Source organism: Anolis sagrei, chromosome X, assembly GCF_037176765.1.
Source record: "Anolis sagrei isolate rAnoSag1 chromosome X, rAnoSag1.mat, whole genome shotgun sequence".
Lineage (NCBI taxonomy): Eukaryota > Metazoa > Chordata > Lepidosauria > Squamata > Dactyloidae > Anolis > Anolis sagrei.
This window is the reverse complement of record NC_090034.1, coordinates 106,410,140-106,554,318: the sequence shown is the minus strand read 5'-3', so window position 1 is coordinate 106,554,318 and position 144,179 is coordinate 106,410,140. Positions and strand designations below refer to the sequence as shown.

At 41.6% G+C, this 144,179-nt stretch overlaps 3 protein-coding genes across 6 annotated transcripts in view; all 3 read right to left on the bottom strand.

Moving 5' to 3' along the window:
- LOC137095000 (general transcription and DNA repair factor IIH helicase subunit XPD) overlaps positions 1-18,003 on the bottom strand; it is a 45,572-nt gene extending 27,569 nt beyond the window's left edge. The window contains exons 1-10 of one of the 4 annotated variants that reach the window (XM_067461125.1): positions 17,944-18,003; positions 16,877-16,976; positions 14,967-15,044; positions 12,087-12,149; positions 10,021-10,134; positions 9,682-9,798; positions 6,042-6,158; positions 3,377-3,500; positions 3,183-3,279; positions 281-414 (exon numbers count right to left, since the gene is read on the bottom strand). In XM_067461125.1, coding sequence (XP_067317226.1) covers positions 281-414; positions 3,183-3,279; positions 3,377-3,500; positions 6,042-6,158; positions 9,682-9,798; positions 10,021-10,134; positions 12,087-12,149; positions 14,967-15,044; positions 16,877-16,976; positions 17,944-17,948 — 949 coding nt within the window. In that variant the 5' untranslated portion in view covers positions 17,949-18,003. Of the gene's footprint in view, positions 1-280; positions 415-3,182; positions 3,280-3,376; positions 3,501-6,041; positions 6,159-9,681; positions 9,799-10,020; positions 10,135-12,086; positions 12,150-14,966; positions 15,045-16,876; positions 16,977-17,220; positions 17,324-17,488; positions 17,570-17,814; positions 17,863-17,943 lie in introns of those variants that run through there. The other 3 variants (XM_067461126.1, XM_067461128.1, XM_067461127.1) reach the window with 3 other exon arrangements.
- A 5,993-nt stretch (positions 18,004-23,996) lies between these two features.
- On the bottom strand, positions 23,997-97,088 carry LOC137094995 (relA-associated inhibitor-like). The gene is made up of 13 exons (XM_067461116.1): positions 97,013-97,088; positions 66,150-66,262; positions 60,707-60,837; positions 56,444-57,008; positions 51,773-51,871; positions 47,886-47,974; positions 44,652-45,057; positions 42,064-42,611; positions 40,972-41,109; positions 39,041-39,174; positions 32,678-32,844; positions 29,669-29,868; positions 23,997-27,369 (listed from the first exon to the last, which is right to left on the bottom strand). Exons 2-13 carry the CDS (start codon positions 66,202-66,204, stop codon positions 27,331-27,333), a joined length of 2,571 nt encoding a protein of 856 aa, XP_067317217.1. The 5' UTR covers positions 66,205-66,262; positions 97,013-97,088; the 3' UTR covers positions 23,997-27,330.
- A 10,196-nt stretch (positions 97,089-107,284) lies between these two features.
- Positions 107,285-135,344, bottom strand: LOC132780528 (snake venom vascular endothelial growth factor toxin vammin-like). Its single transcript, XM_067460798.1, has 8 exons — positions 135,150-135,344; positions 128,021-128,077; positions 120,773-120,803; positions 119,493-119,689; positions 109,446-109,525; positions 109,309-109,338; positions 107,924-107,986; positions 107,285-107,658 (listed from the first exon to the last, which is right to left on the bottom strand). Exons 1-8 carry the CDS (start codon positions 135,342-135,344, stop codon positions 107,565-107,567), a joined length of 747 nt encoding a protein of 248 aa, XP_067316899.1. The 3' UTR covers positions 107,285-107,564.
- Between the last annotated feature and the right edge of the window lie 8,835 nt (positions 135,345-144,179).

The following is a 144,179-nucleotide window of genomic DNA, read 5'->3' as shown; positions in this document are numbered from 1 at the left end:
TTTGGGAGGGATTGGATAGTTTCTTCCTGCTGGACTGAATCGCCTGGAGGGGGAGGGTCCCTTTATGGTTCCATGATAAGAGAGACTGGATGGCCATCTGTTGGGAGTGATTGAATGGTGTCTTCCTGCCACAAAGAAAGGGGGTTGGACTACATGGCCATTGGGGGTCCCTTTCCAAGTATATGGTCCTACAATAAGGGTGCCAAAGGGGCCACGCTAGTCCCAAGAGGTGCAAACCGCATTAAATCAACAGCGCGGACGCACCCATATAAACACACACCTTGCAGGACCTCGTCCGGGAGCACAGGGTTGGCCAGGTAGACGTCGGTCTCTCGGGCCACGTGGGCCTCGCGCAGCCCCTCCACCAGGCGCCGGTACTCCTCCTTCAGCCTCTGCGCGTCCGTCTCCTTGATGCTAGGAAAAGGGGAGCAAAGGGCAGAGACTCCTAGCGAGGGGCTCCCTCCAGAAATCCCTCTGACCGAAAGAAGTGACCGTCCACTCTTGGACGTTATACACTGCCCAGCATTAGTCTATGATGAGGCTGACCACAGAATTGTGCTGGAGGTCCTAGAGTTTCCTAGAGGGAGCACAGAGTTGCCTTGGAGGACCCATTAGCAATGAATAATATTAATTATTGTTATTGTTATTATTGCTTTCATTGTTGTTATTATTGCAATTATTGCTATTTTTATCATTGCTCTTATTATTGTGGTTGTTGTCATTCTTATCATTGCTCTTATTATTATTATTACTGTTATTATTATTGGTGTTATTGTTATTATTGCTTTTATTGTCATTCTTATCATTGTTTTTATTATTATTGTTACTGTTATTATTATTGGTGTTATTGTTATTATTACAGTTATTGTTATTTTTATCATCGCTCTTATTATTGTGGTTATTGTAATCCTTATCATTGCTCTTATTATTATTATTATTACTGTTATTTTTGGTGTTATTGTTATTATTGCAATTATTGTTATTTTAATCATTGCTCTTATTATTGCGGTTATTGTAATTCTTATCATTGCTCTTATTATTATTGTTACTGTTATTATTATTGGTGTTATTGTTATTATTGCTTTTATTGTTGTTATTATTGCAGTTATTGTTATTTTTATCATTGCTCTTATTATTGCAGTTATTGTCATTCTTATAATCACTCTTGTTATTATTGTTACTGTTATTATTATTGGTGTTATTGTTATTATTGCTATTATTGTTGTTATTGCAATTATTGTTATTTTTATCATTGCTCTTATTATTGCGGTTATTGTCATTCTTATCATTGCTATTATTATTATTACTGTTATTATTATTGATGTTATTGTTATTATTGCTTTTATTGTTATTATTGCAATTATTGTTATTTTAATCATTGCTCTTATTATTGCGGTTATTGTAATTCTAATCATTGCTCTTATTGTTATTATTACTGTTATTATTGTTGGTGTTATTGTTATTATTGCTTTTATTGTTGTTATTATTGCAATTATTGTCATTTTATCATTGCTCTTATTATTGCAGTTATTGTCATTCTTATCATTGCTCTTATTATTATTATTACTGTTATTATTATTGGTGTTATTGTTATTATTGCTTTTATTGTTATTATTGCAATTATTGTCATTTTCATCATTGCTCTTGTTATTGCAGTTATTGTCATTCTTATCATTGCTCTTATTATTATTACTGTTATTATTATTATTATTATTATTACTGGTGATATTACTATTTCTGTTATTATTGTTATTACTGCTGTTATCATTATTACTATTGTTGCTACTATTATTATTGCTTCTTATTATTATTGCTATTATTGTTGATGTTTTTCTTAGACATCATTATTATTACTTTTATTATTATTGCTGCTGCCACTGATATTACTGATATTATTATTATTATACATTGTCAGTAATAATATTATTGTAGATTGTTACTATTATATAACAATAACTGCAACAACTGCAACGTTATTATTGCTGTTATTGTTATTCTTAGCATTGTTATTCTTATTGCTGTCATTATTGCTGTTGTTATTGTTCCTATAATTGTTTTTGTTTTTGTTATTATTGCTGTTATTGTTATTCTTAGCATTGCTGTTATTATTGCTGTTATTCTTATTGCTGTTGTCATTGTTCCTATAATTGTTGCTGTAATTGTTATCAATGCTGTTATTGTTATTCTTAGCATTGCTGTTATTCTTATTGCTGTCATTATTGCTGCTATTGTTATTGTTGTTGTTATTGTTATTCTTAGCATTGCTGTTATTCTTATTACTGTCATTATTGCTGTTATTCTTATTGCTGTTATTGTTCCTATAATTTTTGTTGTTATTGTTATTATTGCTGTTGTTATTGTTATTATTGCTGTTATTGTTATTCTTAGCATTGCTGTTATTATTGCTGTTGTTATTGTTCCTATAATTGTTTTTGTTTTTGTTATTATTGCTGTTATTGTTATTCTTAGCATTGCTGTTATTATTGCTGTTATTCTTATTGCTGTTGTTATTGTTCCTATAACTGTTGTTGTAATTGTTATCATTGCTGTTATTGTTATTCTTAGCATTGCTGTTATTCTTATTGCTGTTATTGTTATTGCTATTGTTATTACCACTATTATTATAATTGCTGCTATTGTTATTGTTATTATTGCTGTCATTACTACTGTTATTTCCATGATTATTGCTGCTATTGTTATTATTATTGATGTTACTGTGATTTATACAATTGTGGCTATTATTATTATTATTATTATTATTATTATAACTGCTGTTCGTTATTACCATTGTTGCTATTGTTATTATGACTTATTGTCATTATTATTATTGCTGATTATTATTATTGCTGTTATTATTTCTGCTATTATTGCTGATATTGTTGTTATTATTGTTGCTATTACTATTATTATTATTGTGGCTGTTGCTATTGTTATCATTATTATTATTGCTGTTGTTATTATTACTGCTATTATTATAATTGTATTTATTTATTTATTACTGCCTTTTTTTTCTTTAAATCATTAAAATTTACTTCCTGGATTTGGCATTTGATTACTATGGAGATGCTCTTTGCTAACTGAATTCAATATTGCTGCTTAGATGTGTTGAACTGATGTCCTACTTCCCTATTGTGTTTGTTTATTTACTTGTATGCAAATGGTGTAAATAAGCAACCGCTCACTTCTGGATGGCGGATTGGAGGGTGGCCACGTTCCCTTGGCACCGGTCCAGCATCTTGCGCGTGATGTTGACGCCCATGGAGTCGATGCAGACGTTATCTGCAAATCAAGAACAATATCGATATATATGGGAAATGCATAGGATGACCTTCCTCCGTCCCCAGTTCGGACCGATGACCACTCGGCCACCCCTTACCGATATTGTGAGCCTCGTCGAAGACCACCACCGACTTCCTGGCCAGCTCTTTGGAGACCAAATCTGCAATTTTGGGGTCCAAAAGGTAGTGGTAACTGTACACCACCACATTGGCGTGGAGGATCTGCTCCAAAATGGAGAGAGAAAATAATAATAATAATAATAATAATAATAATAATAATAGTGACGTACTGTGCTTTTGTGTCAATAATAATAATAATAATAATAGATTGCTAGTTCAACTGGTATCCATGTTGACTGGATGATGCTACATCAATGTAGTTTCTGGTTGCTTGAGAGTTGCTATTCAAAATAAGCCTAACTAATACTATACCCCGTTCTAGACCATATCTTCTTCTTCTATTGATATTATTATTATTATACATTGTCTATAATAATCATATTATTATTGTAGATTGCCATTATTATTATTATTATTATTATTATTATACACTGTCAGTAATAATATTATTATTGTAGATTGCCATTATTATTATTATTATTATACACTGTCAGTAATCATACTATTATTGTAGATTGCCATTATTATTATTATAAATTGTCAGTAATAATATTATTATTGTAGGTTGTCATTATTATTATTATTATTATACACTGTCAGTAATCATACTATTATTGTAGATTGCCATTATTATTATTATAAATTGTCAGTAATAATATTATTATTGTAGATTGCCATTATTATTATTATTATTATACACTGTCAGTAATCATACTATTATTGTAGATTGCCATTATTATTATTATAAATTGTCAGTAATAATATTATTATTGTAGGTTGTCATTATTATTATTATTATTATTATTATACATTGTCAGTAATAATAATATTATTGTAGATTGTCATTATTATTATTATTATTATTATACACTGTCAGTAATAATATTATTATTGTAGATTGTCATTATTATTATTATTATACATTGTCAGTAATCATATTATTATTGTAGATTGCCATTATTATTATTATTATTATTATTATTATTATTATACATTGTCAGTAATAATAATATTATTGTAGGTTGTCATTATGCTTATTATTATACATTGTCAGTAATATTGTTATTATTGTAGATTGCCATTATTATTATTATTATTATTATACATTATCAGTAATAATAATATGCTAGATTGTCATTATTATCATTATACATTGTCAGTAATAAAAGTAATATTATTATTGTAGATTGTCATTAGTATTATTATACATTGCCAGCAATAATATTACTATTAGAGTAGATTGTGATTGTTATTATTATTACTATTATTATACATTGTCAGTAATAATAAATATATGGTAGATTGCCATTATTATTATACATTGTCAGTAATAATATTGTTATTATTGTAGATTGTCATTATTATTATACATTGTCAGTAATATTATTATTATTATTATTATTATTATTATTGTGGATTGTCATTATTATTACTATTATGCATTGTCAGTAATAATAATATTATTATTGTAGATTGTCATTATTATTATACATTGTCATTATTATTATACATTGTCAGTAATAATATTATTATTGTAGATTGTCATTATTATTATTATACATTGTCAATATTATTATTATTATTATTGTGGATTGTCATTATTATTATTATACATTGTCATAATTATTATTATTATTGTAGATTTGTATTATTATACATTGTCAATAATAATATTATTATTGTAGATTGTCATTATTATTATAATTATACATTGTCAGCAATAATATGATTGTATATTGTTATTATTATTATACATTGCCAGTAATAATATTATTATTATTGGAGATTGCCATTATAAATATTATTATACATTGCCAGTAATAAAATTATTATTATTATAGATTTTCATTATTATTATTATTATTATACATTGTCAGTAATAAAAGTAATATTATTATTGTAGATTGTCATTATTATTATTATACATTGTCAGTAGTCATATTATTATTGTAGATTATCATTATCATTATTATTATTATACATTGTCAGTAATAATATTATTATTATTGTAGATTTTCATTATTATTATTATTATTATTATTATTATTATACATTGTCAGTAATAATATTATTATTATTGTAGATTTTCATTATTATTATTATTATTATTATTATTATTATTATACATTGTCAGTAATAATAATATTATTATTGTAGATTTTCATTATTATTATTATTATTATTATACATTGTCAGTAATAATATTATTATTATTGTAGATTTTCATTATTATTATTATTATTATTATTTTTATTATTATTATACATTGTCAGTAATAATATTATTATTATTGGAGATTGTCATTATTATTATTATTATTATTATTATTATTATTATTGTGGATTGTCATTATTATTATTATACATAATAATAATCCACCCCCTTCTGCCATAAAGGAAGATACCACCTGATCCCTCCCGACAGATGGCCATCCTGCCCCTTTTTCGAAAAATCTGAAATACTCCTAACATACGAAATCATTTGTGGCTGAGACAGTGGCACCCGTGATTTCTGAGGTTCTAATGCATAAACACTTTCCTTCTTGCACAAAAATAATGCCCATAAAGCAACCTTTACGCTATAAGACACTATTTGCAAAGGAAAGGAAAGCAAGAAAGGCAACAAGGTGCAACTTTGCATTACCGCATATCTGGCGAGGAAGTATGGGCACCACCCTTTCTTCCGCCCATACGCTTTCAAGTCGTCGAGGTTGTAGACTCCATAGGGAATGGGCACCTCCCGCCCGTGAGCATCAAATTCCTGCCAAAATAGGAGAAAGAGAATAATTATATATCACTAGCTGTGCCCTGCCACGCGTTGCTGTGGCCTATAGTAAAACTTATTAAAGTTGAGGTAGATATCTGGACTATTATGAAAGAGAGGTCCCTACCTATTCCTTCCCCCTTTCTCTCCTTTCTTCCTTCTCTACCTCTTTCTTTCTTTCCTTCTTTCACTACTTGGTTTCATCCTTCTCTCTTTCCTTCATTCCCCCCCTTTCTTCCTTTGCCTTTCTTCCCTCCCTGTTTGCTTCCTTCTTTCACTTTTTATTTCCTTTTATTTTACCACCATCATAACAATAATACAATGCATTGCCTCTGGGACCTGACTCCTCTCCCAATCCCCCAGGGTCTCATAGGAATAATAGCATAATAATAATAATAGAAATAACAACCTTTACCCGCCACGTGTTGCTGTGGCCAACCTTCCCTCTTTCTCTCCTTCTTTCCCTCCCTCCTTCCTTCCTTCCTTCCCTCCCATCTTTCCTTCTCCTCTTCTTTCTCTATCTCTTTCCTTCCTTCCCCCTTCTTCTTTCTTTTCTGCTGTCTCTCTTTCCTTTCCTTCCATCTTTCCTTTTCTTTCCTTTTCTTCTTCCTTCTTTCTCTAACTTTCCTTCCTTCCCCCTTTTTCTTTACCTCCTTTTCTCTTTCTTCCTTCTTTCCTTCCTTCCTGTCTTTCCTAGATTTTGACAGGGCGGGAAGGGGTGCGGGGTGGGGTTTGGAGGGGGCGTGAAGTAAAAGGAGGTAAGATTGGGGCGGGGGAGTGATGGAGCGTGGGGTTGTGTGTGTGTGTGCAGCGGCGGGGGGAGTGATGGAGCATGGGGTTGCGTGTGTGTGTGTGCGGCGGCGGGGGGGGAGTGATGGAGCATGGGGTTGTGTGTGTGTGCGGTGGCGGGGGGAGTGGGGTTGCGTGTGTGCGTGCGGCGGCGGGGGGAGCAATGGAGCGTGGGGTTGCGTGTGTGTGTGCGGCGGCGGGGGGAGTGGGGTTGCGTGTGTGCGTGCGGCAGCGGGGGAAGTGATGGAGTGTGGGGTTGCGTGTGTGTGTGTGTGTGCGGCGGCGGGGGGAGTGGGGTTGCGTGTGTGTGTGCGGCGGCGGGGGGAGTGATGGAGTGTGGGGTTGTGTGTGTGTGCGCGGCAGGGGTGTGTGTGTGTGCAGGAAGCGGCGCGGCGGGGCTTGGAGTGGGCATGGTTTCCGCAGAGGGAACATTGACCGGAAGGGCATGTGCGCGCGCCAGGGAACTTGCGGCTGGGCGCCAATGCACATGCTCAGTTGTTTTGCCGTTTTGTGAGTGTGTGTTGTTTTTCATTTTGAGTAGATACGTATGTACCTTGTGGGTTGTGTTATGGGCATGGGAATTTTGGTTAAGTTTCATTGGGGTTTTTTTGAGTTTTGTTTTTTTGCCGTTTTGAGTGTGTTGTTGTGTTGTTTTTCATTTTGAGTAATATGTTTGTACCTTGTGGGTTGTGTTATGGGCATGGGAATTTTGGTTAAGTTTCGTTGGTTTTTTTTAGAGTTTTATCCTTTTGCCGTTTTGTGAGTGTGTTGTTGTGTTGTTTTTCATTTTGAGTAGATATGTTTGTACCTTGTGGGTTGTGTTATGAGCATGGGAATTTTGGTTAAGTTTCGTTGGGGGGGGGGGTTTGAGTTTTGTTTCCTTGTTGGATGCCCCTAACAAATTTATATATATAGATAAACATATCCTATAGAATCCCATGCAGTGCCTCCCTACTTGTGCAAAGCATGCAAGACGGAAATAGGGGCAAAGAATGAGGTTTTAAACAGGGGCTGGATGGCCATCTGTCGGGAAGGATCGGATGGTATCTTCCTTTATGGCAGAAGGGGTTGGATTGGATGACTTTTGGGGGTCCCTTCCAACTCTAGGATTCTATATCTATCTCATGTGTGTGTGTGTGTGTGTATACATTTCACAATGCTATCTATCATCTATAAATCTATTAATCATCTATATCTATCTATCTATCTATCTATCTATCTATCTATCTAAATAGAATATGTATGTACCATCTATCTTTTAATCAATCATCTATCTATCTATCTATCTATCTATCTATCTATCACCTTTCTCTCTATCATATCTATGACCATCTATCTATTGTTGGATGGCCATCTGTTGGGAGGGATTGAATGGTGCCTTCCCATCTGGCAGAGCAGGGATTGGATTAGATGACCTTTGGGGGTCCCTTCCAACACTAGGATTCTATATCTATCATATACATACATACAAACATACATACATACATACATATACATATATGTATAGATAGATAGATATGTCACAATGCTATCTATCATCTATAAATCTATCAATCAATCAATCATCAATCAATCAATCAATTTATCTATATAATGAGTGAGACTACATAGAATATATAGGTAGTCTAACACCTCTCTATATATCCATGTATCACCTATCTATCTATCTATCTATCTATCAATCAATCATCTATCTATCTATCTATCTATCTATCTATTTCCTATATTTATACCCTGCCTTTCTCCTCCCAAAGGGCGGGGTCATCTATCAATCAATCAATCAATAATCTATTTATTTATTTATTTCCTATATTTATACCCCACCCTTCTTCCCCCGAAGGGCGGGGTCATCTATCTATCTCTCTATCTATCAATTATCTATCTATTTATTTATTTATTTCCTATATTTATACCCCGTCCTTCTTCCCTCGACTCTCTCTCTCTCTCTCTCTCTCTCTCTCTCTCTCTAGCATATCTATGGCCACCTATCTATTGCTGGATGGCCATCTGTTGGGAGGGATCGAATGGTGCCTTCCCATCTGGCAGAGGAACAGCTGGACTGGATGGCCTTTAGGAATCCCTCCCAACTCTAGGATCCTTTGGATGCATTCAAACAGGCTGGATGGCCCTCTTTCGGGAGGGATCGAATGGCGCCTTCCCGTCTGGCAGAGGAACGGCTGGACTGGATGGCTTTTAGGGGTCCCTCCCAACTCTAGGATCCCATGGATGTATTCAAACAGGCTGGATGGCCATCTGTTGGGAGGGATCGAATGGTGCCTTCCTGTCTGGCAGAGGAGGGGTTGGACCGCATGGCCTTTAGGAGTCCCTCCCAACTCTAGGATTCTATAGATGTATTCAAAGAGGCTGGATGGCCATCTGTTGGGAGGGATCGAATGGTGCCTTCCCATCTGGAAGAGGAATGGTTGGACTGGATGGCTTTTAGGGGTCCCTCCCAACTCTAGGATCCTATGGATGTATTCAAACAGGCTGGATGGCCATATGTTGGAAGGGATCGAATGGTGCCTTCCCATCTGGCAGAGGAGGGGTTGGACTGGATGGCCTTTAGGGGTCCCTCCCAACTCTAGGATCCTATGGATGCATTCAAACAGGCTGGATGGCCCTCTGTCGGGAGGGATCAAATGGTGTCTTCCTTTACAGCAGAAGGGGATGGACCAGATGCCCTTTGGGGGTCCCTTCCAACCCCAAACGATGCCTGTTTTGCCCCCGATACCTCGAAGAATTGGCATGAAGGGACGCTGCTGTCCTGCTGACGTTGGGCCCGAATGTATGAAGCCGTCAAACTGAAGCACTTCCCATCCACTTCCTTCCCAAACCGCAACGAGCTCACCTGTAATTAAAAAATAACGAGACCTCACTTTGGGTGCATCTACACTTCGGATTTGATGCAGTTTAGCGCCACTTTGCAATGGTTTGATGCAATGGGGTCCAGAGTTGCATAGAGACAAGCCAACCATGGAATCCTGGATCCCATAACATTAAACCATTGCAAAGTGGCGTTAAACTGCGTTAACTCCACAGTGTGGACGTGCCCTGTGCCAATGAGGAATACCTCGGGGTGGATGCAAAGGTTCTTCCTGGAGCTGAGCGCCAGGCCCAAGAAGGGCTGCTTCTCCCCCGTTTGCTTCTCGTAGAAATCCAGAAGTTTGCGCATCTCCTCAATCACCTATTTTTTGGGGTGAAAACACAGCCATTTATTTTCCATTCCTTGCATTGATGTGCCATTCCAAATCATGTTGACTTATGGCCATCCCATGAATGCCACAGAAAATTCAAAAGTATGCTCAAAGGTCATTTCGCCAGTTTATTAATATTTGCCAGTATTATTAGTCCCATAATCCTGATATATTCTATGTAGTCTAACATTGTTGTTGTTGTTGTCGTCGTCATCCCTATATATTCTATGTATAACATTATTATTATTGTTGTTATTGTTGTTATTATTATTATTATTTCTATAATCCCTATACATTCTATTTAGTCTAACATTATTGTTATTGTTGTTGTTGTTGTTGTTATTCCCATAATCCCTAAATATTCTATGTAGTCTAACATTGTTGTTGTTGTTGTCGTCATCATCCCTATATATTCTACATAGTCTAACATTGTTATTGTTATTATTATTGTTATTATTATTATTATTCCCATATTCTATGCAGTCTAACATTGTTGTTGTTGTTATTGTCGTCATATTCATCCCTATATACTCTATGTAGTCTAACATTGTTGTTAGTCCCATAATCCCTATATATTCTATGTAGCCTAACATTATTGTTGTTGTTATGCTCATCACCACCCCTATATATTCTATGTAGTCTAACATTATTATTATTGCTGTTGTTATTATTATTATTATTCCCATAATCCCTATATATTCTATTTAGTCTAACATTGTTGTTGTTGTTGTTGTTATTCCCATAATCCCTATATATTCTATGTAGTCTAACATTGTTGTTGTTGTGGTTGTTATTCCCATAATCCCTATATATTCTATGTTGTCTAACATTGTTGTTGTTGTTATTGTCGTCATATTCATCCCTATATATTCTATGTAGTCTAACATTATTGTTGTTGTTGTTGTTGTTATTCCCATAATCCCTATATATTCTATGTAGTCTAATGTTGTTGTTGTCGTCATCATCATGCCTATATATTCTATGTAGTCTAACATTATTGTTGTTGTCCCTATATATTCTATGTAGTCTAACGTTGTTATCATCATCAGCATCCCTATATATTCTATATAATCTAACATTGTTGTTGTTGTTGTTGTTAGTCCCACAATCCCTATATATTCTATGTAGTCTAACATTGTTGTTGTTCCCATAATCCCTATATATTCTATATAGTCTTATGTTGTTGTCATCATCAGCATCCCTATATATTCTATGTAGTCTAACATTGTTGTTGTTGTTGTTGTTGTTATTAGTCCCATAATCCCTATATATTCTATGCAGTCTAACGTTGTTGTTGTTGTTGTTGTTACGATCATCACCATCCCTATGATTGTGATGATCATAGGGATGATTCTAGGTAGTCTAACATTATTATTCTTATTGTTATTATTACTATTATTCCAAAAATCCCTATATATTCTATGTAGCCTAATATTATTGTTGTTGTTATCATCATCATCCCTATATATTCTATGTAGTCTAACATTATTATTGTTGTTGTTGTTGTTATTATAATTATTATTATTCCCATAATCCCTATATATTCTATGCAGTCTAACATTATTGTTGTTGTTGATGATGTTATTGTCATCATCATCCCTATATATTCTATGTAGTCTAACATTTTTGTTGTTGTTGTTGTTACTATTCCCATAATCCCTATATATTTTATGTAGATGATGATGATGATGATTATTATTCCCTTTGCAAATAGACTGTCGCTCCAATAATCTCCCTGCCAGCATGTGGGAATGGCAATCCAGAGGAGAAGACCCTTTCCAAACCCCAACCACCGAGGCTCAATGCAATCGATTCCTGAGAGTTGTAGTTTTGCAAGGTCTCCTGTCTCCTCTGCCAACTACAACTCCCAGGACTCCATAGCACTGATTCCAGGCTGTGAAAAGTGCTGCCAAACTACATTAAGTCCCATCGTCCGCATCACCTTTTCTATTTCCGGAACGGTTCTGGAGCAGTAAATGAGCTTGGTCACCTCCAGCGGATAAGCCTGGAAAAGAAGGAAAATAAATATATTGTGTCTTATTCATGAGTAACTTCCCTCATATTTTCCCCTTCCTTCCAAGGGGTAGATTTGTAATAATAATAATAATAATAATAATAATATATTTTATTTATAACTTGTGGGCTGCCAGTTTTATATATTCATGTATTATTATTATTGATACAAAAACACAGTAAATAATAATAATAATAATAATAAATGAATATATAAACATTATTATTATATTATCATATTTACACCCACCATACTTATCTTCCAAGGGGCATATTTGTAATAATAATAATAATAATAATATACTTTATTTATAACTTGGGGACTGCCTGTTTTATATATTCGTGTATTATTATTATTGACACAAAAACACAGTAAATAATAATAATAATAATAATAATAAAAGGGAATACATAAACATTATTATTATATTATTATATTTACACCCACCGTACTTATCTTCCAAGGGATAGATTTGTAATAATAATACTATATATTCGTGTATTATTATTATTATTGTTATTGTTATTGTTATATTGACACAAAAACACAGTAAATAATAATAATAATAATAATAATAAAAGTGAATACATAAACATTATTATTATATTATTATATTTACAACCACCATACTTATCTTCCAAGGGGTAGATTTGTAATAATAATAATAATAATAATAATAATAATAATAATATACTTTATTTATAACTTGGGGACTGCCTGTTTTATATATTCGTGTATTATTATTATTATTATTATTATTATTATTGACACAAAGACACAGTAAATAATAATAATAATAATAATAATAAAAGGGAATACATAAACATTATTATATATTCGTGTATTATTATTATTATTATTATTATTATATTGACACAAAAACACAGTAAATAATAATAATAATAATAATAATAATAATAAAAGTGAATACATAAACATTATTATTATATTATTATATTTACAACCACCATACTTATCTTCCAAGGGGTAGATTTGTAATAATAATAATAACAATAATAATAATAATAATAATAATAATAATATACTTTATTTATAACTTGGGGACTGCCAGTTTTATATATTCATGTATTATTATTATTATTATTATTAATGACACAAAAACACGGGAAATAATAATAATAAAAATATATAAACATTATTATTATATTATTATATTTACACCCACCATACTGATCTTCCAAGGGGTAGATTTGTAATAATAATAATAATAATAATAATAATAATATACTTTATTTATAACTTGGGGACTGCCTGTTTTATATATTCGTGTATTATTATTATTTATTTATTTATTTATTTATTTATTTACTTTGCTTATATGCCGCTGTATCTCAAGCCCGAAGGCGACTCACAGCGGTTCACAAACAGTAAAAACAGTAGAAACAGCAGTGGTTCCATACAACATATAACAATTGACTTAACACATTATCCATAAATTACCAATAAGCCATTACAATGCACAATTATTACAAAAAACAACCGTACCCAATCTTCTCCTCATCCAAGCGTAGTCCAGGTTCGTCGTCCATTGTTCCATTCCTATGTTCCATTACCAGATTGCACTAAATTACTCAAACGCCTGCACAAACATCCAGGTCTTCACCTTTTTGCGGAATACCATTAGAGATGGTGCTAGTCTAATGTCCGTAGGAAGGGCGTTCCACAGCCGAGGAGCCACCACCGAGAAGGCCCTATCTCTCGTCCCCGCCAGCCGAGCTTGAGAAGCAGGCGGGATCGAGAGCAGGGTCTCCCCGGAAGATCTCAAAGTCCTGGTGGGTTCATAGGCAGAGATGCGGTCGGATAGGTAGCTTGGGCCGGAACCGTTTAGGGCTTTAAAGGCCATCGCCAGCACTTTGAATTCAGCCCGGTAGCAGATCGGTAGCCAGTGGAGTTGGTGCAACAGGGGGGTTGTATGCTCCCTGCGCTCCGCTCCTGTTAAAATCATGGCTGCCGAGCGTTGGACTAGTTGGAGCTTCCGAGCTGTCTTCAAAGGCAACCCCACGTAGAGAGCGTTGCAGTAGTCTAAACGGGATGTAACCAGAGCGTGGACTACCGTGGCCAAGTCAGACTTCCCAAGGTACGGGCGCAGCTGGCGCACAAGCTTTAGCTGTGCAAATGCTCCCCTGGTCACCGCCGAAACCTGGGGTTCCAGGCTCAGCGATGAGTCCAGGGTCACACCCAAGCTGCGAACCTGCATCTTCAGGGGGAGTGCGGCCCCATCCAACACAGGCTGTAACCCTATGCCCTGTTCGGCCTTGTGACCTCTGTCTTGTCTGGATTCAATTTCAATTTGTTCGCCCTCATCCAGACCGTCACAGCGGCCAGCCTCCTTAGTAGCAGGTGGAAAGGAGTGACAGAGTTGGACATCATCCGCGTACAGATGACACCGTACCCCGAAACTCCGAATGATCTCCCCCAGCGGCACAAAAACACAGTAAATAATAATAATAATAATAATAATAATAATAATAATAATAATAATAATAATAATAATTGAATATATGAACATTATTATACAGTCTGCTGGCTGTTGTATTGGATCACACATCTAGGACTGTGTGCTCTATCAACAAATAATACGTGCAGATCCCAGTAAGGTGGCCTTCTGCAGCTAGCAGATGGTAATCTTGTCAGTGCCAATTGTGTTTAAGTGCAGGCCAAGGTCTTGAGGCACTGCACCCAGTGTGCCGACCACCACTGGGACCACCTTGACTGGCTTGTGCCGGAGTCTTTGCAGTTGTTGTTGTTGTTACAATTTTATTATTATTATTATTAAGGTATCCTCACCTTCTGGTAAGCCACAATGAGGGACAGGAGAGAGATAGTTTTCCCAGTTCCGGAAGGCATTTCCAAGACTCCATGGCCCTGAATGGGAAACAGAGAAGAGGTCATATGACTCCAAAAAGCAAAACAAAACTCCCGTAAACTACGACAAAGTAGTTCCACATGAAGAATAATATAGTTCTAGGATCCTCGAAAGCAGCAATTTTTAATAATAGTAATAATAATAGTAATAAAATAATATATAATAATAATATATAACATATATAATAATATATAATAATATTAATAATAATAATAATAATAATAATAATACAGCTTCCATATCCTTTGTGTTTATCTACACGTAATAAAATATATCCTTGCTAGGCATTTCCTAGAGCCTCCAGTGCAACTCTATGCTCGTGTATATGTTTTCCTAACACTTTTGGTACTGTTTTGAACTGTTCGAAACTGCATTTTTGGTGTGTTTTCACTCATTTTGTCCTTATGAGAATAGAGGTCTATCAATAAAAACAAAACATGCGCGTGTGTGTGTGTGTGTATAATGTTTATTTATGTCCTGCTTTATCTCTCCTGAAGAAGACTCAATTAAAAGTATGACCACGTAATTCAAAAATATACATTAAACACAAGTTCCGCCACGAGACGATGGAGGAGCTCTAACATGCACGTGCGCACCCCCCACAGCTGCACGCATGCGCTGTGATGGCTTCTCCTTTAATTAAGGATTGCTAAGTTGTTCTCAGTGTTTTCCTAATTTTTATTATTGTTGGTCACACCTTGTATGGTGAGGAGTTTTGTTGCCAAATTTGGTGGCTATTGGCCCAGTGGTTCTTTTGTTTTTAAACCACTCACGACGACGACAACCTTTTTATATATATAGATTAAAACAGAGTTAAATGTAACAGGATTGAAAATTCAGTTAAAATCCATTAAAACATATTCAAAGCTAAAAAAAAATGTACATATGTAATTATATAATATACAAATATTCCAACATTATATAAATATGCAATATGCAAATATGCAATACACATATTTATTTATTTATTTATTAATGCACTTGTATACATATGCAATATTTACATAAATACGTTATATATATTGTATACGTTTATATACACATAGGGAATATATACGTTATACATAATATATATATATATATATTAAATAATACATAATCATATATACATAACATTATGTATATATTATATAAATGTTATGTAGATATGATTATGTATTATTTTAAAATATTATATATATCATAATTATTTATAACGTATATATTGCCTATGTGTGTATAAACATATACAATACAGCTTTTGCCAACCTAAAGGTTCGAAAGCATGCAAATGTGAGTAGATCAATAGGTACCGCTCCGGCAGGAAGGTAACGGCGCTCCATGCAGTCATGCCGGCCACATGACCTTGGAGGTGTCTATGGACAACGCTGGCTCTTCGGCTTAGAAATGGAGATGAGCACCGCCCGCCAGAGTCAGACATGACTGGACTTAATGTCAGGGGACTACCTTTACCTTTACCTATAATGTATTTACAATACATATAATGTATACATATATATATATTGTATATGTATATGTATGTACACACACATACATATACAATATTTACATAAATACAGTATATATATTTTATATGTTTATATACACATAGGCAATATATACATTATAAATAATATATATATTAAAATAATACATAATCATATATACATAACATTATATATATATTATATAAATGCTATGTTTATATATTGCCTATGCGTATATAAACATATACAAGATATATAATGTATTTATGATAATATTGCATATGTATGTGTGTGTCCATACATATACATATACATATACATATACAATATATACTATACATTGCACATACGCACACACCCCTAACCTTAGCATCCAGTGTCCTCTTGAGCTCCAACATATAAGAATACTGCTCCGGATAAATGAAGTCATAGGGGAAATAGACCAATAAGCCATCTATGTTCAACCTGGAGAAGAGCAAAAAAAACCCCGTAAGCATCAGAGAACATGGGACTGCAACTCCCATCATCCCCTATTATATCCTAAGTTTGCTCCCTTTTCTCCCAAATGCAGGCTATGCAACTTCCAGAGCATGGGGAAAGTGCCCTTTTGGACTGCAACTCCCATCATCCCCTATGCATTCTGACTGCAACTCCCATCATCCTGTATGCATTCTGACTCCAACTCCCATCACCTCCTATATATCCTGACCTGGGTCCCTTTTCTTCCAAAAGATGCAGGCTGGGCCTTCCAGAGCAATGGGGAAAGTGCCCTTTTGGACTGCAACTCCCATCATCCCCTATGCATTCTGACTGCAACTCCCATCATCCTCTATATATTCAGACCTGGGTCCCTTTTCTTCCAAATGATGCAGGCTGGGCCTTCCAGAGCAATGGGGAAAGTGCCCTTTTGGACTGCAACTCCCATCACCCCCTATGCATTCTGACTGCAAATCCCATCACCCTCTATATATTCTGACCTGGGTCCCTTTTTTTCCAAAAGATGCAGGCTAGAGCTTCCAGAGCAATGGGGAAAGTGGCCTTTTGGACTGCAAATCCCATCACCCCCTATGCATTCTGACTGCAAATCCCATCACCCCCTATGCATCCTGACCTAGGTCCCTTTTCTTCCAAAAGATGCAGGCTGGGGCTTCCATGGCAATGGGGAAAGTGCCCCTTTGGACTCCAACTCCCATTATCCCCTATGTATTTTAACCTATGCTTGCCAAAAGACAAGCCAGCCCCAAATGCAAGGAATCCCAGTTGCCGTAGGCTCCATTGCAGAAAAAGAATATGGAAAAAACACCTTTAGGGGTTCCTCGCCCTTTAAAAACCTATAAATTTCGCACATTTCTCTAAAAGAACCCCCCCCCCCTTTTTTTCCGCTGCCCTAATGGTATCGCCCTGCTTCTGCTTCTCCCCCCGCGGCACTCACTTCATGGTCTCTTCCGCGCTCCAATCCCTTCCAAAGCGAGGACACGCCTATCGCTCGGGATTGGTCGGGAGCAAAGAAAGACAGGCTCTAGCTCCGCTCACTAGACAGCTAGTTCGTATGAGCCTAACTCCCAGCAAGTTCGGTTGGAGTAATCTAACCTAGAGTTGAGGAGTTGAGCTAGACTGAATGAATCGAGCGCAGAGAGGAAGAGTTGAACTAGGCTGGATCAATCCAAAGCAGAGCGATTGAGTTAAATTGGCTGCCTATATAGTTCTTTAAGATGGGGAAAAAAAATTCTATAGGATGATTTATTTATTTATTTGAGTTGGGAAAAATGCTGTGCAAATTGAGATGGGCTTTAAAGGTATACAGAGGAAGAAGCCAAATTTGCTAGCCTTAATTAATTAATTAAATAATTAATGCAGTTTGGGAATTAATTAATTTATCAATTATTATTTATTGTTATCTATAATGTGTGTATATATATATATATATATATATAAAATTTATAATAATAATAAGTTATTATTAATGCAGTTTTAAAATCATATAATAACATATGAATTAATGCAGTTTGGAAATTAATTAATTTATCAATTATTATTTATTATTATCTATAATGTAATAACATATGAATTAATGCAGTTTGGAAATTAATTAATTTATCAATTATTATTTATTATTATCTATAATGTAATAACATATGAATTAATGCAGTTTGGAAATTAATTAATTTACCAATTATTATTATTATCTATAATGTGTGTGTGTGTGTGTGTGTGTGTATATATATATATATATATATAATTTATAATAATAATTATTATTATTAATGCAGTTTTAAAATCATATAATAACATATTAATTAATGCAGTTTGGAAATTAATTAATCACTTATTTATTGTTATCTATAATGTATATTATATATATATATAATTTATTATAATGATAGTTATTATTAATGCAGGTTTAAAATCATATAATAACATATGAATTAATGCAGTTTGGAAATTAATTTATCAATTATTATTTATTATTATCCATAATGTAATAACATGAATTAATGCAGTTTGGAAATTAATTAATTTATCAATTATTATTATTATCTATAATGTGTGTGTGTGTGTGTGTGTGTATATATATATATAATTTATAATAATAATAATAATAGTTATTATTAATGCAGTTTTAAAATCTTATAATAACATATGAATTAATGCAGTTTGGAAATTAATTAATCACTTATTTATTGTTATCTATAATGTATATAATATATATATAATTTATAATAATAATAATAGTTATTATTAATGCAGTTTTAAAATCATATAATAACATATTAATTAATGCAGTTAGGAAATTAATTAATTTATCAATTATTATTTATTGCTATCTATAATGTATATTATATATATATATATAATTTATAATAATAATAGTTATTATTAATGCAGTTTTAAAATCATGTAATAACATGAATTAAGGCAGTTTGGAAATTAATTTATCAATTATTATTATTATTATTTTATTAATAATAAATAATTATTTATTATTATCTATAATGTATAATATATATATAATTTATAATAATAATAATAGTTATTATTAATGCAGTTTTAAAATCATATAATAATAATAATATAAAATAAAGTGCAAAAATAATAAAATAACTAAATTAGCAAAATAATAATATAAAATAAATAATAATAATATAAAATATAAAATATATTGTAGAAATAATAAATTAGAAAAATAATAATATAAAATAAATAAGAATATGAAAATAAGAGTGAAACACCACGTCAAAATAATAAAATAATAAAATAAAATAAATAAGAATAAAATATGCAAATAGGAAACACTATGTAGAAATAGTGACGATTCGACTTCTCGCTGTGAAGCTTTTGCTCAGTTCTTTGCAGACAAAGTCGCTTTGATCCGTTCTGGTCTGGATACCATGTTAATGGCAGTCTCTGAGGATGTAACACGAGCACCTGCTTGTCCAGTTTTGATGGATTCATTTCAATTGGTGAAACCCGAGGATGTGGACAAGATACTTGGAGGAATGAGGCCAACCACATGCATCCTGGACCCCTGCCCATCCTGGCTTCTAAAGGAGGCCAGAGGGGGATTGGCTGAGTGGGTTAAGGTGGTGGTTAATGCTTCCCTTCGGGAAGGCAAGATTCCAGCCAGCTTAAAACAAGCTATAATAAAACCACTGTTGAAGAAACCATCACTGGACCCCACTAAATTCGACAACTATCGGCCAGTTTCCAATCTCCCCTTCTTGGGCAAAGTCTTGGAACGTGTGGTGGCCTCACAACTCCAGGTATTCTTGGTAGACACGGATTATCTAGACCCGGCACAGTCTGGCTTTAGGCCGGGGCATGGTACCGAGACAGCCTTGGTCGCCTTAGTGGATGATCTGCGCCGGGAGCTCGACAGGGGGAGTGTGTCCCTGTTGGTGCTGCTGGACCTCTCAGCGGCCTTCGATACCGTCGACCACGGTATCCTTCTGGGACGCCTCGCAGCGATGGGTCTTGGAGGGACTGTTTTGCAGTGGCTCCGGTCATTCCTAGAGGGTCGATCTCAGAAGGTGTTGTTGGGGGACACCTGTTCAAACCCACAACCATTGTCTTGTGGGGTTCCTCAGGGCTCAATATTGTCTCCCATGTTGTTTAACATCTACATGAAGCCGCTGGGGGAGATCATCCGGACTTTCGGAGTGCGATGTCATCTGTACGCGGATGATGTCCAACTCTGCCACTCCTTTCCACCTGCTACTAAGGAGGCTGTCGAGGTCCTGAACTGGTGCCTGGCCGCTGTGACGGTCTGGATGAGGGCGAACAAACTGAAATTGAACCCAGACAAGACAGAGGTACTCCTGGTCAGTCGCAAGGCCGAACAGGGCATAGGGTTACAGCCTGTGTTGGATGGGGCCACACTCCCCCTGAAGACGCAGGTTCGCAGCTTGGGTGTGACCCTGGACTCATCGCTGAGCCTGGAAACCCAGGTTTCGGCGGTGACCAGGGGAGCATTTGCACAGCTAAAGCTTGTGCGCCAGCTGCGCCCGTACCTTGGGAAGTCTGACTTGGCCACGGTAGTCCACGCTCTGGTTACATCCCGTTTAGACTACTGCAACGCTCTCTACGTGGGGTTGCCTTTGAAGACAGCTCGGAAGCTCCAACTAGTCCAACGCTCGGCAGCCATGATTTTAACAGGAGCAGAGCGCAGGGAGCATACAACCCCCCTGTTGCGCCAACTCCACTGGCTACCGATCTGCTACCGGGCTGAATTCAAAGTGCTGGCGATGGCCTTTAAAGCCCTAAACGGTTCCGGCCCAAGCTACCTATCTGACCGCATCTCTGCCTATGAACCCACCAGGACTTTGAGATCTTCCGGGGAGACCCTGCTCTCGATCCCGCCTGCTTCTCAAGCTCGGCTGGCGGGGACGAGAGATAGGGTCTTCTCGGTGGTGGCTCCTCGGCTGTGGAACGCCCTTCCTACAGACATTAGACTAGCACCATAGAATCATAGAATCAAAGAGTTGGAAGAGACCTCATGGGCCATCCAGTCCAACCCCATTCTGCCAAGAAGCAGGAATATTGCATTCAAATCACCCCTGACAAATGGCCATCCAGCCTCTGCTTAAAAGCTTCCAAAGAAGGAGCCTCCACCACACTCCGGGGCAGAGAGTTCCACTGCTGAACGGCTCTCACAGTCAGGAAGTTCTTCCTCATGTTCATCTCCTCTCTTGTAGTTTGAAGCCATTCTTCCATTGCGTCCTAGTCTCCAAGGAAGCAGAAAACAAGCTTGCTCTCTCCTCCCAGTGGCTTCCTCTCACATATTTATACATGGCTATCATATCTCCTCTCAGCCTTCTCTTCTTCAGGCTAAACATGCCCAGCTCCTTAAGCCGCTCCTCATAGGGCTTGTTCTCCAGACCCTTGATCATTTGAGTCTCCCTCCTCTGGACACATTCCAGCTTGTCAATATCTCTCTTGAATTGTGGTGCCCAGAATTGGACACAATATTCCAGGTGTGGTCTAACCAAAGCAGAATAGAGCATGGGGAGCATTACTTCCCTAGATCTAGACACTAGGCTCCTATTGATGTAGGCCAAAATCCCATTGGCTTTTTTTGCCGCCACTCTAATGGTATTCCGCAAAAAGGTGAAGACCTGGCTGTTTGTGCAGGCGTTTGAGTAATTTAGTGCAATCTGGTAATGGAACATAGGAATGGAAGAATGGACGACGAACCTGGACTACGCTTGGATGATGAGAAGATTGGGTACGGTTGTTTTTTGTAATAATTGTGCATTGTAATTGCTTATTGGTAATTTATGGATAATGTGTTAAGTCAATTGTTATATGTTGTATGGAACCACTGCTGTTTCTACTGTTTTTACTGTTTGTGAACCGCCGTGAGTCGCCTTCGGGCTTGAGATACAGCGGTATAGAAGCAAAGTAAATACATAAATAATAGAAATAATTAAATAAGCATAATAATAAATAAGAATAAAATATGAAAATAAGAGTGACACACCATGCAGAAATAATTAAATAATAATAATATAAAATAAATAAGAATAAAATATGAAAATAAGAGTGAAACACCATGTCAAAATAATAAAATAATAATAATACTATAAAATAAATAAGAATAAAATATGAAAATAAGAAACACTATGTAGAAATAATTAAATAAGAATAATAATAAATAAGAATAAAATATGAAAATAAGAGTGAAACACCATGCAGAAATAATTAAATAATAATAATAATAAAAAATAAATAAGAATGAAATATGAAAATAAGAGTAAAACACCATGTAGAAATAGAATAATAATATAAAATAAATATGAATAAAATATGAAAATAAGAGTGAAACACAATGTAGAAATAATTAAATAATATTAATAATATTAAATAAATAAGAATAAAATATGAAAATAAGAGTAATACACCATGTAGAAATAATTTAATAATAATAATATAAAATAAATAATAAAATATGAAAAGAGTGAAACACAATGTTGAAATAATTAAATAATATTAATAGTATAAAATGAATAAGAATAAAATATGAAACTAAATGAAGCACAATGTTTAATAATAATCATAATATAAAATAAACAAGAATAAAATATGAAAATAAGAGTGAAACACAATGTCGAAATAATTAAATAATAATAATACTACTATAAAATAAATAAGAATAAAATATGAAACTAAGTGAAACACTATGTAGAAATAATTAAATAATAATAATAAGTAGAAGAATAAAATATGAAAATAAAACACCTTGTAGAAATAATTAAATAATAATAATAATAATAATAATAATAATTAGAAGAATAAAATATGAAAATAAGAATGACACACCATGCATAAATAATTAAATAATAATAATATAAAATAAAGAATAAAATATGAAAATAAGAGTGAAACACAATGTAGAAATAATTAAATAATATTAATAGTATAAAATGAATAAGAATAAAATATGAAACTAAATGAAGCACAATGTTTAATAATAATCATAATATAAAATAAACAAGAATAAAATATGAAACTAAGTGAAACACAATGTTGAAATAATTAAATAATAATAATAATAATATAAAATAAATAAAAATAAAATATGAAAATAAGACACCATGTAGTCATAATTAAATAATAATAATAATAATAATAATAATAATAATAATTAGAAGAATAAAATATGAAAATAAGAGTGACACACCATGCATAAATAATTAAATAATAATATAAAATAAAGAATAAAATATGAAAGTAAGAGTGTGCCACAATGTTGAAATAATTAAATAATAATATAAAATAAATAATAAAATATTGAAATAAGAATAAAATACGATGTAGAAATGAATTAATTACAATTATAAAATAAATTAATAATGAACTCCTGCATCCATCCGAAGGCTTCCATTTGGGGAAGAGAAGGACAATTCAGCATTTCGAATATTTTCCAGCTCTCGGCATAAGCGCATTAATTCCTTTATTTGCAATTTAATCAAATACGAAATTCATCTCATCAGTCCGACTTTTAATATTTATTGCTACAGTTTGGCAGCTCAATCGTCAATACAACACAACAACACCCCGAAAATACAACACAACAACAAAAAATTGTGGACAAGGAAGGGTTAACTCTACAGAACACACTGTCTCTGAACCAAAAAAGAAAACAATTTATTTATATATATTTTAAAAAATTCCATAAAAACACCCTTTAAATCCCCTAAAAAACCAGTTTAACGAGAAACAAGGTGCGTCTACACTGCAGAATTAACGCAGTTTGAAACCACTTTAACTTTCACGGCTCGGTGAGTGTGGTGGAGTCCTGGGAATTATAGTTTGCATTATTTTTGCACCTAAGATAGAAGACCTTGGGAAACGACAACTCCCAGGAGTCCATAGCAATGAGCATTGGAAGTTAAAGCGGTTTCAAACTGCATTAATTCCATAGTGTGGATGCAATAACTTCCATGGCTCAGTGAGTGTGGTGGAGTCCTGGGAGTTATAGTTTGCATTATTTTTGCACCTAAGGCAGAAGACCTTGGAAACGACAACTCCCAGGAGACCATAGCAATGAGCCATAGCATTGGAAGTTAAAGCAGTTTCAAACTGCATTAATTCCGTAGTGTGGACACACTAACTTCCATGACTCAGTGAGTGTGACGGAGTCCTGGGAGTTATAGTTTGCATTATTTTGCACCTAAGGTGGAAAACCTTGGGAAACGACAACTCCCAAGAGACCATATCAATGAGCCATAGCTATCGAAGTTAAAGCAGTTTCAAACTGCATTAATTCCATAGTGTGGATGCACTAACTTCCATGGCTCAGTGAGTGTGACGGAGTCCTGGGAGTTATAGTTTGCATTATTTTTGCACCTAAGGCGGAAGACCTTGGGAAACGACAACTCCCAGGAGTCCATAGCAATGAGCCATAGCATTAAAAGTTAAAGCAGTTTCAAACTGCATTAATTGCATAGTGTGGATGCACTCACAATCCCATTGGGCTTGACCTATTGCTGATTTTCCCCTGCTATGTACAGACTTATATTAAAGCAGGATTACATCCGAACCCCCCTTTGCTAGGCAGGAAGGCGCAATCCGATCCCTCCCGACAGATGGCCATAAAACTCTGCTTAAAGGGCAAGATAAATAGAGTCATAGAAAGGGTGGCCAATCCGAGAGACTAATGCATCCCCTTTTCCATGGCTTCTCACTAAGGCCATGCAATTCAATCCCCTTTTGCTAGGTGGGAAGGCACAATCCGATCCCTCCCGACAGATGGCCATCCAGCCTCTGCTTAAAGGGCAAGAGAGATAGAATAATCGAAAGGTGGCCAATCCGAGAGATGAATGCATCTCCTTTTCCATGGCTTCTCACTAAGGAAGGCCATGCAATTCAATCCCCTTTTGCTAGGCAGGGAGGCACAATCCGATCCCTCCCGACAGATGGCCATCCAGCCTCTGCTTAAAGGGCAAGATAAATAGAATCATCGAAAGGTGGCCAATCTGAGAGATGAATGCATCCCCCTTTTCCATGGCGTCTATCCAAATCCCCTTTGGCTAGGCAGGAAGGCACAATCCGATCCCTCCCGACAGATGGCCACCCAGCCTCCCATAAAGCAATTGGATCAAATTGGTTATTCATTTCATTGAATCCTAGAATGATAAGGAGTTGGAGGAGACGCTGGAAGGGCCGTCCATCCGAACCCCCTTTGGCTAGGCAGAAATGCACAATTCGATCCCTCCCGACAGATGGCCATACAGCCTCTGCTTAAAGAGCAAGATAGATAGAATCACAGAAAGGTGGCCAATCTGAGAAACTAGCGCATCCCCTTTTCCATGGCTTCTCACTAAGGCCATGCAATTCAATCCCCTTTTGCTAGGCGGGAAGGCACAATCCGATCCCTCCCGACAGATGGCCATCCAGCCTCTGCTTAAAGGGCAAGATAGAATAATCGAAAGGTGGCCAATCCGAGAAACGAATGCATCCCCCTTTTCCATGGCGTCCAGCCAAATCCCCTTTGGCTAGGCAGGAAGGCACAATCCGATCCCTCCTGACAGATGGCCACCCAGCCTCCCATAAAGCAATTGGATCAAATTGGTTATTCATTTCATTGAATCCTAGAATGATAAGGAGTTGGAGGAGACGCTGGAAGGGCCGTCCATCCGAACCCCCTTTGGCTAGGCAGAAATGCACAATTCGATCCCTCCCGACAGATGGCCATCCAGCCTCTGCTTAAAGAGCAAGATAGATAGAATCACAGAAAGGTGGCCAATCCGAGAAACTAGCGCATCCCCTTTTCCATGGCTTCTCACTAAGGCCATGCAATTCAATCCCCTTTTGCTAGGCGGGAAGGCACAATCCGATCTCTCCCGACAGATGGCCATCCAGCCTCTGCTTGAAGGGCAAGATAAATAGAGTAATAGAAAGGCGGCCAATCCGAGAGACTAATGCATCCCCTTTTCCATGGCGTCCAGCCAAATCCCCTTTGGCTAGGCAGGAAGGCACAATCCGATCCCTCCCGACAGATGGCCATCCAGCCTCTGCTTAAAGAGAAAGATAGAATCATAGAAAGGGTGGCCAATCCGAGAGACTAATGCATCCCCTTTTCCATGGCGTCCATCCGAACCCCCTTTGGCTAGGCAGGAAGGCACAATCTGATCCCTCCCGACAGATGGCCATCCAGCCTCTGCTTAAAGGGCAAGATAAATAGAGTAATAGAAAGGCGGCCAATCCGAGATACGAATGCATCCCCTTTCCCATGGCTTCTCATTAATGCTTTTGAATTAATTGAACACCTAGCTGCACTTGGAAGCATATGTTAGAAGGGGCCTCCAAAGGTCATCTAGTCCAACCCCTTTCCTCCCATAAAGCAATTTGGATCAATTGGTTATTCATTTGATTGGATCCTAGAATGATAAACAATTGGAGGAGACCCTGGAAGGGCCATCCATACGAATCCTCTTCTGCTAGGCAGGAAGGCACAATTCGATCCCTCCCGACAGATGGCCACCCAGAGAAGGAGAGATCCCACTGCCAAATAGCCTTGGTTGCAATGGAAAGGGTGGTTGGCTACATTCAACGTTCCCAAATAATAACAATAACAATATGATGGACATGGAGTGAGTCCTGCTCCGCTGATTTCTCTCATTCGTGTTCTTCCAGTCATAAAGAGGTTTCAGAAGGAGCCAAAACGGAGAGGGGGAAAAGTCCTTCCTTTTGCATTTCTTCCTTGCAGTTTTCCTTGCTGGGATCGGGTCAAAAAAAATTGTCCTTCCCCCCTCTAATTTTTCCAGGTCCAGATATATATTTTTCGGCTTCCGTTTTGGATGTCGACGCTGTAGACACTTCATGGCATTCTTGGTTGAGGTCTCACCCGAGGAAAGAGCTGGGAAAGAGGGATACAGAAAGCCAAGTCAGTTCATTCGTACAGACCATTGTTGTGCAGCAGCAAATGCAAACATTTATTTATTTATTTATTTATTTATTAGCATGTTTATTTATTAAAAATTACAGCTCCCAAGATTGCAAACTAAAATTCCCAGGATTGCAAACTACAGCTCCCATGACTGCAAATGACAACTCCCAGAATTGCAAACGACAACTCTTAGGATTGCAAACTACAACTCCTAGGATTGCAAACGACAACACCTAGGATTGGAAATGACAACAAACGACAACTCCCAGAATTGCAAACTACAACTCTCAAGATTGCAAACAACAACTCCCAGAATTGCAAAGTAAAACTCCCAGGATTGCAAAGTAAAGCGCCCAGGATTGCAAACTACAACTCCTAGGATTGCAAACTACAACTCCTAGGATTGCAAACTACAACTCCTAGGACTGCAAATGACAACTCCCAGGATTGCAAACTACAACTCCTAGGATTGCAAACGACAACTCCTAGGATTGCAAACAACTCCCAGAATTGCAAACTACAATTTCCAGGATTGTAATCTACAGCCCCCAGGGACTGCAAATGACAACTCCCAGGATTGCAAACTACAACTCCCGGAATTACAAACTACAACTCCCAGAACCGCAAACTATAGCTCCCGGGACTGCAAATGACAACTCCCGGAATTACAAAGTACAAGTCCCAGAATTGCAAATGACAACTCTCAGGATTGCAAACTGCAACTCCTAGGGTTGCAAACTACAGCTCCCAGGACTGCAAACTCCAACTCCCAAGACTGCAAATGACAACTCCTAGGATTGTAAACGACAACTCCCAGAATTGCAAATGCCAACTCTCAGGTTTGCAAACTACAACTCCTAGGATTGCAAATGATAACTCCTAGGATTGCAAACAACTCCCAGAATTGCAAATGACAACTCTTAGGATTGCAAACTGCAACTTCCAGGATTGCAAACTACAGATCCCAGGACTGCAAATTAAAACTCCCAGGATTGCAAATGACAACTCCCAGGATTGCAAACGGCATCTTCCAGGATTGCAAAGGACAACTCCCAGGATTGCTAACTACAACTCCCAGAATTGCAAATGACAACTCCCAGGACTACAAACTACAACTTCCAGGATTGCAATCTACAGCCCTTATAACTGCAAATGACAACTCCCAGGACTGCAAACTACAATTCTAGGATTGCAAACGACAACTCCCAGGATTACTAACTACAGCTCCCAGGATTGCAAACTACAACTCCCAGGATTGCAAACTATAGCTCCCGGGACTGCAAATGACAACTCCCGGAATTACAAACTACAACTCCCAGAACCGCAAACTATAGCTCCCGGGACTGCAAATGACAACTCCCGGAATTACAGAGTACAAGTCCCAGAATTGCAAATGACAACTCTCAGGATTGCAAACTACAACTCTCAGGACTGCAAACTACAACTCCCAGGATTGCACACAACAACTCCCAGGATTGCACACAACAACTCCTAGAACTGCAAGCAACAACTCCTGGGATTAATCCAATGTATTTTAATGTATTTTAATCTAATGTTTTTTCTCTTGTATGATGCTGTTGTAATTGTGTTTGTATGTTGTCGGCATCGAATTGCTGCTGTTGTAAGCTATCCTGAGTCCTCCCTCGGGGATTGAGAAGGAAGGGGTGGAAACGTCAGAAATAAATAAATAAACTACAATTCCCAGGATTGCAAACTACAACTCCTAGGATTCTCTAGCATGGAGCCATGGTGGTTCAAGTGGTGCCAAACTGCATTCATTCCACAGTTTGCACTCTTTGGTGGAGAAGTCTCAAGGCCTTGCAAAACTACAACTCCCAGGGTCCCATTACATTGAGCCATAGTGTTGCCAAGCTGTATTAACTGGATAGTAGTGTCTTTCTTTGCTGCAGAGATGCAAGCAATATATCCATTTCAAAGCAAAAATGGCTTGTGAGTGGTTATTTAATATTGCTATATGGATCCTACAGTCTTACAATTGTATTGTTTATTAGGCTTGTGCATTGTGGCTGCCACACACTAGGTTTGTTGCATTATGTAATAACAATAACAGCAATAATAGCAATAACAAAACCAGTAATAATAACAACAACAATAATACTATGTAACGTGGTTTTTGTTCCTGGGTTATGAATGTCATTTCCTAATTGGTTCTATCATAAAAACATAGGAAAAGTTTATTAAAGTGCCAAAACTTTGTTCTGGCAGGAGGAACATCATCCTGATGATGACGAGTGTGGCGGGTGCTCACCCCGAAGTAGTTCTTGGGCACGTATCCCTCCTGCCCGTAGAGGGAAGCCCACCACCAGTCGGTCTCCTCGGCCCCGTCCCGCCGGAGGACGGTCACCGGCTCCCCCTCCCGGAAGGAGAGCTCGTCCTTGAACTCGGCGCTGTAGTCCCACAAGGCGTACACCGCCCCGTTGTTCATCAGCCCCATGCTCTGCTCCACGTCTGCAAGGCACAAGAAGGCACACGCTTAGCAACACGTCCCAACATGGAGAGAGAGGGAGCCACTGGCCTAGGGCACCTCCGGGGATTGTTGGCTTCCTGCCTGCCTGCCTGCCTTTTGGGATCTCTCTCTCTCTCTTTCTGTTTTCTTCCTTCCTCCTTTCTTTTCTTCTGCCGTCCTTCCTTCCTCACTCCTTCCCTTCTTTTTTCTTTTTCCTGCCTCTTCCTGTCCTGCCGTCCTCCCTTCCTCTTTCCATCTTTCTTCCTCCCTTCCTTCGTCACTCCTTCACTTCTTTTTCCCTCCCTCCCTCCCTTTCTCTTTCTGTCTTTCTTACTCCCTCCCTCCCTTCTTTCCTCCCTCCTTCCTTTCTTTTTTCTTTCCTTATTTCCTTCCTCCCTCCCTCCCTTTCTCTTTCTGTCTTTCTTACTCCCTCCCTCCCTTCTTTCCTCCCTCCTTCCCTTCTTTTTTCCTTCCTTATTTCCTTCCTCCCTCCCTCCCTTTCTCTTTCTGTCTTTCTTACTCCCTCCCTCCCTCCCTTCTTTCCTCCCTCCTTCCCTTCTTTTTTCCTTCCTTATTTCCTTCCTCCCTCCCTCCCTTTCTCTTTCTGTCTTTCTTACTCCCTCCCTCCCTTCTTTCCTCCCTTCTTTTTTCCTTCCTTATTTCCTTCCTCCCTCCCTCCCTCCCTTTCTCTTTCTGTCTTTCTCCCTCCCTGCCTCACTTCCTTCCTCACTCCTTCCCTTCTTTTTTTCCTTCCTTCCTTTCTCTTTCTGTCTTCTTTCCTTCCTCACTCCTTCCCTTCTTTCCTTTCTTTCTCTTTGTTCTTCCTTCCCTCCTTCCTTACTTTCTCTTTCTGTTTTTCTTCCTCCCTGCCTCACTGCTTCCCTTCTTCCCTCCTTTCCTTCTTCCCTTCCTAAATTCCTCTTTCCATCTTTCTTCCTCCCTTCCTTCCTCACTCTTCCCTTCTTTTCCTTCCTTCCTTCCTTCCTTCCTTCCTTCCTTCCTTCCTTCCTTCCTTCCTTCCCTTTCTTTCTCTTTGTGTCTTCTTTCCTTCCCAACTCCTTCCCTTCTTTCCTTTCTTTCTCTTTCTGTTTTCTTCCTCCCTGCCTCACTGCTTCCCTTCTTCCCTCCCTCCCTTCCTAAATTCCTCTTTCCATCTTTCTTTTTTCCTTCATCACTCCTACCCTCCTTTTTTCTTCCTTCCTTCTTTCCTTCCTCTTCCTGTCCTCCCTTCCTATTTGTCTTTCTTTCTTCCTTCCTCACACCCTCCTTTTTTTCTTCCTTCCTTCTTTCCTTCCTCTTCCTGTCCTCCCTTCCTATTTGGGGCTTCCTTCTTTCCTCACTCCTTCCCTTCTTTTTTCTTCCTTCTTTCCTTCCTCTTCCTGTCCTCCCTTCCTATTTTGGGCTTCCTTCCTTCTTTCCTCACTCCTTCCCTTCTTTTTTTTCTTCCTTCCTTCTTTCCTTCCTCTTCCTGTCCTCCCTGACTTTCTTCCTTTCTCTCTCTGTCTCCCTTCCTTCATTCCTCTTTCTATCTTTCTTTCTCACTCCTTCCCTTCTTTTTCTTCTTTCCTTCCTCTTCCTGTCCTGTCTTCCTTCCTTCCTCTTTCCATCTTTCTTTCTTCCTCCCTCCCTTCCTCCCTCACTCCTTCCCTTCTTCTTTTTCTTCCTCCCTCCCTCCCTTTCTCTTTCTTTCTCCCTCCCTCCCTTCCTTTCTTCCTTCCTCACTGCTTCCCTTCTTTTCCCTTCCTTCCTTCCTCTTGGGAGATTTGGAAGAAACCACAAGGGCCACCCAGTCCACTCCCCAACCCCTGCCACGCAGGAACATGGAATCAAAGCATCTTCCTTTCTGTCTTTTTTCTCTCTCTTCCTTTCTTTCCTTGCTTCTTATCTCGTTACTTACTTACTTTCTTTTTATGTCTGTCTTTTCTTCTTTCCTTTCTTTCTTCCTTTCTCTTTCTTTCATTCCTTTTTTCACTCCTTTCTTTTCTCTCTTTCTTTCTTCCTTTCCTTCCTTTCCTCACTCCTTTCCCTTCCTTCCTTCCTTCCTTCCTTCCTTCCTTCCTTCCTTCCTTCCTTCCTTCCTTCCTTCCTTCCTTCCTTTCCCCCCTCCCTCCCTCTTTCTTTCTTTTTTCTTTTCTTCTTTTGTTTCTTCCTTTCTCTCTTTCATTCTTTTTCTCACTCCTTTCTTTTCTCTCTTTCTTTCTTCCTTTCCTTCCTTTCTTCACTCCCTCCCTCCCTCCCTCCCTTCCTTCCTTTCTCCTTCCTTCCTTCCTTTCCTCCCTCCCCCCTCTTTCTTTCTTTCCTTTCTTTCTCTCTTTCTTTCATTCCTTTTCTCACTCCTTTCTTTTCTCGCTTTCTTCCTTCCTTTCCTTCCTTTCCTCCCTCCCTCCCTTCCTTTCTTTCTCTCCTTCCTTCCTTCCCTCCCTCCCTCTTTCTTTCTTTTCTTCTTCCCTTTCTTCCTTTCTCTCTTTCTTTCATTCCTTTTCTCACTCCTTTCTTTTCTCTCTTTTTTTCTTCCTTTCCTCCCTCCCTCCCTTCCTTTCTTTCTTTCTCTCCTTCCTTCCTTTCCTCCCTCTTTCTTTCTTTGTTTCCTTCTTTCGTAGTATCCAAGAGTTGAAAGAGACCACGAGGGCCATCCAGTCCAACATATACCCTCCCATCCTCACCATGCAAGGACATGGATCCAACACATCCTTCTGTCTGTGTGTTTGTTTTCCTTCCTTCCTTCCTTCCTTCCTTCCTTCCTTCCTTCCTTCCTTCCTTCCTTCCTTTTGTCGCTTCCTTTCTTCCTCTCTTTCCCCTTCACTCACTCACCTGCCAGGTAGCTGAAGCACTCGCTGTACCCTTCGCGGTAGGGGTCGCACTTCTCGATGGCCATGCTCCCGTCGCTGAAGGTAGTGGCAAAGATGGCCGCGCCGTGCTTGACTAGGGCGATGCAGATGGCCGTGTCATTGCAGGATGCCGCACAATGCAAGGGGGTCCTAGGAAAGGGAAAGAGAGAAAGGCCAAGTCAAGGACCACGTCTTCTCCCAAGGGAGTTTGCCCATGTTTTGAGGTGGACCATCTCCCTTGGATACAGCCTAAGGCCCCTTCCAACTTCTGGTCATCTAAGATGTATCTAATTTATGACCACCTTCAAGATGTTTCCAACTTAGGGCCACCATCAAGGTGCTTCCAACTTCTTGTCATCTAAGATGCATCTAATTTATGACTACCTTCAAGGTGTTTCCAACTTAGGGCCACATTCAAGGTGTTTCCATTGCATGGCCACCTTCAAAGTATCTCCAACTTATGGTCATCTAAGATATCTCAAACTTAGGGCCACCTTCAAGGTGCTTCCAGCTTCTGGTCATCTAAGATGCATCTCATTTATGACTACCTTCAAGGTGTTTCCAACGTAGGGCCACATTCAAGGTGTTTCCATTGCATGGCCACCTTCAAAGTATCTCCAACTTATGGTCATCTAAGATATCTCAAACTTAGGGCCACCTGCAAGGTGCTTCCAACTTCTGGTCATCTAAGATGCATCTCATTTATGACTACCTTCAACGTGTTTCCAACGTAGGGCCACATTCAAGGTGTTTCCATTGCATGACCACCTTCAAAGTATCTCCAACTTATGGTCATCTAAGATATCTCAAACTTAGGGCCACCTTCAAGGTGCTTCCAACTTCTGGTCATCTAAGATGCATCTCATTTATGACTACCTTCAAGGTGTTTCCAACGTAGGGCCACATTCAAGGTGTTTCCATTGCATGACCACCTTCAAAGTATCTCCAACTTCTGGTCATCTAAGATATCTCAAACTTAGGGCCACCTTCAAGGTGCTTCCAACTTCTGGTCATCTAAGATGCATCTCATTTATGACTACCTTCAAGGTGTTTCCAACGTAGGGCCACATTCAAGGTGTTTCCATTGCATGACCACCTTCAAAGTATCTCCAACTTATGGTGATCTAAGATATCTCAAACTTAGGGCCACCTTCAAGATGTTTCCAACTTCTGGACATCTAAGATGTATCTAATTTATTACCACATTCAAGCTGTTTCCGTTGCATGTCCACCTTCAAGATATCTCCAACTTATGCTCATCTAAGATATCTCAAACTCAGAGCCACCTTCAAAATGTTTCCAACTTCTGGTCATCTAAGATGTATCTAATTTATGACCACCTTCAAAGGGTTTCTAACTTAGGGCCACATTCAGGGTGTTTCCATTGCATGGCCATCTTCAAGGTATCTACAACTTATCGTCATCTAAGATATCTCAAAGCCAGTTCATATAAAGTCAGGGCCACCTTCAAGATTTTTCCAACTTCTGGTCATTTAAGATGCATCTGATTTATGACCACATTCAAGATGTTTCCAACTTAGGACCACATTCAAGGCGTTTCCATTGCATGTCCACCTTCAAGGTATCTCCAACTTATGGTCATCTAAGATATCTCAAACTCAGAGCCACCTTCAAGGTGTTTCCAATTTATGGTCATCTAAGATGCATCTGATTTATGACCACATTCAAGATGTTTCCAACTTAGGGCCACATTTGAGGCGTTTCCATTGCATGTCCACCTTCAAGGTATCTCCAACTTAAGGTATCTAAGATATCTCAAACTTAGGGCCATTTTCAAGATGTTTCCAACTTCTGGTAATCTAAGATGTATCTAATTTATGACCATCTTCAAAGGGTTTCCAACTTAGGGCCACATTCAAGGTGTTTCCATTGCATGTCCACCTTCAAGGTATCTCCAACTTAAGGTATCTAAGATATCTCAAACTTAGGGCCATTTTCAAGATGTTTCCAACTTCTGGTAATCTAAGATGTATCTAATTTATGACCATCTTCAAAGGGTTTCCAACTTAGGGCCACATTCAAGGTGTTTCCATTGCATGTCCACCTTCAAGGTATCTCCAACTTAAGGTATCTAAGATATCTCAAACTTAGGGCCATTTTCAAGATGTTTCCAACTTCTGGTAATCTAAGATGTATCTAATTTATGACCATCTTCAAAGGGTTTCCAACTTAGGGCCACATTCAAGGTGTTTCCATTGCATGTCCACCTTCAAGGTATCTCCAACTTAAGGTATCTAAGATATCTCAAACTTAGGGCCATTTTCAAGATGTTTCCAACTTCTGGTAATCTAAGATGTATCTAATTTATGACCATCTTCAAAGGGTTTCCAACTTAGGGCCACATTCAAGGTGTTTCCATTGCATGTCCACCTTCAAGGTATCTCCAACTTAAGGTATCTAAGATATCTCAAACTTAGGGCCATTTTCAAGATGTTTCCAACTTCTGGTAATCTAAGATGTATCTAATTTATGACCATCTTCAAAGGGTTTCCAACTTAGGGCCACATTCAAGGTGTTTCCATTGCATGTCCACCTTCAAGGTATCTCCAACTTAAGGTATCTAAGATATCTCAAACTTAGGGCCATTTTCAAGATGTTTCCAACTTCTGGTAATCTAAGATGTATCTAATTTATGACCATCTTCAAAGGGTTTCCAACTTAGGGCCACATTCAAGCTATTTCCATTGCATGTCCACCTTCAAGGTATCTCCAACTTAAGGTATCTAAGATATCTCAAACTTAGGGCCACCTTCAAGATGTTTCCAACTTCTGGTAATCTAAGATGTATCTAATTTATGACCATCTTCAAAGGGTTTCCAACTTAGGGCCACATTCAAGGTGTTTCCATTGCATGTCCACCTTCAAGGTATCTCCAACTTAAGGTATCTAAGATATCTCAAACTTAGGGCCATTTTCAAGATGTTTCCAACTTCTGGTAATCTAAGATGTATCTAATTTATGACCATCTTCAAAGGGTTTCCAACTTAGGGCCACATTCAAGGTGTTTCCATTGCATGTCCACCTTCAAGGTATCTCCAACTTAAGGTATCTAAGATATCTCAAACTTAGGGCCACCTTCAAGATGTTTCCAATTTATGGTCATCTAAGATCCATCTAATGATGACCAACATCAAGGTGTTTCCAACTTAGGGCCACATTCAAGGAACTTCTAATCACAAAGTGTTTCCAATGCATGGCTACCTTCAAGGTATTGCCAAGTTATGGTCATCTAAAATATCTCAAGCTATTTCCAACTTATGTCCATCTACATATCTCTAATTATTGCCACCTTCAACAGGTTTCCAGCTTATGGTCATCTAAGGCCCCTTCTACACTGCCATGTAATCGAGATTATCAAAGCACGTTATCCCCATGATCTGCTTTGAACTGGATTAGATAAGTCTACATTGCCATTTAACCCAGCTTAAAGCAGCTAATCTAGGTTTTATATGGCAGTGTAGAAGGTATCTCAAGCTAAGATATCTCAAGCTATTTCCAACTTATGGTTATCGAAGATATCTCTAATTTATGGCTGCCTTTTAGGTGTTTCTAACTACAAGGTGTTTCCAAAGCATGGCCACCTTCAAGGTGTTTCCAACTAACTGTATTCTAAGGTATCTTATGGTATTTTCAACTTATGCTCATCTAAGATATCTCTAACGTATGGTCCCTTTCAAGATGTTTCCAGGTTATGGTCATCTAGATATCTAAAGCTATTTCCAATTTATAGTCACCTAAGATAACATTGCATGAAAAGTGAGTAAGGCCCCATCTAATTCAAATTATCTGCTTTGAACTAGATTATGTGGCAGTGTAGACTCATACGGTATAATCCAGTTCATATAATGCGGATTATCGTTGTGATTCAGTCTGAGCCTGAGCTTTCGGAACCTGAGTTTCCCCAGGACGAGAGGATAATGGGTTACGGATTTCTGAACATGTTCCGGTCAGTGAGTCAAATGAAGAAGTGCTGATTCTGAAGAAGAGATGGCATTTCTCTTCCCTAGAGAAAAGAATGTGTTTTCAGATAAAGATAGTGAAACTTCGGAGCTCCAGGTGGAGGGTCCTTCTGGGAGTTCAGGGCCTCTTGGTTCCCTGGGTGACCAGGCCCAGCAGGGCGAAGATAATGAGCTAACCGGCCTTGAATGCAAAGATACAGAATGGGGGATGCCTGGCTCGAGAGCAGTACATGTGAAAAAGATCTTGGAGTCCTCGTGGACAACAAGTTAAGCATGAGCCAACAATGTGATGTGGCGGCAAAAAAAGCCAATGGGATTTTGGCCTGCATCAAGAGGAGCCTAGTGTCTAGGTCCAGAGAAGTAATGCTACCCCTCTATTCTGTTTTCGTTAGACCACACCTGGAATATTGTGTCCAATTCTGGGCACCACAATTCAAGAGAGAGATTGACAAGCTGGAATGTGTCCAGAGGAGGGCGACTAAAATGATCAAGGGTCTGGAGAACAAGCCCTATGAGGAGTGGCTTAAGGAGCTGGGCATGTTTAGCCTGAAGAAGAGAAGGCTGAGAGGGGATATGATAGCCATGTATAAATATGTGAGAGGAAGCCACAGGGAGGAGGGAGCAAGCTTGTTTTCTGCTTCCTTGGAGACTAGGACGCGGAACAATGGCTTCAAACTACAAGAGAGGAGATTCCATCTGAACATGAGGAAGAACTTCCTGACTGTGAGAGCCGTTCAGCAGTGGAACTCTCTGCCCCGGAGTGTGGTGGAGGCTCCTTCTTTGGAAGCTTTTAAACATAGGCTCGATGGCCATCTGTCAGGGGTGATTTGAATGCAATATTCCTGCTTCTTGGCAGAATGGGGTTGGACTGGATGATGGCCCAGGAGGTCGCTTCCAACTCTTTGATTCTATGATTCTATGATTGTATGAAGATAGTGGAGATTTGATTAGAGAGGACTGGTTGTAATTAAGAGTTTGAAGAAGCGCACGTCTTGCCAACAAGCATGAAGCTAGAGGTCAACGTAATGCTTTTATGTTGGGGCAACTTGTTTAATGATCTGGTCGAAGGGCATTCTCTGTCAGTCCAATGTTGCTTTTACCCTGTTAACTTCTGTGGAATTACCTTGCCTTTTACGGAAACCTTCTGGCTCTTTGGGACTTTGATTTTGATCCTGATTTTTGGAGACTGTCTTGCTGCCATGGACTTTTGCTTAAGCAATGCTAAAGGACTATGCTTCATGTTATTTGCCTTTGGAACCTGGAAACTTTGCCTTTACATTTAAGACTCTGTCTTGCTCATTGAACTTTACTTCTTTACTTCCCTGTTTTGATTTTGCTTTTTCTCAATAAACTACAAAACCTACAGCCTTGGTGTGTGGTGCTGTCTTGGATGTTGTGGCTGAGCTATTTTCTGATAATGAGGATGATGGGATTCAGATTCCTGCTGGGATTCAGCTCTTTGTCTGTGCCTCAAATCTCTGGGCCTGCTTCTGAGGCTCCCACAGACAGTGCAGTGTCAACACAGCCATTCCCAGCAGAAAGGAATTTTAACGAAGGAGATAGCGAGCAGATACTAAAAGTGTAGATAGTGACTTGACCCGGCAAGCTCGTCTTGATCTCCGGGTCAGGTGAAGTTCTCGTCTGGCCAGCAGACAAGAAGCCAGCTCGGTGAAAGGTCATCGCAATGCTTTTATGATGATGAGAGCCTAATGTTTTCATGTTAGAAAGGTATTTAGGCCTCTTGCAAACCCTCAGAAAACGTCAGTTCAATGTAGCTTATTAGCCTGAAAGCTTCATGGAATAACCTTAGCCTGGAAAGCAGTACGCTTGGAATTTCTTGCATTGTGATTCATGAGGCAATTGTTTCATTGCTTGTACCTGGGACTCTGGTTTGAACTGTGCCAATAGGATTGTGTTTCCTGTTTTTACCTGAAGATCTTTGGAACTATATTTTGCTTTTAACCTTAATCTTTGGAACTTTGCAATGCTTATTCTTTATTTTGACTCAATAAACTATAAAACTACAGCTCTTGTGTGGTGGTGTTTGGAAGCAAGGTGAAGCTTACTCTGAGTTGCAACATTGGGCAAGGTGAATCTATCCTGAGTTGCAACAATTATCTGATTTGATAATCTGGATTATATGGCAGTGTAGATCCAGCCTAAGACACAAACACACATGGCACAACTCTCAAGGTAATGGTTGTATTTGTATGCCGCACAACACCCGTTTGAAGGCTGCACTCTGGCCCTGAGATTCCTCCCCAATACCCTGAAGACTGAGGCTGAAGACTAAAGAAAGAAATCTGAGATCTGGCAACTCTACTGGTACTTGGTTTCTATAACTCCCAACAAGGGAGACAGCTCACCATCCATGGCTATCCGGGGAGTTGACGTTGGCCCCGATGTTGATGAGGAAGTCCACAATGTTGTAGTTGGCACCGCAGATGGCATTATGCAGGGCGGTGATGCCCTCGTCGTTGGGCTGGCTTGGATCGTTCAGCTGAAGGAAGAAGGAGGAGAGGAGAAACAAGTCACAGACTGTCACAGGCATGGGCAAACTGCGGCCCTCCAGGTGTTTTGGACTTTCGAACCAGGAATAGAAGACAATTCAAACTTGGTGTTGCATCTCAGCTAGGGTTCACCTTGGTCAAGCACTCACCAGAAAGCCAAGCGTAGTAATAAACGGTTTACTGTTAAAGCACACACAGTAAAAGAGTAAAAAAAAAAATCAAAATATGTAAAGCGAGAAAGAGTTCCAAAAGCCAGAGATAATCTCCAATGCAAAGGTTAAAGCATGAACGTTAATCCAAGGTGCATGGAACAAACATGAACTTGAGTAGTCCAAGAAACAAAGAACAAAACATGAGCTTAAGTCCATGGTAAAATCCCCAAGACTGGTAGCAAAACTTGACTAGGAAATTTGGCTTGAAGCTAAGATAGGACCAGGAACAAGGCAGGAGCTTCTTGCTCTATTTACTACGTTGCTTGATCTGAGACGTGAGAGCTATTCTTTCCCTAATTAATGACAGCGATGCATGAAGGCATTCCATTGGCCTTGAGAAGTTTCTCTCTCGGCCTCTGCCTCCTTTTCCCATGGCTCGGCTTTCACCTGGAATGCTTCCCCCGCAGGAGCAACCTTGATTCTCTGTCCAAGCCCCCTTCCTCCCTTCTCTGCCTGTCAGCTTCTAAAACAGTTTCATTTTCACACAGAAAATCAACCAAATCCTTCTCCGTTCTCTAAACCGGGGAATCACCATCCTTTATTCTCTGTCCAACCCGTCCCTTCCTCTCTTCTCTGCCTGTCAGCTTCTAAAACAGTTTCGTTTTCACACAGAGAATCAACCAAATCCTTCTCCATTCTCTCAACATGGGAATCGCCACCCTTGATTCTCTGTCTAACTCCCCCTTCCTCCCTTCTCTGCCTGTCAGCTTCTAAAACAGTTTTGTTTTCACACAGAGCATCAACCAAATCTTTCTCTGTTCTCCCAACCGGAGAATCGCCACCCTTGATTTTCTGTCCTACCCCCCTTCCTCCCTTCTCTGCCCGTCAGCTTCTAAAACAGTTTCGTTTTCACAAGAGAATCAACCAAATACCCCTCCGTTCTCCCAACCGGGGAATCACCATCCTTGATTCTCTGTCCAACCCCCCCTTTCTCCCTTCTCTGCCTGTCAGCTTCTAAAACAGTTTCGTTTTCACACAGAGAATCAACCAAATCCTTCTCCATTCTCTCAACATGGGAATCGCCACCCTTGATTCTCTGTCTAACTCCCCCTTCCTCCCTTCTCTGCCTGTCAGCTTCTAAAACAGTTTTGTTTTCACACAGAGCATCAACCAAATCTTTCTCTGTTCTCCCAACCGGAGAATCGCCACCCTTGATTTTCTGTCCTACCCCCCTTCCTCCCTTCTCTGCCCGTCAGCTTCTAAAACAGTTTCGTTTTCACAAGAGAATCAACCAAATACCCCTCCGTTCTCCCAACCGGGGAATCACCATCCTTGATTCTCTGTCCAACCCCCCCTTTCTCCCTTCTCTGCCTGTCAGCTTCTAAAACAATTTCGTTTTTCACAGAGAATAATCCAAACCCCCCTCCGTTCTCCCAACTGGGGAATCACCATCTTGTTCCGACATCCCATCTGTCTGAGCACCTCCAGAAGCATCAGGCCCTGCACCCCCAAACCCCTCATCATCATCATCATCATCATCATCATCATCATCATCATCATCAGCTGGCTGAAGTACAACATTTGGTTACAGAGTGTAATAAAAGGAAAACAAAACAAAGAAAGAAGGGAGCTCACCTCCTTGACCGCCTCCTTGACCACGTCCAGCTCGCCGGTCAGAGCCGCATCCAGAAGCAAAACCAAGGGGTTGAGACGGGCCTTCTTTAGCAGCCGTTTCCGCGGAGAGGAGATCTTGCGCAAGACGGAGCGCTTCTCCTGCAGATCCATGGGGCAAGAAAGAGGTTGTGATAGATAGCATGGCTTGATGTCTCAAAAAGAAAACTCTTCTCTCCTTACTACTATTGCCATCCACAGTCAATCGGTGAGGGTAAAAAAGGAACACCACTCAGCAAGAGGGGAACTCCATACAACAAGCTGAAAGGGTCTTTGAGCAAAATTTGCAAATACTAAGTAAGGGGCTTTTGGGTGAAAGCTAACAAAATCAGCAAAGGAGAGACATAGCCTTTCTCTGACTTAAAAAGAGCAATATGGAAGAAAGTGTTTTTTAAGAAACAAGATGTGACATTTAGAAGGTACTTCTTACACAGGATGCTTGCGGTTAACTTCAAATGTTGTTTTTGAAGCGCAGAGGCCACGTGTACAAAGAGGGTACTTTCCATCAAAAAGTCAGAATTATTATTCATAAAAGGTGTTTTCCCCATGCTTTTTTTGTTTGTACTGAGCTATAAAGTTTGCAGATTTCAAGGGAAGAACACGGCAGTCACTTGAAGGGTAGCATCTGTGCATGCTATCGGCTGTCCGTCTTCTTCATGAAGAAACTAAAATAAAACCTTGTTTTTTTGATCTTTCATTGGGACTGTCTCCTTCCTTCTGTGCTCCCGCGACGTGGACCTAAAAAGACCCAATTTAGGGTCTCTAACAAAGCAATCATGTCCTAAACAGAGGATGGCTCCAGGCAACAACGGCCAGGCTACCTCTATGCAGATACTCTCACTCTATTGACTTTGCAGCTGCAAGGCGACTCCAACTCCCTATAGATAGAGATTCAGGCATGGGCAAACTTCTGCCCTCCAGGTGTTTTGGACTCCAACTCCCACAATTCCTAACAGCCTAACGGCTGTTAGGAATTGTGGGAGTTGGAGTCCAAAACACCTGGAGGGAGGGCCAAAATTGGTCCGCGCCTGCTGTACGGGATGGCCACACACTTACCGGACTGGGCAGCGGTGTGAGAGCAACTGGACTCTCCGGTGGAGGAGGAGAAAGAGGAGACGGCGGAGTGATGGTCGGTGTGGCCGGAGCAGGAGATGATGCCAAAGCCGTGGTTGGTGTTGGCACCTTCTGTTCGGCGGCTTCACTGATGGGCGCGAGCTCGGCCTCTCCGGTCGGGATGCCCGTCTCCTCTTTGCGGGGCTGTTGCTGCTGGTGGTGGAAGAGGCGGCTGATGATCTGCTGGTATTGCTTCTTGTGCGTCGGTGGCAGAGCCGGGCCGGGGCTTTGTTCCATGGAACCGCGGCGCTTGAGTGGCCGGGGCATCTCAGCCAGGACGCGGGCTACCTCCTCGAATTCGGGCACCTTTTGGGCCTCTGGGGGCAGAACCGGCTGCAGCCGTGTGGGGCTCAAGGGGCGAGCCAGGGACTCCATCTCTGACGCTTCGCCCCCCGGGAGGAGGAGGATACCCTCCAATTCGGGGTCCGGCTCGGTCAAGGCGATGGGCACATTGCGGACAGGTTCGGCCACAGGGACGGCAGCCCTGGCTCCTGAGAATTATGAAAACACAACGTATCACAATAATATCTGTTCCTGGGTTATCAATGTCATTTCCTAATAGGTTCTTTCCTAAATGTTGCACCTCAGCAGGAGTTTACCTTGCTCCAAATTCAGGTGCAAGCAAAGCCATGGGAAGGAGAGGCCGAAGCAGGAATCTCAAGGTCAACGGAATGCTTTCATGTATTGCAGCCCTTAAATTTGGGCGAGAGCTGCACCAGCAGACTAAACATCCTGGGGATTGTGGTTTTGCAAGATTTTAAGCCTCCTCTGCTAAAGGAGGCAGATGCACCAGCAAACTACACATCCTGGAGACCATAGTTTTGCAATTATCTTGAGCCTTCTGTACCAAACAATGCTGATGCACCAGCAAACTACACATCCTGGAGACCATAGTTTTGCAAGATCTTAAGCCTTCCATGCCAAACAATGTTGATGCATCAATAAACTACACATCTTCGAGTCTGTAGTTTTGCAAGATTTTGAGCCTTCCCTGCCAAAGGTAATGATGCATGAGCAAACTACATATCCTGGAGACCATCGTTTTGCAATATCTTGAGCCTTCTGTACCAAACAGTGCTGATGCACCAGCAAACTACACATCCTGGAGACCATAGTTTTGCAAGATCTTAAGCCTTCTGTATCAAACAATGCTGATGCACCAGCAAACTACACATCCTGGAGACCATAGTTTTGCAAGATCTTGAGCCTTCTGTATCAAACAATGCTGATGCACCAGCAAACTATACATCCTGGAGACCATAGCTTTGCAAGATTTTGAGCCTTCTGCATGAAACAATGCTGATGCACCAGCAAACTACATATCCTGGAGACCATAGTTTTGCAAGATCTTGAGCCTTCTGTACCAAACAACGCTGATGCACCAGCAAACTACATATCCTGGAGACCATAGTTTTGCAAGATCTTGAGCCTCCCCTGCCGAAGGAAACAGAGAAGAAAAGTGGGAAGGGGAAGGGAAGGTGTAGGTAGGTAGGTAGGTAGGTAGGAAGGAAGGAAGGAAGGAAGGAAAGAAGGAAAGAAGGAAGGCAGGTATATCAGAGAAGAAAGGTAGGAAATAAACAAAAGGAGGGAAGGGGAAGGGAAGATGTATGAAAAAAGGAAGGAAGGAAGGAGAAGTTGGGAAAGTATATGAGGGAAGAAAGGCAGGAAAGAAAGAAGAAAGAGAGTGTAGGAGCATGGGAAAGAAGGGAGAAAGGAAGGAAGGAAGAAGAAAGGAGCGGAAGGGAAGGTGTAGGAACGAAGGAAGGAAGGAAAGAAGGAAGGCAGGTATATCAGAGAAGAAAGGTAGGAAATAAACAAAAGGAGGGAAGGGGAAGGGAAGGTGTATGAAAAAAGGAAGGAAGGAGAAGTTGGGAAAGTATATGAGGGAAGAAAGGCAGGAAAGAAAGAAGAAAGAGAGAGTAGGAGCATGGGAAAGAAGGGAGAAAGGAAGGAAGAAGAAAGGAGCGGAAGGGAAGGTGTAGGAACAAAGGAAGGAAGGAAAGAAGGACGGAAGAAAAGGGAAGGGAGGAAAGAAAGCAAATGAAGAAGAGAAAGGGGAAGGAAAGAAAGAAAGAAAGAAAGAAAGAAAGAAAGAAAGAAAGAAAAGGAAGTATGGAACTACAGAGCGAAGGAAGGAAGGAAAGAGAAAGAGAGGGAAGAAAGGAGACAAAGAGGAAGGAAAAGAAAAAGGGAGGTGGAAGGAAAGAGATACAGAAGGAAGGAGGAGAGAAGGAAAGAAAAAAGGGAAGGGAGGAAAGACGCAGCAAAGGAAAAAGAGAAAGAAGGAGAGAAAGACGCAGGGAAGGAAAGAAATAAAGAGAAGGAAGGATGGGAGCAAACAGCTAAGGAAGGAAGTAAACAGGTAGAGAAGGAAGAAAGGAAAGAAGAAAACGGAATGAAGGAAGGAATGAACGAAGCAGAGAAAGAGGGAGAGAAGGCTGGCCACAGCAACGCGTGGCGGGTAAAGCTAGTATATTATATAGATTAGTTATATAATATCTTTACCTTATATATGAGAGTAAATACAGTACCTTCGTTTGCAGGTGGCGGGGCCATCCGAGGCGAATGCTGCCCGGTGGCAAAGGCCTGTGGGGGGGCCTGCTTTTGCAAAGAGCGGAGGAGAAGCGGGGACCCCGTCAGTGTTGGCCCCAGAGGGAACTTCTTTCCAGTGTTGCCGTATTCCCAGAAGGCGTTCTGCAGCCGGAAGATCATGGAGAGCGGGAGGGGCTTGTGGCGCTGGGGGAGCCCGGGTGGGGGTCCCGGGGGTGGCATGGGGATGCGCGAGACTGGCTGCCAGTTGCGCGGCAACGTCCCGGCGGGGTTGGCCGGCAGAGAGCGGCGGAAGGAAGAGGGGGTCTCCGGGCGCCGCTCGGACGCAGGCGGAAAGACCTTGTAGTTGCGCGGCAAAGTAGCGCTGTGCGTCCCAAAGGGACCCTCCTGCGGGAAAAGAGGGAGAAATCAAACCCATGAATCCCAAATTCTCTATAGTTCTCCCCAAAGTCTCCAAAGGTTTGAGCAACACTGTGTGACAAAAGTCTGAAAAAGTTTGAAAGTGTTATTTCTTGTTTATTATTATTATTATTGGTCTATATTACATTATTAGTAGTATTAGTAAGGGGATATATTATTATTATTATTATTATTATTGGTATATTATTATTTGATATTACATTAGCATTAGTACAGGGATATATTATTATTATTATTATTATTATTATTATTATTATTGGGATGTTAGTATTAGGATATATTAATATTATTAGGATATTATTATTATTTGATATTACATTAGCATTAGTACAGGGATATATTATTATTATTATTATTATTATTGGGATGTTAGTATTAGGATATATTATTATTATTGGGATATTATTATTATTTGATATTACATTAGCATTAGTACAGGGATATATTATTATTATTGTCATTATTATTATTATTATTATTATTATTATTGGGATGTTAGTATTAGGATATATTATTATTATTGGGATATTATTATTATTTGATATTACATTAGCATTAGTACAGGGATATAATATTATTATTGTCATTATTATTATTATTATTATTATTATTGGGATGTTAGTATTAGGATATATTATTATTATTACTGGGATGTTATTATTATTTGATATTACATTAGCATTAGTACAGGGATATATTATTAGTATTATTATTATTATTATTGGGATGTTAGTATTAGGATATATTATTATTATTATTATTATTATTGGGATATTATTATTATTTTATATTACATTAGCATTAGTACAGGGATACATTATTATTATTATTATTATTATTATTGGTATATTATTATTTGATATTACATTAGCATTAGTACAGGGATATATTATTATTATTGTCATTATTGTTATTATTATTGGGATGTTAGTATTAGGATATATTATTATTATTGGGATATTATTATTATTTGATATTACATTAGCATTAGTACAGGGATATATTATTATTATTATTATTATTATCATTATTATTGGGATGTTAGTGTTAGGATATATTATTATTATTATTACTAGGATGTTATTATTATTTTATTATTTATTATTATGTTATTATTATTTTATATTACATTAGCACTAATACTACAATATTATTATTATTGATATATTATTATTTTACATTACATTAGCATTAGTACTGGGATATATTATTATTATTACTATTATTAGGATGTTAGTATTGGGATATATTATTATTATTATTATTATTATTATTATTATTATTGGGATATTATTAGTACGAGTATCCGAATAAATAATAATAATAATAATTATTATTATTATTATTGGGATGTTATTATCGGTAGTAGTAGTGAGATATTATTATTGGGATGCTGATATTAGTATTAGTATTGATATTATTATTATTATTATTATTATTATTATTATTGGGATGTTATTATTAGTATTAGTATTGGGTTGTTATTTTTATTACTGGGATGTTAGTATTAGGATATATTATTATTATTATTATTATTATTATTATTATTATTATTGGGATGTTATTATTAATTTATATTACATTAGCACTAGTATTAGGATATATTATTATTATTATTATTATTATTGGGATATTATTAGTACGAGTATTGGAATAAATTATTATTATTATTATTAGTAGTAGTAGTAGTAGTAGTAGTATTGGGATGTTATTATTGGTATAAGTATTGAGATATTATTATTGGGATGCTGATATTAGTATTAGTATTGAGATATTATTATTATTGGAATGTTATTATTGGTATTAGTATTGGGATGTTATTTTTATTACTGGGATATTGATATTAGTATTAGTATTGGGAGATTATTATTATTATTATTATTATTGAAATGTTATTATTGTTATTAGTATTGCAATATATTATTATTATTAGTAGTAGTAGTATTGGGATGTTATTGCTATTAGTATTGGGTATATTATTATTATTGGGATGTTATAATTAGTTTTGGGATATATTACTATTGGTTTATATTATATTAGTAGTAGTATTAGTCCTGGGATATAATTATTATCGTTATCATTATTATCATTATTATTGGGAAGTTATTACTAGTATTAGTTACTAGTTAGTAGTAGTATTAGTGCTGGGATATAATTATTATCATTATCATTATTATCATTATTATTGGGAAGTTATTACTAGTATTAGTTACTAGTAAATAGTAGTATTAGTGCTGGGAAATAATAATAATAATAATAATAATAATAATAATAATAATAATATCATTATTATTGGGATGTTATTATTAGTATTAGTTACTAGTAAGTAGTAGTATTAGTGCTGGGATATAATTATCATTATTATTGGGATGTTATTATTAGTATTAATATTAGTATGTTAATAATAATAATAATAATAATAATAATAATAAGTTTGGGGGATTTGATAATAAACAAACCATAAATCAAATCATAACACATTAGACATCATCAACATCAAATAACAATGAAACATTACAACAAATTGGGCATCACACCACTAAAAATGTCATGTTTAGATGAAAACAATATTTGTTGCAGAGTGGCATAGGTAAATCCAAAGATTCCAAACAAATCCAGAATGGTTCCTAGTCCAAAGCGTCTCACATAATCGAAGCTCAAATAAATGATGTTCGCTGGCTTTGCAAAGCAAAGGTCACCCCATTCCTTTCTGGAGTGTTTTCGAGGTCCGTTTTCCCATTCAGACGAAGGGAGAACCCACACACGAGGATGGCGGCACTAAACTCTCAGCTCACCTTGCTTGGTACGATGCTCCCGTCCAAACTCGATTCCCGCCAAGGAGCGAGCGAGTTGTTTTGGCGGAGTCCAAGATGAGCATCGCCTCCTGCAAAGAAACATCACCCTTGATGAAATGGGACAATTCGATTGCATATTTTGGCCCCCATCCAGGGGCGGCTCATCCATTACGCGAAGTAAGCGGTCGCAGAACACTTTTTTTTGCCAGGGGCGCAGAGGCGCCTCTGTAAATGCTCCTCGACCGCCACTTGAGGAGCGCCCCCTCAGCTCACAACAACCCTAGCAGTCCGGGGGGAGCCTCGGCTTTCTTGCCTCGCTGCCGGGCGATCCTCTTCCCAAAGGGGCCGGGCCCTTGAGCCTCGCCTAGCCCCTCTCGTTCCTGCTCCACCCGGCCACCGGGTGCGCGAGCAGAGCCGGCACTCAATCGTTCTCTGCGTTTGATCCCTTCCCCATGACCAGCTCCCTTTCCCGATCCCCCGGCGCTCCACCCGCCTCCTCTCCTCTCCCCAATCCGCGGGTGGGCCAAGGGGCGGAGCCACCACGCCTGGCCCGCTTCGGGTCCGGTGGCATGTCTGAAGACCCCAGCATGCGCACCAAAAGTCGCCTCTTCTCCTGACTTTTTCTTAAGCCATTGGGACCAAGAGAGAAAGAGAGAGAGAGAGAGAGAGAGAGAGAGCCCCTCCGGCTGGAGGTATCTCCCACCTCCGCTCCCTCCTTTGTTTTTGCGCCTACCTTCAGGAAAGGTGGGCATCTCCACCTCTCTCTCTCTCTTTCTTTCTTGGTCCCAATGGCTGAGGAGAAAGTCAGGAGAAGAGGTGACTTTTGGTGCACGCGCCGGGTCTTGAGACACGCCTCCGGACCCAAAGCGGGCCAGGCAAGGGAGCAAGTGCGGCAAGTGTAGCTACTGGGATGTATAGTTCACCTACAATCAAAGAGCATTCTGAACTCCACCAATGATGGAATTGAACCAAATATGGCACACAGAACTCCCACAACAAACAGAAAATATATTGTCGAAGGCTTTCATGGCCGGAATCACTCAGTTCTTGTGGGTTTTTTCGGGCTATATGGCCATGTTCTAGAGGCATTTCTCCTGACGTTTCGCCTGCATCTATGGCAAGCATCCTCAGAGGTCTGTTGGAATTAGGACAAATGGGTTTATATATCTGTGGAATGGCTGGGGTGGGGCAAGGAGCTCTTTCCTGCTGCAATTAGGTGTGGATGTTTGGCTAATCACCTTCATTAGCATTTGAAGGCCTGCTTGAACCTGGGAAAACCTGTTGCTGGGAGGTGTTAATCTGTGCCTGGTTTCTTCCTCTCTGTTGTTTAGCTGTTATAATTTTAGAGTTTTTTAAATACTGGTATCCAGATTCTGTTCATTTTCATGGTCTCTTCCTTTCTGTTGAAATTGTCCACATGCTTGTGGATTTCAATGGCTTCTCTGTGTAGTCTGACATGGTGGTTGTGAGAGTGGTCCAGCATTTCTGTGTTTTCAAATAATATGCTGTGTCCAGGCTGGTTCATCAGGTGCTCTGCTATGGCTGATTTCTCTGGTTGGAGTAGTCTGCAGTGCCTTTCATGTTCCTTGATGCGTGTCTGGGCAATGCTGCTGCGTTTGGTGGTCCCTATGTAGACTTGTCCACAGCTGCATGGTACACAATGGTAGGCTCCTGCAGAGGTGAGAGGATCCCTCTTGTCCTTTGCTGAACGTAGCATTTGTTGGATTTTCTTGGTGGACCACACCAACAACCACCATGTCAGACTACACAGAGAAGCCATTGAAATCCACAAGCATGTGGACAATTTCAACAGAAAGGAAGAGACCATGAAAATGAACAAAATCTGGCTACCAGTATTAAAAAACTCTAAAATTATAACAGCTAAACAACAGAGAGGAAGAAACCAGGCACAGATTAACACCTCCCAGCAACAGGTTTTCCCAGGTTCAAGCAGGCCTTCAAATGCTAATGAAGGTGATTAGCCAAACACTCACACCTAATTGCAGCAGGAAAGAGCTCCTTGCCCCACCCCAGCCATTCCACAGATATATAAACCCATTTGTCCTAATTCCAACAGACCTCTGAGGATGCTTGCCATAGATGCAGGCGAAACGTCAGGAGAAATGCCTCTAGAACATGGCCATATAGCCCGAAAAAACCCACAAGAACTGAGAAACAGAAAATATATATCAATGATTGGTTGGGGGGGGGGGGGCGCCAAAATACTATTTGCTTACCATTGAAAATTACCTAGAGCCGCCTCTGCCCCCATCCAAGCCCATAGCCAAAGGTCAAAAAAAGAAAACCTAGTTAACTCATGAATGTTAACTGCTTAATTCCCAACCCCCATGCCAAATATATGAGAAGCAAAAATTAGAGTCCCTCCAGAACTACAAGTCCACTCTATGTGCTGTCACGCGCTGGGCCTGTGAAAGAGTCTGCAGACAGGACGTGTTTTCTGAATGTCCAACGGGACGCCGGGGGTGCCTCGGCTGAGAGGCCTTTTGGATTTCCCCACACAAAGTTCTTTTAAAGACTTAGAAAGTTCAACAAAGTTTTTATTGTTGCTTAAATCTTCAATAAATCCAACAAATACTTCAAGGCTTTGAATCAACTGGTGGCTTGCTTAAATCTTGCCCACAAGGGAAGGATGTTTCTTCCTTCTACAAGTGAAATCCTTGACCCCTCCCTGGTCAATCTCTTTACTTTGCTGGCATGGGCCCTACTCCCGGTTTATTTATTTATTTAGCAATTTTGTATATTGGTCTTCTCACCTCTGTCGAGGGACTCGGGCCGGTTTCCAACAGTAATATCACAAACAGTCATTAAAACATCATATTACATATTAAATTAAAACATTAAAATAGCAAAATGCAATCAAATAATTACAATGGTCAGTCGTCACAATAAAATCGTTCGTCATTCGTCGTCATCCATCCATATCACAGAATATTGACTCACTCGTCGAATGCCAATCGCCATAGCCAGGTTTTCACCTGTTTTCTGAATGTCAAGATGGAAGGGGCAGTTCTGATCTCCAGTGGGAGAGAGTTCCAGAGCCGAGGGGCCACCACCTAGAAGGCCCTGTCCCTCGTCCCCACCAGACGCGCTTGTGAGGCCGGTGGGACTGAGAGCAGGGCCCCTCCAGATGATCTTAGCAATCTAGATCCATGATGGCGAACCTATGACATATGTGACAGCACTGACACACGTAGCCATTTTCAATGACACATAGTCGCATGTGGCCGCATACAGAGAAGATGGGGCCACATCCCAAGAAGGACATTTCATCCTCGGCTCCGACACCAGCATTTTTTTATAATGCTGAGATATATGGCATTATAGAAAAAGCAACTCATGGATTCTATGATTCTATGATTAAACCCTTCCAGTATTTTCTGTTGGTCATAGGAATTCTGTGTGCCAAATTTGGTTCTAATCCATCCTTGGTGGAGTTCAGAATGCTCTTTGATTGTAGGTGAACTATAAATCCCAGCAACTACAATTCCCAAATGACAAAATCAATCCCGCTCAACCCCATTTGGGTGTATTGGGTATTTGTGCCAAATTTGGTCCAGTGAATGAAAATACATCCTGCAGATTAGATGTTTACATTACGATTCATAACAGTAGCAAAATCACAGTTATGAAGTAGCAACGAAAATAATGTTATGGTTGGGGGCCACCACCACATGAGGCACTGCATTAAGGGGTCGCGGCATTAGGAAGGTTGAGAAACACCGGGCTAAACTGGGCATTGGATGACTGGGTTACACCGACCTCAAAAGCCATTTCGAGGGGGGTGGGTGGGAATCTGAACACCTCCCAAATATTTTTCCTGGCTACGGGCCTGTCCCCATCCGTCCCCAAACTGTTCCAAGACTTACGGTCGTAACCGACGGAGTGGCCGGACTTCTTCTCGTAGGCCACGTCCAGGTCGGATTCGTTCCAGCTTTTGGCCCCCCTCCGACGGAGCACCAGGTCATCTGTGGACAAGGAGCAAGAAGCCATGAAGAAAACATTTTTGGGGTGCGCCCCTCTTCGCCATTGAAGTTGGGTCCAATAAAAGGAAGCCACAAGCAAGAGGGAGCAGGCTTGTTTTCTGCTGCCGTGGAAACTAGGACTCAATGGAGCCATGAGATATGAGGGTCGAATGAAAAGTAATGCCTCCACCTTCGTTACTTGGGTTAGGATGGGAATATTTTAATAAATCAAACGCAGAAATAATCTGATGAACCAACCTGGACATAGCATATTATCTGAGAACACAGAAATGCTGGACCACTCTAACAACCACCATGTCAGACTACACAGAGAAGCCACTGAAATCCACAAGAACCACGTGGACAATTTCAACAGAAAGGAGGAAACAATGAAAATGAACAAAATCTGGCTACTAGTATTTAAAAACTCTAAAATTACAACAGCAAAACAACAGAGAGGAAACAATCAGGGACATCTAATCACCTCTCAACAAAAGATTGCCCCAGGCACTGCCAGGCCATCAAATGCTAATCAAGGTGGTCAGTTGAAACATTCACACCTAGCTCCAGCAGACAAGAGTTCTTTGTCCCACCCTGGTCATTCCACAGATATATAAACCCTTTTTCCTAGTTCCAACAGACCTCACTACCTCTGAGGATGCTTGCCATAGATGCAGGCGAAACGTCAGGAGAGAATGCCTCTAGAAGATGGCCATATAGCCCGAAAAAACCCACCACATCCCAGTGATTCTGGCCATGAAAGCCTTTGACAATACGCAGAAATAATTCTTTGAATGTGCTCTTTAACTACCACGATTCACACTTCCACACAATCACCAGACAATTGGATACATTTCTACTAACGAAGCCGTCACGGAAGAAGTCGACATTCTGTTTCCACAACCAGAGTCTCACAGTTCTCTCAACATCTTCATCAGAAGCAGAATGATGTCCCCACAGACCTTTCATGGTCGGGAAATGATGGAAGTCAGACAGTGCTAAATCTGGACTGAATGGAGGATGCTGTACGGTTGTGAGATCCAGTCTCTGAAGTTCTGCTGTGGTGCGTTTTCATTTCAGGTGACAATGGAGGATCACCAGAGGTACTCCAAGTGGCGAACTACTGGTCAAAGGACATTTAATCAACTACCAAGCTTGCAAACTTTGTGCTTTGTTTGTTTGTTTATTTGTTAAAAATGCAATACAACTGTTTGGTTCGCTCCTGACACGATAAATAAATAAATTTCAGGCATCAGCATCCTGGGTACCCATTGTGCACAGATCTTCCGATAGCCAAGCAAAGCAATAATGTGATCCACATTATGTTCTTGTGCTCTTTTTCTCTCTGAGTGATACGAATCAATCCGTCAACATTTTGCTTATGAAACTGAGTGGTTGCTGTCACAGGATGTCCAACTCTTTGTTTGTCATGAAAGTCAGATATTCCCACCTCAACATCTTTAAACTTACTCGCCCAACGACACACAGTACTCACATCAACACAATCACCATAAACAGCTTGCATTCCCTGATGAATCTCCTTTGGGCTGACACCTTCTGCTGTCAAGAATTCAATGACGGCACGTAGCTTATGTTGCATTGAATGACCGTCTGCACAGGGTTCCATACTTCACACTTAACAACACAACTGTTCAATGCTAAGGCTTCCCACCAAAATGGAACTGTAGAGGAGAGTCTACTGAACAAGCAAGTACCTGCCGCGTACGTTGCTTAAGTCGCATTGACCAACCGTCTGCACAGGGTTCCATACTTTGCACTTTAACAACACAACCGTTCAATGCTAAGGCTTCCCACCAAACTGGAACTGTAGGGGAGAGTCTACTAAACAAGCCAGTACCTGCCGCATATGTTGCTTAAGTCGCATTGACTGACCATCTGCCCAGGGTTCCATACTTTGCACTGTAACAACACAACCATTCAATGTTAAGACTTCCTGCCAAAATGGAACTGTAGAGGAGAGTCTACTGGACAAGCCAGTACCTGCCGCATACGTTGCTTAAGTCGCATTGACCGACCATCTGCGCAGGGTTCCATACTTTGCACTTTAACAACACAACAATTCAATGCTAAGGTTTCTTGCCAAAATGGAACTGTAGAGGAGAGTCTACTGAACAAGCCAGTACCTGCTGCATATGTTGCTTAAGTTGCATTGACCAACCGTCTGCGCAGGGTTCCATACTTTGCACTTTAACAACACAACAATTCAATGCTAAGGTTTCTTGCCAAAATGGAACTGTAGAGGAGAGTCTACTGAACAAGCCAGTACCTGCTGCATATGTTGCTTAAGTTGCATTGACCAACCGTCTGCGCAGGGTTCCATACTTTGCACTTTAACAACACAACAATTCAATGCTAAGGTTTCTTGCCAAAATGGAACTGTAGAGGAGAGTCTACTGAACAAGCCAGTACCTGCTGCATATGTTGCTTAAGTTGCATTGACCAACCGTCTGCGCAGGGTTCCATACTTTGCACATTAACAACACAACAATTCAATGCTAAGACTTCCCGCCAAAATGGAACTGTAGAGGAGAGTCTACTGAACAAGCCAGTAGCTGCCGCATACGTTGCTTAAGTTGCATTGACCGACCATCTGTGCAGGGTTCCATACTTCGCACATTAACAACACAACAATTCAAACTTTGCACTTTAGCAACACAACAATTCAATGCTAAGGCTTCCCACCAAAATGGAACTGTAGGGGAGAGTCTACTGAACAAGCCAGTACCTGCCGCATATGTTGCTTAAGTCGCATTGACCGACCATCTGCGCAGGGTTCCATACTTTGCACTAACAACACAACCATTCAATGCTAAGACTTCCTGCCAAAATGGAACTGTAGAGGAGAGTCTACTGAACAAGCCAGTACCTGCCACATATGTTGCTTAAGTCACATTGACTGACCGTCTGCGCAGGGTTCCATACTTTGCACTAACAACACAACCATTCAATGCTAAGACTTCCTGCCAAAATGGAACTGTAGAGGAGAGTCTACTGAACAAGCCAGTACCTGCCGCATATGTTGCTTAAGTTGCATTGACCGACCGTCTGCACAAGGTTCCATACTTTGCACATTAACAACACAACAATTCAAACTTTGCACTTTAACAACACAACAATTCAATGCTAAGGCTTCCCACCAAAATGGAACTGTAAGGGAGAGTCTACTAAACAAACCAGTACCTGCCACATACCTTGCTTAAGTCGCATTGACCGACCGTCTGCGCAGGGTTCCATACTTTGCATTTTAACACCACAGCAATTCAATGCTAAGGCTTCCCACCAAAACAGAAGTGTAGAGGAGAGTCTACTGAACAAGCCAGTACATGCAGCATACGTTGCTCAAGTTCCATTCACCGACCGTCTGCGAAGGGTTCCATACTTCGCACTTTAACAACACAACAATTCAATGCTAAGGCTTCCCACCAAAATGGAACTGTAGAGGAATGTCTACTGAACAAGCCAGTACCTGCCTCATACCAGTACTGCCATCTGTTGAGGCGTTACGAAGGTGGAGGCATTACTTTTCATTCAACCCTCTTATAATGTGCATCTGGATTTTGGAATGGCCATTTCGTCCCAAAATGGTGAGCATTAGACTCGAGTAAGTAGGGGTACGTTCTCCTGAAGCATCTTCCCCTTTGGCTTTGGCTCAGGTTATTGTATTACACAGAAATAATAAGAACCCGAATTGTGCTGTCGCACGCTGGGCCTGTGCAACAGACTGTAGACAGGACATACATTCTGTGTGCCCAATGGGACGCCGGGGCTGCCTCAGATTCAAGGCCCTTGGATTTCCTTAAAACAGAGTCTCTAGATTGCTCAAAGGTTCAACAAAGTTCTTTATTACTGAAAACAAACAGGTATTTCAAGGCTTTCTTAATAGTCTATTGGCTCTCTCAATCTTGTCCACAGGGAACAGGCACTAGCTTCATAAAAGGTATTTTAACTAATAGGGAAATCCTTAACTTCTAACCTGGGCAGTCTGTCTTTGACTCTGTTGGCATGGAGCCCCTGCACCCGGTACCAACTGCGTCGGGCTTCTGTGAGTGACCCTTACCAAGCACAGCTTTGTAGACTTCCAGGGGAAAAGGAGTTCAGGTTTCGGTGATGGCTGGCTGAAGTCCCTCAGCAAAGAAGCTGTAGGGCTGTATAACCCCGGCCAAGCTGTGGGCTGTATATCTTCCCAGCCAAGCTGTAGAAGACAAAGCTTTCTACAGGAGCTCTTGGTATTATGTCCTGCATGAAAGGCTTCTCCGTGTGGACTGAACCCAAAACGGCTCCTATTCCCTCCAAAAACTCAAAAGGGACGGGACCAGGGAACCTAACTATAATTGACAGGTGGCTTGCCCTATGATTGCAGCCAAAAGAAGCCACCTATCTGCAGAGTCCCTGCAACTTAGGACTACAACAAACATTCAATGCAAAGCAAACAAAATTGGAGCTCCTGGTACAGCTATACCTGCACACGAATTTTGGCAAAGTCATTTAATTCCAAAAGGTGAGCATTCGACTCGAGTAAATAGGGGTACGCTCTACTACATAAATGGACGTTACCTTGAGCCCGGAAAGGTGCAAAGTTGCTGGGGGCCGAAGGGTACAGGTTGTGGTTTTCATACGGCGGCGGCAGAGGGGGCCTCGGGGAGGGGACTCGGTCTGGGAAGAAGGCTTGCGGGGCTCCGGACGCTTCCCCTGCCGGCGTCCGCGGAGAGCCCTCCCGCCCCAAGGAACCATAGGACTTGTAGTCGTACTGCCGCTCGGAGGGTCCGCCCGGGCGGAGGGAGCGCGGGGACGAGGCGTGGACTGCCGATTCGTACGGGACGGCCATCACTTTGGGCCTCGAGGGGGGAGCGGCCGGAGGGAGCGGGCTGCGGTCCAGCTCCGGCTGCAGGAAGAAGGATGGCCGCGGCGAGATGGGCCGACCCAAGGAAGACTTGTTGGATGCAGAGCCGTAGAAAGGAGCGCTTTGCGGACCCTCGCCGGCAAAGGCGAACGGGATGTAGCCGCTGCTCTCGGTGGCCTCCCACGAAGCGCTTTTCCGGGGAGAAGACGGTAGCGAGGAGGCTGCCTTCACCAAGACGTCTTGGGACGGGACGCTGCCGAGGCTGTAACGCTCCTTCGCCTGCAAAGAGGAGACAACAGAGCCATGTTTAGTGTTCTGTCGCCGCTGGACCTGAAAAGAAGCGCCTTTAAGAGAGGATGTCTGGAGAACAAGCCCTATGAGGAGCGGCTTAAGGAGCTGGGCATGTTTAGCCTGAAGAAGAGAAGGCTGAGAGGAGACATGATAGCCATGTATAAATATGTGAGAGGAAGCCACAGGGAGGAGGAGGGAGCAAGCTTGTTTTCTGCTTCCTTGGAGACTAGGACGCAATGGGACAATGGCTTCAAACTACAAGAGAGGAGATTCCATCTGAACATGAGGAAGAACTTCCTGACTGTGAGAGCCGTTCAGCAGTGGAACTCTCTGCCCCGGAGTGTGGTGGAGGCTCCTTCTTTGGAAGCTTTTAAACAGAGGCTGGATGGCCATCTGTCAGGGGTGATTTGAAGGCAATATTCCTGCTTCTTGGCAGAATGGGGTTGGACTGGATGGCCCTTGAGGTCTCTTCCAACTCTTTGATTCTATGATTCTATTATTCTATGTATGGCTTGGATCCAGCGGGAAGCCAGGGCCCCCGAAAAGAAGCCTTTAGAGAAATTTCCCTTATTAAACAGTCTTTATGAGGCTTGAACTTAAATACAACAGTCTTTTATTGATGAACAAAACAGGAATTGTAAAACTTTCTTAACAGTCTCTTGGCTCTTGCAATCTTGTTCACAGGGAACAGGCACTATCTTCAAAAAAAAAAAAAGAGGAAAATTCCCCTTTCTAGCTCCTCCCAGGCTGCTGTGAACCTAAACCTTATTGATGTGGATTCACTACCGGGTTGAACTACGTCTCAACGCCGAGTGGACCTACCAAGAAGCTTGTAATCACTTAGCTGCTTTGCTGGTTAGAGCTGTCATTCCCTCCGGAATTCCTCAGGGCTGTAAGTCTGTTTCCCCGGAACCTTTGGGAATCTTTAGAGGCTCTCAAGACCCCGGACCCTTTGGGAATCTTTAGAGGTTCTCACCCGGAAAGTCTTAAGGGACGAAGCCTTTGCACAGGAGGACGTCCGTATACATCCTCTGCATTGACTTCCTTTGCTGAGACTAACTGAAAGATGGCCCCTTCCCTCCAAAAAACCCAGAGAGGGGCGGGACCAGGGATCCTAACTATAATAGACAGGTGGCTTGCCCTATGATTGCAAACTATAACAGGAAGCCACCCTGCTGCAAAACTCCAAGCCTGGGATTGCAAACCAACATTTAATTCAAAGCAAATAAAATTGGAGCTCCTGGGACAGCTGTTCCAGAACATTTAGATAGATATCACTGTGCAATTAAAACATTTTCCGTTCCTGGTTTGAAAGTCTTATTGTTGGAGTTCGGCCTGTGATTGTGACTAATGATCAGGGTACTCTGGGTGTTGGGAACGACAATGAGCTCCATGTGTCTAATGATGTTTCTAATGATGTGGTTGCTCTAGATACAGAGAATGACAATGAGATTCCTGTTCAAAGTGATTTTTCTGATGGGAATGTTCCTGAAGGGTTTGGGGTTGATGGTCTGTTCCCTGGGCCTAATTTGCTACCAGACAATTACCAAGGCTTTGAGCCCGAGAAAAGCTCGGCACCTGGGCCAGCTGCAGAAATTAACAAGCCAGTAAATAGGAGAAATGCTTTCAGTCGGCAAAGAAAAACAAACCAAGCTCTCGGGCACTCTGCCAGACTGAAAGAGAGATTGATAACAGAGTCAAGGCTGAAACGAAATCTGTTCCTGGCCACTTGGGATATAGAGTAGATTAGGGGATAAAAGTGCCAAGTACAGAATTTGTAGCCAGACAAAGCAATGTTGGAATTCAGTCAATACTTCTTCCCAGGTCCCTTTCAACTCAATGAGGGTAAAATAGATAGCATCAGAAAGCAGTGGACTCTCAGTCTTTGGAAATCTTTAAACAGAGGCTGGAAGGTCTTTTTTTAGAATGTGTGCCTTCCTGCCTGGCAGAATGGGTGGCCCAAACCTTTTGTGGCCCAAAACTCAATGATTGTAAATATATAGCCTCAGAGGGCAGTGGACTCTCCTCCTTTAGATGCCTCTAAACAGAGGTAGGATGACATTTGTGTTTTCTTGCCTGCAGAATGGGTTGGACTAGATTGCTTTTGGGGGTCCCTTCCAACTCAATGATAGTAAAATAGCCTCAGAGGGCAGTGGACTCTACTTTAAACAGAAGTTGGGTGGACACCTTTTGGAATGTGTGCCTTCCTGCTGGGCAAGATGGGGTTGGACTAGATGACCTTTGGGGTGCCCTTCCAGCTCTAAGAGTCTTGTTTTGGAGAGAGAATTCCCAAGGCCTTGAGCCTGAGAAAGGCTTGGCACCTGGGCCAGCTGCAGAAATTAACGAGCCAGTAGATAGGAGAAATGCTTTCAGTCAGCAAAGGAAAACAAACCAAGCTCTCAGGCACTCTGCCAGACTGAAAGAGAGATTGATAACAGAGTCAAGGCTGAAACGAAATCTGTTCCTGGCCGCTTGGGATATAGAGTAGATTACGGCAGTGGTTCTCAAACCTCCTAACGCCACGACCAAATTTGGCACAAATACCCAATATGCCCAAATTTGAATATTGGTTGATTTCTGGGGGGGGGGGGGATTGATCTTGTCATTTGAGAGTTGTAGTTGCTGGGATTTATAGTTCACCAACAATCAAAGAGCATTCTGAACTCCACCAACAATGGACTTGAACCAAACTTGGCACACAGATCTCCCATGACCAACAGAAAATATTGGAAGGGTTTGGTAGGCATTGACCTTGAGTTTTGGAGTTGTAATTCACCTACATCCAGAGAGCACTGTGGCTCAAACAATGAAGGATCTGGACCAAACTTGGCATGGATACTCAACATGCCCAAATGTGAACACTGGTGGAGTTTGGGGGAAAATAGACCTTGACATTTGGGAGTTGTAGTCACTGAGATTTATAGTTCACCTACAATCAAAGAGCATTCTGAACCCCACCAATGATAGAATTGGGCCAAACTTCCCACACAGAACCCCCATGACTAACAGAAAATACTGTTTTCTGATGGTCTTTGGTGACCCCTCTGACACCCCCTCATGACTCCTCCAGGGGTCCCGACCCCCAGGTTGAGAAATGCTGGATTAGGGGATAAAAGTGCCAAGTATAGAATCTGTAGCTAGACGAAGCAATGTTGGAATTGAGTCAAGACTTCTTCCCAGGTCCCTTTCAACTCAATGAGAGTAAAACAGATAGCATCAGAAAGCAGTGGACTCTCAGTCTTTGGAGGTCTTGAAACAGAGGCTGGAAGGACTTTTTTTGGAATGTGTGCCTTCCTGCCTGGCAGAATGGGTTGGACTCGATGGCCTTTGGGGGGCCCAAACTCAATGATTGTAAATACATAGCCTCAGAAGGCAGTGGACTCTCCTCTTTTGGATGTCTTTAAACAGAGGTAGGATGACATTTGTGTTTTCCTGCCTGCAGAATGGGTTGGACTAGATGGCCTTTGGGGGTCCCTTCCAACTCAATGATAGTAAAATAGCCTCAAAGGGCAGTGGACTCTCCTTCTTTGGATGTCTTTAAACAGAAGTTGGGTGGACACCTTTTGGAATGTGTGCCTTCCTGCTGGGCAGGATGGGGTTGGACTAGATGACCTTTGGGGTGCCCTTCCAGCTCTAAGAGTCTTGTTTTGGGGAGAGACTTTTCTGACCTGTTCTGGCCATCGTACCTTGGCCGAAGTGGCGGCGGGGCTGGGGTTGTCCGTCCAGAGAGACTGCAACTGCTTCGAGAGCTCGTCCACTTTGGCCGCTGCCGTGTCCACCTCCCGTTGCTTCAGGTCCATGTGCCTTGAAGCCAGAGCTGAGACAAAAGGAAAGAGATGATGTTGGGTGGCCTTTGGAGCTCCTTTCCAACTCTACAATTATGTTACAGACATATCATAGAATATAGTCTATCAATTGTATATATATATATGGTTGCCCATCTGTTGGGAGGGATTGAATGGTGTCTTCCTGTCTGGCAGAAGCAGGTTGGGTTAGATGGCCTTTGGAGGTCCCTTCCAACTCTCCAATTATGTTACAGACGTATCATAGAATATAGTCTATCTATCAATTATATATATGGCTGGATGACCATCTGTAGGGAGGGATCGAATGGTGCCTTACCGCCTGGCAGAAGCAGGTTGGGTTGGATGGCCTTTGGAGCTCCCTTCCAACTCTAGAATTATGTTACAGACATATCATAGAATATAGTCTATCAATCATATATATATATATGGTTGCCCATCTGTTGGGAGGGATTGAATGGTGTCTTCCTGTCTGGCAGAAGCAGGTTGGGTTAGATGGCCTTTGGAGCTCCCTTCCAACTCTAGAATTATGTTACAGAAATATCATAGAATATAGTCTATCGATCAATCATATATATGGCTGGATGGCTATCTGTAGGGAGGGGTCGAATGTTGCCTTCCTGCCTGGCAGAAGCAGGTTGAGGTTGGATGGCCTTTGGAGCTCCCTTTCAACTCTAGAATTATGTTACAGACATATCATAGAATATAGACTATCTATCTATCATATATATGGTTGGATGGCTATCTGTAGGGATGGATCGAATGGTGTCTTCCTGCCTGGCAGAAGCACGTTGGGTTGGATGGCCTTCGGAGCTCCCTTCCAACTCTAGAATTATGTTACAGACATATCATAGAATATAGCCTATCTATCAATCATATATATGGCTGGATGGCCATCTGTAGGGAGGGGTCGAATGGTGTCTTCCTGCCTTTGGAGCTCCCTTCCAACTCTAGAATTATGTTACAGACATATCATAGAATATAGTCTATCTATCAATCATATATATGGCTAGATGGCCATCTGTAGGGAGGGATTGAATGGTGCATTTCTGCCTGGCAGAAGCAGGTTGGGTTGGGTGGCCTTTGGAGCTCCCTTCCAACTCTAGAATTATGTTACAGACATATCATAGAATATAGTCTATCAATCATAGATAGATAGATAGATAGATAGATAGATAGATAGATAGATGGCCATCTGTTGGGAGGGATTGAATTGTGTCTTCTTGCCTGCTAGAAGCAGGTTGGGTTGGATAGCCTTTAGAGGTCTCTTCCAATTGCACTTTGAATCCGCTTTAACTGCATGGCCCGTTTTTCTATGGAATCCTGGGAGTTGTAGTTTGCTGAAGTCTAAAGACATGGTATAACAATGGCACGGCAGTTCCAAGTGGTGTTAAACTGCATTAGTTCCACAGTGTAGATGGGCCGTAAGTTTGGGGTTATTCTGCAGAATCACCCTGTTATTGTTTTGTCTCGCGTCCAGAGGAAGGCAATGCTGCTGCCTGTCTGAGATGCCCCAGGGCTATTTGACATTCCTGCGGCTTACCTGGCCCATTCCTTTATGCCGCGCTACGTCTCCCAGAGGGGCAGATTACATAATGGGGCCTCCAAAGCCACATAGAGTTGTGGCGCACTGTAGATTCCTGAGCATGCGCTGGATCCCCAAGATACATGGCAAGGAAATAGAGAATCATCCAATTCTAGAGTTGGAAGAGACCTCTAAAGGCCATCCAATCCAACCCGCTTCTAGCAGGCAGGGAGACACCATTTGATCCCTCCCGACAGATGGTCCCCTGAATCTCCGAAACGAGCCACCAGTAGTCTTGCAGATCTGGACTCGGACCCGATCCCCATTTGAAGTAGACCCCATATAACTAAATGGGACCCCTCTGGCTCTTTACGAAACAAAATGGGGGCCACCTGAATCCCCGAAATGAGCCACCCCAGGTCCAGCAAATCTGGACCCAGACCCGATCCCCATTTGAAGCAGACCCCATAAAAACTATGGAATGGCCCTGAATGTGACCCTGAAACAAGCAAAAAGGAACAAATTACAAAACAATTACGAAGTTTTGGAAATGCGGGTTACGAAACGAAGCGGGATCCCTTCGACTCTTTACGAAACAAAATGGGATCCCTCCGACTCTTTACGAAACGAAATGGGGGGGGGGCACCCATATTTCCTAAACAAGCCACCCCTGGTCCTGCAAATCCGGGCCTGGACCGAATCCCTATTTGAAGCAGACCCCATAAAAATAATGTGACCCCGAAGAAGCAAAAGGGAACAATTACGAAGCTTCGGAAATGGAATTACGAAACTAAACAAGATCGCTCAGACTCTTTACGAAACGTAACAGGGGCCACCCAAATCTCTGAAACGAGCCACTTTTGGTCCTGCAAATCCAGACCCAATCCCCATTTGAAGCAGACCCCATAAAAACAATGGGGCGACCTTGAATGTGACCCCAAAACAAGCAAAAAGGAAAAAAATTACAAAACAATTACGAAGTTTCGGAGATGCGGGTTACGAAACTAAACGGGATCTCTCCGACTCTTTAGGAAACGAAACAGGGGCTACCCACATCTCTGAAACGAGCCACCCCAGGTCCAGCAAATCCAGACCCAGACCCAATCCCCATTTGAAGCAGACCCCATAAAAACAATGGGGCGACCTTGAATGTGACCCCGAAACAAGCAAAAAGAAACAAATTACAAAACAATTACGAATTTTCGGAAATGTAGGTTACGAAACTAAATGGGATCCTTCCGACACTTTACGAAATGAAATGGGGAGCCACCTGAACCTCTGAAACGAGCCACCCCTGGTTCTGCAAATCTGGACCCAATCCCCATTTGAAGCAGACCCCATAAAAAACAATGGGACGATCCTGTATGTGACCCAGAAACAAGCAAAAAGGGAAAAATTACGAAGCAATTACGAAGCTTCGGAAATGCAGGTTACGAAACTAAACGGGATCCCTCTGACTGAATCTCCAAAACAGGCCATCTCTAGTCTTGCAAATCTGGACCCAGACCCAATTCCCATTTAAAGTAGACCCCGTAAAAAACAATGGGACGACCCTGAATGTGACCTCAAAAAGGGAACAATTACGAAGCAATTACGAAGCTTCAGAAATGCAGGTTACAAAACTAAATGGGATCCCTCCGACTCCTTAAGGAACAAAATGAGGGGCCACCCAAATCTCCGAAACAAGCCACTCCTGGTCCTGCAAATCCGGGCCCGGACCGAATCCCTATTTGAAGCAGACCCCATAAAAAACAATGGGACGATCCTGAATGTGACTCCAAAACAAGCAAAAAAGGAGCAATTACAAAGCAATTACGAAGCTCTGGAAATGCAAGTTACGAAACTAAACGAGATCCCTCCGACTGAATCTCCAAAACGGGCTGTCTCTAGTCTTGCAAATCCGGACCCAGACCCAATTCCCAATTAAAGCAGACCCCATAAAAACAATGGGATGACCCTGAATGTGACCCCGAAACAAGCAAAAAGGGAACAATTCCAAAAAAATTACGAAGCATAGGAGATGCCGGTTACTAAACTAAACGGGATCCCTCCAACTGAATCTCCAAAATAGGCCATCTCTAGTCTTGCCAATCCGGACGCAGACCCGATTCCCATTTGAAGCAGACCCCATAAAAGACAATGGGACGACCCTGAATGTGACCCCGAAACAAGCAAAAGGAAACAATTACGAAGCTTCAGAAATACAAGTTACGAAATTAAGCAGGATCCCTTTGACTCTTTACAAAATGAAATGGGGGGCCACCCGAATCTCCAAAACGAGCCATCTCTGGTGTTGCAAATCCAGACCCATACTCAATCCCCATTTGAAGCAGACCCCATAAAAAACAATGGGACGACCCTGAATGTGACCCCGAAACAAGCAAAAGGAAACAATTACGAAGCAATTACGAAGCTTCGGAAATGCAGATTACGAAACTAAACAGGATCCCTCTGACTGAATCTCCAAGTCTCTTGTCTTGCAAATCCGGACCCAGACTCAATTCCCATTTGATGTAGACCCCATATAAACAATGGGACGATCCTGTATGTGACCCCGAAACAGGCAAAAGGGAACAATTCCAAAACAATTACGAAGCTTCGGAAATCCGGGTTACGAAAATAAATGGGATCCCTCCGACTGAATCTCCAAAATGGGCCATCTCTAGTCTTGCAAATCCGGACCCAGACCCAATTCCCATTTGATGTAGACCCCATATAAACAATGGGACAATCCTGAATGTGACCCCGAGACAAGCAAAAGGGAACAATTACAAAACAATGGGACAACCCTGAATGTTACCCCGAAAAGGGAACAATTACGAAGCAATTACGAAGCTTCAGAAATGCAGGTTATGAAACTAAACGGGATTCTTCCCACTGAATCTCCAAAACGGGCCATCTCTAAACTTGCAAATCCGGACCCAGACCCGATTCCCATTTGATGTAGACCCCATATAAACAATGGGACAATCCTGAATGTGACCTGAAACAAGCAAAAAGGGCACAAATCCAAGACAATTATGAAGCTTCGGAAATGCAGGTTATGAAACTAAACAGGATCCCTCCGACTGAATCTCCAAAATGGGCCATCTCTAGTCTTGCAAATCCGGACCCGATTCCCATTTGATGTAGACCCCATATAAAACAATGGGACAACCCTGAATGTGACCCCGAAACAAGCAAAAAGGGAACAATTACGAAGTAATTACAAAGCTTCAGAAATGCAAGTTACGAAAATTAGCGGGATCCCTCCGACGGAATCTCCAAAATGGGCCATCTCTAGACTTGCAAATCCGGACCCGATTCCCATTTGATGTAGACCCCATATAAAACAATGGGACAATCCTGAATGTTACCCCGAAAAGGGAACAATTACGAAGCAATTACGAAGCTTCGGAAATGCAGGTTACGAAACTAAACAGGATCCCTCCGACTGAATCTCCAAAATGGGCCGTCTCTAGTCTTGCAAATCCGGCCCCGATTCCCATTTGATGTAGACCCCATATAAAACAATGGGACGACCCCGAATGTGACCCCGAAACAAGCAAAGGGGAACAATTACAAAATAATGGGACGATCCTGAATGTTACCCTGAAAAGGGAACAATTACGAAGCAATTACGAAGCTTCGGAAATGCAGGTTACGAAACTAAACGGGATCCTTCCCACTGAATCTCCAAAACGGGCCATCTCTAGACTTGCAAATCCGGACCCAGACACGATTCCCATTTGATGTAGACCCCATAAAAAACAATAGGACAACCCCGAATATGACCCCGAAATGAGCAAAAGGGCAACTCACATTGAAAGCTGCGGTCCAGGAAGTCCTGGATGCTGGCGGTGTCTTCGCTGGCCATGGCGGCCACCTGGGAGTCCAGCGCCGTCAGCCACCGGCGGCCCGCGTCTTGCAGCGACCTACGGAGAGGAAGGACCTCCATTGGTTGGTTTCTCCCACGGGAGAACTTCCCTGGGAACCCCAACACAGGGTGGCGGCAATGCAATGCTCCGGTCCGCCCCGCAGGGCTGTTTTGCAGCGAGCCGAGCCCTTTTCCCCAGCTTATAAAAAGGAAGCCTTTGCAAAAAGGGAGGAGCTGGGAAACAGAGTCGCACCTGAGTCATGGAGACGGCACCTGGAAAGGCCATGCGAGCCAGGGATTTAAATATTACACACACACACACATATATATCTCAACATGAAAGGTTGGGAGAGGCGGAACGTATACAACGGGAAGCCCAAGTTTTTGCAACTTGACCAGTTTTGCATCTCTTCTTCTTGGATCGAGTGCCAAGTGTTGGGTGGCACCGCAAACCTTGAGCCAACCTGGATGGAGACGGAAACCGAAATATTCCGCTCCTGCTTTTGATTTTGTTCCTATTTATTTATTTATTTATTTCGGTTGCTTCTACCCCGCCCTTCTCACCCCGAAGGGGACTCAGGGCGGCTTACAAAGCAAAGGTACAATTCGATGCCCACATCACATAACAGTTAAAAATAGAAATAGCATCAATTCACAGTTAAACGACAATTCCTACATTACAACTATAAAAACCAATAAAATCAATAAAACCAATACAAACCCAATTCCTCCTCATAAACGGTCAGCGTTCGCTATCTCATAGTTCCATTTTCAATACGAAAGCTGACTGGCACAACCTGGGGATCACAACCAGACACAGTGAAGACATCTGCCCTTGCGCTGTGCTACCCAGTGTGGAACACATCTCACCACGCTAAAACATGGATGTGGCTCTGAATGAGACATGCCGCATTATCTCGGTGTGTCTGCGCCCTACACCACTGGAGAAATACTGCTTAGCCGGTATTGCACCACCTGACATCCGCCGGGAAGTAGCAGCCAATAGTGAAAGGACCAAGGCAGAGACATCTCCAGCTCATCCCCTGTTTGGGTATCAGCCAGCACGCCAACGACTTAAATCTAGACATAGTTTTCTAAGATTTACAGAGACACTCGCTGGAACATCTCAGCAAGCGAGAGTCCAAAGGTGGCAGGCTCAAACCCAGCACTTCAACCAATGGCTGATACCAAATGAGAGACTCCCTCCTGGGCACACAGAAGACTGGGCGACTTGGAAGGCATTGAACAGACTGCGCTCGGGCACCACGAGATGCAGAGCCAACCTTCAGAAATGGGGCCACAAAGTAGAATCCTCGACATGCGAGTGTGGAGAAGAGCAAACCACTGACCACCTGCTGCAATGCAACCTGAGCCCTGCCACATGCACGATGGAGGACCTCCTTGTGGCAACACCAGAGGCACTCCAAGTGGCCAGATACTGGTCAAAGGACATTTAACCAGCTACCAAACTCACAAGTTGTGTATTTTTCTGCCTGTTTGCTTTGTTCTGTTAGAAATGTAATATAATGGACTGGCTGCTCTGGCACGACAAATAAATAAATTTTCAATTCCACATTGTCAGTCCTAGTCATACTCGTCTTATTATCTTCTCTAATTGTCAGATTGCCCAAAGGCCTGGTCCCACAACCACGTCTTTACCCTCCTCCTGAAGGAGAGGAGGGATGATGACGCCCTAATTTCCCCCGGGAGTGAGTTCCACAGGTGAGGGGCCACCACCGAGAAGGCCCTGCTCCTCATCCCCACCAACCTCACTTGTGACAGTGGTGGGGTCGAGAGCAGGGCCTCCCCAGATGATCTTAAACTCCGGGGTGGGACGTAGAGGGAGATACGTTCGGACAGATACACTGGACCAGAACCGTACAGGGTTTTGTAGGTCAAAACCATCATCTTGAATTGTGCTCGGAACTGAACCTGTAGCCAGTGGAGCTGACACAACAGGGGGGTGGTGTGCTCCCTGTATGTCGCTCCGGTGAGCAATCTGGCTGCCGCTCGCTGGACCAGTTGAAGTTTCCGAACAGTCTTCAAGGGCAACCCCACGTAGAGTGCGTTGCAGTAGTCTATACGGGATGTAACAAGAGCATGGACCACTGTGGCCAGATCAGACACATACCAGTTCCAACACATACCCTTCCTTAAAGGGCAATGGAGACCGTTCCTGAATCAGACCTCTGGCATTGAGACTGAGTCACGTTATGGATTGTGTAAATACCCAACCTTCATAGGCTTGCTATGTATATAGCAATAGCAAACCTATGTAAACAGACATGCTATATCCACAAGAATGCAGAACATCAGCTCTTGGGAAGACAAGAGACGCTTCTGTCCAAATTCACACTGGATCCTAACATAATTATGAAACCGAAAATGTCAAATGCATTAAACAGAGTCTGCATATTAGTACTAACCGGGTAAATATAAGATCGCCATATTTCAGGACCTAGACCTAAGCATTGAAGGGAGATGCGAGTGCGAATCCTCCAAATTAGGACGATAAGGCCTGAGTGGAAATCTCCAGCTGCAAATAGGCATCCTGTTAATCATTTTTCCAAGGCTTAAATTCATTTTAGTTAGCTTCCTCCTTCCTTTCTAACTTCTATAGGGAGCCAGGACTCACCCTCCACTCTGCTCTGCAATGCTGGAAATAAAGAGGTCACATCTAATTTCACTAAGGGTGCTTCTCTACTTTTCTATATTGTATTATTATTGCATACCCCAATTTTCTATCTTCTTCTTCTTCTATGTTATTATTATTATTACATACCCCACTTTTCTATATTATTATTATTATTATTATTATTATTATTATTATTATTATTTATTATATACTCCCGGTAGTTCAAGTGGGGTCAACCTGCAACAAATGCAGTTGGGCATCACTTTGAACTGCCCTGGCTCCATGCAACAGAATGCTGGGAGTTGTAGTTTGCACTCTTTTGGGAGGACCTTTAGCAAACTACAACTGCCATGAGCTGTGGCAGTTCAAGTGGGGTCAAGTTGCAACAAATGCAATTAGGCATTACTTTGAATCACGTTTGCTCCATGTGATGGGATCCTGGGAGTTGTAGTTTGTACTCCTTTTTGACAGACCTTTAGAAAACTAAAACTCCCATTAGTCCCAGTAGTTCAAGTGGGGTCAACCTGCAACAAATGCTATTAGGCATCACTTTGAATCGCGTCAGCTCCATGCAACAGGACCCCTGGAGTTGTAGTTTGCACTCTTTTGGGCAGACTTTAAGAAAACTACAACTCCCATGAGCCGTGGCAGTTCAAGTGGGGTCAAGTTGCAACAAATGAAATTGGGCATTACTTTGAATTGCGCTGGCTCCATGCGATGGGGTCCTGGGAGTTGTAGTTTGCACTCTTTTGGGCAGACCTTAGCAAACTACAACTCCCTTGAGCCATGGCAGTTCAAGTGGGGTCAGGTTGCAACAAATGAAATTGGGCATTACTTTGAATTGCGCTGGCTCCATGCGATGGGGTCCTGGGAGTTGTAGTTTGCACTCTTTTGGGCAGACCTTAAGAAAACTACAAATCCCATGAGCCGTGGCAGTTCAAGTGTGGTCAAGCTGCAACAAATGCAATTGGATATTACTTCAAAGCACCTCAGCTCCAAGCAACGGGACCCCAGGAGCTGTAGTTTGCATACTTTTAGGCAGACCTCAGCAAACTACAACTCCCATGAGTCATGGCAGTTCAGGTGTGGGTCAAATTGCATCCATTCTACAGTGGAGATGTGTCCTTAGTGAAACTATAACTCCCAGGATCCTAATTGATGTCAGACCGTGTTAATTGTATGATGTAGACGATGCCTCCTCAATGAGGACTAGGGACTTTGGTTCCATCCTGTTGGTTCTCCAAAGCAACGAAACCCGGCTGCTCAAGACGGGGCATGATCTCTCCTTTCAAGTGTCACATTTAATCCGGAGCGATTTGCCGGCTCCACCCGACTGACTCCCGAAAGAGGAGAATCCAAGCCTTTGTCCTCGGCATCCATGCACGCGCACCAAAGGAACGAGGGCAGGGCCATGCGCAATGCGCACCGATTTTCGGGGCCAAGCCCAGTTACATAATGGCCAGAGAATGGGACCGGCTGGCAGTGCCAACCCAAAGCCCTGCGGTTGCTCTAGATGCAGAGAATGACGATGGGATTCCTGCTCAAAGTGTCTTTTCTGATGAGAATGTTCCTGAAGGGTTTGGGGATGATGGTGTGTTCACTGGAAAAGGGCCTGAATTCCCAGAGAATTCCCAGGATTTTGAGCCTGAGGATAGCTCGGCGCCTGGGCCATCTGCAGAAATTAATGAGCCAGTAGATAGAAGGCATGTTTTTAGTCAGCACAGGCAAACATACCAATCTCTCAGGCGCTCTGCCAGACTGAGAGAGAGAGTGATAACAGAGTCAAGGCTGAAACAAAATCCGCTTCTGGCCACTTGGGACATAGAATAGATTAGGGGATAACAATACTAACAATAACAACAACAACAACAATAATAATCAGCTTTTTTGTTGAGTTCCAGGGCCAGAGAAGCAGATGGCGGAAACAGAAGAACGGCCTGCCTCAGGGGAGCGTGCTTGCTCCATCCATGTTCAACATCTACACAAATGACCAGCCACTGCCAGAAGGGACAGAGAGTTTCATCTATGCTGATGATCGTGCCATCACCACTCAAGCAGGGAGATTTGAGATGATTGAACAGAAGCTCTCCGAAGCTCTAGGTGCCCTTACTGCCTATTACAGGGAAAACCAGCTGATCCCTAACCCATCTAAAACATAGACATGGGCTTTTCACTTTAAGAACAGACAAGCATCCCGAGCTCTGAGGATTATGACCTGGGAAGGAATCCCACTGGAGCATTGCAGCGCACCCACATACCTGGGAGTCACTCTGGACCGTGCTCTGACCTACAAGAAGCATTGCCTGAACATCAAGCAAAAAGTGGGTGCTAGAAACAATATCATACGAAAGCTGACTGGCACAACCTGGGGATCACAACCAGACACACTGGAGACATCCGCCCTTGCACTATGCTACTCTGCTGCTGAGTGTGCATGCCCAGTGTGGAACACATCTCACCACACTAAAACAGTGGATGTGGCTCTTAATGAGATAAGACGCATTATCACGGGGTGTCTGCGCCCTACACCACTGGAGAAATTACACTGCTTAGCCAGTATTGCACCACCTGACATCCGCCGGGAAGTAGCAGCCAAGAGTGAAAGGACCAAGGCAGAGACATCCCCGGCTCATCCCCTGTTTGGGTATCAGCCAGCACGTCAACGACTTGAATCTAGAAATAGTTTTCTAAGATCTACAGAGACACTCACTAGAACACCTCAGCAAGCGAGAGTCCAAAAGTGGCAGGCTCAAACCCAGCACCTCAATCCGTGGGTGATACCAGATGAGAGACTCCCCCCTGGGCACACAGAAGACTTGGAAGGTGCTGAACAGACTGCGCTCTGGCACCACGAGATGCAGAGCCAACCTCAAGAAATGGGGCCACAAAGTGGAGTCCACGACATGCGAGTGTGGAGAGGAGCAAACCACTGACCACCTGCTGCAATGCAACCTGCTGCAATGCTCCCCTGTCTCTTGTATGCGCATTATATTAAATTGTTCCGGAAATGATTAGACGATCTTAATTTTAGAAGAGGCGCGCTAGCTGTCACGGAGGCATGTGGGCCTTCTGCATATGCTCAGGAGCATTCCTGCCTTATGATTCCCTCCAATTTCTTTCGCGAAGCCTTTGGGAAGCTGGGAAAGAAAAGCTTTGCAACCGACCCACTTTACGCTCCGTGGATCAAGACCTGGGACCGACCGTTAGAGGAAGCAGAACAAGAAAAGCACGGTTAATTGTGCTTTGCTGTGCGATGCTGCCGTCCGTGCAAAGCGGCGCATGACGATGCACATGGATGCACCGGCCTTACGTTACCCGATCTTCGGGAGGAGAGAAAGGAATGGGTTGTTTTGCCCCCAATGAGAGCTCAGAAAGAGCAATTATAGGAAACTTGGGGCACTGTCGTACCTAAATAAACAACAACAGCAACTACAACAAGGCTCAAAATGGGGCAAAACATAAACAAACATTATTGCAAAAACATTCAGTAAAATACATATATTAAATATAACTTAATATAACTTATTATGGGGCAAAACATAAACAAACATCACCATTGCAAAAACATTCAGTAAAATAGGTTCTTGTGGGTTTTTTTCGGGCTATATGCCCATGTTCTAGAGGCATTCTCTCCTGACGTTTCGCCTGCATCTATCTATGGCAAGCATCCTCAGAGGTAGTGAGGTCTGTTGGAAATAGGAAAAAGGGTTTATATATCTGTGGAATGACCAGGGTGGGACAAAGAACTCTTGTCTGCTGGAGCTAGGGGTGAAGGTTTCAACTGACCACCTTGATTAGCATACAATGGGCTGACTGTGCCTGGAGCAAACTCTTCTTGAAAGGTGATTAGATGTCCCTGCCTGTTTCCTCTCTGCTGTTTTTGCTGTTGCAATTTTAGAATTTTTTAATACTGGTAGCCAGATCTTGTTCATTTTCATGGTCTCTTCCATTATTTTGCTGGAATTAATTGCAAATCCAAATTCTGGAAACGTTTGGAGCGAATGCAGGATGCAATCGGGCCTCTGTATCCACAGACTCCGTATCCACAGATCCCACTTTCCAGAGCTAAGAGCTTGAGACCATTATTTTGCTGGAATTAATTGCAAATCCAGATTCTGGAAAGTCTGGAGCGAATGCAGGATGCAATCGGACCTCTGTATCCACGGACTCCGTATCCACAGATCCCACTATCCAAAGCTAAGAGCTTGAGACCATTATTTTGCTGGAATTAATTGCAAATCCAGATTCTGGAAAAGTTTGGAGCGAATACAGGATGCAATCGGGCCTCTGTATCCACAGACTCCGTATCCACAGATCCCACTATCCAAAGCTAAGAGCTTGAGACCATTATTTTGCTGGAATTAATTGCAAATCCAGATTCTGGAAAAGTTTGGAGCGAATACAGGATGCAATCGGGCCTCTGTATCCACAGACTCCGTATCCACAGATCCCACTATCCAAAGCTAAGAGATTGAGACCATTATTTTGCTGGAATTAATTGCAACTCCAGATTCTGGAAAAGTTTGGAGCGAATACAGGATGCAATCGGGCCTCTGTATCCACAGACTCCGTATCCACAGATCCCACTATCCAAAGCTAAGAGCTTGAGACCATTATTTTGCTGGCATTAATTGCAAATCCAAATTCTGGAAAAGTTTGGAGCGAATGCAGGATTCAATCGGACCTCTGTATCCACAGACTCCGTATCCACAGATCCCACTTTCCAAAGCTAAGAGCTTGAGACCATTATTTTGCTGGAATTAATTGCAAATCCAGATTCTGGAAAGTCTGGAGCGAATACAGGATGCAATCGGACCTCTGTATCCACGGACTCCGTATCCACAGATCCCACTTTCCAAAGCTAAGAACTTGAGACCATTGTTTTGCTGGAATAAATTGCAAATCCAAATTCTGGAAAAGTTTGGAGCGAATGCAGGATGCAATTGGACCTCTGTATCCACAGACTCCGTATCCACAGATCCCACTATCCAAAGCTAAGAGCTTGAGACCATTATTTTGCTGGCATTAATTGCAAATCCAAATTCTGGAAAAGTTTGGAGCGAATGCAGGATGCAATCGGACCTCTGTATCCACGGACTCCGTATCCACAGATCCCACTATCCAAAGCTAAGAACTTGAGACCATTGTTTTGCTGGAATAAATTGCAAATCCAAATTCTGGAAAAGTTTGGAGCGAATGCAGGATGCAATTGGACCTCTGTATCCACAGACTCCGTATCCACAGATCCCACTATCCAAAGCTAAGAGCTTGAGACCATTATTTTGCTGGCATTAATTGCAAATCCAAATTCTGGAAAAGTTTGGAGCGAATGCAGGATTCAATCGGACCTCTGTATCCACGGACTCCGTATCCACAGATCCCACTATCCAAAGCTAAGAACTTGAGACCATTGTTTTGCTGGAATAAATTGCAAATCCAAATTCTGGAAAAGTTTGGAGCGAATGCAGGATGCAATTGGACCTCTGTATCCACAGACTCCATATCCACAGATCCCACTATCCAAAGCTAAGAGCTTGAGACCATTATTTTGCTGGCATTAATTGCAAATCCAAATTCTGGAAAAGTTTGGAGTGAATGCAGGATGCAATCGGACCTCTGTATCCACGGACTCCGTATCCACAGATCCCACTATCCAAAGCTAAGAGCTTGAGACCATTATTTTGCTGGCATTAATTGCAAATCCAAATTCTGGAAAAGTTTGGAGTGAATGCAGGATGCAATCGGACCTCTGTATCCACGGACTCCGTATCCACAGATCCCACTATCCAAAGCTAAGAGCTTGAGACCATTATTTTGCTGGAATTAATTGCAAATCCAGATTCTGGAAAAGTTTGGAGCGAATGCAGGATGCAATCGGACCTCTGTATCCACAGACTCCGTATCCACAGATCCCACTATCCAAAGCTAAGAGCTTGAGACCATTATTTTGCTGGCATTAATTGCAAATCCAAATTCTGGAAAAGTTTGGAGCGAATGCAGGATTCAATCGGACCTCTGTATCCACGGACTCCGTATCCACAGATCCCACTATCCAAAGCTAAGAACTTGAGACCATTGTTTTGCTGGAATAAATTGCAAATCCAAATTCTGGAAAAGTTTGGAGCGAATGCAGGATGGAATCGGGCCTCTGTATCCACGGACTCCGTATCCACAGATCCCACTATCCAAAGCTAAGAGCTTGAGACCATTATTTTGCTGGAATTAATTGCAAATCCAGATTCTGGAAAAGTTTGGAGCGAATACAGGATGCAATCGGGCCTCTGTATCCACAGACTCCGTATCCACAGATCCCACTATCCAAAGCTAAGAGCTTGAGACCATTATTTTGCTGGAATTAATTGCAAATCCAGATTCTGGAAAAGTTTGGAGCGAATACAGGATGCAATCGGGCCTCTGTATCCACAGACTCCGTATCCACAGATCCCACTATCCAAAGCTAAGAGCTTGAGACCATTATTTTGCTGGAATTAATTGCAAATCCAGATTCTGGAAAAGTTTGGAGCGAATACAGGATGCAATCGGGCCTCTGTATCCACAGACTCCGTATCCACAGATCCCACTATCCAAAGCTAAGAGATTGAGACCATTATTTTGCTGGAATTAATTGCAACTCCAGATTCTGGAAAAGTTTGGAGCGAATACAGGATGCAATCGGGCCTCTGTATCCACAGACTCCGTATCCACAGATCCCACTATCCAAAGCTAAGAGCTTGAGACCATTATTTTGCTGGCATTAATTGCAAATCCAAATTCTGGAAAAGTTTGGAGCGAATGCAGGATTCAATCGGACCTCTGTATCCACAGACTCCGTATCCACAGATCCCACTTTCCAAAGCTAAGAGCTTGAGACCATTATTTTGCTGGAATTAATTGCAAATCCAGATTCTGGAAAGTCTGGAGCGAATACAGGATGCAATCGGACCTCTGTATCCACGGACTCCGTATCCACAGATCCCACTTTCCAAAGCTAAGAACTTGAGACCATTGTTTTGCTGGAATAAATTGCAAATCCAAATTCTGGAAAAGTTTGGAGCGAATGCAGGATGCAATTGGACCTCTGTATCCACAGACTCCGTATCCACAGATCCCACTATCCAAAGCTAAGAGCTTGAGACCATTATTTTGCTGGCATTAATTGCAAATCCAAATTCTGGAAAAGTTTGGAGCGAATGCAGGATGCAATCGGACCTCTGTATCCACGGACTCCGTATCCACAGATCCCACTATCCAAAGCTAAGAACTTGAGACCATTGTTTTGCTGGAATAAATTGCAAATCCAAATTCTGGAAAAGTTTGGAGCGAATGCAGGATGCAATTGGACCTCTGTATCCACAGACTCCGTATCCACAGATCCCACTATCCAAAGCTAAGAGCTTGAGACCATTATTTTGCTGGCATTAATTGCAAATCCAAATTCTGGAAAAGTTTGGAGCGAATGCAGGATTCAATCGGACCTCTGTATCCACGGACTCCGTATCCACAGATCCCACTATCCAAAGCTAAGAACTTGAGACCATTGTTTTGCTGGAATAAATTGCAAATCCAAATTCTGGAAAAGTTTGGAGCGAATGCAGGATGCAATTGGACCTCTGTATCCACAGACTCCATATCCACAGATCCCACTATCCAAAGCTAAGAGCTTGAGACCATTATTTTGCTGGCATTAATTGCAAATCCAAATTCTGGAAAAGTTTGGAGTGAATGCAGGATGCAATCGGACCTCTGTATCCACGGACTCCGTATCCACAGATCCCACTATCCAAAGCTAAGAGCTTGAGACCATTATTTTGCTGGCATTAATTGCAAATCCAAATTCTGGAAAAGTTTGGAGTGAATGCAGGATGCAATCGGACCTCTGTATCCACGGACTCCGTATCCACAGATCCCACTATCCAAAGCTAAGAGCTTGAGACCATTATTTTGCTGGAATTAATTGCAAATCCAGATTCTGGAAAAGTTTGGAGTGAATGCAGGATGCAATCGGACCTCTGTATCCACGGACTCCGTATCCACAGATCCCACTATCCAAAGCTAAGAACTTGAGACCATTATTTTGCTGGCATTAATTGCAAATCCAAATTCTGGAAAAGTTTGGAGTGAATGCAGGATGCAATCGGACCTCTGTATCCACGGACTCCGTATCCACAGATCCCACTATCCAAAGCTAAGAGCTTGAGACCATTATTTTGCTGGAATTAATTGCAAATCCAGATTCTGGAAAAGTTTGGAGTGAATGCAGGATGGAATCGGGCCTCTGTATCCACGGACTCCGTATCCACAGATCCCACTTTCCAAAGCTAAGAGCTTGAGACCATTATTTTGCTGGCATTAATTGCAAATCCAAATTCTGGAAAAGTTTGGAGCGAATGCAGGATGCAATCGGGCCTCTGTATCCACAGACTCCGTATCCACAGATCCCACTTTCCAAAGCTAAGAGCTTGAGACCATTATTTTGCTGGAATTAATTGCAAATCCAGGTTCTGGAAAGTCTGGAGCGAATGCAGGATGCAATCGGGCCTCTGTATCCACAGACTCCGTATCCACAGATCCCACTTTCCAAAGCTAAGAGCTTGAGACCATTATTTTGCTGGAATTAATTGCAAATCCAGGTTCTGGAAAGTCTGGAGCGAATGCAGGATGCAATCGGACCTCTGTATCCACAGACTCCGTATCCACAGATCCCACTATCCAAAGCTAAGAGCTTGAGACCATTATTGTGCTGGAATAAATTGCAAATCCAAATTCTGCAACCTCGGAACAAATGCAGAAATGCAAGGGAGGAAGTCACGCAGGCAGTGGTCACCAGTCGCATTCCAACTGTTGATTCATTTTCCTTTTAAAAAATCAATTATTATATATGAATATAATTCATATATAATAATTCAATGGACTCATATACAGATTCCATGGTGCCGACCTGCATTCCATTTGCAATTATTCTATTTGTTGTTGTTGTTGTTGTTGTTGTTGTTGTTGTTGGAGGGTAAGATGCCCCCAAGGCTCTGGCGCCCCCTGTTGGCCAAACTGCACTATATCCTGCAGGGAAGACATTGTCAAACTACAACTCCCCTAGGCTTCCATTGCACTGAACCACGAATGGCAATTAAAGCGGTGCTGACTTGCATTCCTTCTGCAATTATCCTATTATTCTATTATTATTATTGGGGAAGATGCCACCATGGCTCAGACGCCCCTTGTTGGCCAAACTGCACTATATTCTGCAAGGATGACCTTGCCAAACTGCAACTCCCAGGCTTCCATGGCGCCAACTTCCATTCCTTCTTCAATTATTGTGTTGTTGTTGTTGAAGGGTAAGATGCCCCTAAGGGTCAAGCACCCCGTTGACCAAACTGCGCTATATTCTGCAAGGATGACCTTGCCAAACTACAACTCCCAGGCTTCCATGGCACCAACCTGCGTTCCTTCTACAATTATTCTGTTGTTGTTGTTGTTGTTGAAGGGTAAGATGCCCCCAAGGCTGTGGCACCCTCGGTTGATCAAATTGCACTATATTCTGCAAGGAAGACCTTGCCAAACTACAACTCCCCTAGGCTTCCATTGCACTGAACCACGAATGGCAATTAAAGCGGTGCTGACTTGCATTTCTTCTGCAATTATCCTATTATTCTATTATTATTATTGGGGAAGATGCCACCATGGCTCAGACGCCCCTTGTTGGCCAAACTGCACTATATTCTGCAAGGATGACCTTGCCAAACTGCAACTCCCAGGCTTCCATGGCGCCAACTTCCATTCCTTCTTCAATTATTGTGTTGTTGTTGTTGTTGAAGGGTAAGATGCCCCTAAGGGTCAAGCACCCCGTTGACCAAACTGCACTATATTCTGCAAGGATGACCTTGCCAAACTACAACTCCCAGGCTTCCATGGCACCAACCTGCGTTCCTTCTACAATTATTCTGTTGTTGTTGTTGTTGTTGTTGTTGTTGAAGGGTAAGATGCCCCCAAGGCTGTGGCACCCTCTGTTGACCAAATTGCACTATATTCTGCAAGGAAGACCTTGCCAAACTACAACTCCCCTAGGCTTCCATTGCACCGAGCAGTTAAAAGTGGTGCCAACCTGCATTCCTTTTACAAATATTCTAATGTTGTTGTTGTTGATGATGATAATGATATTAAAGGGTAAAAGGCCCCCAAGGCTACAGCGCCCCCTGTTGGCCAAACTGCACTGTAGTTTGCAAAGATGACCTTGCCAAACTACAACTCCCAGGCTTCCATGGCACAACCTGTGTCCCTTCTACAATTATTCTGTTGTTGTTGTTAAAGGGTAAGATGCCTCCAAGGCTCCGACGCTCCCTTTTGGCCAAATTGCACTATATTCTGCAAGGAAGACCTTGCCAAACTACAACTCCCCTAGGCTTCCATTGCACTGAACCACGGATGGCAATTAAAGCGGTGCTGATTTGCATTCCTTCTGCAATTATCCTATTATTCTATTATTATTATTATTATTGGGGAAGATGCCACCATGGCTCAGACGCCCCTTGTTGGAGAAACTGCACTGTATTCTCCAAGGATGACCTTGCCAAACTACAACTCCCAGGCTTCCACAGCGCTGACCTGCATTCCTTCTTCAATTATTGTGTTTTTGTTGTTGTTGTTGCTGAAGGATAAGATGCCCTTAAAGGTACGGCACCCCCTGTTGGCCAAACTGCATTATATTCTGCAAGGAAGACTTTGCCAAACTACAACTCCCTTGGGCTTCCATTGCACCGAGCAGTTAAAAGTGGTGCCAACCTGCATTCCTTCTACAATTATTCCAATGTTGTTGTTGTTGTTGTTTATATTAAAGGGTAACATGCTCCCAAGGCTCTGGCACCCCCTGTTGACCAAACTGCATTATATTCTGAAAGGAAGACCTTGCCAAACTACAATTCCCAGGCTTCCATGGAGCCAAACTGCATTTCTTCTACAATTATTCCAATGTTGTTGTTGTTGTTGTTTATATTAAAGGGTAACATGCTCCCAAGGCTCTGGCACCCCCTGTTGACCAAACTGCATTATATTCTGAAAGGATGACCTTGCCAAACTACAATTCCCAGGCTTCCATGGAGCCAAACTGCATTTCTTCTACAATTATTCCAATGTTGTTGTTGTTGTTGTTTATATTAAAGGGTAACATGCTCCCAAGGCTCTGGCACCCCCTGTTGACCAAACTGCATTATATTCTGAAAGGATGACCTTGCCAAACTACAACTCCCAGGCTTCCATGGAGCCAAACTGCATTTCTTCTACAATTATTCCAATGTTGTTGTTGTTGTTGTTGATATTAAAGGGTAACATGCTCCCAAGGCTCTGGCACCCCCTGTTGACCAAACTGCATTATATTCTGAAAGGATGACCTTGCCAAACTACAACTCCCAGGCTTCCATGGAGCCAACCTGCATTTCTTCTACAATTATTCCAATGTTGTTGTTGTTGTTGTTGTTGTTGTTTATATTAAAGGGTAAGATGCCCCCAAGGCTCTGGTGCCCCCTGTTGGCCAAGCTGCATTATATCCTGCAGGGAAGACCTTGCCAAACTACAACTCCCAGGCTTCCATGGAGCCAACCTGCATTTCTTCTACAATTATTCCAATGTTGTTGTTGTTGTTGTTGTTTATATTAAAGGGTAAGATGCCCCCAAGTCTCTGGTGCCCCCTGTTGGCCAAACTGCATTATATCCTGCAGGGAAGACCTTGCCAAACTACAACTCCCTTAGGCTTCCATTGCACCGAGCAGTTAAAAGTGATACCAACCTGCATTCCTTATACAATTATTCTAATGTTGTTGTTGTTGTTGTTGTTGTTGATATTAAAGGGGAAGATGCCCCCAAGACTGCGGCGCCCCCTGTTGGCAGGGAGCGGCACGGCAGGGCGTTTTGCAACCAACTTTCGGAAAGAACTTGAAAAACAAGCCTTTCGCCGGCGCATCCAGAGGGGAAAACCTGTTGCGCGTTGGTTCTCAAGGAAGGGCCCACGCCTAATTCCAAAGCGCCAGGTCAGGAAAGCCGGGGTTGGCGTCACCGTCAACAACGCCGGCTTTGCCAGGAGGAGAAGCAACCTGAGCCATTGCTGTCTCAGAAGATGTCGTTGGCATTGCTTTGGCTTGGGGCAACCCTTGGAGTGACGCTCCGCTCTTTGCACATCTTGCAAAGCTTTCTTCTTGGATTGCAAGCTTTTCCTTTGCCAAAAATCACATCTTGCAAACTAAAGTCTTGCAAACTCAGGCCTTTCCTATGACAAATATATTGCAAATGGACGAGTTCTCTAATGACACAGAGCAACCCCCAGATCCATGCAGAACTTATTACTAATTTCAAATTGTTGTTGTTGGTATTATTGCAGAAACAGAAAACCACAGCTGCTATTATTATTATTATTATTATTATTATTATTATAATGCTATGTTGCTTTGTAAGCTTATTATAATATTATTATATTATTAAATTATAATATTATTATTATTATTAAAATGCTATGCTGCTTTGTAAGCGTATTATAATATTACTATATATTATTATTAAATTATAATATTATTACTATTATTTTATTACTATGATTTCTATTATTTTATTGTTATGTTATTAGTATTATGTTATTGTTTTAGCATTATTAGAATCCTAGTTGGAAGAGACCCCCAAGGGCCATCTAGTCCATCCCTCTGTTGTTGTTGCTGTTGTTATTATTGTTGTTGTTATTGCAGAAACAGAAAACTACAGTTATTATTATTATATTACGTTATTATTATTTTATTATTAAAATGCTACTGTTGTTTTGTAAATTTATTATAATATTATTATATATTAATATTAAATTATAATATTATTAGTATTATTTTATTGTTATATTATTAGTATTATTTTATTGTTTTAGCATTATTAGAATCCTTGAGTTGGAAGAGACCCCCAAGGGACATCTAGTCCATCCCTCTGTTGTTGCTCTGTTGTTATTGTTGTTGTTATTGCAGAAACAGAAAATTCACAGCCATTATTCGTAGTATTATATTACATTATTTTTGTATTATTAAAATGCTATTGTTGCTTTGTAAGCTTATTATAATATTATGATATATTATTACTATTATTTTATTGTTTTAGTATTATTAGAATCCCTGAGTTGGAAGAGACCTTCAAGGGCCATGTACTGTTGTTGTTGTTATTGCAGAAACAGGAAACCACAGGAATTGTTATTACTATTGTTATATTTTATTATTATTATTATTAAAATGCTATGTTGCTTTGTAAGTTTATTATATTATTATATATTATTAAATTATAATATTATTCCTATTATTTTAATGTTATATTATTAGAATTATTGTTATATTTTATTAATATAATTAATATAATTATTATTAAAATGCTATGTTGCTTTGTAAGCTTATTATAATATTATTATATATTATTATTAAATTATAATATTATTACTATTATTATATTACTATTATTTTGTGGATATATTATTAGAATTATTGTTATATTTTATTAATATAATTATTATTAAAATGCTATGTTGCTTTGTAAGCTTATTATAATATTATTATATATTATTATTAAATTTTAATATTATTAATATTATTGTATTGTTATATTATTACTATTATTTTATTGTTTTAGTATTATTAGACTCCTTGAGTTGGAAGAGACTTTCAAGGGCCATGTACTGTTGTTGTTATTGCAAAAACAGAAAACCACAGATATTATTACTATTGCTATATTTTATTATTATTATTATTATTAAAATGCTATGTTGCTTTGTAAGCTTATTATAATATTATTATATATTATTATAATTAAATTATAATATTATTACTATTATTTTATTGTTATATTATTAGAATTATTTATATTTTATTAATATAATTATTATTAAAATGCTATGTTGTTTTGTAAGCTTATTATAATATTATTATATATTATTATTAAATTATAATATTATTACTATTATTATATTACTATTATTTTGTGGTTATATTATTAGAATTATTGTTATATTTTATTAATATAATTAATATAATTATTATTAAAATGCTATGTTGCTTTGTAAGTGTATTATAATATTATTATATATTATTATTAAATTGTAATATTATTACTATTATTTTATTGTAATATTATTACTATTATTTTATTGCTATATTATTATTAGAATCCCTGAGTTGGAAGAGACCTTCAAGGGCCATATACTGTTGTTGTTGTTGTTGTTGTTGTTGTTGTTGTTGTTATTGCAGAAACAGGAAACCACAGGAATTGTTATTACTATTGTTATATTTTATTATTATTATTATTAAAATACTATGTTGTTTTGTAAGTTTATTATAATATTATTATATATTATTATTAAATTATAATATTATTTCTATTGTTTTATTGTTATATTATTACTATTATTTTATTGTTTTAGCATTATTAGAATCCTTGAGCTGGAAGAGACCCCCAAGGGACATCTAGTCCATCCCTCTGTTGTTGCTGTTGTTGTTATTATTGTTGTTATTGCAGAAACAGAAAACTACAGCTATTGTTATTATAATACAGGGTTAGTCAAAATGTATAGGCCAATAAGCCATTCAATTGAATGGCTTATTGGCCTATGCATTTTGACTAACCCTGTACTACCTGTGAGGATGCTTGCCATAGATGCAGGAGAAAGGTCAGGAGAAAATGCCTCTAGAACATGGCCTTATAGCCCGAAAAAACCCACAACAACCCAGTGATTCCAGCCATGAAAGCCTTCGACAATACATATTATTATTATTATTATTATTATTATTATATTACATTATTCTTATTTTATTATTAAAATGCTATTGTTGTTTTGTAAGCTTATCATAATATTATTATACATTATTATAAAATTGTTATTTAAGTAATATATTGTTATTATTACTATTATTCTATTGTTTGAACATTATTAGAATCCTTGAGCTGGAAGGGACCCCCAAGGGACATCTAGTCCACCCTTCTACTATTGTTGTTGTTGTTGTTATTGCAGAAACAGGAAACCACAGGTATTGTTATTACTATTGTTATATTACATTATTATTATTCTATTATTAAAATGTTGTTTTGTCAGATATTATATATAGGAAGATAAATAGATGTCATGCAAATTTGTTGTTATTGCACAAACAGGAAAACACAGGTATTGTTATTACTATTGTTATATTACATTATTATTATTCTATTATTAAAATGTTGTTTTGTCAGATTATTATATTATATATAGGAAGATAAATAGATGTCATGCAAATAGATGCAAAAGAGAGACTGATCTGTTTCAATGGCAAATCCAAAGTGCCAAAGGGGACAACCTGGGCTTATCAGCAAGCTGGAAAGTCAAGGCCTTTTTTGGGACTGGAATGCATTTGCTTATCTTGCTTTTTTCCCTAAGCAGCAACAGACTCTAATGCCAGGCCTCCAGGGTCTCTCGTTGCATCTCCACTGTTGAATAGATGCAGTTTAACACCACTTTCATTTGCGCTGCTGCAAAGCTATGGGATACTGGGAGTTGCAGTTTTGGCCTTGTTATTTTTTATTTGTCATGTCAGGGCAACCAGTCAAATTATATTACATTTCTAACAGAACAAAGCAAACAAACATACAAAATACAGAATTTGCAAGCTTGGTAGTTGATTAGATGTCCTTTGACCAGTATCTGGCCACTTGGAGTGCCTCTGGTGCAAGAAGGTCCTCCCTTGTGCATGTGGCAGGGTTCAGGTTGCATTGCAGCAGGTGGTCAGCGGTTTGCTCTTCTCCACACTCGCATGTCGTGGATTCCACTTTGTGGCCCCATTTCTGAAGGTTGGCTCTGCATCTCGTGGTGCCAGAGCGCAGTCTGTTCAGCGCCTTCCAAGTCGCCCAGTTTTCTGTGTCTCTCATTTGGTATCAGCCATTGATTGAGGTTCTGGGTTTGAGCCTGCCACTTTTGGACTCTCGCTTGCTGGGGTGTTCCAGCGAGTGTCTCTGTAGATCTTAGGAAACTATGTCTTGATTTAAGTCGTTGGCGTGCTGGCTGATACCCAAACAAGGGATGAGCTGGAGATGTCTCTGCCTTGGTCCTTTCACTCTTGGCTGCTACTTCCCGGCGGATGTCAAGTGGTGCAATACCGGCTAAGCAGTGTAATTTCTCCAGTGGTGTAGGGCGCAGACACTCCATGTCTCATTCAGAGCCACATCCACTGTTTTAGCGTGGTGAGATGTGTTCCACACTGGGCATGCATACTCAGCAGCAGAGTAGCATAGCGCAAGGGCAGATGTCTTCACTGTGTCTGGTTGTGATCCCCAGGTTGTGCCAGTCAGCTTTTGTATGATGTTGTTTCTAGCACCCACTTTTTGCTTGATGTTCAGGCAGTGCTTCTTGTAGGTCAGAGCACGGTCCAGAGTGACTCCCAGGTACTTGGGTGCGCTGCAATGCTCCAGTGGGATTCCTTCCCAGGTAATAATCCTCAGAGCTCAGGATGCTTGTCTGTTCTTGAGATGGCACATGTCTGTGTTTTAGATGGGTTGGGGATCAGCTGGTTTTCCCTGTAATAGGCAGTAAGAGCACCTAGAGTTGTGAAACTACAACTCCCTGAATCCCCATTGCCTTGAGCCATTGCAGGAAAAGTGTTTTCAAACTGCAAGGAGATGCATTCTTTTGTGTCCCTCTTCCTCTGCTAAATGCTCAGAAAAGTTACTTTTGCTCCTTCAGCAAGCAAAAAGTAACTTTTTTTGCAGTGACATTTTAATCCGTTTCTATTAGGAATTAGGATAATGGGAGGAAATTGGATAATATTGCCTTCCAAATTTGGTTAGAGTCATCATATTTGACTGTGTTGTTCCCTCCCTTGGGCCAAAAAAATAGGCAGGAAACAACAACAACAACAAAATGTATCTTTGAGTCTTGCAAAGAGAAAAAGCAGGGTATAAACACAACAACAACAACAAAAGATAAAAAGCAGGGTATAAACAACAACAACAACAACAACAACAACAGCAACAGATCTCTGAGTCTCCTTGTGAAGAGAAAAAGCAGGGTATAAATAAGCATAACAACAATAACAACAACAACAACAGGTCTCTGAGTCTCCTTGTGAAGAGAAAAAGCAGGGTATAAACACAACAACAACAACAACAACAACAACCAAAACAACAGGTCTCTTTTGAGTTTCCTTGTGAAAAGAAAAAGCAGCGTATAAACACAACAACAACAACAAAAGATAAAAAGCAGGGTATAAACAACAACAACAACAGCAACAGGTCTCTGGGTCTCCTTGTGAAGAGAAAAAGCAGGGTATAAATAAGCATAACAACAACAACAACAACAACAACAACAACAGGTCTCTGAGTCTCCTTGTGAAGAGAAAAAGCAGGGTATAAACACAACAACAACAACAACCAAAACAACAGGTCTCTTTTGAGAGTCCTTGTGAAAAGAAAAAGCAGGGTATAAATAAACATAACAACAACAACTGCAACAACAGATCTATGAGTCTCCTTGTGAAGAGAAAAAGCAGGGTATAAACACAACAACAACAACAACAACAGGTCTCTTTGAGTCTCCTTGAGAAAAGAAAAAGCAAGGTATAAATAAAGATAACAACAATAACAACAACAAGAACAACAGGTCTCTTTGAGTCTCCTTGTGAAGAGAAAAAGCAGGGTATAAATAAGCACAACAAACAACAAGAACAACAGGTCTCTTTGAGTCTACTTGTGAAGAGAAAAATCAGGGTATAAATGCATCTATTTATTTCTTTTCCTTCCTTCTTTTTCCTTTCTTCCATTACCTTCCTTCTCCTTTCTTTCTCTCCCTTCCCATTCTCTTTTTCTTTCTTTCTCTTCCATTCCTCTTTTTTCTTTCTTCCCCCTGACTTCCTTTTCTTCTTTCTCTACATCCCTTCTTTTTTCTATTTTTCTTTTCGTTCTTTCTCTTTTTCTTTTTTTCTGTCTCTTCCTTGCGAAGAGAAAAAGCTTCCCCTTCCTTCCTTCCTTCCTTCCTTCTCCTTTCTTTCTTTCTCTTTCTTCCTTCCCTTTCTCTATAATCCTTTCCCCCTTTCTTTCATTCTTTCTGTCTCTTCTATCCCTCTTTTTTCCCCTTATTTTCCTTCCCCTTTTCTTCCTTTCTCTTCCCTCCCTTCTTTTTCTCCCTTCCTCCTTCCTTCCTTCCTTCCTTCCTTCCTTCTCCCTTCCTTCCTTCTCACTTCTTTCTTCCCCTTCCTTCCTTTTTCTTTCCTTCTTTCTTTCTCTTCCCTGTTTTAACAACCACAACAACCTATCGTGGCAAGATTTGGTTCTGAGGCTGAGAGAGTGTGACTTGCGCATGCCTTTGCAATGGGTCTCTCTCTCTCTCTCTCTCTCTCTCTCGTACCTTGAGTGACCATAAATGGGTGGGGAGAAAGGGCTTTGGCTTCCATTCCTGCCTGGGGAGGATTCCTTCCCTGATTTCGGATGATTCAGGTGGAAGCTCCTCCGAAAGGGCAAACAGGTCTCGTCTTGCCTCCTTCCTTCGGATGAAGCCCTGCTCCAAAGTCAAGATCCCAGAGGTTGGGTTTCAACACAACCTAAATCAGCAAATGGCACAACCTTCCAGAGATGGTTGGACTGCACCTCCCAGCATCCCCGACCTATTATTATTATTATTATTATTATTATTATTATTATTAGATGCACAACAAGATGAATCCACAGCAAACAAGATCACTCTGCTGGCTGTTGTATTGGATCACACGTCGGACACTTCCCAAGTGTCTAGGACAAGTGTCATGGCCTTTTGCAGCTGACAGATGGTGATTTGGTCAGCGCTGATTGTGTTTAAGTGCAGGCCAAGGTCTTGAGGCACTGCACCCGGTGTGCCAGTGAGATGCACAACAAGATGAGTCCACAGCAAACAAGATCACTCTGCTGGCTGTTGTATTGGATCACCCTTCCCAAGTGTCGAGGACTGTGTGATGTATCGGCGCATAATGCGTGCAGATCCCAGTAAGGTGGCCTTCTGCAGCTGGTAGGTGGTGATTTGGTCAGCGCTGATTGTTTTTAAGTGCAGGCCAAGGTCTTGAGGCACTGCACCCAGTGTGCTAATCACCACTGGGACCACCTTGACTGGCTTGTGCCAGAGTCTCTTTTCCTTCTTTCTCTTCCTAGTCTCTTTTTCTTTTCTTCCCCTTCCTTCCTTCCTTCCTTCCTTCCTTCCTTCCTTCCTTCCTTCCTTCCTTCTTTTCCTTCTCTCCCTTTCTCATTAATATTTCCCCCTTTCTTTCATTCTTTCTGTCTCTTCCTTCCCTCTTTTTCTTTTCTTCCCCTTCCTTCCTTCCCCTTTCTTCCTCTTCCTTCCTTCCCTTTCTCTTTAACTTTTTCCACCTTTCTTTCATTCTTTCTGTCTCTTCCATCCCTCTTTTTTCGTTCTTCTCCCTGGCCTTCCTTCTCTTTTCCTTCTTTCTCCTCCATTCCATCTTTTACTTTTTTCCCTTTTTTCTTTCTTTCCCTTCCTTCTCTTTCTTTTTTCCGCTTCCTTCCTTCCTTCCTTCTTTTCTCTCTCTCTCTCTTCCTTTCCTCTTTTCCTCCTTCCCCTCTTTCTCTTCCTTCCTTCCCTTTCTCTTTAACTTTTTCCACCTTTCTTTCTTTCATTCTTTCTGTCTCTTCCATCCCTTTTTTCTTTCTTCTCCCTGACCTTCCTTTTCTTTTCCTTCTTTCTCTTCTATTCCTTCTTTTTCTTTTTTCCCTTTTTCCTTCCTTCCTTCCTTCCTTCCTTTCTCTTCCTTCTCTTTTTCCCCTTCCTTCCTTCTTTTCTTTTTCTCTCTTACTTTCCTCTTTTTCATTTCTTCCCCTTCCTTCCTTCCCTTTCTCTTTAACCTTTTTACCCCTTTCTTTCATTCTTCCATCCCTCTTTTTTCTTTCTTCTCCCTGACCTTCCTTTTCTTTTCCTTCTTTCTCTTCCATTCCTTCTTTTTTCCTTTTTCCTTCCTTTCTCTCTCTTCCTTTCCTCTTTTTCATTTCTTCCCCTGCCCCTTTCTTTCTCTTCCTTCCTTCCCTTTCTCTTTAATCTTTTCCACCTTTCTTTCATTCTTTCTGTCTCTTCCATCCCTCTCTTTTCTTTCTCCCCCCTAACCTTCCTTCTCTTTTCCTTCTTTCTCTTCCGTTCCTTTTTCCTTTCTTTCTTTCCCATTCCTTCTTTTTCCCCTTTTTCCTTCCTTCCTTCTTTCCTCTCTTCCTTTCCTCTTTTTCATTTCTTCACCTTCCTTTCTCTTTCTTCCTTCTCTTTCTCTTTAACCTTTTCCACCTTTCTTTCATTCTATCTCTTCCTTCCCTCTTTTTGTTTTCTTCTCCCTGACCTTCCTTCTCTTTTCCTTCTTTCTCTTCCGTTCCTTCTCTTTTTTTCCCTTTCTTTCTTTTCCTTCCTTTCTCTCTCTTCCTTTCCTCTTTTTCATTTCTTCCCCTTTCCCTCCCTCCCTTTTTTCTTTTCTTTCTTTCTCTTCCCTCTTTTTTCTCTTTCATCTCCCTTCCTTCCCCCTTTCTTTTCTTTCTTTCTCTTTTTCTTTCTTTCTTCCCCCTTCCTTCCCTTTTCCTTTCCTTCTTTCTTTCTCTTCCCTGTTTTATCTTTCTACCCTTCCTTCTCCTTTCCCTTTTTCTCTTCCTTCCCTTCTTCTTCTTTCTCCATCCTTCCTTTATCCCTTTCCCTTTCCTTCCTTTCCTTCTTTTTCTCTTTCAGATTTTCTTTTCTTTTCCTTCCCTTCTTTTTCCTCCTTCCTTCCTTCCCATTCTTTTAATCTTTCTATCTCTTCTTCCTTCCCATTCTTTTTTCTCTTTCTATCTCTTCTTCCTCCCTCCCTCCTTTCTCCTCATAAGTGTTACCATTCTTTTCCTTTCCTTCTTTTTCCTTCCTTCCTCTCCATTCTTTTTTCTCTATCTCTTCTTCCTCCCTTTCCATTCTTTGTTCTGTTTCTCTCTCTTCTTCCTTCCTTCCTTTCCATTCTTTTTTCCCTTCCTATCGCTTCTTCCTTCCTTCCCATTCTTTTTCTATATCTTCTTCCTCCCTTTCCATTCTTTTTTATCTATCTCTTCTTCCTTCCTTCCTTCCCATTATTTTTCTCTTTCTATCTCTTCTTCCTCACTTTCCATTCTTTTTTCTCTTTCTATCTCTTCTTCCTTCCTTCCCATTCTTTTTTCTCCTTCTATCTCTTCTTCCTTCCTTCCTTTCCGTTCTTTTTTCTCTTTCTATCTCTTCTTCCTTCCTTCCTTCCTTCCCATTATTTTTTCTCCTTCTATCTCTTCTTCCTTCCTTCCTTCCTTTCCATTCTTTTTTCTCTTTCTATCTCTTCTTCCTTCCTTTCCATTCTTTTTTCTTCTATCTCTTCTTCCTTCCTTCCCATTCTTTTTTCTCTTTCTATCTCTTCTTCCTTCCTTTCCATTCTTTTTTCTCTTTCTATCTCTTCCTTCTTCCTTCCTTCCCTTCTATCTCTTCTTCCTTCCTTACTTTCCATTCTTTTTCCCTTCTATCTCTTCTTCCTTCCTATTCTTTTTCTCTTTCTATCTCTTCTTCTTCCTTCCTTCCTTCCTTCCTTCCTTCCTTTCCATTCTTTTTTCTCTTTCTATCTCTTCTTCCTTCCTTCCCATTCTTTTTTCTCTTTCTATCTCTTCTTCCTTCCCATTCTTTTTTCTCTATCTCTTCTTCCTTCCTTCCTTCCTTCCTTCCCATTCTTTTTTCTCTTTCTATCTCTTCTTCCTCCCTCCCTCCTTTCTCCTTGTATGTGTCATCTTTCTTTCACATACCAGTGACATCACATCACATCACAGAGGGCCACTCCACCTAGCAACAGCCGGTCTGTTGCCTAGCAACAATATTTCACCTAGCAACAACCAACCCAGCGACATTGCTGAAGGCCACTTCACATAGCAACAACCTTTGAGGTATACATAGACAGACACACATATATACGTTGAGACAGATGGGTGGGTGGATAAATAATATATAGCTTTCAACTCATTGGAAGTTAGACCAATAAAAACCCAATAAATCCCCATCGCCTTGATCCATTGAACCAGAGAGACAACTCACCAAACTCCTGCAGAGTTCAGAAAGTAACTTTTCTGCCCAACCCTCTTATTAAAAGCTACTTTTTTTGCCTTAAGACACTGAAACAAAGTAGCCATTTCACTTCCTCTTTGCACCTTTATTATTACCCTGCTTTCTGTTATTTTTTATTGCGGCTGCAAAACAAAAACAAAACTTAAAACCGTATTTAATGGTCACTTAATTTAATGGTCAAGTCCTTGGGAACCTACAACTCCCAGGATCCCATAGCATGGAGACAGGGCAAGAGAAGTGGGGTCGAACTGCATTCAATGCAGTGTAGGTGCTCCTGGAAGGAAGGAAGGAAGGAAGGAAGCAGGAAGGAAGGAAGGAAAGGAAGGGAAATGAAGGGAATTAGGAAGTAGGGAGGCAAGGAAAGGAAGGAAAGAAGGTAGGAAGGAAAGGAAGGGAGGGAGGAGGGAAATGAAGGGAAATGAAGGAAAGGAAGAAGTAGGGAGGCAAGGAAAGGAAAGAAGGAAGGAAGGAAGGAGGGAAAGGAAGGGAAATGAAGGGAAGTAGGAAGTAGGGAGGCAAGGAAAGGAAAGAAGGAAGGAAGGAGGGAAAGGAAGGGAAAGGAAGGAAGGGAAGTAGGGAGGCAAGAAAAGAAAGGAAGGAAGGAAGGAAGGGAGGGAGGGAGGGAAGGGAAATGAAGGAAAGTAAGAAGTAGGGAGGCAAGGAAAGGAAAGGAAAGGAAAGGAAAGGAAAGGAAAGAAGGAAGGAAGAAAGGAAGGAAGGAAGGAAGGAAGGAGGGAAAGGAAGGGAAATGAAGGAAAGTAAGAAGTAGGGAGGCAAGGAAAGGAAGGAAAGAAGGAAGGAAGGGAGGGAAGGAAGGGAAATGAAGGGAAGTAGGGAGGCAAGAAAAGGAAGGAAGGAAGGAGGGAGGAAAAGGAAGGGAAATGTAGTAGGAAGTAGGGAGGCAAGGAAAGAATGAAGGAAGGAAGGGAAATGAAGGGAAGAAGGAAGGAGGGAGGCAAGGAAAGGAAGGAAGATAGGAAGAAAAAGGTAGGTAGGGAGGTAGGAAGGAAGGAAAGGAAGTTAAGGAAGGAGGAGGGAGAGAGAAAGAAGGAAAGAACGAAGGGAGCAAGGAAGGGGAGGAAGGCGGGAAGGAAGGAAGCAGGAAGGGAAATGAAGGGAAACAGGGAGGCAAGGAAGGAAGGAAAAGGTAGGGAGGGAAGTAAGAAGGGAATGAAGTTAAGGAAGGGGGAGGGAGAGAGAAAGAAGGAAGGAAGGGAGCGAGGAAGGAGAGAAGAGATGGAGGAAGGAAGGAAAGAAAGAAAGAAAAAAGGAGAAGCAAGGAAAGAAAGAAAGAAAGAAAGAAAGAAAGAAAGGGAAGAAAGTAAAAGGTAGGAAGAAAACAAAGAAAGAAAGGAAATAAAAGGGAGGGAGGAAAGAAAAGCAAGGAAGGGAAAGAAAGAAAGGAAAGGAAGAGAGCAAACCTTGCAAACTGTTAGCTGTTTGCTAGGCCTTTCCTTTGCCTGTGACCAAAAAGAATGCCGTCCAGGAAAATCTGCCGCCTGAGTCTCCCCCAAAAAATGCCTTCCGGGAAGCAAGTCCAGACGTGACCCAAGAAAAATGAGAAAGAAAATATTTAAAAAGTAGGGAAGGAAAAGAGAAGAATGCGAAAGAGGAAAGAGGAGGGAAAGGAAAGCAGGAAGAGAAAGGAAAAGGTATGGAAGGTACATTTTAGTATGAGGGTGTATTTTCATGATGTCTGAAACAAACACAACATAATAATAATAATAATAACAATAATAACAATGATAAATTATATTATATATTAATAATATAGTCTATATTCTATTATATATTATATTATTATTGCTATTATTATTACTTTGTATTTAAAGGAAATATAAAATAATAATATATAATAATATATAATATTATTATATTATGTTATTGCTATTATTATTATTTTGTATTGATAGGAAATATAAAATAATAATAATATATAATATTATATTATGTTATTATTGCTATTATTATTGATGATGATGATAATATATTGTATATTGTATTATTATATCGTTATTTAGACTATTTTGTATGTATTTCAACATTATAATAGATATAATATATTATTGCTATTAATTTGTATTTTTTCAAGATAATAATAGATTATATAATATATTATTATTTTATATTATTATTATTATTGCTACTATTATTTTGTATTTGTTTCAACATATCATGATAAGAAATTTTATTATAAAACAATATAATTTTATATATTAGATAATATAATAACTCGGGACTATGTCTGTTCCTGTTTTATTGTATTTTAAAGTTAATTGTATTGTTTTAATCTGTTTTTGCAAACCGCTCCGAGACAAATTGGGAGTAGAATAAATAAATAAATAAATGCTGAAATACAAAATAATAAATATTATTATATATTATTATTGCCATTATTATTTGGTATTTATTTCAACATGATGATAATAATATATTATTATATTATATTTTATTATTGCTATTATTATTTTGTAATTCTTTCAACATAATATAATTATATATAGTATAATGTATTATTATCATTATCATCATGTTGAAATAAATACAAAATAATAATAATACTAATAATAATAATATACTATGTAAAATCATTATTGTTATTTTTATTTCACATTTCTTTCAACTTTATGATAATATAATATTATATTCTATATTATTATAAAGAATATAGATATGGTTATATTATTATCATCATGTTGAAATAAATACCAAATAATAATAATAATAATAATAATATACTATATAAAATCATTATTGTTATTTTTATCTTGCATTTCTTTCAACATTATGATGATAATATAATAATATTGTATTCTATATTATTACGTAAAATATAGATATTATTATATTATTATCATCATTTTGAAGCAAATACAAAATAATAATAGCAATAATAACATTATATAGTGTATTATTTTGTATGATGATAATATTATATTATATTATATATAATTATATTATTATGTTGAAAGAACTACAAAATAATAATAATAGCAATAAATAATATAATATAGTAAATGATATATTATTATCATCATAATGTGGAAATCATAATGTTGAAAGAAATGCAAAATAATAATAGCAAGTTTTTATTTCGTATTTCAACATGACAATAATATATTCTCTAATATATCATCATCATAGCCCCCCCAAAATATTATATTATTATTATTATTATTATCCTCATAATTCCTCCAAAAGAAAAGTCTCAAAAGACAATGGCTGTGCAATTTGTTACTCCTACAAATTTATAATATTTATTATATATATATATATATATATATATATATATAATTCTATATTATTATTATTATTATTATCCTCCTCACCCCCCCACCAAGAAAAGTCTCAAAGAAGAATTTATAACTCCTTTGAATTATAGCAAGTTTATAACTCCTACAAAACAATATATCTATATAATATATATTATATAATATAATCTTTATTATTATGATTGTTGTTATTATTATTATTATTATTATTATTATTATCCTCATCATTCCTCCAAAGAAAAGTCTCAAAGGAGAATGGCTGTGCAAGTTTGTAATTCCTACAAAAACAATATATCTATACAATATAATATATAATCTTTATTATTATGATTGTTGTTATTATTATTATTATTATTATTATTATTATTATCCTCATCATTCTCCCCAAAGAAAAGTCTCAAAAGAGAATGGCTGTGCAAGTTTGTAACTCCTATAAAATAATATATCTATATAATATATATAATATAATATATAATATAATCTTTATGATTATGATGATGATGATTATTATTATTATTATCCTCATCATTCCCCCAAAGAAAACTCTCAAAAGAGAATGGCTGTGCTAGTTTGTAACTCCTACAAAAACAATATATCTATATTCTATATTATTATTATTATCCTAATCACACACACAGAAACACCCCAAAGAAAAGTCTCAAAAGTCTGTGCAAGTGTTCTGGGTCTCACCAATCCACGGCTTGGACTACAGTTCCCATCATTCCTCCAGACTTGGACTACAGTTCCCATCACACAGCCCGAATTAGACAAAAATTGCTATAATTTCCCCAGATTGGACTACAATCCCCACCATTCCTGACTTGGATAACAATTCCCATAATTCCCACAGATTGGACTACAATTCCTATCATCTCCTACTTGGACTACAGCTCCCACCATCCCCAGACATGGACTACAGTTCACAATACCTCCAACTTGGACTACAATTCCCATCACACCCAGACTTGGACTACAACTACCACCATCCCCAGACATGGACTACACAATACCTCCAACTTTGACTCCATCAAACAGCCCGAATTAGACAAAAATTGCTATAATTTCCCCAGATTGGACTACAATCCCCACCATTTCTGACTTGGATAACAATTCCCATCATCCCCACAGATTGGACTACAATTCCCATCACCCCCTACTTGGACTACAGCTACCACCACCCCCAGACATGGGCTACAGTTCACAATACCTCCAACTTGGACTACAATTCCCATCACACCCAGACTTGGACTACAGCTCCCACCATCCCCAGACATGGACTACAGTTCACAATACCTCCAACCTGGACTGCAATTCCCATCACACCCAGACTTGGACTACAGCTCCCACCATCCCCAGACATGGGCTACAGTTCACAATACTTCTGACTTGGACTACAATTCCCATCATCCCCTACTTGGACTACAGCTACCACCATCCCCAGGCATGGGCTACAGTTCACAATACCTCCAACCTGGACTGCAATTCCCATCACACCCAGACTTGGACTACAGCTCCCACCATCCCCAGACATGGACTACAGTTCACAATACTTCTGACTTGGACTACAATTCCCATCACACCCAGACTTGGACTACAGCTCCCACCATCCCCAGACATGGACTACAGTTCACAATACCTCCAACTTGGACTACAATTCCCATCACACCCAGACTTGGACTACAGCTCCCACCATCCCCAGACATGGGCTACAGTTCACAATACTTCTGACTTGGACTACAATTCCCATCATCCCCTACTTGGACTACAGCTACCACCATCCCCAGACATGGACTACAGTTCACAATACCTCCAACCTGGACTGCAATTCCCATCACACCCAGACTTGGACTACAGCTCCCACCATCCCCAGGCATGGGCTACAGTTCACAATACCTCCAACCTGGACTGCAATTCCCATCACACCCAGACTTGGACTACAGCTCCCACCATCCCCAGACATGGACTACAGTTCACAATACCTCCAACTTGGACTACAATTCCCATCACACCCAGACTTGGACTACAGCTCCCACCATCCCCAGACATGGGCTACAGTTCACAATACTTCTGACTTGGACTACAATTCCCATCATCCCCTACTTGGACTACAGCTACCACCATCCCCAGACATGGACTACAGTTCACAATACCTCCAACCTGGACTGCAATTCCCATCACACCCAGACTTGGACTACAGCTTCCACCATCCCCAGACATGGGCTACAGTTCACAATACTTCTGACTTGGACTACAATTCCCATCATCCCCTACTTGGACTACAGCTACCACCATCCCCAGGCATGGGCTACAGTTCACAATACCTCCAACCTGGACTGCAATTCCCATCACACCCAGACTTGGACTACAGCTCCCACCATCCCCAGACATGGGCTACAGTTCATAATACCTCCAACTTGGACTACAATTCCCATCACACCCAGACTTGTGGCTCCCAAGAAACTTTGAGGGCAAAGAAGAAAACAAAAGGGAAAGGGGGAGAAGGAAGGGAGGAAGGCGAAAAGGGAGGAAAGGAAGGAAAGGGGATCGGGGGAAGGAAGGGGGCCCCCCTCCCCATACAGAACACCCCAAAGTCGGGGGAAAGGGGGTCTTTGGGGACCCAGGAACCCCTCTCCAAAGGAAAGTCGGGGAAAAGCCGCACTGGCTGCGGTTTCAAAAGCAAGCAGTACCTGGCTACTATTTCTCTGAGTTTGCATCCAAGGGAAGGACCCCCCCACTTCTGATCTTTTGCCCACCCACTCCCCCTCTTTTCCTTCTCCTTTTCATCAACTTTTTGCCAAAGTTTTCCCTTCCAGAACTGACCTCAGGCGGGGCGGAAGAGGGGTCCTCCTTCTCCTCCTTCTCCTTCTCCTCCTCCGACCAGGTTTCGCCCTTCTTTCCTTCCTCCTCCTCTTCCTTCCTTCCCTCCCTCTTCTGTCGCAAGGCCACAGGTAGTCCCTCCTCTTCCTCCTCCCTCCCTCCTTCCCTCCTTCCCTTCCCACATTCCTCTCTTTCCTCAGCCAAGGGGTTTCTGAGCATGGGCAGAGCGCCTCCCTCCCTCCCTCCCTGCCTTCCTTCTTCTAAGACAGGCCTCCCTTCTGTTAGGAATTGTGGGAGTTGGAGTCCAAAACACCTGGAGGGAAGGCCAAAGTTGGCCCACACCTTTTGGGGACTACCAACCCCATCATCCCATCGGGAAACGACCTTCAAAACCAACAGCTTGAGAAAGGACCAAGGAAGGGTTTTCCCCCCTTTCGGACTACAATTCCCATCATTTCCCCAGACTGGGACTACCGTTCCCATCATCCCCCCCCCGGTTTGGACTACAGTTCTCATCACCCTCGAATTGGAATACAGTTTCCATCATTCCCCCACCACCCTGGATTACAATTCCCACCAATCCACGACTTGGACTACAGTTCCCATCATTCCTCCAGAATTGGACTGCAGTACCCATCACCCTCGAATTGGGCTCCAATTTCCATAATTTCCCCCACCCTGGACTAAAATTATCACCAATCCACGACTTGGACTACAGTTCCCATCATTCCTGCAGAATTGGACTGCAGTTCCCATCACCCTCGAATTGGACTACAATTTCCATCATTTCCCCCAACCTAGACTAAAATTCTCACCAATCCACGACTTGGACTACAGTTCCCATCATTCCTGAAGAATTGGACTACAGTTCCCATCACCCTCGAATTGGACTACAATTTCCATCATTTCCCCCACCCTAGACTAAAATTCTCACCAATCCACGACTTGGATTACAGTTCCCATAATTCTTCCAGGCTTGGACTACAGTTTCCATCATCCTCGAATTGGAATACAATTTCCATCATTTCCCCCACCCTAGACTAAAATTCTCACCAATCTACGACTTGGACTACAGTTCCCATCATTCCCCCACCCTAGACTAAAATTCTCACCAATCTACGACTTGGACTACAGTTCCCATCATTCCGCCAAAATTGGACTACAGTTTGCATCCTCGAATTGTACTACGATTTCCATCATTTCCCCCACCCTAGACTAAAATTCTCACTAATCCATGACTTGGACTACAGTTCCCATCATTCCTCCAGACTTGGACTGCAGTTCCCATCACACAGCCCGAATTGGACAAAAAATGGCCATAATTTCCCCAGATTGGACTAGAATTCCCACCATTCCTGACTTGGATAACAATTCCCATCATTCCCACAGATTGGAGTACAATTCCCATCATTCCCCTACTTGGACTACAGCTCCCACCATTCCCAGTCATGGGCTACAGTTCACAATACCTCCAACTTGGACTACAATTCCCATCAAACCCAGACTTGGACTACAGCTCCTACCATCCCCAGACATGAGCTACAGTTCATAATACTTCTGAGTTGGACTACAATTCCCATCAACCCCTACTTGGGCTACCCCTTCCCACCATCCTCAGGCATGAACTACAGTTCACGATACCTCTGACTTGGACTACAATTCCCATCAACCCCCAGACTGAGATTACAGCTCCCATTATCCCCAAATTGGACTACAATCCCCATAATCCCCACAATTTCGACTACAATTCCCATCACCACTACCCCCAACTGCCACATTTATCCAGGAAGTGACTATGGTCTTCAAAATCCTGGGGAAGCCTGTGTTCAAAATAATTCTCGGAGGAGGGGGGGGTCAAGAAAGTGTTTTTTTAAAGGACTACAACTTCCATCATCGCTCAGTATCACTTTGGGGGGGGGGAGGGATTCTTGGACTGTAGTCTCCAAAAATCCTGGGGGTGTCAGTGCTCAAAATAACTCAAAAAAGGAATTACAGATGTTTTTAAAAGGACTACAACTCCCATTATCACCCAGCTGCCTGCATCACTTTGGGGGAAGGGGGACTTATTGGCTCTGTGATTTTCAAAGATTATAAGAAAAATAGTTGTTGAGTTTTTTTAAAAAATTAAAAGGGGTGGACTACAACTCCCATCATCCCCTTCTAGATACAATTATTTTTTGCATTAGGTAACACAATTCCCCCCAAATCCTCTGGGACTCCCTATATAACAGCAGGGCTTGGATAGGAAAGGGAGATGTGTTTTTTCTGGACTACATTTCCCAGAATCCCTTGGCACTCCCTGCTTAAAAAGCCTGTGTGCCATTTTGCATGACAGGTCCCATTATCCCCTACCAGCCATACAGTTTGAAAGGATAATACATTTTTGATAATAAATCCCAAAAGTATTTAGAGCTGGGGAAAAGTGACTTTTAAAAAAAGACTACAACAACCATAATCCACTGGATTGTGGATTCTGGGGAAAAATAGTTCCAGAAAATTATATAACCTTTGTATCTATTAGTATATAAAAGGGCCGAGGAAAAGTGACTTTTTTAAGAAGACTACAACAACCATAATCCACTGGATTGTGGATTCTGGGGAAAAATAGTTCCAGAAAATTATATAACCTTTGTATCTATAAGTATATAAAAGAGGATTCCTTAAAAAAAGATCCTTCCAAATATTTGCTCCATTTGATGGCATGAAGGCACTCTGCTTATGCTCAGAAAAGCCATAGCAAGGAGAGGTAATTGAGAGACCTACCTTTATCCCGAAAGAGAGAAAACTACAAGTCCCAGCAGCCTCTGCGCCACTCCACTGTGTGACACATGGCTTTGGAATGCAAAGGCGCCTCTCACTTTCTCTCTTTCTCTTTGTGATGGCGCAAGTGGCACCACCTATGCGTAGAACTGTTAGTTGCAAGATTTAAACTGTTGTATCATGCTTAATCCTGCCTTTTTACCTTGCTTATGTATAGTTGGATTGATTGGTTATTTATAGCTGTCAATCAATGTTGTTTGCACCAGTTGAATTGCTTTTTCAGCTCAATTGTTTGGTTCCACCTCTTCCTGGAGGAGGGGAGTGCTTCCCTTTTTCATTCTGCCATCAGAGTTTCTACCAGATGGAAAAAGAATTTTAGAAAAAGAAAAATCTTTTTCTGATAACAACGCCAGCAAGGATCTGCTACGCCAGGACATGGAAACAAAAGGAAATACCAGACGAAAACGAGAGACTGACAAAAACTTTGGAAATTATGAACATGGACAGACTTACTTTTTTAATAACAAGAAGCAAAGGAATGAACATGAAAGAAACGAATTGGGAAAAAGTGATGGAATACTTTAAGCAAAGGAATAAAAGGATTCTGATCTAATGAAGGAAGAGAAGGAGGGAAGGAAGAGGAAGAAGATGAGGAGAGAAGAGAAAGTAAAAGATACTGAGAAAAGTGGCAAGAGCAGATCTCTAGAAGACCCCAGGAAGTCAAAAGCAACTGTTACTCTCTTTTTTTTTAACTCGGCTATACTTTTTATTCTGTTTTCTTTCTTTCTTTTTTTCCCCTCTCTCATTTCTCTTTCCCCCTTTCTCTTCTCTTCTTTTTCCCCCCTTTATTTTCTCTCACGCATCACTGTCTTTTTCTTTTCGGGGTCATATCAACTATTCACACTTTACACTTCTTAGTAGCTTCGGCTACAGATCCCTATTTTAAATGTAAACTGGAAATTTAATAAAGATTATCTATATCTATATCTATCTATCTATCTATCTATCTATATGTATATATATATATATATATATATATATATATATATATATAGATAGATAGATAGATAAAGAGTTTCTACCAGATGGACGTGAGTAAGAGACTTGGCTCTAAAAGCCCCTGATTAAATTACCTCTCAGCACCAATTCTGAGGTTTTTTACCCTTGAGACTTATGCTTCATTAGGTTCTTGTGGGTTTTTTCGGGCTATAGAGCCATGTTCTAGAGGCATTTCTCCTGACGTTTTGCCTGCATCTATGGCAAGCATCCTCAGAGGTGTGAGGTCTGTTGGAATAAGGACAATGGGTTTATATATCTGTGGAATGGCTGGGGTGGGGCAAGGAGCTCTTCCCTGCTGCAAATAGGTGTGAATGTTTAGCTGATCACCTTCATTAGCATTTGAAGGCCTGCCTGAGCCTGGGAAAATATGTTGCTGGGAGGTGTTAATCTGTGCCTGGTTTTTTCCTGTCTGTTGTTTAGCTGTTATAATTTTAGAGTTTTTTAATACTGGTAGCCAGATTTTGTTCATTTTCATGGTTTCTTCCTTTCTGTTGAAATTGTCCACATGCCTATTGTGGATCTCAATGGCTTCTCTGTGTAGTCTGACATGGTGGTTGTTGGTGTGGTCCAGCATTTCTGTGTTCTCAAATAATATGCTGTGTCCAGGCTGGTTCATCAGGTGCTCTGCTATGGATGACTTCTCTGGTTGAAGGAGTCTGCAGTGCCTTTCATGTTCCTTGATGCGTGTCTGGGCGCTTATGCTTCATGTTCAGACCAACCTGAACGACGTTGGAAGTCTCAAGCGCCTTCGAACCGGTTCTTTTGGCACCAGAGGAAGATCCTGAGTCTTCAAACATAGGCCGTTGTGGATTGCTCCGGCATTCACAGCCATTGAGGAAAGAGGAAACTTGGAAAAGCTTCTCAGCTTCAAACCCCTTGGACCCAGGACTAACTGAGACTGTAACGTACATTTTCCTTCACCCCTCTGAAGTTTCCAGCTTATTTCTTTAGAGAAATAACTCTTTGTGATCAATAAAATATCATTTCAAGTTATCTGCTATGTTTTGGGTCTTTGAGAGTTCCAGTTTCCTAAAGGAGGGCAAGAAGCAATCCCCTGAGGAAAGATGTCACGTTATTCCGCTCCTTTTTTTTGCCCCATTGCTAGGATCAATGGGGCAAAACAACAACAACGACAACACCCAGATAGTGATATCGACAGAGTTGAGCAGTCCAAACAAATCAGGAGGCAGAGAGAGGGCTTCTGCAAGGGAAGCAAGTGGTAGAAGAAGAGTGTTCCATCTTATAGGAGCTTGGTTTGCATTACCTTTTGGTTGGATGGGATGGCATTCTTTTGCATTTCTCCCAGGGTTGCTACAATTTTAGCAGCACCCTGAAAGGTCATTATTAACAGAGGTTGGAAGCCAGCCTGCAAGCCCTTGCAGCTATTGGTTTAAAGGTATCTCTTTGGGTTTTGTTGTTGTTGTTGTTGTTCATTCGTTCAGTCGTCTCCGACTCTTCGTGACCTCATGGACCAGCCCATGCCAGAGCTCCCTGTCGGCCGTCACCACCCCCAGCTCCCTCAAGGTCAGTCCAGTCACTTCAAGGATGCCATCCATCCATCTTGCCCTTGGTCGGCCCCTCTTCCTTTTGCCTTCCACTTTCCCCAGCATCATTGTCTTCTCTAGGCTTTGCTGTCTCCTCCTGACGTGGCCAAAGGACTTCAACTTTGTCTCTAGTATCTTTCCCTCCAGTGAGCAGTCGGGCTTTATTTCCTGGAGGATGGACTGGTTGGATCTTCTCGCAGTCCAAGGCACTCTCAGGACTTTCCTCCAACACCACAGCTCAAAAGCATCTCTCTTCCTTCGCTCAGCCTTCCCTCAGGTCCAGCTCTCACATCCGTAGGTGACTACAGGGAAGACCATGGCTTGGAGTAGGCAATGGATCTTGGTTGCCAGTCTGATGTCTCTACTCTTGACTATTACTTTGGGTCTAGAAACCGCCTTTTTTTCCTGGGGATGAGATCTCTATTTTGGAATCTCCCCATTAAAACCTTGGCAGACTGTGCAGAAAGAATCTGCGAAGCCCACCTCCTCCAAGATGAACTGAGCCCACCTCAACTGGGCTCTCCAGGCCAAGGGAGACTCCACCTCAGACATCAGAAGAGCTGCAAGACCACCAAGAAGAAGCCACGAGAATAAAGACAAAGATCCACCCAGAGGGAAAGTGTTCCTGCCAGACATCAAGGAAACCACTGACCGCAAAGGGAAGCTGATGAGGAAACACAACATACAAACTATCTACAGACCCACCAAGAAAATCCAACAAATGCTCCGTTCAGCAAAGGACAAGAGGGATCCTCTCACCTCTGCAGGAGTCTACCGTATACCATGCAGCTGGGGACAAGTCTACAGAGGGACCACCAAATACAACACGAATCAAGGAACATAAAAGGCACTGCAGACTCTTTCAACCAGAGAAGTCATCCATAGCAGAGCACCTGATGAACCAGCCTGGACACAGCATTTTATTTGAGAACACAGAAATGCTGGACCACACCAACAACCACCATGTCAGACTACACAGAGAAGCCATTGAGATCCACAAGAAGCATGTGGACAATTTCAACAGAAAGGAGGAAACCATGAAGATGAACAAAATCTGGCTACCAGTATTAAAAAAAACTCTAAAATTGAAACAGCACAACAACAGAGAGGAAACAAACAAGGACATCTAATCACCTCTCAACAAAAGATTGCTCCAGGCACTGCCAGGCAATCAAATGCTAATCAAGGTGGTCAGTTGAAATATTCACCCCTAGCTCCAGCAGACAAAAGTCCTTTGTCCCACCCTGGTCATTCCACAGATATATAAATAAACCTCAGGGTTCCGTCCTGGGCCCGGTCCTGTTCAACATCTTTATTAATGACTTAGATGAAGGGCTAGAAGGCATGATCATCAAGTTTGCAGACGACACCAAATTGGGAGGGATAGCCAATAGTCCAGAGGACAGGAGCAGGATTCAAAACGATCTTGACAGATTAGAGAGATGAAGGGCCAAAACTAACAAAATGAAGTTCAACAGTGACAAATGCAAGATACTCCACTTTGGCAGAAAAAATGAAATGCAAAGAGACAGAATGGGGGACAATGCCTGGCTCGAGAGCAGTACGTGTGAAAAAGATCTTGGAGTCCTCGTGGACAACAAGTTAAACATGAGCCAACAATGTGATGTGGCGGCAAAAAAAGCCAATGGGATTTTGGCCTGCATCAAGAGGAGCATAGTGTCTAGATCTAAGGAAGTAATGCTACCCCTCTATTCTGCTTTGGTTAGACCACACCTGGAATATTGTGTCCAATTCTGGGCACCACAATTCAAGAGAGATATTGACAAGCTGGAATGTGTCCAGAGGAGGGCGACTAAAATGATCAAGGGTCTGGAGAACAAGCCCTATGAGGAGCGGCTTAGGGAACTGGGCATGTTTAGCCTGAAGAAGAGAAGGCTGAGAGGAGATATGATAGCCATGTATGAATATGTGAGAGGAAGTCACAGGGAGGAGGAGGGAGCAAGCTTGTTTTCTGCTTCCTTGGAGACTAGGACGCAATGGAACAATGGCTTCAAACTACAAGAGAGGAGATTCCATCTGAACATGAGGAAGAACTTCCTGACTGTGAGAGATGTTCAGCAGTGGAACTCTCTGCCCCGGAGTGTGGTGGAGGCTCCTTCTTTGGAAGCTTTTAAGCAGAGGCTGGATGGCCATTTGTCAGGGGTGATTTGAATGCAACATTCCTGCTTCTTGGCAGAATGGGGTTGGACTGGATGGCCCTTGAGGTCTCTTCCAACTCTTTGATTCTATGATTCTATGAAACCCCTTTGTCCTAGTTCCAACAGACCTCACTACCTCTGAGGATGCTTGCCATAGATGCAGGCGAAACATCAGGAGAGAATGCCTCTAGAACATGGCCATATAGCCCAAAAAAACCTACAACAACCCAGTCTCCCCCATCTCTTTCAGTTTAGAAAAAAGCCTCAGATGTGCTGTTGGTCAGCTAGGAAGCTCTGACAAAGCCATTGTAAGTACAATTGAGTGACAGAATAGGTTAAGACAAGCCGTAAGCCATAAGCCAGAAATTACTTTTTTTTCCCTTTCGTATCGGGAGTAACTTGAGAAACTGCAAGTAGCTTCTTGTGTGAGAGAATTGGCTGTCTGCAGAGATGTTGTCCAGGGGAATGCCCAAATGTGTTACCATCCTGTGGAAGGCTTCTCTCATGTCCCCGCATGGGAAGCTGGAACTGCCAGACAGGAGCTCACTCCATATTGCAGATTTGAGCCGCCAAACTTCAGGTCAGCAGTTCAGCTGGCACAAGGGTTTAACCCATTTCACCACCATGGCTCATAATAATAACAATAATAATAATACCCCCAAATGCATAATTAAGGACCCCCCCTCCCATAAAAATACTTATATAAAATGGTAAAATGTGCCATATGATATGCACATAGTTACAAGGAATGCCACTGACAAAGGCAATATAATTTCCCATCCACATTATCTCAGATGGTCGAATATATGAGCAAAACTGGATTTTATTTGTCAGAAAGTCACAGGGGTTAAAAAAAAGAGTATCAATAGATGATGGGATTTGTAGTACTTTCAATCGCTTCAGCTCCCACAGACCACTGGGATGACCACCAATGATGGAACTGGGCCAAACTTGGCACACAGAGCCCCCATGACCCACTTGACATCCTGGTTGCGGTTAGGGGAGGATGGGCCACGGATGATGGGACTTGGAGTACCGTCACTTCGTGAAACCATTGCAACCAGCATGAATGACAGACCTGGACCAAACTTGGCACACATACCCCCCATGACCCACTTTACGACCTGGTGTGGTTTAGGGGATGATGGACCATGGATGATGGGATTTGCAGTACTTTCCATCGTTTCAGCTCCCACAGATCACTGGGATGCCCACCAATGATGGAACTGGGCCAAACTTGGTACACAGAGCCCCCATGACCCACTGGACATCCTGGTGTGGGTTGGGGGAGGATGGGCCATGGATGATGGGACTTGCAGTACCGTCACTCACTTTGTGAAACCATTGGGACCAGAATGAATGACAGACCTGGACTAAACTTGGCACACATAACTCCCATGAACCACTTCACACCCTGGTGAAACTTGGGAGAAGATGGACCATAGACGATGGGATTTGCAGTACCTTCACCCAACTCTCTTCTCATGGAACATTGCGGCCTCCACTAATCACAGACCAGGACCACACTTGGCACACAGACCCCTCATGATCTATTTTACGTCCTGGTGTTGTTTGGGTGAGGCTGGGCCATGGATTATGGGACTTGTAGTACCTTCACTCACTTCCTGAGCCCACTGCAACCCTCATCAATGACCGATCAAGACCAAACTTGGCTCACAGAGCCCCCATCAGCCACTCTACATCCTGGTGTGATTTGGGGGATGATGAACACTGCATGATGGGATTTGCAGTACCTTCACTCACTTCCTGAGCCCACTGCGACCCACTCCAAGGACTGATCAAGACCAAACTTGGCACACAGAGCCCCCATTTCCCACTCTACACCCTGGTGCGGTTAGGGGGATGATGGACACTGCATGATGGGATTTGCAGTACCTTCACTCACTTCCAGAGACCATTGCAACCCATACCAATGACTGCTCAAGACCAAACTTGGCACACAGAGCCCCCATCACCCACTCTACACCCTGGTGCGGTTAGGGGGATGACAGGCACGCATGATGGGATTTGCAGTACCTTCACTCACTTCCAGAGAACACTGCGACCCACACCAATGACTGATCAAGACCAAACTTGGCACACCGAGTCTCCATGATGCACTCTACATCCTGGTGCAGTTTGGAGGAAGATGGACCATGGATGATGGGACTTGCAGTACCTTCACTCACTTCCAGAGACCACTGCGACCCACACCAATGACTGATCAAGACCAAACTTGGCTCACAGAGCTCCCATCACTCACTCTACGTCCTGGTGCGGTTTGGGGGATGATGGACAATGCATGATGGGATTTGCAGTACCTTCACTCACTACCAGAGACCACTGCGACCCACACCAATGATTGATCAAGATTGGTACACAGAGCCCTCATCACCCACTCTACACCCTGGTGCAGTTTGGGGGACAACGGACACTGCATGATGGGATTTGCAGTACCTTCACTCACTTCCAAAGACCACTGCAATCCTCATCCAATGACCGATCAAGACCAAACTTGGCACACATTGCCCCCATCCCCCACTCTACATCCTGGTGCAGTTTGGAGGAGGATGGACCATGGATGATGGGACTTGCATATGGGAGTGGTAATTCACCCATACCCACTGAACCCATCTGGATCTAGACTAAACTTGGAGCACAATGCCGGGTCCCCAAGGTAGTCATAAATAAATGCTTTGCAAAAATAGGTATGTGGAAAGGAAGTCATAGAAAACAATAAGAGGCTTGAATATATATATATATATATATATATATATATATATATATATGGGGCATAGAACTATAGGGATAAGTCAGACATAAAGGTGTCATCTACACTGCAGAATGAATCCAGTTGGCACTACTTTGGACTTCCATGGCTCAATGCTATGGGGTCGAGCGAGCTGTAGTTTCCAAAGGCCTTGAGCAAACTTCAACTCCCAGCATTCCGCAGCAGTGAGCCATGGCAGTCAAAGCAGTCCCAAACTGCATTAATTGTACACTGTGGATGCATCGTGTTGCGTGATGGCATCTTCAGGGCACATTCTTGGTTTCAGTCAGATCCATTGCTTCGTCTTGGACTTCTTCGTCAGCATTGTGTCTCCATTCGTCGGAAAGTTGGCAACTGCTGGAGAAAACAACAAAATAACAACAAAATATTTATATATATTACTCTCCAATATGGTGCAGTTTGGCCCCAAGTGGTGCCATCCAGTGTAGACCAAACACGGGCAAACTTCAGCCCTTTCTCCAGTTGTTTTGGACTGCAACTCCCATCATTCCTAACAGCCTACCGGCTGTTAGGAATGATGGGAGTTGCAGTCCAAACCACCTGGAGAGAGGGCTGAAGTTTGCCCAAGCCTGTGTGCAATGCAATGCTATGGGTTACATACAGCGGAGGGGAAGACGTTGTTTCTGGCTCCCGGGGTTTCCTCTTGGCCCCAATCCGGTGGATCCTGCAAGCAGAAGAGAAGGAGCCATTTACCTTACAACAGGTTTTAAGGGCATAGTCCTTATGTCTCCCCAGGTAGGTTCAGTGAGTATGGGAGGATTACCACTCCCATATGCAAGTATACAAACAAATAAAATTTATTATTATTATTATTATTATTATTATTTATTATACATATATGTACATTCAGATATATATGCACATATATACCCACATACATATACACACAAACATGCACATTCAGATATACATATATACATGCACATGCACATTCAAATCTATATATACAGCCGCAAGCATATATACTCACATATATATCACATACACACATGCACATTCAGGTATACATACATATATACACCCACATACATATATACACAAACATGTACATTCAGATATACATACATATATACATGCACATTCAAATCTATATATACAGCCACAAAAACATATATACTCATATTCACACACACACACACACACACACACACACACATATATATATCACATACACACATACACATTCAGGTATACATACATATATGTACCCACATACATATATACACAAACATGCACATTCAGAGAGATATATATATATATATATATATATATATATATATATACACACACATATATACCCACATACACAAACATGCACATTCAGATATATATATATATATATACACACACACACACACATATATACCCACATACATATATATACAAACATGTACATTCAGTTATATATACATATATACATACACATGCACATTCAAATCTATATATACAAACATATACTACAAACATATATACTCACATTCATATATATATATATATATATATCTCACACACACACATATATCAGATACACACATTTACATTCAGGTTTCTATACATATATGTACCCACATACATATTTACACACATGCACACATATATACGTATAACACACAACATATACACACATAGGCACGTATACATACATATACACACATATACATACACACATCTGTAATATAACATTTTAGCTAAACATATATGTATCCGCATACATTATACACACACATGCACATTCATATATACTTACATTCACATACATACCTCTACATACATATATATACATGCACACACATATATACATGCATACAAAACACAGCATATACATACACAGGCACTTATACATACATATACACACATATATATCCACACACATCTTTAATATAACATTTAAGCTAAACTTTTGTTTTGAATTATGGCAAGTGCCCTTAGGTCCCATGACAGGAGAAAATCGGGGTATACATTGATATGAAGACAAGACATACATACCTCTCTTTTTTCAAACGTTTTCGCCGAGGCCTGGAAAAGAACATAGAAATTGGATTCTTAGACAGATGAAAATGCATGTTTTGGCAGGGGGAGAGGTCTTCTCGCAATGGCTTGGCATGTGCCTCTAACTCACTCACCGGCAAACACACCGCGTGTGCTCTGTGAATGTCATGACCTCCTGCTGCGTCTTGCCCAGGATGGGGCTCACACGCACCACCTGCGAGCAGGAGACAAAGTAGTTACTGGAATCATTACTTTGCAAAAGGAACTAGTTACTTTCCTTGTGACTTGGACTGGCGGCCCCTTTCGCCTCCTTTCATGACTCTATTCCTGAACTGATGCAGAGGGCCTCCTGCAAACGCCTATGGTCAACATACAATCCAGCCAAACTTATGATCAGCGTAGAATCTAGCACACCTCTGTGATTAATGCAGAATCCAGCCAACCTCTAGGATCAACGTAGCGTTCAACAAAACTCTATGATCAATGTAGAATCCAATAAACCTCTATGATATACCTAGCAAATTCCTATGATCAACATAGAATCTAGCAAACCCATATGATCAACATAGAATCTAGAACACCTCTTTGAACAATGTAGAACCTAGCAAACCCATAAGATCACCATAGAATCTAGGACACCTTTGTTCAATGTAGAACTCTGAAAACCTCTAGGATCAATGTACAATCTAGCAAACCTCTATGATCAATGTAGAATCCAATAAACCTCTAAGATCAACAAAGAATTCAGCAAACTTCTAAGATCAACGTAGAACAAGCAAACTTCTAGGATCAAGGTAAAATCCGTCAACCTCTAGGATCAATGCAGAACCAAGCAAACCTGTAGGATCAATATAGAATCCAGTCAACCTCTAGGATCAATGTAGAATGAGCAAACTTATAGGATCAACGTAGAATCCAGTCAACCCCTAGGATCAACATAGAATCCAGTCAACCTCTAGGATCAATGTAGACACTAAAAAACCTCTAGGATCAAGGTAGAATTCAGTCAACCTCTAGGATCAATGTAAACTCTAGCAAACCTCTAGGATCAAGGTAGAATTCAGTCAACCTCTAGGATCAATGTAAACTCTAGCAAACCTCTAGGATCAAGGTAGAATTCAGTCAACCTCTAGGATCAATGTAGAATCCAGTCAACCTCTAGGATCAATGTAGACTCTATCAAACTTCTAGGATCAACGTAGAATCCAGTCAACCTCTAGGATCAATGTAGACGCTAAAAAACCTCTAGGATCAAGGTAGAATTCAGTCAACCTCTAGGATCAACGTAAACTCTAGCAAACCTCTAGGATCAAGGTAGAATTCAGTCAACCTCTAGGATCAATGTAGACGCTAAAAAACCTCTAGGATCAAGGTAGAATTCAGTCAACCTCTAGGATCAACGTAAACTCTAGCAAACCTCTAGGATCAAGGTAGAATTCAGTCAACCTCTAGGATCAATGTAGAATCCAGTCAACCTCTAGGATCAATGTAGACTCTATCAAACTTCTAGGATCAACGTAGAATCCAGTCAACCTCTAGGATCAATGTAGACGCTAAAAAACCTCTAGGATCAAGGTAGAATTCAGTCAACCTCTAGGATCAACGTAAACTCTAGCAAACCTCTAGGATCAAGGTAGAATCCAGTCAACCTCTAGGATCAATGTAGACGCTAAAAAACCTCTAGGATCAAGGTAGAATTCAGTCAACCTCTAGGATCAACGTAAACTCTAGCAAACCTCTAGGATCAAGGTAGAATTCAGTCAACCTCTAGGATCAATGTAGAATCCAGTCAACCTCTAGGATCAATGTAGACTCTATCAAACTTCTAGGATCAACGTAGAATCCAGTCAACCTCTAGGATCAATGTAGACGCTAAAAAACCTCTAGGATCAAGGTAGAATTCAGTCAACCTCTAGGATCAACGTAAACTCTAGCAAACCTCTAGGATCAAGGTAGAATTCAGTCAACCTCTAGGATCAATGTAGAATCCAGTCAACCTCTAGGATCAATGTAGACTCTATCAAACTTCTAGGATCAACGTAGAATCCAGTCAACCTCTAGGATCAACGCAGAACCAAGCAAACCTCTAGGATCAACATAGAATGAGCAAACTTCTAGGATCAACGTAGAATCCAGTCACCCTCTAGGATCTACGTACACTAGCAAACTTCGAGGATCAATGTAGAACAAGCAAACTTCTAGGATCAATGAAGAATCCAGTCAACCTCTAGGATCAACACAGAACCAAGCAAACCTCTAGGATCAACATAGAATGAGCAAACTTCTAGAATCAACGTAGAATCCAGTCACCCTCTAGGTTCAACGAAGACTAGCAAATTTCTAGGATCAACATAGAACAAGCAAACTTCTAGGATCAACGTAGAATCCAGTCAACCTCTAGGATCAACGTAGACTCTAGCAAACCTCTAGGATCAACATAGAATCTAGTCACCCTCTAGGATCTACGTACACTCTAGCAAACTTCGAGGATCAATGTAGAACAAGCAAACTTCTAGGATCAATGAAGAATCCAGTCAACCTCTAGGATCAACACAGAACCAAGCAAACCTCTAGGATCAACGTAGAATGAGCAAACTTCTAGGATCAACGTAGAATCCAGTCACCCTCTAGGATCAACGTAGACTCTTGCAAACCTCTAGGATCAACATAGAATCCAGTCACCCTCTAGGATCAATGGAGAATCCAGTCAACCTCTAGGATCAATGTAGACTAGCAAACCTCTAGGATTAACGTAGAACAAGCAAACTTCTAGGATCAATGAAGAATCCAGTCAATCTCTAGGATCAACGCAGAACAAAGCAAACCTCTAGGATCAACGTAGAATGAGCAAACTTCTAGGATCAACAGAGAATCCAGTCACCCTCTAGGATCAACGTAGACTCTAGCAAACTTCTAGGATCAACGTAGAATCCAGTCAACCTCTAGGATCAATGTAGATTCTAGCAAACTTCTAGGATCAACGTAGAATAAGCAAACTTCTAGGATCAACGGAGAATCCAGTCACCCTCTAGGATCAACGTAGACTCTAGCAAACCTCTAGGATCAATGTAGAACAAGCAAACTTCTAGGATCACCGTAGAATCCAGTCAACCTCTAGGATCAACGCAGAACTAAGCAAACCTCTAGGGTCAACGTAGAATGAGCAAACTTCTAGGATCAACAGAGAATCCAGTCAACCTCTAGGATCAACGTAGAATTCAGTCACCCTTTAGGATCAACGTAGACTCTAGCAAACTTCTAGGATCAACGTAGAATCCAGTCATCTCTAGGATCAATGCAGAACCAAGCAAACCTCTAGGATCAACATAGAATGAGCAAACTTCTAGGATCAACGTAGAATCCAGTCACCCTCTAGGATCTACGTACACTAGCAAACTTCGAGGATCAATGTAGAACAAGCAAACTTCTAGGATCAATGAAGAATCCAGTCAACCTCTAGGATCAACACAGAACCAAGCAAACCTCTAGGATCAACATAGAATGAGCAAACTTCTAGAATCAACGTAGAATCCAGTCAACCTCTAGGATCAACGTAAACTCTAGCAAACCTCTAGGATCAAGGTAGAATTCAGTCAACCTCTAGGATCAATGTAGACGCTAAAAAACCTCTAGGATCAAGGTAGAATTCAGTCAACCTCTAGGATCAACGTAAACTCTAGCAAACCTCTAGGATCAAGGTAGAATTCAGTCAACCTCTAGGATCAATGTAGAATCCAGTCAACCTCTAGGATCAATGTAGACTCTATCAAACTTCTAGGATCAACGTAGAATCCAGTCAACCTCTAGGATCAATGTAGATGCTAAAAAACCTCTAGGATCAAGGTAGAATTCAGTCAACCTCTAGGATCAACGTAAACTCTAGCAAACCTCTAGGATCAAGGTAGAATCCAGTCAACCTCTAGGATCAATGTAGACGCTAAAAAACCTCTAGGATCAAGGTAGAATTCAGTCAACCTCTAGGATCAACGTAAACTCTAGCAAACCTCTAGGATCAAGGTAGAATTCAGTCAACCTCTAGGATCAATGTAGAATCCAGTCAACCTCTAGGATCAATGTAGACTCTATCAAACTTCTAGGATCAACGTAGAATCCAGTCAACCTCTAGGATCAACGCAGAACCAAGCAAACCTCTAGGATCAACATAGAATGAGCAAACTTCTAGGATCAACGTAGAATCCAGTCACCCTCTAGGATCTACGTACACTAGCAAACTTCGAGGATCAATGTAGAACAAGCAAACTTCTAGGATCAATGAAGAATCCAGTCAACCTCTAGGATCAACACAGAACCAAGCAAACCTCTAGGATCAACATAGAATGAGCAAACTTCTAGAATCAACGTAGAATCCAGTCACCCTCTAGGTTCAACGAAGACTAGCAAATCTCTAGGATCAACATAGAACAAGCAAACTTCTAGGATCAACGTAGAATCCAGTCAACCTCTAGGATCAACGTAGACTCTAGCAAACCTCTAGGATCAACATAGAATCTAGTCACCCTCTAGGATCTACGTACACTCTAGCAAACTTCGAGGATCAATGTAGAACAAGCAAACTTCTAGGATCAATGAAGAATCCAGTCAACCTCTAGGATCAACACAGAACCAAGCAAACCTCTAGGATCAACGTAGAATGAGCAAACTTCTAGGATCAACGTAGAATCCAGTCACCCTCTAGGATCAACGTAGACTCTTGCAAACCTCTAGGATCAACATAGAATCCAGTCACCCTCTAGGATCAATGGAGAATCCAGTCAACCTCTAGGATCAATGTAGACTAGCAAACCTCTAGGATTAACGTAGAACAAGCAAACTTCTAGGATCAATGAAGAATCCAGTCAATCTCTAGGATCAACGCAGAACAAAGCAAACCTCTAGGATCAACGTAGAATGAGCAAACTTCTAGGATCAACCGAGAATCCAGTCACCCTCTAGGATCAACGTAGACTCTAGCAAACTTCTAGGATCAACGTAGAATCCAGTCAACCTCTAGGATCAATGTAGATTCTAGCAAACTTCTAGGATCAACGTAGAATAAGCAAACTTCTAGGATCAACGGAGAATCCAGTCACCCTCTAGGATCAACGTAGACTCTAGCAAACCTCTAGGATCAATGTAGAACAAGCAAACTTCTAGGATCACCGTAGAATCCAGTCAACCTCTAGGATCAACGCAGAACCAAGCAAACCTCTAGGGTCAACGTAGAATGAGCAAACTTCTAGGATCAACAGAGAATCCAGTCAACCTCTAGGATCAACGTAGAATTCAGTCACCCTTTAGGATCAACGTAGACTCTAGCAAACTTCTAGGATCAACGTAAAATCCAGTCATCTCTAGGATCAATGCAGAACCAAGCAAACCTCTAGGATCAACATAGAATGAGCAAACTTCTAGGATCAACGTAGAATCCAGTCAACCTCTAGGATCAAAGTAGACTCTAGCAAATTCCTAGGATCAACATAGAATCCAGTCAACCTCTAGGATCAACGTAGAATGAACAAACTTCTAGGATCCATGTAGAATCCAGTAAATCTCTAGGATCAACGTAGACTCTAGCAAACTTCTAGGATCAACGGAGAATCCAGTCAACCTCCAGGATCAATGTAGACGCTAAAAAACCTCTAGGATCAAGGTAGAATTCAGTCAACCTCTAGGATCAACGTAAACTCTAGCAAACCTCTAGGATCAAGGTAGAATTCAGTCAACCTCTAGGATCAATGTAGAATCCAGTCAACCTCTAGGATCAATGTAGACTCTATCAAACTTCTAGGATCAACGTAGAATCCAGTCAACCTCTAGGATCAATGTAGACGCTAAAAAACCTCTAGGATCAAGGTAGAATTCAGTCAACCTCTAGGATCAACGTAAACTCTAGCAAACCTCTAGGATCAAGGTAGAATCCAGTCAACCTCTAGGATCAATGTAGACGCTAAAAAACCTCTAGGATCAAGGTAGAATTCAGTCAACCTCTAGGATCAACGTAAACTCTAGCAAACCTCTAGGATCAAGGTAGAATTCAGTCAACCTCTAGGATCAATGTAGAATCCAGTCAACCTCTAGGATCAATGTAGACTCTATCAAACTTCTAGGATCAACGTAGAATCCAGTCAACCTCTAGGATCAACGCAGAACCAAGCAAACCTCTAGGATCAACATAGAATGAGCAAACTTCTAGGATCAACGTAGAATCCAGTCACCCTCTAGGATCTACGTACACTAGCAAACTTCGAGGATCAATGTAGAACAAGCAAACTTCTAGGATCAATGAAGAATCCAGTCAACCTCTAGGATCAACACAGAACCAAGCAAACCTCTAGGATCAACATAGAATGAGCAAACTTCTAGAATCAACGTAGAATCCAGTCACCCTCTAGGTTCAACGAAGACTAGCAAATCTCTAGGATCAACATAGAACAAGCAAACTTCTAGGATCAACGTAGAATCCAGTCAACCTCTAGGATCAACGTAGACTCTAGCAAACCTCTAGGATCAACATAGAATCTAGTCACCCTCTAGGATCTACGTACACTCTAGCAAACTTCGAGGATCAATGTAGAACAAGCAAACTTCTAGGATCAATGAAGAATCCAGTCAACCTCTAGGATCAACACAGAACCAAGCAAACCTCTAGGATCAACGTAGAATGAGCAAACTTCTAGGATCAACGTAGAATCCAGTCACCCTCTAGGATCAACGTAGACTCTTGCAAACCTCTAGGATCAACATAGAATCCAGTCACCCTCTAGGATCAATGGAGAATCCAGTCAACCTCTAGGATCAATGTAGACTAGCAAACCTCTAGGATTAACGTAGAACAAGCAAACTTCTAGGATCAATGAAGAATCCAGTCAATCTCTAGGATCAACGCAGAACAAAGCAAACCTCTAGGATCAACGTAGAATGAGCAAACTTCTAGGATCAACAGAGAATCCAGTCACCCTCTAGGATCAACGTAGACTCTAGCAAACTTCTAGGATCAACGTAGAATCCAGTCAACCTCTAGGATCAATGTAGATTCTAGCAAACTTCTAGGATCAACGTAGAATAAGCAAACTTCTAGGATCAACGGAGAATCCAGTCACCCTCTAGGATCAACGTAGACTCTAGCAAACCTCTAGGATCAATGTAGAACAAGCAAACTTCTAGGATCACCGTAGAATCCAGTCAACCTCTAGGATCAACGCAGAACTAAGCAAACCTCTAGGGTCAACGTAGAATGAGCAAACTTCTAGGATCAACAGAGAATCCAGTCAACCTCTAGGATCAACGTAGAATTCAGTCACCCTTTAGGATCAACGTAGACTCTAGCAAACTTCTAGGATCAACGTAGAATCCAGTCATCTCTAGGATCAATGCAGAACCAAGCAAACCTCTAGGATCAACATAGAATGAGCAAACTTCTAGGATCAACGTAGAATCCAGTCACCCTCTAGGATCTACGTACACTAGCAAACTTCGAGGATCAATGTAGAACAAGCAAACTTCTAGGATCAATGAAGAATCCAGTCAACCTCTAGGATCAACACAGAACCAAGCAAACCTCTAGGATCAACATAGAATGAGCAAACTTCTAGAATCAACGTAGAATCCAGTCAACCTCTAGGATCAACGTAAACTCTAGCAAACCTCTAGGATCAAGGTAGAATTCAGTCAACCTCTAGGATCAATGTAGACGCTAAAAAACCTCTAGGATCAAGGTAGAATTCAGTCAACCTCTAGGATCAACGTAAACTCTAGCAAACCTCTAGGATCAAGGTAGAATTCAGTCAACCTCTAGGATCAATGTAGAATCCAGTCAACCTCTAGGATCAATGTAGACTCTATCAAACTTCTAGGATCAACGTAGAATCCAGTCAACCTCTAGGATCAATGTAGATGCTAAAAAACCTCTAGGATCAAGGTAGAATTCAGTCAACCTCTAGGATCAACGTAAACTCTAGCAAACCTCTAGGATCAAGGTAGAATCCAGTCAACCTCTAGGATCAATGTAGACGCTAAAAAACCTCTAGGATCAAGGTAGAATTCAGTCAACCTCTAGGATCAACGTAAACTCTAGCAAACCTCTAGGATCAAGGTAGAATTCAGTCAACCTCTAGGATCAATGTAGAATCCAGTCAACCTCTAGGATCAATGTAGACTCTATCAAACTTCTAGGATCAACTTAGAATCCAGTCAACCTCTAGGATCAACGCAGAACCAAGCAAACCTCTAGGATCAACATAGAATGAGCAAACTTCTAGGATCAACGTAGAATCCAGTCACCCTCTAGGATCTACGTACACTAGCAAACTTCGAGGATCAATGTAGAACAAGCAAACTTCTAGGATCAATGAAGAATCCAGTCAACCTCTAGGATCAACACAGAACCAAGCAAACCTCTAGGATCAACATAGAATGAGCAAACTTCTAGAATCAACGTAGAATCCAGTCACCCTCTAGGTTCAACGAAGACTAGCAAATCTCTAGGATCAACATAGAACAAGCAAACTTCTAGGATCAACGTAGAATCCAGTCAACCTCTAGGATCAACGTAGACTCTAGCAAACCTCTAGGATCAACATAGAATCTAGTCACCCTCTAGGATCTACGTACACTCTAGCAAACTTCGAGGATCAATGTAGAACAAGCAAACTTCTAGGATCAATGAAGAATCCAGTCAACCTCTAGGATCAACACAGAACCAAGCAAACCTCTAGGATCAACGTAGAATGAGCAAACTTCTAGGATCAACGTAGAATCCAGTCACCCTCTAGGATCAACGTAGACTCTTGCAAACCTCTAGGATCAACATAGAATCCAGTCACCCTCTAGGATCAATGGAGAATCCAGTCAACCTCTAGGATCAATGTAGACTAGCAAACCTCTAGGATTAACGTAGAACAAGCAAACTTCTAGGATCAATGAAGAATCCAGTCAATCTCTAGGATCAACGCAGAACAAAGCAAACCTCTAGGATCAACGTAGAATGAGCAAACTTCTAGGATCAACCGAGAATCCAGTCACCCTCTAGGATCAACGTAGACTCTAGCAAACTTCTAGGATCAACGTAGAATCCAGTCAACCTCTAGGATCAATGTAGATTCTAGCAAACTTCTAGGATCAACGTAGAATAAGCAAACTTCTAGGATCAACGGAGAATCCAGTCACCCTCTAGGATCAACGTAGACTCTAGCAAACCTCTAGGATCAATGTAGAACAAGCAAACTTCTAGGATCACCGTAGAATCCAGTCAACCTCTAGGATCAACGCAGAACCAAGCAAACCTCTAGGGTCAACGTAGAATGAGCAAACTTCTAGGATCAACAGAGAATCCAGTCAACCTCTAGGATCAACGTAGAATTCAGTCACCCTTTAGGATCAACGTAGACTCTAGCAAACTTCTAGGATCAACGTAAAATCCAGTCATCTCTAGGATCAATGCAGAACCAAGCAAACCTCTAGGATCAACATAGAATGAGCAAACTTCTAGGATCAACGTAGAATCCAGTCAACCTCTAGGATCAAAGTAGACTCTAGCAAATTCCTAGGATCAACATAGAATCCAGTCAACCTCTAGGATCAACGTAGAATGAACAAACTTCTAGGATCCATGTAGAATCCAGTAAATCTCTAGGATCAACGTAGACTCTAGCAAACTTCTAGGATCAACGGAGAATCCAGTCAACCTCCAGGATCAACGTAGACTCTAGCAAACCTCTAGGATCAACGTAGAACAAGCAAACCTCTAGGATCAACATAGAATCCAGTCAACCTGTAGGATCAACGCAGAACCAAGCAAACCTCTAGGATCAACGTAGAATCCAGTCAACCTCTAGCATCAATGTAGACTCTAGCAAACTTCTAGGATCAACGTAGAATCTAGTCAACCTCTAGGATCAACACAGAACCAAGCAAACCTCTAGGATCAACGTAGAACAAGCAAACTTCTAGGATCAACGGAGAATCCAGTCAACCTCTAGGATCAACATAGACTCTAGCAAACCTCTAGGATCAACATAGGACAAGCAAACTTCTAGGATCAACGTAGAATCCAGTCAACCTCTAGGATCAACATAGACTCTAGCAAACCTCTAGGATCAACGTAGGACAAGCAAACTTCTAGGATCAATGGAGAATCCAGTCAACCTCTAGGATCAATGCTCCTGGCCCAAACCTTAACCGACCTGCAGGTCAATGGTGCGCATCTCCACCGCAGCACACTCCAGGCTTTCATCTCCACAGCACCCGGCGCATCGCCACAGTGGGACGCATGGCGGCTTGAAGATGTGCTCGGCTTCATGGGGGAATTCGGCCAAGATGTCCACCAGCGTTTCCCGGGAGCGGCAGTAGCTCCGGCGCCAGACCTCCGCAAAGGGAACCGCTGCAGGATGCAAAGCAGGCCATCAAGGCATGTTAGTCCACATCATTACACACCCCACTGTTGTTTGCTATAATGCTATAGAATCCTGGGAAGTGTAGTTTTACTAAGGGTGCATCTGAACTGTCAAGTGGATTCCGTTTGACCCTACTTGAACTGTCACTGCTCAATGCTATGGGATCCTGGGAGGTGTAGTTTTACTAAGGGTGCCATTTGACCCCACTTGATCTGTCCTGTCTCCATGCCATGGGATCCTGGAAGTTGTAGTTTCACTAAGGGCGCCATCTGACCCCATTTGAATTGCCCTGGCTCCATGCGATGGGATCCTGGGAGTTGTAGTTTTACTAAGGGTGCATCTGGATTGTCAGGAGGATGCGTTTGACCCTACTTGAACTGTCACTGCTCAATGCTATGGGATCCTGGGAGGTGTAGTTTTACTAAGGGTGCCATTTGACTCCACTTAAACTGCCCTGACTCCATGCCGTGGGATCCTGGGAGTTATAGTTTGACCAAGGGTGCTGTTTGAACCCACCTGAACTGCCCCAACTCCATGCCATGGGATCCTGGGAGTTGTAGTTTTACTAAGTGTGCCATCTGACCCCATTTGAATTGCCTTGGCTCCATGTGATGGGGTCCCGGGAGTTGTAGTTTTACTAAGAGGGCTGTTTAAACTGTCCTGGCTCCTTGTGTTGGGATCCTGGGAGTGGTAGTTTTACTAAGGGCACCATTTGACCCCACTTTGAACTGCCCTGGCTCCATGCGATAGGGTCCCGGGAGTTGTAGTTTCACTAAGGGTGCAGCTGGACTTTCAAATGGATGTTTTTTGCCTCACGTGAACTGTCCGGATTCCATGCTATGGGATCCTGGGAGTTGTAGTTTCCACTCTTGGGCAGAAAAAGTGCCATGACCCTGGGAAACTACAACTCCCAATGTCCCAGCTCTTCCAATCTAGGAAAGGGCACTACCAGTAACCAGATGGAGCAATAGACGGGGACAAGATAAAGGCAAATGGCCATATTAATATAATAATAATAATAATAATAATAATAATAATAATAATTCCCAAATTCCTCCAAGAAAACTCACCTCCCGCTTGATGCTCAGAAGGAGATTTCAGCTGAAAAAAAGAAGGAGACGGATATTAGGACATCGGAGATTTGTCCAATGCTTTTGCAAAGGAATCCATAGCGACAGAACAGACTCCAGAGCCTAGAGAAATTACTACAACTCCCATTATCCCCTGCCACTATGCCGGCCATGCTGAGAATTCTGTAGTCCAACACAGCAACTTGCTTCGAACACAACCCGAAAACAACACCCATTATATGAACCATTTAAAACTGAATTTCTATTGATTTGAATGCTTTAAATGTGTCTTAAACTACTTCATATTTTTATCTATTGCATTTTAATTATGTTGTAACAGCTTAGTTAAGTAACTATGCATTTTTAATTATTTTGTAATGCAAGTCATTGACCTATATATATATATATATATATATATATATATATGGGTCAATGACTAGCCGGTGAGAAATAATAATAATAATAATAATAATAATAATAATAATAATAAAGATGTTGTCTATTGTGGACTCATCTTGTTGTGTTTCAAATAATAATAATAATAATAATAATAATAATAATAATAATGTTTATTCCTATTAATTAGGAACATGTTGCCTAATAATAATAATAATTAGGCAACTTTTTCCTAATTATATATATATATATATATATATATATATATATATATACAGGGTTAGTCAAAATGAATAGGCCAATATATATGCAATTTGACTAGAGATTGGCCTATTCAGTTTGACTAACCCTGTATATATATATAAGTGGTGCTGTTCAATGCTAGGTCAGTAAATGGGAAAACTTCTATTATCCAAGATCTAATCCTAGAAGAACAAGCTGACCTGGCTTGCATTACAGAGACCTGGCTGGATGAGGGGGGAGGGCTGAATCTCTCCCAACTCTGTCCGCCAGGTTACTCTGTGCAGCACCAACCAAGACCTGGAGGGCGGGGAGGTGGAGTCGTGGTGGTCTATAAGTATTTTATCCCCCCGGTCAGGTGCCCCATCCCACAGTCATCTTCCTTTGAGTGTATCGGCATTAGGATAAGTGACCGGGACGGGAATAGGGATTCTGTTAGTGTACTGACCACCCCGCTGCACGACAGTCTCCCTACCTGATCTAGCAGGGGTGGTCTCGGACTTGGCTTTGAGTTCTCAATGGCTCTTAGTGTTGGGAGACTTCAATGTCCATGCCAAGACACCCCTCTTCAGATGCAGCTCAGGACTTCATGGCCGCCATGGCAACCATGGGCCTGTCCCAATTAGTATCTGGCACCACCCATAATGCCGGGCACACGTTGGATTTGGTCTTTTGTCAGGGATGGGATGAAGGTGACGGGGTGGAGGAGCTGACCATCGCTCCGTTGCCATGGACCGATCACCATCTGATCAGGTTTAGACTCGCTGTGCCTCTCACTCTCCGCAGGGGTGATGGACCAATTAGAATGGTCCGCCCCAGGAGATTTATGGATCCTAATGGTTTCTTGTTGGCTCTTGGGGAGTTTCCCACCTAATTATATATATATATATATCGGTCAATGACTAACCAGTGATAAATAATAATAATAATAATAATAATAATAATAATAAGGATCCCTCAGTTCTTGTGGGTTTTTTCGGGCTATATGGCCATGTTCTAGAAGCATTTCTCCTGACGTTTCGCCTGCATCTATGGCAAGCTTCCTCAGAGGTGAGACCTCACTACCTCTGAGGATACTTGCCATAGATGCAGGCGAAACGTCAGGAGAAATGCTTCTAGAACATGGCCATATAGCCCGAAAAAACCCACAAGAACTGAGTGATTCCAGCCATGAAAGCCTTCGACAATAATAAGGATGTTGTCAGCTGTGGACTCATCTTGTTGTGTTTCTAATAATAATAATGTTTATTCCTATTAATTAGGAACAAGTTGCCTAATAATAACAATAATATATATATATATTGGTCAATGACTAGCCAGTGATAAATAATAATAATAAGGATATTGTCTGATGTGGACAGGCATGTAGCCGGGGGTGGGGGGGGGGGGCTCGGGGGGCTTCACCCCCCCCCCCCCGAAATTTTCATGGTGGTTCGCGAAAGGGCCTTACTGGTGCATTATTTAAACTGTTATGTTTATTCATATCATGATCTGATCACCATACTCAATATATCCCATCTGCATGGGGGTATTGGGGTAATGATACAAAAGGTTTGCTAGGGTAGACCCTCTTTCACTCAGACTCAGCCCCCCCCCGAAACTCAGGCCCCCCTGGAACCCCCCCTGAAAAAATTCAGCCCCCCCCCCGAAACAAAATCCTGCCTACGGGCCTGGCTGTGGACTCATCTTGTTGTGTTTCTAATAATAATAATAATAATAATAATAATAATAATAATAATGTTTATTCCTATTAATTAGGAACATGTTGCCTAATAATTATAATTACAATTAGGCAACTTTTCCCTAATTAGTAGCCATCCTTCTAAATTTGAAGCCAGAGCAACCATGAAAAAAATTAATGCCATTATTTTTTAAATGTGGCCCAATGCATTTGAATTGAGTAGCAAAGCAGACTACTAAAAAAACAATGTTCAATTTTAATGCCCAGAAGCTGTTGCGCCAGTGAAGGTCACTAGAGGGCGCTCGAACCACACCAAATAATTTTACAGTCCTATTCATCTTGAAAGCTCTTGAAACTCTCCTTGGAATTATATGCCTGATTGCAACACAGGAAATAGACTTGATAAAACTATAACTCCCATGATTCCATAGCATTGAATTCCGGCAGTTAAACTGATGTCAAACTGCATTAATTCTACAGTGCAGATTTATTATTATTTGATGCACAACCAGATTTGTACACAGCAAACAAGATCACTCTGCTGGCTTTTGTATTCGATCCCACGTTGGACCCTTCCCAAGTGTCTAGGACTGTGTGATGTATCGGCGAATCATGCATGCAAATCCGAGTCAGGTGGCCTTTTGCAGATGACAGGTGGTGATTTGGTCAGCACCAATTGTTTTTAAGTATAGGCCAAGGTCTTGAGGCACTGCACCCAGTGTGCTGATCACCACTGGCACCCCCTTGACTGGCGGCTGCTGCTGCTTCTTCTTCCTCCTCCTCCTCTTCTTCTTCTTCCTCTTCTTCTTCTTCCTCTTCCTCCTCCTCCTCTTCTTCTTCTTCTTCCTTTCTTCTTCCTCCTCCTCTTCTTCTTCCTCCTCTTCTTCCTCTTCTTCCTTCTCTTCTTCCTCTTCTTCCTCCTCTTCTTCCTCCTCCTCCTCTTCTTCCTCTTCTTCTTCCTCCTCCTCTTCTTCCTCTTCTTCCTCCTCCTCTTCTTCCTCCTCCTCCTCTTCTTCTTCTTCCTCTTCTTCCTCCTCCTCCTCTTCTTCCTCCTCCTCTTCTTCCTCCTCCTCCTCTTCTTCCTCCTCCTCCTCCTCTTCTTCTTCCTCTTCTTCTTCCTCTTCTTCTTATTCCTCCTCCTCTTCCTCCTCCTCCTCCTCCTCTTCTTCTTCTTCTTATTCCTCCTCCTCCTCCTCCTCCTCCTCCTCTTCTTGTTCTTGTTCTTCTTCTTCTTCCAAGCCCTATGATGAAGAACAAGCCCTATGAGGAGCGGCTTAAAGATCTGGGCATGTTTAACCTGAAGAAGAGAAGTCTGAGAGGAGACATGATAGCCATCTATAAATATGTGACAGGAAGTCATAAGGAGGAGGGAGCTAACTTGTTTTCTGCTTCCTTGGAGACTAGGACGCAATGGAACAATGGCTTCAAACTACAAGAGAGGAGATTCCATCTGAACATGAGGAAGAACTTCCTGACTGTGAGAGCCGTTCAGCAGTGGAACTCTCTGCCCCGGAGGGAGTGTGGTGGAGGCTCCTTCTTTGGAAGCTTTTAAACAGAGGCTGGATGGCTATCTGTCGGGGGTGCTTCAAATGCAATTTTCCTGCTTCTTGGCAGAATGGGGTTGGACTGGATGGCCCAGGAGGTCTCTTCCAACTCTAGGATTCTATTATTATTATTATTATTATTATTATTATTATTATTATTACTATTTGAAACACAACAAGATGAGTCCACAGCAAACAAGATCACTCTGCTGGCTGTTGTATTGGATCACAAGTCAGGCCCTTCCCAAGTGTCTAGGACTGTGTGATGTATCCGCGAATAATGCATGCAGATCCCAGCAAGGTGGCCTTTTACAGCTGGCAGATGGTAATGTTGTCAGTGCCGATTGTGTTTAAGTGCAGGCCAAGGTCTTGAGGCACAGCACCCAGTGTGCCGATCACCTCTGAGACCCCCTTGACTGGCATGTGCCAGAGTCTTTGCAGTTCGATCTTTAAATCCTCAGATCGTGTCAGCTTTTCCAGTTGTTTCTCTTTAATCCTGTTGTCACCTGGGATTGCGACATCGATGATCCACATTTTGTTTTTTAACATGACCGTGAGGTCAGGCGTCTTGTGCTCCAAAACTCTGTCTGTCTGAATCCGGAAGTCCCAGAGTAGCTTGACATTTCCATTCTCTGTAACTTTTTCCGGCTTGTGATCCCAACAGTTCTTTGTCGCAAGCAGATGGGATTTGTGGCACAAATTCCAATGGATCATCTGAGCAACTCATCTCAAGAACAGACAAGCATCCCGAGCTCTGAGGATGATTACCTGGGAAAGAAGGAATCCCACGGGATCATTGCAGCGCACCCAAATCCCTGGGAGTCACTCTGGACCGTGCTCTGACCTACAAGAAGCACGGCCTGAACATCAAGCAAAAAGTGGGCACTAGAAACAATATCATACGAAAGCTGACTGGCACAACCTGGGGGTCACAACCAGACACAGTGAAGACATGTGCCCTTGCGCTATGCTACTTTGCTGCAGAGTACGCAAGCCCAGTGTGGAACACATCTCACCACACTAAAACAGTGGATGTGGCTCTGAATGAGACATGCCGCATTATCACGGGGTGTCTGCGCCCCACACCACTGGAGAAATTACACTGCTTAGCCAGTATTGCACCACCTAACATCCGCCGGGAAGTAGCAGCCGATAGTGAAAGGACCAAGGCAGAGACATCTGCAGCTCATCCCCTGTTTGGGTATCAGCCAGCACGTCAACGACTTAAATCTAGACATAGTTTTCTAAGATCTACAGAGACACTTGCTGGAACACCTCAGCAAGCGAGAGTCCAAAAGTGGCAGGCTCAAACCCAGAACCTCAATGAAGGAGATTCCATCTGAGCATGAGGAAGAACTTCCTGACTATGAGAAGTGTTCAGCAGTGGAACTCTCTGCCCCGGAGTGTGGTGGAGGCTCCTTCTTTGGAAGCTTTTAAACAGAGGCTGGATGGCCATCTGCCAGGGGTGATTTGAATGCAATATTCCTGCTTCTTGGCAGAATGGGGTTGGACTGGATGGCCCAGGAGGTCTCTTCCAACTCTTTGATTCTATGATTCTATGAATTCCTGACATGAAATAATCAGGGCCAGCTAACACCTTCCAGCAAAGGATTCCCCCAGGCAGGAAGCAGTCAGACTTTGAAGCTGCAAATCCTTTCAGTGCCAATTGCAACATTCACACTTGCCTCCAGCAGACAAGAGTTCTTTCTCCCACCTGGGACATTATTAGACAGGTATATATACAAACCCCACTTGTCTAGCTTCCAACAGACCTCAAAACCTCTAAGGATGCCTGCCATAGATGCAGGCGAAATGTCAGGAGAGAATGCTTCTGGAATGTGGCCAGACAGCCCGAAAAACTCACAGCAGCCCAATAATAATAATGTTATGGTAAGCTGCTTCAAGTCCCCATAGGGAGAAAGATAGGAGAGAAATAAAAGGGGGAGGAAGGAAGGAAGGAGAGGAGGGAAAGAAGGAGGGAAGGATAGAAGGAAAGAAAGGAAGAGAAGAAAGGAAGGAGAGAAGGAGGGAGAGAAAGAGGGAAGGAGAGAAGGAAGGAAAGAAAGAAGGGTAGAGAAGGAAGGTGAGGAGGGAGATAATGAGGGAAAGAAAGGGGGAAAGAGAGAAGGAAGGAAAGAAAGAAGGAAGGAAGGAAGGAAGGAAGGAAGGAGAGAAAGAGGGAAGGAGAGAAAGAGGGAAGGAGAGAAGGAAGGAAAGAAAGAAGGGTGAGAAGGAAGGAGAGAAGGAGGGAGAGAAGGAGGGAAAGAAAGAGGGAAAGAGAGAAGGAAGGAAAGAAAGAAGTGTAGAGAAGGAAGGAAGGAGGAAATAATGGAGAGAAAGAGGGAAAGAAGGAAGGAGGTGAGAAGGAAAGAAAGAAGGATAGAGAAGCAAGGAAAGAAGGAAGGAGAGGTGTGACAGAAGGAGGGAAAGAAGGAAAGAAGGGTAGAGAAGGAAGGAAAGAGAGAAGAAGGGAGAGAAGGAGAGAAAGAAGGAGGGATGGAGAGAAGGAAAGAAAGAAAGGTAGAGAAGGAACGGAGGAGAGAAGGAGGGAGAGAAAGAGGGAAAGAAGGAGGGAATGAGAGAAGGAAGGAAAGAAAGAAGGGTAGAGAAGGAAGGAGGGAGAGAAGGAGGGAAAGAGAGAAGGAAGGAAAGAAAGAAGTGTAGAAAAGGAAGGAGAGAAGAATGGAGAGAAAGAGGGAAAGAAGGAAGGAGGTGAGAAGGAAAGAAAGAAAGAAGGATAGAGAAGGAAGGAAGGAAGGAGAGAATGAAATAAAGAAGAAGGGAAGGAGAGAAGGAAAGAAAGAAAGGTAGAGAAGGAAGGAAGGAGAGAATGAAATAAAGGAAGGAGAGAAGGAACGAAAGAGAGAAAGAGGGAAGGAAGGAAGGAGACAAGGAAGGATGGAACCAAAGAGCAAAGGAAGCGAGAAAAGAAACAGGTAGAGAAGGAAGAAAGAAGAAGGGAAAGAAAGAGGGAGGGAAGGAAAGAGGGAGGGAAGGAAGGAGAGAAAGAAAGAAAGAAAGTGAGAAAGAGAGAAAGAAAGAAAGAGAGAGAGAGAGAGAGAGAAAGAGGGAGGGAAGGTTGGCCACAGCAATGTGTGATGGTTATAGCTAATAATAATAATAATAATAATAATATTGTTATGGTAAACTGCCTTGAGTCCTATGGATAGAAATAATGATGATGATGATGATGATGATGATGATGTTATGGTAAGGCACCTTGAATCCCCATGGAAGGAAAGGTAGGATAGAAATAAAAATGATAATTATAATAATGTTATGGTAAATCACCTTGAATCCCCATGGGTAGAAACAACAACAACAACAACAACAACAACAACAACAACAACAACAACAACTTCCCTGCACCTTTCCCTGGTTTCCTACCTGTTTGCAGGACACTCCATGGAAGAAAAGAGCAAGCAGCAGGTACCCAAGGGCCATCTTCAGAAGTCAATGGAGAATCCCAGTTCTCCCAGTTCCAAACTGGTGAGAGAATTAGGGAGACGGCATTAGCAGGCCAGTGGCCCCAGTGGAGGTGCCCATTGGGGGAAATGGATCTCCTTCCCTTCTCCCTTGAGAAGTGAAAAGAGGGACTGAAAAGAAAGGAGTGAGCAAAGGCTGGAAAGGAGGGAAAGGAAGGCAGAGAGAAAGAGAGTGAGAGGAAAAAGGGGAGGATGGATAGATGGAAGGATGGGCAGGAAAAGCAGGGAGGAATAGGTCAGGAAGCACGCAAAGGAGGGGAATGCTGACCTTTAGCAGGAGGCAGGAAACTAGACATCCCACTGTCATTTGGAGGCGGATGACAAGTGTATTGGCACGCATTGATGCACCATCCTTGGAAAAGAATAGAACAACCACATTTTTTGCTTTGTTGATGCATTCTGATGCTCAAAGTCTATTTCTCCATCCTCACAATGCATTTTATTACTATTATTTATTTTATTATTATTTATATATCAATTATATTTAATATATTTGCATGACTATATTACAATATTATTATATTGTGTTGTTATTAGCATTATGGGAACCCTGACGATTCGACTTCTCGCTGTGAAGCTTTTGCTCAGTTCTTTACAGACAAAGTCGCTTTGATCCGTTCTGGTCTGGATACCATGTTAATGGCAGTCTCTGAGGATGTAACACGAGCACCTGCTTGTCCAGTTTTGATGGATTCATTTCAATTGGTGAAACCCGAGGATGTGGACAAGATACTTGGAGGAATGAGGCCAACCACATGCATCCTGGACCCCTGCCCATCCTGGCTTCTAAAGGAGGCCAGAAGGGGATTGGCTGAGTGGGTTAAGGTGGTGGTTAATGCTTCCCTTCGGGAAGGCAAGTTTCCAGCGAGCTTAAAACAAGCTATAATAAAACCGCTGTTGAAGAAACCATCACTGGACCCCACTAAATTCGACAACTATCGGCCAGTTTCCAATCTCCCCTTCTTGGGCAAAGTCTTGGAACGTGTGGTGGCCTCACAACTCCAGGTATTCTTGGTAGACACGGATTATCTAGACCCGGCACAGTCTGGCTTTAGGCCGGGGCATGGTACCGAGACAGCCTTGGTCGCCTTAGTGGATGATCTGCGCCGGGAGCTTGACAGGGGGAGTGTGTCCCTGTTGGTGCTGCTTGACCTCTCAGCGGCCTTCGATACCGTCGACCACGGTATCCTTCTGGGACGCCTCACAGGGATGGGTCTTGGAGGGGCTGTTTTGCAGTGGCTCCGGTCATTCCTGGAGGGTCGATCTCAGAAGGTGTTGTTGGGGGACACCTGTTCAAACCCACAACCATTGTCTTGTGGGGTTCCTCAGGGCTCAATATTGTCTCCCATGTTGTTTAACATCTACATGAAGCCGCTGGGGGAGATCATCTGGAGTTTCGGGGTACGGTGTCATCTGTACGCGGATGATGTCCAACTCTGTCACTCCTTTCCACCTGCTACTAAGGAGGCTGTCCAGGTCCTGAACCGGTGCCTGGCCGCTGTGACGGTCTGGATGAGGGCGAACAAATTGAAATTGAATCCAGACAAGACAGAGGTACTCCTGGTCAGTCGCAAGGCCATTGAACAGGGCATAGGGTTACAGCCTGTGTTGGATGGGGCCACACTCCCCCTGAAGACGCAGGTTCGCAGCTTGGGTGTGATCCTGGACTCATCGCTGAGCCTGGAACCCCAGGTTTCGGCGGTGACCAGGGGAGCATTTGCACAGCTAAAGCTTGTGCGCCAGCTGCGCCCGTACCTTGGGAAGTCTGACTTGGCCACGGTAGTCCACGCTCTGGTTACATCCCGTTTAGACTACTGCAACGCTCTCTACGTGGGGTTGCCTTTGAAGACAGCTCGGAAGCTCCAACTAGTCCAACGCTCGGCAGCCATGATTTTAACAGGAGCGGAGCGCAGGGAGCATACAACCCCCCTGTTGCGCCAACTCCACTGGCTACCAATCTGCTACCAGGCTGAATTCAAAGTGCTGGCGATGGCCTTTAAAGCCCTAAACGGTTCCGGCCCAAGCTACCTATCCGACCGCATCTCTGCCTATGAACCCACGAGGAGTTTGAGATCTTCCGGGGAGACCCTGCTCTCGATCCCACCTGCTTCTCAAGCTCGGCTGGCGGGGACGAGAGATAGGGCCTTCTCGGTGGTGGCTCCTCGGCTGTGGAACGCCTTTCCTACGGACATTAGACTAGCACCATCTCTAATGGTATTCCGCAAAAAGGTGAAGACCTGGCTGTTTGTGCAGGCGTTTGAGTAATTTAGTGCAATCTGGTAATGGAACATAGGAATGGAACAATGGACGACGAATCTGGACTACGCTTGGATGATGAGAAGATTGGGTACGGTTGTTTTTTGTAATAATTGTGCATTGTAATTGCTTATTGGTAATTTATGGATAATGTGTTAAGTCAATTGTTATATGTTGTATGGAACCACTGCTGTTTCTACTGTTTCTACTGTTTGTGAACCGCTGTGAGTCGCCTTCGGGCTTGAGATACAGCGGTATATAAGCAAAGTAAATAAATAAATAAATAAATAAATAAATTATATTGTATTATATTAATATATTATATTGTATTACTTCATCTATATAAATAAAAATGTAATGTTCGTTTGTGGGATTAACATTACTCAAAAATCACTGGACAAATTGACACCAAATTTGGACACAAGACACCTCCTAACCCAAGGAGTAACTATCACACACACACGCACACACACACACACACACACACACACACATGATTTTGTCATTTGGGAGTTGTAGTTGCTGGGATTTATAGTTCACCTACAATCAAAGAGCATTCTGAACTCCACCAATGATTGAATTGAACCAAACTTGGCACACAGAATTCCCATGACCAACAGAAAACAATAGAAGGGTTTGGTGGGCATTGACCTTGAGTTTGGGAGTTGTAGTTCACCTCCATCCAGAGAGCACTGTGGACTCAAACAATGATGGATCTGGACCAAACTTGGCACGGATATTCCATATGCCCAACTAGGAACACAGATGGAGTTTGGGGGGAAATAGACCTTGACATTTGGGAGTTGTAGTTACTGGGATTTATAGTTCACCTACAATCAAATAGCACGCTGAACCCCACAAATGACAGAAATGGGGCAAACTTCCCACACAGAACCCCTATAAGCAATGCAAAATACTTAAGGCCATCCAGTTCTACTCCCTTCACCATTGCAAGAAAATGTAATCAAACACTTTCTCATTACTTTATTTTCTAGATCACCAGACGACCGCAGCAATGCCTGGCAGGGGACGGCTAGTGTATTATCTAATGCATATGCAGCTAAAAAGCTTGCAGCTGGGCAGAGGATGAGGAGAGGAAACCTTCCCAAGCCAAAGGCCTTGCAGTTTAGCATCCATGTGCCAATGCAATGCATCTATGTGCCAATCCAATGCAACCATGTGCCAATCCAATGCAACCATGTGCCAATCCAATGCATCCATGTGCCAATCCAATGTGTCCATGTGCCAATCCAATGCGTCCATGTGCCAATCCAATGTATATATGTGCCAATCCAATGTATCTATGTGCCAAGCCAATGCATCAATGTGCCAATGCAATGCATTCATGTGCCAATGCAATGCGTCCATGTGCCAATCCAATGCATCCATGTGCCAATGCAATGCGTCCATGTGCCAATCCAATGCATCTATGCACCAATCCAATGCATCTATGTGCCAATCCAATGCATCCATGTGCCAATCCAATATATCCATGTGCCAATCCAATGAGTCCATGTGCCAATGCAATGCATCCATGTGCTAATGCATCTATGTGCCAATCCAATGTATCTCTGTGCCAAGCCAATGCATCCATGTGCTAAGTCAATGTATCCATGTGCCAATCCAATGCATCCTTGTGCCAATCCAATTAGTCCATGTGCCAATCCAATGCATCCATGTGCCAACTCAATGCATCTATGCGCCAATCCAATGCATCCATGTGCCAATCCAATGCATCTATGCGCCATTCCAATGCATCCATGCGCCAATCCAGTGCTTCCAAACAGTGTTGCTAAAATATGACATGTGTAAAACCCATCCAGCTTTAAGCATGAGTCGTCAACCCTATTTTGAAGATAACTTTAGGGATGATTGATGGGACTGGGATTATGAATGCCTTGTGACGTGTGTGTGTGTGCCATGTCCCATCCTCTGGCTTCGCGTGCCACTTCCCGGCTTCGGAAACCAGCGCCCGGGCAATGACAACAAGAGAGCCGCAAAAGCCAAAAAGCCATGGATGCACATCAACACATTGCAACACAGCTCACAGGTGCTTGCGGCACTTTTAAAGGAGCCAAAAGGGCAAAAACGGAACTCAATTCCTGGATGCAGCTGCTGGGCAAGGACACCGAGTCAGCAGCATTCGGAAAGCAAAACACAAGGCCTTGCCAAACTACAACTCCCGGGATCCCATCGCCTTGAGCCCAGCGAAGTTTTTCATTCTTTGCATGCCATAGTTTGAATGCTTCGCGTTGGAGACTTCTTTCCGAACCCCTGCTAAACAGCTTGGGTAAGCCACACTCTCTCGGCCTCAAAGTCACACTCTCTCGGCCTCAAGACGTCATCCTGCCCCCTTCTACTATAAGGGAAAACACCATTCAATCCCTCCCGACAGATGGCCATCCAGACTCTGTTTAAAGGCTTCCAGAGAATCCTGGAGTTGGAAGGGATCTCCGAAGACCATCCATACAACCCCTTTCTATTGTAAGGGAATACACCATTCAATCCCTCCCAACAGATGGCCATCTGGACTCTGATTAAAGGCTTCCATAAAATCCTGGAGTTGGAAGGGATCTCCAAAGGCCATCCATACAACCCCTTCTGTTATATGGGAATACACCATTCAATCCCTCCTAACAGATGGCCATCCTGACTCGGTTTAAAGACTTTAATGGGATCCTAGAGTTGGAAGGGATCTCCAAAGGCCATCAAGTCCAACCCCTTTCTACTGTAATGGAAAACATTCAATCTCTCCTGACAGATGGCCATCCAGACTCTGTTTAAAGGCTTCCATACAATCCTGGAGTTGGAAGGAACCCTGAAAGGCCATCAACTCCAACTGCTTTCTACTGTAAGGGAAGACACCATTCAATCACTCCTGACAGATGGCCATCCAGACTCTGTTTAAAGGCTTCCAGAGAATCCTGGACTTGGAAGGGATCTCCAAAGGCCATCCATACAACCCCTTCTGTTCAATCCCTCCTAACAGATGGCCGTCCTGACTCGGTTTAAAGGCTTCCATGGGATCCTAGACTTGGAAGGGACTCCCAAAGGCCATCAAGTCCAACCCCTTTCTACTGTAAGGGAAGACACCATTCAATCACTCCTGACAGATGGCCATCTGGCTTCTATTTAAAGACTTCCATGGGATCCTAGAGTTGGAAGGGACCCCCAAAGGTCATCAAGTCCAACCTCTTTTTACTATAAGGGAATACACCATTCAATCACTCCTGACAGATGACCGTCCTGACTCGGTTTAAAGGCTTCCATGGGATCCTAGAGTTGGAAGGCCATCCAGTTCAACTCCATTATTTTGCCAGACAGGGAGACCTCATCTGATCCCTCCTGACAGATGGCCAGTCTCTATTGTAAAACCTTTAGATAATAATATTAGAATAGATAATAGAATCCTAGAGTTGGAAGGGACCCCCAAAGGTCATCTAGTCCAACCCGCTTCTGCTATAAGACACCATTCAATCATGCCCAATAGATGGCCACCCAGCCTCTATTTAAAGAATCCTGGAGTTGGAAGGAACCTCCACCATTCAGCATCCTTCTGCTATATTGAAATGCACCATTCAATCCCTCCTGATAGATAGCCACCCAGCTTCTATTTAAAGACTTCCACAGGATCCCAGAATTGGAAGGGACCCCCAAAGGCCATCAAGTCCAAACCCTTTCTACTATAAGGGAATACACAATTCAATCACTCCTGACAGATGTCTATAATAGCATCCTAGAGTTAGAAGGGACCTCCAAAGGTCATCTAGCCCAACCCCCTTCTGCTACCAGGAAAGACACCACTCAATCCCTCCAAACAGATGACCATCCAGCCTCTGTTTAAAGGCTTTCATAGAACCCTAGAGTTGGAAGGGACCCCCAAAGGCCATCAAGTCCAACCCCTTTCTACTGTAAGGGAATACACCATTCAATCACTCCTGACAGATGGCCATTCAGACTCTGTTTAAAGGCTTCCATAAAATCTTGGAGTTGGAAGGAACCCTGAAAGGCCATCAAGTCCAACCCCCTTCTGCTATAAGGGAAGACACCATTCAATCCCTCCTGACAGATGGTCATCCAGGCTCTGATTAAAGACTTCCATAGAATCCTGGACTTGGAAGGGATCTCCAAAGGCCATCCATACAACCCCTTCTGTTCAATCCCTCCTAACAGATGGCCATCCTGACTCGGTTTAAAGGCTTCCATTGGTTCGGAAGGGACCTCCAAAGACCATCCAACCCCACCCCTTCTACTATAAGGGAATACACCATTCAATCCCTCCTGATAGATGGTCACCCAGCTTCTATTTAAAGACTTCCATGGGATCCTAGAGTTGGAGAGGACCCCCAAAGGTCATCAAGTCCAACCGCTTTTTACTATAAGGAAATACACCATTCAATCACTCCTGACAGATGGCCATCCAGACTCTGTTTAGAACCCTCCGGGGAAGGAGACTCTGCCATGTCCTCGGAGGGCATGTGAAATGCATCTGAAACAGGTTCCAAACTCCTATCATATCATATATGGTATCCTTTAATATCCTGTACCCTTGAGAGGGTGAACATCAAGTGCTCGGATGACATACTCTCTTATTATTATTATTATGATTTTTCTTCCCAGTGCTGGAGGCTGGCACCGCTCCGCAGGGTTGGCGCGCATTTGTCCCACAGTGGCTTTGAGGCTGGGAAATCTGGGGACAGGATGGGAACGTCTCCTGGGCTCCCCAGGGAAGGCCGGCGGCTCTGAGAAAGGCTGCAAGCGAGAGCTGATCTGACGGAGGAAGAGAGCGGGTCAGGGCCCAGGCCAGCCAGGGCAAGGCGGACGCAGGACGGCCTGGGAGCCTGAAAAGCCAGGAATGGCCCCATGCCAGGCCGCTTTCGGCCCATCCTTCTCCTTCCTTCTCTGGCCAAGCCCAGGGGTGCAATGGTAGAAAGCAACAATGGCAAAGATGTGTTGTCCAAGGCTTTCATGGACGGAACCACTGGGTTGTATGTGAAATGTCAGGAAAGAATGATGCTGGGACATGGTTGTATAGCCTGGAAAACTCATAGCAAGCCAGCACTGAGTAGCCTTGCAGCTGCAAAGTCAATCAGTGAGGGTATCTGCATAGATATACCTCCCAAGTAGAGGATGCCTACATGCAACAGGGGCCAGGCTACCTCTAGGCAGATACCCTCACAGATTGTAGCTGCAAGGCTACTCAGTGCTGGCTTGCTGTGAGTTTTCCAGGCAAGGCTACTCAATGCTGGGAAGCACTGGGTTGTAGGTGAAACGTCAGGAGAGAATGCTGCTGGAACAAGGCTGTACAGCCTGGAAAACTGATAGGAAGCCAGCATTGAGTAGCCTTGCAGATGCAAAGTCAATCAGCGAGGGTATCTGCATAGATACACCGCCCAAGTAGAGGATGCCTACAGGCAACAGAGGTCAGGCTAGGCTATCTCTAGGCAGATACCCTCACTGATTGACTCTGTAGCTGCAAGGCTACTCAATTCTAGGTTGCTGTGAGTTTTCCAGGCAAGGCTACTCAATGCTGGGAATCACAGGGTTGTAGGTAAAACGTCAGGAGAGAATGCTGCTGGAACAAGGCCATACAGCCTGGAAAAATCATAGCAAGCCAGCACTAAGTAGCCTTGCAGTTGCAAAGTCAATCAGCGAGGGTATCTGCATAGATATACCTCCCAAGTAGAGGATGCCTACAGGCAACAGAGGCCAGGCTACCTCTAGGCAGATACCCTCCCTGATTGATTCTGCATCTGCAAGGCTACTCAATGCTGGGTTGCTGTGAGTTTTTCGGGCTGTTTGGCTGTGTTCCAGAAGCATTTTGCCTGCATCTGTGGCTGAATTACATCTTCAAAGGTTCTGTTGGCAGTGAAGCAAGTGGAATATATATATATATATATATATGGAATAATGCCCTGAGTAGCCTTGCAGTTGCAAAGTCAATCAGTGAGGGTATCTGCATAGATATACCTCCCAAGTAGAGGATGCCTTCATGCAACAGGGGCCAGGCTACCTCTAGGCAGATACCCTCACAGATTGTAGCTGCAAGGCTACTCAATGCTGGCTTGCTGTGAGTTTTCCAGGCAAGGCTACCCAATGCTGGGAATCACTGGGTTGTAGGTAAAACATCAGGAGAGAATGCTGCTGGAACATGGCCGTACAGCCTGGAAAAATCATAGCAAGCCAGCACTGAGTAGCCTTGCAGCTGCAAAGTCAATTAGTGAGGGTATCTGCATAGATATGCCGCCCAAGTAGGTGATGCCTTCAGGCAACAGGCTACCTCTATGATATTGTCGTTGAGGGTATCCCAGACCCCTGCCTTCAAGCTGATCCGACCAGCTGCAGGGAGTTCCGCAGTTCCTGGATGCCCAGTTGGGTGAAAACTGATGAAATGTGCCCCAGCAACAGCCTCAACCAGGGACTCCTTACAGCCCTATGCTCTTTCCTTTCACTTCTTTTCCCAGCCCAAACTATGTAACAATCCCCTCAATAAAGACTAAATGAATTGTAACACTAACTTCTCCAGAATGATACTTTGTGTCCCTTTCCTGGCTCAAACTGTCTAAATAACCTTTTCTGGGCCGCGGGAGACCGCAGGCCTGCCTGGGATGCCTTCCTGCCGTCCCAGGGAGGCCGAATCTGCGTTCCTTCAAACCGCGGATACTGAAACCCCTCAGGCCCCCGTATCCGCGAGTTGACGGATCGACTACACTTTTGATGCCATATTTTTACTAGCTAAATTCTAACCCTATCTGCTATCTTGCTTTTTGTATTTTGGGCCCCTGCGCTCGGGGAATAACCTTTGGTTTATTAAGAATATTTCTAAAAGGAAAACAGCTGATTGTCAAAATCCAAGCCTCGCTGCTGCTGCGTCGCTCTCGCTGCTTCTTCGTCCTTTTGAAGCCCCCCTGGCCCTGGAGACTTGGTGTAGTTACCCCATGAGGCTTTCAGGGAGCAGTCTAGCCATCAGGCTTCGGCCCTTGGAAGGAGCTATAGTTTCCCAAGGACCGAGGACCAGCTTCGATCTCAGTGCTGCAGGACTCCATCTTTTTGCTCAGTGGAAGTCACCATACACCTTTTGTGACTTTTGGACTTTCTGCCACGTACTTTTGGACTTCATTTTTCTCCCATGAATTTCCCCAAAATGAACTATGAACTCATATTATGCTGTGATTTAAACTTTTATAAATTGATCTTGTGTGTGGGGTGGGGGGGTGGGGTGTACCTGGATATGATTTTTCATTGTGATTCCTATATTTCTATATTTCCCTTCATGAATCTGACCTTGCCCAGACCCTTTTTCCTCCTTCCCTTCTCCTTGAGGAAAATGTATAAGGAAGTTGCCCTGCCTCTGGAAAGGCATTTAGCGATCATGAAAGACCCTTATCTTAGAAATTTACTTGCATGGAAAAATCTTTCTTGACTTCGGAGTCGGGCCATCAAGAGGATTTTCGCTTGGCAAACTTTTTAATCATATAACAATGGGGGAAAGATGACCTTCGGAAAGTCCTTATTCCCCCAACCCATTTTTCTTTCAAATCTCTCCACTAAAAACATTCACCAAAATTTTCCCCTTTGTGCCCTATCTGATAGCAAGAGGAAACCCCGGATTAAGTGATCAATGCTTATCGCAGACCCATCTCAAGACAATAAAGTTGGCTTCTCTGGCAATTTGGTTCCAGACTCGATAAGCCTCCAGGACATTAAACTCCATAATCCACTCAAGAATGCATTGTATCCCTTAGGAAGAACTTCCTGACTGTGAGAGCCGTTCAGCAGTGGAACTCTCTGCCCCGGAGTGTGGTGGAGGCTCCTTCTTTGGAAGCTTTTAAGCAGAGGCTGGATGGCCATTTGTCAGGGGTGATTTGAATGCAATATTCCTGCTTCTTGGCAGGGGGTTGGACTGGATGGCCCATGAGTTCTCTTCCAACTCTTTGATTCTATGATTCTATGATTCGTTCCACCTCCCTCTCATCTGATTTGCTGGAGCGTCGAGGCGGCAGGAGCCTCCTGATTGGCTCAGGCGCACCGCGGGAGCCCTGTGATTGACCCAGATGCAAGGAGGATGGCCAAGTCTCCTCCCAGCGGTTGTGCGCCGGCCAATTACCATCGAGCCGGGCGAGGGGCGGGGAGCGGGAATTTTGAAAATCACAACTCTGTATTTTCTATAAAAATGGCATTTATTTCTGTAACCACATGCTCTGCTGGACAAATGACCGCGGCTTTGCATCCTTTTCAGCTGAATCGCTAATAAACATCTCGGTGGCGCTTCTTCAACGTTGGTGAGTCAACATTTGTATGTATTTGTTTATGGACTTGCCGTCCCCCAAGTCTGGTCTAGACCCCAAAACCTGGACGAGGACAACTGCTGACACAAAAGGATGAGTACAAAACAAATAAGGCAAACTAATATTTTCTTTTGCCTTAAAGAGCAAATCCCACAAGCAACTCTCCCAATATTTATGCTGAAATTCAGATTGTGATGGAAAATTCAACGGGTTGGTGAGTGAGTGAGAGAGAGAGACAGGAAGCGAGTGATGGGAGCAAAGGACGTGTCATTTATCGTCTGGCTCACTATAAAATGGACAGGATGCACGTTGGCCTCCCTCCAGCATCCCTTTAAGAGCAGCATAGAGACCCATGTGCCACGGCTGCAGCACCGCACCATACAAACCAATGGCTATATGCGATGCACAACCACAAAGGAAAGGGCAAACAACTGCCATGCAAAGTATAGGAGTCGCAAATGCAAAACACAAAGTGCAAAGGATAAGATGCACCACTGCAGGGCAAAAGTGTCACAAATGCAATGCACAAACCCAATGCAGAATATAGAGCACACATACAGAATGCACAACCACAATGCAAAATACCGGACACACAAACACAAGGCACAAACAAATTGTAAAGTATATAACACACAACTATTGTGCCAAGGAGTCACAAATGCAATACACAAACAAATTGTAAAGTATATAGCGCACAACTGCAGTGGCAAGGAGTCACAAACGCAATGCACAAGCAAAATGCAAAATACAGAACACACAAACACAATGCACAAGCAAAACATAAAAGTATATGATGCACAACTGCAATGACAAGGAGTCATAAACACAATGCACAACCACAGTGCAAACTACAGGACACACAAACACAAGGCGCAACCAAAATGCAAAGTATACAATGCACAACTGCAGTGCCAAGGAGTCACAAATACAATGCACAATACAGGACACACAAACACAATGCACAAGCAAAACATAAAAGTATATGATGCACAACTGCAATGCCAAGGAATCATAAACACAATTCACAACCACAATGTAAAATATAGGACAGACAAACACAATGCACAACCAAAATTCAAAGTATTTGATGCACAGCTGTAGGGCCAAAGATTCACAAACAAAATACACAATCACAATGAAAAATATAAGACACACAAATACAATACATATCAACAATGCAAAATATAGGACATGCAAACACAATGCATAAGCACAATGTAAAGTATATGATACCCACCCACAGTGCCAAGGAGCCACAAGCACAATACACAACCACAATGAAAAGTATTTGATGTCCAACTATAGTGCCAAGAAGCCACAAACACAATGCACAACCACAATGTAAAGTATATGATGCCCGACCACAGTGCCAAGGAGCCACAAACACAATGCACAACCACAATGCAAAATATAGGACACACAAACACAATGCACAACCAAATTGCAAAGTATATGATGCACAGCTGCAGGGCCTAGGAGTCACAAACACAGTGCACAACCACAATGAAAAAATAAGACACACAAACACAATGCACAACCACAATGCAAAATACAGGACATGCAAACACAATGGACAACCACAATGTAAAGTATATGATGCCCAACCACAGTGCCAAGGAGCCATAAACACAATGCACAAGCACAACGCAAAATACAGGACATGCCAACACAATGGACAACCACAATGTAAAGTATATGATGCCCAGCTGCAGTGCTAAGGAGCCAGATACACAATGCACAACTACAATGCAAAATATATGATGCCCAACCACAGTACCAAGAAGCCACAAACACAATGCACAACCACAATGCAGAATATAGGACACACAAACACAATGCACAGCCAAAATATAAAAGTATATGATGCACAACTGCAGTGCCAAGGAGCCACAACCACAATGCAAAATATAGGACACACAAACACAATGCACAACCGCAATGTAAAGTATATGATGCCCAACCACAGTGCCAAGGAGCCATAAACACAATGCACAAGCACAATGCAAAATACAGGACATGCAAACACAATGGACAACCACAATGTAAAGTATATGATGCCCAACCACAGTGCCAAGGAGCCATAAACACAATGCACAACCACAATGCAGAATATAGGACACACAAACACAATGCACAGCCAAAATATAAAAGTATATGATGCACAACTGCAGTGCCAAGGAGCCACAACCACAATGCAAAATATAGGACACACAAACACAATGCACAACCGCAATGTAAAGTATATGATGCCCAACCACAGTGCCAAGGAGCCATAAACACAATGCACAACCACAATGCAAAATATAGGATACACAAATACAATGCACAACCACAACGTAAAGTATATTATGCCCAACTGCAATGCCAAGGAGTCACAAACACAATGCACAATATAGGATACACAAAAACAACGCACTCAGTGACAATTTGCAAAGCTTTACTGATTGCTGGCTGAAACTTTTAAAGACTTTCCAAAGCTTAATATATGTATTTTAACAGTATTAAGTTTGACCGATGCATTTGATTTGTGTGCGACCCATCCTCAATAGCAAAGGCCTATTTTCCAGAGTATTTATGGCACCATCTAGCGGTGCCTTTTCTAGATGTCCTAGTCATCCGCAAACCAGATCAACAATTGGGTCACACCGTTTACAGAAAACCCCCACACACAGATAGATATCGACATCAAAACTCCAACCATCACCCAAGTCAAAAAAGAAACCCCATTAAAGCCTTGGCAGACCGTGCAGAAAGAATCTGCGAAGCCCACCTCCTCCAAGATGAACTGAACCACCTCAACTGGGCTCTCCAGGCCAAGGGAGACTCCACCTCAGACATCAGAAGAGCTGCAAGACCACCGAGAAGTAGCCACAAGAGTCAAGATGAAGATCCACCCAGAGGGAAAGGGTTCTTGCCATACATCAAGGGAACCACTGACCGCATAGGGAAGCTGATGAGGAAACACAACATACAAACTATCTGCAGACCCACCAAGAAAATCCAACAAATGCTACGTTCAGGAAAGGACAAGAGGGATCCTCTCACTTCTGCAGGAGTCTCCCGTGTACCATGCAGCTGTGGACAAGTCTACATAGGGACCACCAAACGCAGCGCCCAGACATGCATCAAGGAACATGGAAGGCACTGCAGACTCCTTCAACCAGAGACATCAGCCATAGCAGAGCACCTGAGGAACCAACCTGGACACAGCATATTGGACCACTCTCACAACCACCATGTCAGACTACACAGAGAAGCCATTGAAATCCACAAGAAGCATGTGGACAATCTCAACAGAAAGGAGGAAACCATGAAAATGAACAAAATCTGGCTACCAGTATTAAAAAAAACTCTAAAATTACAACAGCAAAACAACAGAGAGGAAACAAAGAAGGATATCTAATCACCTCTTAACAAAAGATTGCCCCAGGCACTGCCAGGCTATCAAATGCTAATCAAGGTGGTCAGTTGAAAGATTCACGCCTAGCTCCAGCAGACAAGAGTCCTTTGTCCCACCCTGGTCATTCCACAGATATATAAACCCATTTTCCTAGTTCCAACAGACCTCACTACCTCTGAGGATGCTTGCCATAGATGCAGGCGAAACGTCAGGAGAGAATGCCTCTAGAACATGGCCATATAGCCTGGAAAAACCTACAACAATCCGTTAATGATAATAATAATAAAGATGATAATAGTAGTTATAACTAAGGATAATAATATTTTTGAATGTAGATGAAATATATTTATATTTGATAATGATTTTAATATTAATTATTAATATTATTAATATTGATAATTAAGATGATAATAATTAATAATAATGCTATTAATAATGATAATAATAAAGATGATAATAGTAGTTATTATTAGGGAAAATAATATTTCTGAATGCAGATGAAATATATTTATATTTGATAATGATATTAATATCTATTATTACTATTACTATTAATAAAGATGATAATATTAATTAATAATAAAGTTAATGATGATGATAATAATAATAAAGATGATAATACTAGTTATTATTAAAGAAAATAATATTTCTGAATGCAGATGAAATATATTTATATTTGATAATAATGTTATTAATTAATAATATTAATAATTAAGATAATAATATTAATAATATTAATAATTAAGATGATAGTATTAATAATGATGTTATTGATATTATTATTATTAATAAATATAATATAAAGATGATGATAGTAGTTATTATTAAGGAAAATAATATTTCTGAATGCAGATGAAATATATTTATATTTTATAATAATGATAATATTAATTAATAATATTGCTAATATTAATAATTAAGAGGATATTATAATGTTATTGATATTATTATTAATACATATAATAGAATTAAGAATGCAGATGAAATATATTTGTATTTGATAATGATATTAATATCAACTATTACTATTAATAAAGATAATAATAATATTACAGTGCAATAATACCAATATTAATAATAATATTACAATTCAATAATAACTCTAACATCAATATTAATAATGTTAATGATGATGATACTAATAATAAAGATGATAATAGTAGTTATTACTAAGGATAATAATATTTCTGAATGCAGATGAAATATATTTATATTTGATAATGATATTAATATCAGTTATTACTATTACTATTAATAAAGATGATAATATTAATTAATAATAATGTTAATGATGATGATAGTAATAATAATAAAGATGATAATAGTAGTTATTATTAAGGAAAATAATATTTCTGAATGCAGATGAAAAATAGTTATATTTTATAATAATGTTAATATTAATTAATAATAATAATTAAGACGATAATATTAATTAACAACAACAATAATAAAGATGATAATAGTATTAATTAATAGTCTTAAGACGATAATATTAATTAACAATATAAATAATAATAATAAAGATGATAATAGTATTAATTAATAGTCTTAAGATGATAATATTAATTAACAATATTAATAATAATAAAGATGATAATAGTATTAATTAATTAGTCTTAAGACGATAATATTAATTAACAATATTAATAATAATAATAAAGATGATCATAGTATTAATTAATAGTCTTAAGACGATAATATTAATTAACAATATTAATAATAATAATAAAGGTGATCATAGTATTAATTAATAGTCTTAAGACGATAATATTAATTAACAATATTAATAATAATAATAAAGATGATAATAGTATTAATTAATAGTCTTAAGACGATAATATTAATTAACAATATTAATAATAATAAAGATGATAATAGTATTAATTAATAGTCTTAAGACGATAATATTAATTAACAATATTAATAATAATAAAGGTGATAATAGTATTAATTAATAGTCTTAAGACAATAATATTAATTAACAATATTAATAATAATAATAAAGATGATAATAGTATTAATTAATAGTCTTAAGACGATAATATTAATTAACAATATTAATAATAATAAAGATGATAATAGTATTAATTAATAGTCTTAAGATGATAATATTAATT

What these genes read in the sequence shown, in the direction of transcription:
- LOC137094995 (XM_067461116.1), bottom strand. Translation starts at nt 66,204, where the DNA reads ATGGCCAGCGAAGACACCGCCAGCATCCAGGACTTCCTGGACCGCAGC. An exon ending in TCACACCGCTGCCCAGTCCG is followed by an intron (nt 41,110 to 42,063) that starts GTAAGTGTGTGG and finishes ATGGATCTGCAG; the next exon opens with GAGAAGCGCTCCGTCTTGCG. An exon ending in GTGCTTCAGCTACCTGGCAG is followed by an intron (nt 29,869 to 32,677) that starts GTGAGTGAGTGA and finishes TGTGCCTTGCAG; the next exon opens with ACGTGGAGCAGAGCATGGGG.
- LOC132780528 (XM_067460798.1), bottom strand. Translation starts at nt 135,344, where the DNA reads ATGAAAGCCTTGGACAACACATCTTTGCCATTGTTGCTTTCTACCATT. An exon ending in CTGACCCGCTCTCTTCCTCC is followed by an intron (nt 128,078 to 135,149) that starts GTCAGATCAGCT and finishes TGACTTCTGAAG; the next exon opens with ATGGCCCTTGGGTACCTGCT. An exon ending in CACACGCGGTGTGTTTGCCG is followed by an intron (nt 109,339 to 109,445) that starts GTGAGTGAGTTA and finishes GTTCTTTTCCAG; the next exon opens with GCCTCGGCGAAAACGTTTGA.